This window comes from Microtus pennsylvanicus, chromosome 11 (genome assembly GCF_037038515.1).
Source record: "Microtus pennsylvanicus isolate mMicPen1 chromosome 11, mMicPen1.hap1, whole genome shotgun sequence".
Lineage (NCBI taxonomy): Eukaryota > Metazoa > Chordata > Mammalia > Rodentia > Cricetidae > Microtus > Microtus pennsylvanicus.
Genome location: NC_134589.1, coordinates 24,719,633 through 24,860,605, shown reverse-complemented (window position 1 = coordinate 24,860,605; position 140,973 = coordinate 24,719,633). Strand labels below are relative to the sequence as shown.

Below are 140,973 nucleotides of genomic sequence, written 5' to 3'. Positions count from 1 at the left end.
TGACAATCAGATCAACTTTGTCTTTGTCCATGTGTTTTTGACAATTGGATCAACTTTGTCTTCGTTTTTTTACTGTCCTCTTGCATCAGTAGAGGAAAATATTTTTGTTACAGTTACACTGTCACTTGTAACCAGTTTGGGAAGGGCTGAGAATGTGGTCTGGCGGTGGAATTGATGCTTGGCATGTGCCACATCGTGGATTCTATCCTCAACATGACACACACTACATGACAAAAACCAGTGGAAGCATGCATCTGGCAATCAGACATTCAGGACTGGCTGTTGTGTATTTTTATTATTTCTTGGAAATTGTGTATTACACCTCCTTTATTACAGTCAAATTCATAATAAAATTATGCTAACTACATACACATCCTTTTTATTCCCCCAAAGAACCAGTAGTTTAAACACGAAACAGCACACCGCCGGATCTAGAACACATTTTCATAATTCGTCGGATGCCAGGAAAGAGGACGCAGATTTAATGAAATGACTTGGCCAAGGTCACACACCCCAAGCAGCACAGATGGACAATACCCACAGACAGTGCCAAGGGCTGCGACCCTCTCCCAGGTCCAGACTCGGGTCCCAAGGCCTGCTCCGCTCCACAGGAAAGGGTGGTCAGGGCCTGGGCACCCAGGAAGTGAAAAGGCAGGGGTCGGCGCCGGAGACCAAGGAGGCCACAGACCCAGCAGACGGCCAATAGCAACCAGGGCGGAGAACGACGTCAAGCTCGGCGGAGGGGCACGCTGCGCACCCTGGGGAAGGGGGCGGGACGTAGCCGCCAGGAAGTGACGTCTCGGGGGCGGTCCTCGGCGGCGCGCGGCCTGGGCTCGCGCTGGGCTCCGCGCGCCCCCCGCCCCCTCTATGAGGCAGAGGCCGCGGCGGCCGTTAGCGCTGTCGCTCCGGGGGCCGCGGCGGGCGGGGCTCCGGCGGGGCCCGGCCTAGTCCCCACCCAGCCCGGCTCCCAGCCGCCCGCCCTCCCTCCCTCACCCCGATGCAGGGGGCCGAGCTCCGGGACGGCGAGGCGGCGGCGGCGGCCGCTTCGTACCGGGTCCTGAGCCGCCTCCTCGGCTATGGAGAGGCGGCCCCCGAGCCAGGCCCGCCGCCGCCGCCCCCGGGCCATGGCCCGTCGCCGCCACCCTTCCTCGCGCGGCCCGGCCCGCGGGGTGCCCGGCCGCCGCAGCTGATGGTGTTCCGCAACGTGGGGCGGCCGCCGGAGGAGGAGGACGCGGAGGCGGCCCCGGAGCCGGGATCCTCGGAACTGCTGTGTCCCCGGCACCGCTGTGCACTGGATCCCAAGGCCCTGCCGCCGGGCTTGGCGCTCGAGCGGACCTGGGGTCCGGTGTCTGGACTAGAGGCGCAGCTGGCGGCTTTGGGGCTCGGGCAGCCGGCGGGGCCGGGGGTCAAGACTGCCGGCGGAAGCTGCTGCCCGTGCCCGTGCCCCCCGCAGCCCCCGCCGCCGCAGCCCCAGCCGCCTGCTGCCGCCCCGCAGGCCGGGGAGGACCCCACGGAGACGAGCGACGCGCTGCTGGTTCTGGAAGCCTTGGAATCGGAGGCCGAGAGCCTGGAGACTAACAGCTGTTCAGAAGAGGAGCTCAGCAGCCCGGGCCGTGGAGGAGGAGGAGGGGGTGGCCGGCTTCTGCTGCAATCCCCGGGCCCCGAACTACCCCCGGTGCCCTTCCCGCTGCAGGACTTGGTCCCTCCAGGGCGCCTGAGCCGAGGGGAGCAGCAGCAGCAGCAACCTCCCCCACCGCCGCCGCCTCCCGGGCCCCTCCGGCCCCTCGCGGGCCCTTCTCGAAAGGGCTCCTTCAAAATTCGCCTCAGTCGCCTGTTTCGCACGAAGAGCTGCAACGGCGGCTCGGGCGGTGGGGATGGGATCGGCAAGAGGCCTTCTGGAGATCTGGCAGCTTCAGCTGCGAGCCTGACGGACATGGGAGGCTCTGCGGGCCGGGAGCTGGATGCGGGGAGGTGAGATTGGCTGGTGGGGGGCAGGCGACAAACTTCCATTTCTTGTTTCGTTTCTCTCTTTTCCCTACTGCTAACACAATACTGTCAGTTGTCAAGCTGTGGACTACTGGAGACGGCAGACACTTGGGACTAAAGGTGGTGACATCTCGCATTAGATCAGAGCTAATTGTGGAAACAGCTTTCACTGTTGGAGAGTTCACACTCGGTGACACTTCTCAGTGGGTTAGCATCTCTTGCTAGGACTGATTTATAGAGCCCTGCCTGTCCTGGCCCCACTTTTTAAGACCCCCTCCCCTTTCCGTGTCTGTCTACCATTACTTACACTGCTGGGAGGTTGTTGGAAATGCGTGGCCTTGGGGCCAAAAAGCTAGTGTCAGTCACCTGCCTATTATTATCTTGACCATCTTGCCTCTCTCTGTGCACCTGCCCCCACTCTCTTCACACGCCTATGCGTGCAAAATGGCCTGGGGAACCTGGCCAGCAATTAGCTGGGCATCTCCTTTCTTAATATATTCCTGGCTATTTCTTGATATTTGCTATCTAAAGCGTGTGTGCTGACCACGTTCCGAGAATAGCGCTATGCTTGCTCTCTCACTTTCACACAGATGTTGAGAATTCTTAGTGAGGAATACACATTGAATTCTAGGACAGTTAATGACAATTCTAAACTTAGACGCTGAGTTTTTCCCCCTGAATTTCTAGAAAGTGATGGACTTTTGACATAAGGGCAGAGTTCTGTAGTGTCAGTTTAGGAAGCTGTCTGCGCTGACAGCCACTAGTGAGCCTTACTTGTGGTACAACTGTGGTGGTGAGTTCCCGATCTGACTCCTCTTAGACTTGAATTGGTGGCTTTTGTTTTGAGATGAGGTTTTATTATGTTGATCAGGCTTTCTTTGAATCCACTATGTAGCCCAGACTGGTCTAGATCTCTTGGTCTTCCTATCTCGTCCTGCTGAGTCCTGAGTCAGCCTATCCAGTGCCAGAATTATAGGCCTATTGCCACCATGCCTGGCTGGAATTAGTCTTGCTGTGGTTTATATGATGTATTCTTGAAACGTACTGACAGTGACAAACCAAAGCCAAAAAGCAGACAAATCGATAACTTTGCTGAGAACTAGAATCTCCTGGGGATAGGGGTGAAAGATAAGTAGATCTGGGGCTCAATTAGCAATTTTTTAAATTTATTTTTATTTTATGTGCATTGGTGTTTTGCCTGCATCTATGTCTGTGTGAGGCTGTCGGGTCCCCTGGAGTTACAGTTGTGAGCTGCTGTGTGGGTGCTGGGGATTGAACCCGAGTCCCTCAGAAGAGCAGCCAGTGCTCTAACTGCTGAGCTACCTCCAACCCCTACTATTTGAAGTTTTTAATGCTCCCCAATTGATTGTGGATACAAACCACTCATTCTTGGATGTGGAATTCTGAAGGGAACTTGAATACTCCAAGATAAAAGGTGTAAGTTCCATTCGGCCATGTTGCCCTTTATGAATAGCTGTGCCATGCACAAAACCCAAATTCCTGGTATCCTTGGTTGTACCCCAGTGTGGTGTGTTGTCCCTTTAGATAGGGCTTGTCCTTTTTTTTGAACTCTTTCTGAGAGCTCAAGTCTTGAAAAGTGTTGTTGGAACAGTCCCCCCAAGCCCCTCAATGGTAGGTTTCTGTATTTGATGCTCCACTTACCAATACGGGTGAAATTTGCATCAGCTGAGGGTGGACGGCAAGATTGAAGCTGTGGGTAATGACAGGATGGATTGCTAATTTTCTTGTGGTTTGTCTTGCCTTTGTTCCACATTGACCAGGACTTGGTCTAAGATTCCTGAGACGCTGAGTATGAGGTGTTGCGTGAAATTAGCTGCTACGTCTAATAGATTAGGAAGTGGTAAAGGCATACAACATTGTACGGATTTTTGCCTTTGGAAGCAGAATTTAATGGTCATTGGCTGCTCTATCACCAACCCTCACACTAAGCACAATACAAATTTCTGCTGCAGAGCAAATTAGGCTGTACCTCTGCAAAGAAGCTTAGTTCAGGGCACTGGAGAAATAACATTTTTTGGTCCAAGAGCTTTTTCTGATGAATTGGAGAAGAGCTAGGTATTTGTGTGTAAACATTTGGTTGACTGCTATTTGGAGGCAGCATGTTGTATAGAGAATTGGGACAGTCTGGGTTCCATTTGGAACTTCAACATTAGCTGTGAGATGGAGGGCAGATTTATCATTTTCATCCTTACCTTTTTCATCTGTGAAATGGGACCGCTGTGAATTGTTCGTGTCCTTATAGGAATAGAAGGAAGATGAGAAACTGGATGGGATATTTTGTGCTTTTTGGAAGAGAAGTGATAAGATTGAATTGGTACATTTTTTTTTCCTGTGCTAAGCTTTGGTGCTGCTTGCTAGCTTTTCCATGTGTGTTATGTGCCAGTCGTCCTGGCAGCCTCGAGACTGTGAGAACCTTAGTAAGTCTGGCTAGGGTGCTTGTGATTTCTGTGGTCTGCGTCTCCTAAGCAAGCCCTCCCTTGTTGGGAAGAACAGTAGCTTGAATTTTCACTTGTTCTCCTGTTTTAAATGGTAATAGCTGAAGTACTGAGAAATGTCAGTCCTTTGCCAGAGTTATGAGGCTTCCACATCATTGTTGGTTGAAGTTAATTATGGGCCTCTGCTGGCTTTGCTATGTAATTTGGGGCATTTAATGGTAACCTCTAGGCATAATTCTCTTTCCTCTTGTCAACATCTACCTTTGCCATCTACATGTTTCCCACAGCTATCGCTTTCGATGAGAAGGTATTTCCTAGCAATCATTTTTATAAAGCTTAGCAGTCTGCATGCTCTGTTGGTGAACAACTCGGCTTTTTTCACATACTTTGAATTTGCTTAAGTGGACCTGCCCAGATTATACCAAGTCTGAAGAGAATGGGGAGATGATGGCTTAGAAGTTGAGAAACTTGCTGACCTTGCAGAAGACTGGAGTTTGGCTCCTATACACCTGGGTTGGGTAGCTCTGAACACCTGTAACACCAGCTGTAGGGCATTCAGTGCCCTCTTTTGATCTCAGCAGGCACATGTACACATGCCTGCATTTACATGCACACACATGTAAAAGCTATAAATCTTGGGCTGGAGAGATAGCTCAGTGGTTAAGAGCTCTGACTGCTCTTCCAGAGGTCCTGAGTTCAATTCCCAGCAACCACATGGTGGCTCACATCCATCTGTAATGAGATCTGGCGCCCTCTTCTGGCATGCGGGCATATATGGAGGCAGAATGTTGTATACATAATAAATAAAATCTTTTTTTAAAAAAGCTATAAAAAAAAAGCTTTAAAAATAAAGAGAAGTATGAGGGTCAGCAAGATAGCTCAGCAGGTAAAGGTGTTTGCTGCCAGGCCTGATGTCTTGATTTTGAGCCAATCTCTGGGACCTACGTGGTTGAAGGAGAGCTGACTCTCATAAGTTGTCCTCTGACTTCCACATGCCTGCTGTGGCACATATGTACCCACTCCAGACCTCTTTTTTTTTTTTTAAAGATTTATTTATTTATTACATATACAGCATTCCTTCTATGTATGCTTGTATGCCAGAAGAGGGCACCAGATCTCATTACAGATGGTTGTGAGCCACCATGTGGTTGCTGGGAATTGAACTCAGTACCTCTGGAAGAGCAGTCAGTGCTCTTAACCTCTGAGCCATCTCTCCAGCCCCCCACTCCAGACCTCTTAAATCAATGCAGCTGGGCATGGTGGCACTTGCCTATAATCCCATCACCCAGGAGGTAGAGGTGAGCAGATCTCTGAGTTTGAGGCCAGCCTGGTCTACATAACAAGTCACAGGTCAGCCAGAGCTATATAAGAAGACTCTGTCTCTTTTTAAAAGATTTTTTTCAATTAAATAAAATAATAATCATAATAAAATAGTATGAGTTAGCTTTGAGAATTCTTTAAAGTAAGATTGAGCCTGCCAACTAATCAGGTTTTTGTTCTGAGGAGCTGGGCTAGGCCTTATACCACACATATGTCAGAATTCAGAGAGCTGGGCTTCATGCCTATGGGCCTTGGTATAATATAGGACTTTGCTATTTCAGGAAAAGCAGTGGAGTTCCCTTGTCTGTTTCACATATGTTGAGCTAATTGTCTTCCTTCAGATTTTGTGGAATAAAACCAAACCAAAACAACAAAAAAAAAAAACCCTCATCTCTGCCCTGTTTGAATCATCAGATAGTAACGCTTAGTTGGGAACAGGTACCTTGTTCTCAATATTGTGTACTGAGCTGAACAGTTGAGGCTCTTCCTGGCAGTCTTTATGGTTGTGTAGTGGAGAAATGGAGAGCAGTTCTCTAGTGATTTTTGATTTGTTTCGGGGAGAAGGTGCAGTTCTGGATGGAGAGGCTTCTTTGGCATAAGTTTGGGGCCCTGCTGTCATGGGTAGACTTGGCCAACATCAGAAACTTATTGTTTCTTTGGGTCTTGAGATCCAGGGGGAAGGGGTGTATTTTGCTGTTGTTGTTTTTCTTTATTCTTACTTTGGATTTTATTAAATAAGATTTTTTAAAAATGTGTATGTATGTATGTGCACATATATGTAGGTGCCCAGTGAGGTCAGAAGAGGACATTGGATGCCATCTGTCTGGTGGTGTTACAGGCAGTTGTGAGCTGCCCTGCTTGGGTGCTGGGAACTAAACCTCTTCCAGGTTCTTTGGAAGAGCAGCAAGCAACAGCTGATCACCCTTTCCACACACACACCTGTTTGAGAAAGTCTCACAATGCAGTCTGGCCTGGTCTTGAACTCACCATGTAGCCCAGCCTGGCTTCCAATTTGAGCTGGTTTTCCTGTCTCAGCCTCCTGAGCTCTGGGATTATAGATGTATACCATTATGCCAGGCCTCATATAACCCAAGATGACTTCAGACCACTGTGTGTGTGCTTAAGGCGAGTCTTGATCTGATTCTCCTGTTTCCATCTCCTGTGTGCTGGAATCACAGCTGTGTGTTTACCGTAACAGTCAGGCTCAAAGGGGCCATTTTTAATGATGACATGACATGCCGAGAGCAAGGCAGTGGTGTGATGTGGTGAGCTATGTTTGGGTTTTTGTTTCATACTCTGTTGACCTTTTAATCTATCTTTTTTTTTTTTTTTGGTTTTTCGAGACAGGGTTTCTCTGTGGCTTTGGAGCCTGTCCTGGAACTAGCTCTTGTAGACCAGGCTGGTCTCGAACTCACAGAGATCCACCTGCCTCTGCCTCCCAAGTGCTGGGATTAAAGGCGTGCGCCACCACCGCCCGGCTTAAACTATCTTTTTAAAACTGCTTATGGTTGTCAGCTCTCTCAGAATAAGCTCTCTGGCTTTAAAATTTTTGTCTGTCCACTTGAGACTTGTGCCTTTAATATTCTCCTTGCCAACATCATTCCTGAGTCTTTTAGGCTTTAGACTATGCCCCTTATGCCCCTTAGCTTATCCCTAGATAAGTTCCCTCCTAGAAGTTCCCTCCATCGGTTTTTCAGTTCGTTTACGAGAGTTTTGGATCTGACCTTGCTGCACAGATGTCTGTGTATTGGAACTAAAAATGAACACATGGTTTTTGTGCCTGTAGCACACGAACAGACACACTGGCTTATGACGTGTTGGAAATGGCACAGGCTGCCTCTCTTGGCACTGAGTGATTAGCAGGGGCAGAGGTGTGTTGGAGCTACACAAACTAGTGTTTGGGCATCCTAGTTTAGAAGGTGCTTTAGGAAAGGGTACTTGTAAGAGGATAAAGGGATTTATGGACAGGAGTGGTAGACATGATTCATTGTTGGATTTTAGGTTCCTAGGAATTTGAAAACTGGCCAATGATTATTACATCTCTGTGCTATTGTCCTGTTTAGTCTAGCACTTCTGATTCCTTTTATCTCATTAATCTGTTGCAATGTAGATGATTTGCAGAATGGAAATGGACAGAAACTTCCCTCACCTACAATTTAGGCAATTACTTTCCTGACTCAGAGGACAGCAGGTCCCCAAAAGACCTTTGCCTAAAGCCATTTGTCCATCACTTGAGTCATGACCTACCAAATCCTTCTCCAATGAGTCTGTTCTAAGGTGCAAGTGGCCCTCTGGCAAAGTTAAAAGTACTTAATTTTATACCCCAGTGTTTTTCAAGGTGATGTGGGAAGGTATGATAACCATGAATGTAGTATGGAGGGTTAATTTGAAATTTTATTTGGGCTGGGGATGTAGCTCAATTGGTAGAGCCTTTGTCTAGTATATTCAAAGTCTTGGCTTGGATTCCCAGCACTGCAGAATATGTTTATTTGGAGGCCTGGGATGTATGTAGCTTAGTTGGTAGTGTATTTGCCTTTAATGAATGAAGCCTTGAGTTCAGTCCCCAGAAATGCATAACTTGGGCATGCTATACCTCATAAACAGTGTATGGTGGAACATGAGGAGGTAGAGGCAGAGGGTCAGAAGTTCAGGGTCATCCTCATTTACATATCAGATTCAGGGTCAACATGTGAACCCTGTCCAAAAAAGAATATCCCCCCCCCCCCCGAGACAGGGTTTCTCTGTGTTTTGGAGCCTGTCCTGGGACTAGCTCTTGTAGACCAGGCTGGCTTTGAACTCACAGAGATCCGCCTGCCTCTGCCTCCCGAGTGCTGGGATTAAAGGTGTGCGCCACCACCGCCTGGCCAAAAAAGAAAAATTTATCTGGTAGTATTGTCGCTTTCCAAACACTATCTTATCGTATTAGAAATGGGCTTTTATCATCCCAGATATTTACTATATGTAAAAGGTGAGATAGAAAATATATATACTGGGCTGGAGAGATGGCTCAGAGGTTAAGAGCATTGCCTGCTCTTCCAAAGGTCCTGAGTTCAATTCCCAGCAACCACATGGTGGCTCACAACCATCTGTAATGGGGTCTGGTGCCCTCTTCTGGCTTCAGGCATACACACAGACAGAATATTGTATACATAATAAATAAATAAATATTTTTTTAAAAAAAGAAAGAAAAGAAAATATATATACTAAAGTAATAAATACATACCCAGGTACTCATTAAGCTTAGCAAATAGGTATAGTGTTATCCATACTTTATCTAGACTCAAGTGTTGCTCTCCTCATTATGTTTACCACAACCCCCCAAGGTCACAGCCATCCTCATTTTTGTGTTTAATCATTTCTTTGTTTTTTTAGTCATCTAGATTGACCTTTTCATTAGTCTGCCATCAGAATGCTCACATGGTCCTTGAGATAGAAAATGGGTTTTTAGCTCGGCAGAAAGAAGGAAGCACACATATTTATTATTAGCCTTTCAGACTCTTAGACCTTTTACCTTTTAGTTTCAAGCCACAAAGTACCCTTCTTTGCCAGGAAAAACCATCTAGCGCTCTCAGATGGCTCTGCTTAGGTTTAAATTCAGATTTTTTTTTCTAGATCCTAGAAACTATGATTTTTCTTCTTTAAAATGTCGGGGGTGGGGGAGAAGATGAGCTGAAGTGAGAAGGCCTCCGCAAGACGTGTGCTTTTGGGTACTGCCGTTCTTGAGAACTTGGCACTAAAGAGACTCGTCCCCAGCATGGGCAGATGGCAGAGGGATGCAGCTTCCTTTGAAAAGAGGCAAACTGCCAAATGGCTGAGGTGTGAACCTTTTGAAAGGCCAGTGCTTTGGGTTTCTACTTGCTGAGTTTAATGTTTTACCCACAAGTCACCAAAGAAGAGTCAGCTTGGAAGCTGCCCAGCTGCTTTAAGTTCATGTCCAGTGGAATTCACCTTCCATTCTAGTCTTTTGGGTTGCTGGCACTAAGCAGTAGTCATGAGCAACTTTTATAAACGGAAACCATGTGTGGTTGTATCTTGTTTTTATGTGGCCTTGTCCCCTGTGTGGGCTGTCGATGTATTCAAGTGTGGATTATTAGACCTCTTAGAAGGAACCTGCATATGTTTTATCTCTTTCTTTCCTTGAGACAGGGTCTGTGTAGCCCTGGCTGGCCCTGGAACGCACTGTACAGATCAGGCCAGCTTGAACTCACAGAGACTGTCTCTGCCTCCCAAGTGCTGGGACTAAAGGTGTGCTAAAAGTGTGGGCCTTTTTTGTTTTTTAAGCTATGGTCTTGTTACATAGCCTAAACCCTTGGGCTTCCGTCAGTCCTGCTTCTGCTTCTCAAGTGGGGCTATTAAGTAGTTCTCAGCTCTTTCTGACTAAAGTCTTCATGGTCTGCTTTTGAAATTCTGTTGAGTTTTGAGAAGCTCGGGCATCTATATTAAAACATGAAAGCAGAACTGAGCAGTGATGGCGCATGCCTTTAATCCCAGAGCTTGGGAGGCAGAGCCAGGCTGATCTCTGTGTGTTTGAGGTCAGCCTAGTCTACACAGAGAGATCCTGTCTCAAAAAAACATAAAACAAACAAAAAAATATAAAAACAGGAGTGGGAGAGGTGGCTTAGCAATTAAGAGCATGTGTTACTCTTGCAGAGGACCTGAGTTCATTTCCCAGCATCCACATCAGATTGATCACAACCACCTATAACTCTAGCTCCAGGGGATTTGACACCTCTGACCTTCGATGGCACCTGTATTTACAGCTGTAAACACACGGGCACACATATACATAATTAAAATGAATAAAAAAATCTAAAAAGTTGAGACAAAAATCCAAAGCTGTGCGTACTGGCATATACTTATAGATCCAACCTTTGAGAGGTAAAGGCAGAGGAATCATGAGTTCAAGCTCATCCTCACCTACTTAGTGAGTTAGAATCTAGTCTGGGCTACATGAGATTGTATTTTAAATAAAACAATGAAGCATAAACATGTATTTCACTTTTTGTTTTGAGACTGAAGCGATGGCTCAAGGGTTAAGAACACTTACAGTTGTTCCAAAGCACCAAGCTCAGTTGCCAGCATCTAGAGTAACTCACAGGAGCCTAAAAACCCCTTTTCCAGGGGTTCCTTATCCTCTTCTGGCCTCAGTGGCTACCTATATACATGTGGCAGACAAACACACTCACGCATATAAAGAAAAACAAGCACGCATTTTTAAAAAACATGCTTTTTTGGGGAAGGCAGATGGTACATGATAGGCAGGTGCTTTACCAACTGCACCTTGGACCCTGAAAACAAATAAGCTTTTTGTTTTGTTTTTGATGGTCTTGAAACTCGCTTTGTAGACCAGGCTGGCCTCAAACTCACAGAGATCTGCCTGCCTCTGCCTCCCAAGTGCTGGAATTAAAGGAATGTACCATCAGCACCCTTGAAAAATAATTTTTGGTGACTGGAGAGATGGCTCAGAGGTTAAGAACACTGGCTCCTCTTCCAGAGGTTCTGAGTTCAAAGCCTAGCAACCACAGGGTGGCTCGCAACCATCTGTAATGAGATCTGGCGCCCTCTTCTAGTGTGCAGGCAGAACATTGTATGCTAAATAAATAAAATCTTTTTTTAAAAAATATTTATTTATTTATTTGTTATGTATACAATAGTCTATCTGTATGTATGCCTGCAGGCCAGAAGAGAGCACCAGATCCTATTACAGATAGTTGTGAGCCACCATGTGGTTGCTGGGAATTGAACTCAGGACCTTTGGAAGAGCAGGCAATGCTCTTAACCACTGAGCCATCTCTCCAGCCCAATAAATAAAATCTTAAAAAAAAAAAAGAAAACATAATTTAAAATAGAATTTCATTTTAAATTTTATTCTGCTGTAATAAAGCATTTGGTTTATATTTCAGAACATCTGGAATGCAGACTTTCAGTGATTGAAATACTTGTGTGTTTACTTCTCTCCTTTATTCTCTGTGTGCTTTCTTACTCTATTGGTGCAGTTGAGAGTTAAAAAGAATTTACGCCAGGTAATGGTGGCACAGGCCTTTAATCCCAAAACTCGGGAGGTAGAGGCAGGCAAATCTCTGAATTTGAGGCTAGTACTGGTCTACAAGAGCTAGTTCCAGCACAGCTAGGGCTGTTACACAGAGAAATCTTGTCTCGAAAAAAAAAACAAAACAAAAAAAAACCAAACTTTCCATTTAATCCGTTGTATCACAGTGTGTCTTGGAGGTGAGTCAGCGATGATACCTGGAGTCAGGCATTGTGAGGCTCCAAGTATAATGTCTAGTGTCAATTCCAGGATGGGATTTAGACTTTATCAGAACTTATCTCTCACCCTTCATAAGCTTGTAGCCTATTCATATCACCTCAGTAAAATCTTTATCATCTTGAGATAAATGAAAAAAATGTTTTTCAGTTGACACATTTCTGGCTGGAACATCTGTGTTGGCATCTCTTGTTCTTTATTGTTTGCAGAAAAAGCTACTTGAAGTAGGTATAGTTGTTACTTTGGTGTGTAATCGAAGGTGGTTTCTGGAGAGCATCAAGCAGAGCTGTGTGACTCAGGGAGGGGAGGGTGTACTTGGGTGCAAGCAGAGCCCCTACCCTAAGAATGTCCTGTTAGCCATGGCCTTGGATCATAGCTCTGGGCTGTGGGCAGAGAGGTGCTCATGGCTGACAATGGCAGTGTATCCTTTAGTGCTCTTCTTAGTCCGGGGTATGCTCCCTGGTTCCTTGACTGTTTGGAACCTTCCTCTCTTGAGTCAGGCCCAGAGGGAAAGCTCTTGCTCCAAGTTGGCAGCTGTTCAGGCCTAAAGCCTCTTGGTTGGCTTTCACATAGAAATCAACTCTGCATTCAACTTCCTTCCTTGTGAAATAGTCTTCGTAATTACACTCAAGGTGCTTTATACTTGATGTTCCGGGCATGGAAGGATCCAAAGGGATTGCTATTGCTTTGTAGGCTGGTGAATTCAGTAGCCAAATCTATTCAAGGACTTACCTTAATTTATTTCATTCTCCTTTAAAATGTAGGCTTTATTACAGAAGTGTTGCCAACATGTCTGTAATAAAGGGTTTGCTTTGTATTTCAGGACATCTGGAATCCAGTGTTTTAGTGATTTAAGTGCATATGTGTTCATTTTTCCCCTTTATTCTCTGTGTACTTTCTTACTTCCTAGGAAACCCAGGTTGACAAGAACTCAAAGTGCCTTTTCTCCGGTCTCCTTCAGCCCCTTGTTCACAGGTAAGGATCATATATCTCTATTCTGATAACTGAAAGTGGGGGTGTTCTGAGACCTCTCAGGGAACACTCTTGCAGATGCATCGCTTGAGGAGCTCCAGGCACCTTTCAGACTGTTTGCAATAATTTCCTTCATTCCATGCCCCCTGGGTTTGGGGTGAGGCTGTTTTTATGGCATGCGGAGTGTGCCCTTGATTTCAGATGCTTGACACTTGAAGGTAAAGGCTGCTTCTTGGTAATTGGGTAGCCCTAGCAGTTATGTAGTTCAGGGTCATTACATATAAATTAAAGGCAAGAATTACCAAGATAATAGGCTTACAATGCATAAAAGACTTTCTTGAAGTTATCATTTCTGTCCCAGCTTCCAAGGAAGTTCATAGATTATCTAATAAAAATGACCCGTGAGCATATAGTCTAGTTTAAAGATGAGCCGGGTGGTGGTGGCGTATGCCTTTAATCCTAGCACTCTGAAGGCAGAGGCATGTGGATCTCTGTAGGTGGAGACTGCTTTTTTGTTTTCCGACTGCTTTTTTCCGACTGCTCAGACCCTAATAATCACACAGAAACTATATTAATTAAAACACTGCTTGGCCTATTAGCTCCAACTTCTTATTAACTAACTCTTACATCTTAAATTAACCCATTTTTATTTTATATTTTACCATGAGGCTTGTAGTTTACCGGTAAGGTTTCGGGGTGTCTGTCTCTTTGGGCAGCTATATGGCGTCTCCCTGACTCCGCCTTCTCTCTCTTTACATCTCTCTTTACAAACAAACAGCCTCTCATCTCTCTGTGATTCTAGGCCAGCCTGGTCTACAAGAGCTAGTTCCAGGACAGGCTCCAAAGCTACAGAGAAACCCTGTCTCAAAAAAAAAAAAAAAAAAAAAAAAAAAAGCAAGAGGGCAAAGGAATTGCTTGAGTTTTTGTCTTACCATTGTAATGGTTAGCAGTTCTTGCAGCTGTTAGCAATCTTCATTGTGTCTAATTTAAGTGTGTCCTCTTGCAGCAGGGAACACAGTTGCTGAAGTAAAGAGGCTGTTGAATGTTGTCTTGGTAATGGGGTGCTGCCATGCCATCTCATATTATGGGGGACTTTTCAGAGAGAGACCTTCTGTTCTGTCAGTCAGATGTGAAGCTCCTGGTTGAGTGGAAGCTATAACAGCCTTTTTCATATTGTTTCAAGTCTGAGAGGCCACCTGCCCTACTTGGTTGTGACTGAGAAGCCCTTCAAAAAAATAGTCTTTTGGTTGGATGTGGTAAATCTACCTACTTCTGTAATTCCACCGCATGGGAGGCAGAAGAATAGCCAAGTTTAAGGCCGGTGTGGTCTATGTAGTGAGTTTAGGCCGGTTAGGGCTACATAGTGAGACCCTATCTCAAAAAACAGTAATTAATTAATTAGATTTAAAATGACTTTTTTTTTTTTTTTTTGAGACAGGATTTCCCTGTATAGTCCTCGTAGTCCTGGAACTTGCTCTGTAGACCAGGTTGGCCTTGAACTCACAGGTCTGCCTGCCTCTTGAGTGCTGGAATCAAAGGCGTGCGCGACTAAAATGCCAATCTTTAACTTCTTTGGATATTATAATCACCCTTATAAAGGTGATTAGAAGAATTACAATTTAGAATGGATTTCCCAGCCAGTAGGGTCCCAACTGCATAGGTTCCAGTGAGTTGTTGGAACAAGTGACATCTTGTAGACATCTATTGTAGTGTTCCCATACACAGAATTCTTTATCTTGTTGGCTACCTGTTTTTCTAGTTAATATTTGTTTCCTCCTTAGGACCGCGGACATTCGTAGTTTCAGGTTAAGACAGAAGCCTTAGCACTCTTTTTAAAGACAGGGTTTCTCTGTGTAACCCTTGTTTATTCAGGAATTCTCTCTGTAGACCAGGCTGACCTCGAACTTGCAGAGATCCACCTGCCTCTGTCTCCCAAGTGCTGGGGTTAAAGCTGTGTGGACTTTTATTTCTAAAATGTTTATTTTATATCATGGGTATTTTGTCTACATGTTTGTCTGTGTACCACTTACATGCCTGGTGTATGTGGAGGCTTTTCAGAGGGCATCAGAGACCTTGGAACCTGAGTACAGACAGGTGTGAACTGCTGCTGTTCAAGTGCTAAGAATCCAATCTTGGTCCTATGGAAGAGAGCCAGTGCTCTTAACCCCTGAGCTATCTCTCTAGCCCTGGAATAATAGGATTTAAAAAGAAAAATTTTAAGTTTTTTTTTATTCCTTTTCTGTTTACATTTTATTTATGGATTATGTGCCATATCGTGAATGTAGAGTTCAGAGGACAATTAACAAGAGTCAGTTCTTGTCAGGGCACTGGTGGTGCACACCTTTAATATTAGCACTGGGGCGGGGGCAGAGGCAGGCAGATCTCTTTGAGTTTGGGAACAGTCAGGGCTACATAGAGAAACTCTGTCTTGGCGGAAAAGTCAGTTATTTTCTTCTACCATGTGGAGTTTGGAGGTTGAATTCAGATGAAGAGGTTTGTTAGTAAGTCCCTTTACCTACTGAGCCATTCTGCCACCCCTGTTTTTCTTATTTTATGTATATAAGTTGTTTTGTCTGCATGTATGTGTGTACTGTGTGTGGGCTTGGTGACCGTGGAGAAGGTGCTGAATCCGCTGGTGCTAGAGTTAAGGATGGTTATGAGCCCAAGTGAGTGTGGAGAAGCAGAACTGGGTCCTCTGCAAGAGCAGCCAGCCTTTTAACCTCTGAGCCAGCACACTAACCCGAGAACAACTGAATTCTAAGGCAGTTGATGTTCAGGGTGATTCCAGGCTGGAGAGCATCAAATTCTAAGCTTTGGAGCCCTCAGCCCTCAGTCCTCTGGCCTCTCTTGCTTGCCCTTTATTTCCCTTTCTTCTTGGCCTCAGCTTTGGGCACAGGTCTTCTGTAACATGCTTGCTGTGTGACTCCCTCAGGTGAGACAGTGTCGCTTGTGGATGTGGACATTTCTCAGCGGGGCCTGACCTCTCCACACCCTCCAACTCCCCCTCCTCCTCCAAGAAGAAGCCTCAGCCTCCTAGGTATAGTCTCTGACCTGCCCTTTTGCTATCTTGCCCTAGAGGGAGGGTGAACTCTAGGGACTTGTTCTTTTGTCAGGAGCCAGATTAGTTTCTGGGTTTCTATTGATGACCCAATTATTTCCTGTCCCTTTCTCCACACTTCCGTCATATCCTTAGACATGTAAATGGGTGGGCATCTTATCTGCATGCAGTAATATTTACTGTCCATGTGTTGACTAGCTTCACATTTACCTTGCCCTCAGTCTGTTGCTACTGAGCTGTTTTCTAAGCAAAACAAGGCTGGTTAAGGAGGACTTGCCCATGGTGCATAAAGATGATGAGTGAAGGCCAGGCTACTTTGCCCCAGAGGGCAGCCTGAAATCCTCTCCTCCTCTGCCTTCACCTCGCTGTATGTGCTCATTTTTGCTGAACCTCTTGCTTTTGTTCTCTCTTCTAGATGATATCAGTGGGACGCTGCCTACATCTGTCCTTGTGGCTCCGATGGGGTCTTCCTTGCAGTCTTTCCCCCTACCTCCGCCTCCTCCACCCCACGCCCCAGGTTAGCTTAGCTTAGAGGCAAGACTTGTAAGAGTGGAAGGATGGGAGAAGTCTATTTATGGAACTTACAACTTAGGAGAAAGCCTCAATCTTTATCCCCTCAGCTGGACTAGAACTTGAAAATGAGTCCAAAAAATAATTTTTTTTCTAACCTGTTTCTTTATGGAAGTAAATCTTATTTTTCTTAGAAATAAAAGACTGGGATTTTTGGTCCTTGCTTCTGGGGCTGTTTTACAGTCTCTGAATAGATATCACTTAAGAAACTGCCTTAATGTCAATTCATTGAACAGGTTGAATATGTTGCTGGTTATCAGAGTTCTGTGTTTTTTTTTCTAAGCTTTTTGGTATTTACCGCAGCCTTGTAAATAAGTACCAAGCATTTAGTAGCCCATACCTGCTTTGCCAGCCTCCGGTACCCAAGGAATAAAATGAATGAAATCAGCATTCTTTTCTACTTGCCTGGCAAAATCGTTACTCTCCCTGGGCAAGTAAGCGAGTCACTATTTCCAAGGCTGCTTTACCGGCACTTCACTTCGAGGTGGGAGAAGTTGGAATCGCTCTAGGCTGGTGAAGCCCCTGAAGTAGTCACCTTAGTCAGGTTAGTGAGCGGCTCCCCTACTGCTTTCCTGGGGTTGAATGCCCCCACCCATCCTTCACAGCTTACACACGAGCCCACACAGCTTTTTGTTCCAGCCCATCCAGCTCTTTCCCACTGCTTTGGCTTCCACCCTCTCCAGCTTAGCTTCTAATGCCTTGTCCTTCTTCAGTTAGCATCTCTCTCTCTCTCTCTTTTTTTTTGGATGGGGAAAGGGGAAAGTCTGTCTATGGGTGGGAGCAGTGTAGATAAAACAAGTGGTGTCCATTCTCTTGCCCTGCAGATGCATTTCCCCGGATTGCTCCCATCAGAGCATCAGAATCCCTGCACAGCCAGCCCCCTCAGCACCTCCACTGTCCCCTCTACCGGCCCGACTCAAGCAGCTTTGCAGCCAGCCTTCGAGAGCTGGAGAAGGTAGGTGGTGTGATGCCGGAGGGCTGGCAGCTCACCTGTCCTCCCCACTCTAGGGTTATGCCTGGGCTGTCCTTCCTGTTTTTAGAGGAAGAGGAGTTTCTGTGCTTCCATATTCACGGTGGCTAGACAGTAGGCTCTTGTTCACGCCTTAGGAGAGGAAGATGACACAGTGGAGGAGGACTGTAGAGAATATTTGGAATAGTTTAAGATGGTTTTGCGAGGTAAACTGACCCAGTTTCCTCTTGCCCTCATAGGGTCATTTGTAATAAAATGTAGAATTAGTCTTCTGGTGCTGGGGAGGAAGGAGCCTGGTTTTCACTGTTAATGGCTTTACCTTCTCAGATATTTTGGAGAGTGGGGGAAAATAGATTGTGCCCAAGATGTTGGCGTTTCTCTGCTAACTACTGTACTGTTTCTTATCTTGTATAGTGTGGTTGGTATTGGGGGCCTATGAATTGGGAAGATGCAGAGATGAAGCTGAAAGGGAAGCCAGATGGTTCTTTCCTGGTACGAGACAGCTCTGATCCTCGTTACATCCTGAGCCTCAGCTTTCGATCACAGGGTATCACCCATCACACTAGAATGGAGCACTATAGAGGTAGGAGGTGCTGCTATGGGAGAAAGCCTTCCTTCAGCTTTGCCTGCTTTTGCTGAGTTAGTTCCCTGACCTCCTTTTTAAGTTTTATTTCATTATTTTTGTTTTATGTGTGTGGGCCTGAGCATATGTATGTATATGCACCACTTAAAGAGGGTATTAGGTCTCCTGGAGCTGGAATTATCAGCAGTTATGAGTGGCCTAATATGAAGGTGTTCTACATCCTACAGTATCATTTAGCCAAGATTAATACTCTGCAACTCACTATGTAGACAGGCTTGCCTAGAAGTCAGAGATCTGCTACCCCTGCCTCCCGAGTGCCAGGATTAAAAGTGTGTACCACTGTGATCAGCCCAAGATTTAATTCTTTATGTAAAAAATAGTAGCCTAGGAGTGATGGTAGCTGGTCAAAGATCCATATTTTATACACACACACACACACACACACACACACACACACACACACACACACACACACACGTGTGTTCTGCCTCATGTAAGAAGTCATAAATTGCCAGGAGGTGGTAGTAGCATATGGCTTTAATCCCAGTACTTGGGAGGCAGAGGCAGGTGGATCTCTGAGTTTGAGGCCAACCTGGTCTACAGAGTGAGTTCCAGGACACCCAAGGTTACACAGAGAAACCCTATCTTGACACCCCCCCCCCAAAAAAAAGCCATGAATTAGGTTAGGAGAGGTGGCTCAGTGGTTAAGAACACTTGTTGCTCTTTCAGAGGCCCAGAGTTTAGTTCCCAGCATCCAAGCCAGGTGACTCACAACTGTTTATAACTCTAGTTCTAGGGGATCTGATGACTTCTTTTGGCCTCCATGGGTTCCCATACATACATGGAACACACATACAAAATAAAAATAAACCTTTAAAAAAAAGAAGCAGCAGCAGCAGCCATGGATGAATTAGCTAAGTGTTGGAAATGGGATTTGGTAAGAAGCCATCACTGCCTATTTTTCTGCTGTTCCACAAAAGCAGAATGACAGATAGACCAGTTATGAAATAAATTATTTTAGAATGAGATATTTTGTTGAAACTATTAGACTGATGATTGGCTAGACTCTGGGAATGGTAGATGAATACTGGATCTTTAGGTTCATGATAGATGAGGAAGTGAGAGCTCTCCTGAGCACTACTGCAGTGACTTTGTGGTTAAAGGTCCGTTCTTACATAGTGGGGTTTTTAGAAAGAAGCTTTGTTTCTGGTGCCTGTTGGTAGTGGGGCATGCCCTCATCATTTTCAGTGATATGTAAGAGTAACTGCAGAGACTCCAGTCTGCAGTTCCGTGGAGCAATTAGTTATCACAAATTATGTTCTTTTTGAGGGTGTTTCTTTTGGAACCTTGTATTATGTCATAGGAGTTCAGATTCTCTTTTTCCTTTGAGACTCTGGAGTTGGAGGAGGAGGACTTGCTAGTATTCTGGGCATGCGTTTTAGAAGTTCAAGAAGGAAAGGTGACTGGAGAGATGGCTCAGTGGTTAAGAGCATTGCCTGTTCTTCCAAAGGTCCTGAGTTCAATTCCCAGCAACAACATGGTGGCTCACAACCATGTGTAATGAGGTCTGGTGCCCTCTTCTGGCCTGCAGACATACACACAGACAGAATATTGTATACATAATAAATAAATAAATAAATCTTTAAAAACAAAAAAAGGCAAGACTGACTTTCCTTTTTTTGTTCTTGCTGTGTAAGAATGGCTATTTGAAGGAGGGAATGGTGTGCATATTTGCAGGCTTGGATCTTAGATCATTCACACATATTACTACAGTTCTCACCTCTCACATCCTTTATACTGTGTGCATCTCATTACATAATAAGTGTACTTAGACATTTAGAAGTAAAAATATGGGAAGTATGTCATTTAAGGAATAGTTTACGTACGGAAAAGAAGATCTTTTCTAAATTTAATATTTTTACATTGTTTTTAATTTATGCATTTTGTGTATGCATGTGTGAACACGTTTATGCTAGCTACCACACGTGTATGGTAGAATAATCGGAGAGAATCAGTTCTTTCCTCCTACTGTGTTGGTTTTAGGGCGAGGACTCAGGTTGTCATCTTTGGTGGCAAGCACCTTTATCCACTAAGCCATCTTGCTGGCCTTATATTTTAAGAGTTTTGTTTGTTTGTTTTGTTTTTTGAGAGAGGTTTCTCTGTGTAGCCCTGGCTGTCCTGGAACTTACTCTGTAGACCAGGCTGGCCTCGAACTCACAGTCTCCTGTCTCTGCCTCCTGAGTGCTTGAATTCAAGGTGTATGCTATCATAACCAGCAAAGTGAATTTTTCAAAATTACTATTTTTAAAGATTTACTTATTTATTAAGTATACAGTGGTCTGCCTGCATATGTCCCTGCAGGCCAGAAGAGGGCACCGTATCTCATTACAGATGGTTGTGAGCTGTCTTGTGGTTGCTGGGAATTGAACTCAGAACCTTTGGAAGTGCAGCCAGTGCTCTTAACCTCTGAGCCATCTCTCCCGCCCATCAAAATTATTTTTTAAAAATTTAAGAATTTAGGGCTGGAGAGATGGCTCAGCGTTTAAGAGCATTGCCCGCTCTTCCAAAGGTCCTGAGTTCAATTCCCAGCAACCACTTGGTGGCTCACAACCATCTGTAATGAGGTCTGGTGCCCTCTTCTGGCCTTCAGGCATACACACAGAAAGAACATTGTATACATAATAAATAAATATTAAAAAAAAAAAATTAAGAATTTAATTATTAGGCCAAGTGGTGGTGGCTCATGCCTTTAATCCCAGCATTTGGGAGGTAGAGGCAGGTAGATCTCTGTCAGTTCCAGAATAGCCTAGACTACAGCGTGAGTTCTAGGACAGCCAGAGCTAAACAGAGAAACCCTGTCTCAAAATAACAAAAAATAAAAATAAATAAATAAATAAAAATGTTGAAACCGGCCTCTCAGATCATTTGAGGTTCTTTTATTTGGTTTGGGTTTTTGTTGTTTTTGTTTTTAGAGTTTTGCTATATAGTCCACTCTGACTTCTAATTCAAATCTACCTACCTTAGACTCATGACGAGGATGTGATACCACACCCCACCAAAAAAGTTTGTAAATTTACTCTTTAATCTTCCATTTCAGGAACCTTCAGCTTATGGTGCCATCCCAAATTTGAGGATCGCTGTCAATCTGTGGTAGAGTTCATTAAGAGAGCCATCATGCACTCCAAGAATGGGAAATTTCTCTATTTCTTGAGATCCAGGGTTCCAGGTAAAGCTATAGTTATAGTAATTATTATTGTTGTTGCTTTTTAGAGACAGGGCCTTATTGTGTTATTTTAGGATGGTCTTAAACTTCCTGTGTAGCCCTGGTCTTAAACATATGGTCCTCTTCTTGCCTGAGCCCCTGCTAGTTATATGAAATATAAAACCTAACTTGGAAATGATCTAGTATCCTACCAGAATGCCCCAGCTGCCAAACAAAGGTCACACCTGAAACTTTCTGACCTGTCTATTATAGGAACCCCTTTTCCTGCAGAGTCCAATGACTAGTCCCAGCCCTTGTACATTAATCCTATAATGTTCTGAAAAATGATTTTTCTTCTCTGACCATGTGAATGGTCATCTCTGAAACCCAGGCATCTTGTACCATTTGACACTGCAATGGCTCCTTGCCGCTGTTACAGGTGTCTTGACTCCTGTGAAACAGAAACTGAGAACTCCCATGTCACTTCCCTGGGGACAGGGATGTGAGAGTGGGCTCACTGGAAAGGCTGTGTGAGTGGGTCCAGGAGGCTGGCTCAGTTGTTTAGGAAAAAATGCCTGCTATAGATTTGTCTATACTGTGCTAGCTGGTGATGAGGAGTGGGGTTGTTGTTGTATTTGGTATATTGACATCTCTACTGTTGTTAAAGACAAAGATTTCTCTCCATTTGGGAACGCTGTCCTGTTCTTGGCTTCACTGGTGTGGTCATATAGTCAACCAGCCACTCAAGAAGGCGCTTGTCTAGTCTCTGTCAGAGAAGGTGAAGGAATGGTTTAGAGGAAATTGGTTTTGAGCATTGGGTAAAGAACACTAACAAGCACATTAATGTGAGGAATTTGTAGGATACAAGCAGAACTTTGGTGAGAGCTTCGGGTTTTCACTTTGAATCAAATTAGCTTCCTAAGCAGGGTGCCAAGAAATGGCTCTAAAATGTCGGAGGTGTTGGGGAGCCTTGGGCAGAACATCAGGAACAGGATCGGGCCAGGTGACAGTGATGTTTGTATAATATTGGTGATTTAAATAAGGCACGACAGGGTGTGAACTGTATTAATTCTCACTTCATTTGGTATTTGCTGCTGTGCTGCCAACACCATCGGGGCTCATGTGTTTGTCTCAGTTGAAGGAAAATGCTAGAATTCTTCAGGATTGACTCTGCTTAGCAATTTTTAACATTTGTGGATATGATGGATACTTATTTAACATTTACTTGTAACTCAGTATAAAAAGTAAGATAGCCGAGCCGGGTGATGGTGGCGGACGCCTTTAATCCCAGCACTTGGGAGGCAGAGGCAGGCGGATCTCTGTGAGTTCGAGGCCAGCCTGGTCTACAGAGCTAGTTCCAGGACAGGCTCCAAAGCCACAGAGAAACCCTGTCTCGAACCCCCCCCAAAAAAAAAATAAAAAAAAAATTTAAATAAAATATCGTTCTGTCTGGAATTTACCTATTGTAACCCCATGGTTACAATATGGCTCTCTGAATTTCCTGTAAAAATCATCATTAGATTCAAAGACTTGACCCATCCAGTTTGGACATATGGTGGAGGAGGGCTAACAATGCCACTTTTCCTAGGTATAAAGTGAACACCATTCAGGCAGAACTTGAGCACTGCCAGATACTGCACAACTTTTCCCATAACTCTACCTGATTTCCTTCTTCGTTGTTAGTTAAGATTTCCTTTTGTTTTTCTTTTGCCCCCGCCTCCCGCAATGACGTATAGACCTTACTGGCCTCAAACTGACTGACTATATTGCTGTGGCAGACTTTGAATTCCTGAGTCTCCTGCCTCCACCTCTCCAGTGCTGGCATCAAAGTGTGTCTTTCATTTTTCTATTACCAGTACTTGGATCACTGAAGTGCCTATCTCTGTACACAAAAGTTTAGTCTTTACGACTGTCCTAGACTTACAGAGATCCACTTACTTATATGCTACTCTGCCTCTAATGCTGGGATTAAAGGCATGTGCCACCATGCCCAGTTTTAAATCTCTTTTTAATGCCGGGTGGTGGTGGCACGTGCCTTTGATTCTAGTACTTGGGAGGCAGAGACAGGCAAATCTCTTTAGTTCGAGGCCAGCCTGTAATGGTTTACAGGGTTAGTTCCAGGACGGCTAGGGTTATTATACAGAGAAGCTCTATCTCAAAAAAACCCCAAAAAACCCAAAAGACAAACTCTTTTTAATTTTCCTCCTTTTTTTAAAAAAAAATCTTTTTTTAAAATATTTATTTATTATGTATACAATCTTCTGTCTATGTGTATGTCTGCAGGCCACAAGAGGGCACCAGACCCCATTACAGATGGTTGTGAGGCACCATGTGGTTGCTGGGAATTGAACTTGGGACCTTTGGAAGAGCAGGCAATGCTCTTAACCTCTGAGCCATCTCTCCAGCCCCCCCTCTAATTTTCTTTTTGTTATTTGTCTTCTTCATCTTCTTTCTCCTCCTTCTCATTCGTTTTTCTTATTTGTTAATATATTTTACACACACACACACACACACACACATACATATATATATATTTTTTTTTTTTTTTTAACTGAGCTCTATATTTTTATCTGCTCCCGTCCCTGCCTCTCCTAAGGTCCCCATGCTCCCAATTTACTCAGGAGATCTTGTCTTTTTCTATTTCCCACTTTGATTAGATCCATGTATGTCTCTCTTAGAGTCCTCATTGTTGTCTAGGTTCTCTGGGATTGTGATTTGTAATCTGGGTTTCTTTGCTTTATGTTTAAAAACCACTTATGAGTGGGTACATGTGATAATTGTCTTTCTGGGTCTGGGTTACCTCACTGAAAATGATGTTTTCTAGCTCCATCCATTTGCCTGCAAATTTCAAGATGTCGGGGGTTTTTTTGTTTGTTTGTTTTGCTGTGTAGTACTCCATTGTGTAAATGTACCACATTTTCCTTATCCATTCTTTGATCGAGGGGCATTTAGGTTGTTTACAGGTTCTGGCTATGACAAACAAAGCTGCTATGAACATAGTTGAGCACATGTCCTTGTGGCATGATTGAGCATCCTTTGCATATATACCCAAAAGTGGTATTACTGGGTCTTCAGGAAGGTTGTTTCCTAATTTTCTGAGAAATTGCCATACTGACGTCCAAAGAGGCTGTACCAGCTTGCACTCCCACCAGCAATGCAAGAGTGTTCCCTTTACCCCACATCCTCTCCAGCATAAGTTGTCATCAGTGTTTTTGATCTTGGCTATTCTTACAGGTGTAAGATGGAATCTCAGAGTTGTTTTGATTTGCATTTTTCTGTTGACTAAGGATTTTGAACATTTCCGTAAGTGTCTTTCAGCCATTTTAGATTCCTCTATTGAGAGTTCTCTATTTAGGTTTGTATTCCATTTTTTTTATTGGATTATTTGTTCTTTTGATGACCAGTTTCTTGAGTTCTTTGTATATTTTGGAGATCAGATCTCTGTCTGATGTGGGGTTGGTGAAGATCTTTTTTCATTCTGTAGGCTGCCATTTTGTTAACCCTATAGAAGCTTTTCAATTTCAGGAGGTCCCATTTATTGTTTCAGTGTCTATGCTACTGGGGTTATATTTAGGAAGTGGTCTCCTGTGTCAAGGCATTCAAATGTACTTCCCACTTTCTCTTCTATGAAGTTCAGTGTGGCTTTTTGTTGAGGTCTTTGATCCATTTGGACTTGAGTTTTGTGCATGGTGATAGACATGGATCTATTTTCATTCTTCTACATGTTGATATCTAGTTATTCCAGCACTGTTTGTTAAATATGTTTTTTTCCATTTGATATTTTTTGCTTCTTTGTCAAAAATCAGGTGTTCAAAAGTGTGTGGATTGATATCCAGGTCTTCGATTCGGTTCCATTGGTCCTCCTGTCTGTTTTTATGCCAATACCAGACTGTTTTCAGTACCCTAGCTCTGTCGTAGAGTTTGAAATCAGGGATTGTGATGCCTCCAGAAATTTTTTTATTGTACAGGGTTGTTTTGGCTATCTTGGGTTTGTTGCTTTTCCATTCCGTATGAAGTTGAGTACCGTTCTTTTGAGGTATGTGAAGAGTTTTCTGGGATCCTCTTTTTTTTTTTTTTCCCCTTTCAAGGCTGAGTTTCTCGGTGTAACAGTTCTGGCTATCCTGAAACTCCCTCTGTAGACCAGGCTGGCCTAGAACTCAGAGATCTGCCTGCCTTTGCCTCCTGAGTGTTGGGATTAAAGGTGTGCGCCATCACTGCCTGGCTCTCTTTAAGTTTTAAATGTTTTTGGTTTGTTTTATTAATTTTTTATTTAGAATTATTTATTTTGGGCTGGAGAGATGGCTCAGAGGTTAAGAGCACTGGCTGCTCTTCCAGAGGTCCTGAGTTCAATTCCCAGCAACCACATGGTGGCTCACAACCATCTGTACTGAGATCTGGCGCCCTCCTCTGGCGTGCGGGCATACATGGAGGCAGACTGTTGTATACATAATAAATAAATAAATCTTTAGAATTATTTATTTTATATGTTTAAGTGTTTACCTGAATGGGTCTTCCTGCCTCAGTTAAAATAATCAAGATTATCCTACACAGGCATGCTCAAAGCCCATCTCCTAGGTGATTGTAAATCTGTTAAAATCGTAATGCTAACCATATTCATGGTCATGTTACAATATCTAATATAACACAATATAATGCTTGGATTCAAGCACCTTTACGCACTGGGCCACCCTGCTGACCTAACAACAAAGTCTTAACTGTGAGTTCCTCTAGAATCAAATAAGCTATATACTTCAACTTTGAAGGGCTCCTGGGCCTATGAACTTAAATGAACCCAAGTCTTCACAAGATGGACCTCCAAGGGGTGAAGTTTTCCCTCAGGATTCCTTTCCTGCTGTGTTAGTAGAGATAGGAGATATCTCTATCATGGTGCCGATTTCTATAATTACAGCTGCTTTCTCAGCACTAGTCTGAATGCTCTCTTGTGTTGAAATGGCCTATGCCAAACAAATTAGTCCATTAACTTTCAACTTTTCTCAGGTTCTCAGGACATAAACAGAATGAAGGCACATTCTTGGCTAAGACAGTACATTAATGGCCTCCAGCCCAGTTCCTGATAGAATTCTTGCTCCCCTCTGAAACCTCATGAATGGGTCCCCACTGTCCAAATTTCCTCAGTATTCTTGTTTACCAAGTTCCCAGGAGAATGGCCAGTTAAGCTCAGCTTCCAGCACTCAAGAGCATTTTAAATACACTGTTCCAAATTCTTCTATATTCTAGCCACAAAACAGTTTCAGTAGCCTAAGGACCATATAACCAGGTTTATCAGCAATGACCCCATCCCACTCCTGGTACCAATTTCTGACTTAGTTTCTTTTCCTGTTGCTATGATAAAATATTCTCAAGCAGTCTAAGGGAAGCCAGAGATAGGACTTAGTGGTTACAAGCATTTGCTGCTTTAGCAGAGAACCTGTGTCCCATTTCCAGCACCCACAACGGTGTTAACAACTGTCTCTGATTCCAGTTCCCAAGCATCCAGCTCCTGCTTGCTTCCTCGTGCCAAGCATGCATGTAGTACACGTATGTGTAGGCAGAACACTCGTCCTCATAAGATAAAAATGAACAAATCTTTTTTAAAAGAGTGCATACTACTCTTGCAGAGGACTCATGCTTGTTTCCCAACACTCATATTGGACGTCTCATAACTGCCTGTAACTCCAGCTGGTGGGGGGAATCCAGTACCCTTTTATGGTTCCATGGGTGTGTGTACAGTTGTGCACATAAACTCAAGCAGGCACACATAACATGCACACTAAAAGTGAGTTCTAGGCCAGCCAGGGCTATATAGTGAGACCCTGTCTAAAAAAAAAAATTAAAATAATATAACAATAATATAAAATAAAAAGGAACTTAAGGGAAGAAGGGTTTACTTTTTTTTTTTTTTTTTTTTGGTTTTTCGAGACAGGGTTTCTCTGTGGTTTTGGAGCCTGTCCTGGAACTAGCTCTTGTAGACCAGGTTGGTCTCGAACTCACAGAGATCCGCCTGCCTCTGCCTCCCGAGTGCTGGGATTGAAGGGTTTACTTTTTGAAAGATTTATCTATTTATGTGTGCCTTAGTTAGGTTATTATTGCTGTGATGAAACATCATGATCAAAAGCTACACAGCACTCGGGAGGCAGAGGCAGGTGGATCTCTGTGAGTTCAAGACCAGCCTGGTCTACAAGAGCTAGTTCCAGGACAGGCTCCAAAACCACAGAGAAACCCTGTCTCAAAACACCAAAAAAAAAAAAAAAAAAAGCTTCAGAGCAAATTCCAGGATAGGATCCAAAGCTACACTGGAAAAAAAAAAAAAAAAGGAAAGGAACTTGGGGGAGTGTCTTAGATAGGCTTTTTTATTTTTTTATTTTTTTTTAATTTATTTATTTATTAAGGATTTCTGCCTCCTCCCCGCAACCGCCTCCCATTTCCCTCCCCCTCCCCCATCAAGTCCTCCTCCCTCATCTGCAATCAGGGTTCCCTGACCTGTGGGAAGCCCAAGGACCGCCCACCTCAATCCAGGTGATAGGCTTTCTATTACTGTGAAGAGTCATGATGACCACAGCAACACTTATAAGGAAAATATTTAGTTGGCTGGCTTACAGTTCAGAGATTCATCCATTATTCTCATGATGAGTCCCACATCTTTCGCAGGCTACAGGAAGTAATCTCAGACACTGGGTGGTGTCTTGAACATATGAGAGACCTCAAAACCCACCCCTGCAATGACGTGACACACTTCCTCCAACAAGGCCACACCTAATATTGCCAGTCCCAGTGAGCTTATGGGGGTTTGTTACATTCCAACTACCACAAGGGAGCAAAAGAGTCACAGTCCATCGAGGGAAGCAAAGACAGAACTCAAACCAGGTGAGAACCTGGAGGTAGGAGCTGATTCAGGCCATGGAGGAGTGCTGCTTACTGGTTTGTTCCTTCTCATGGCTGCTTATTAGCTTGTTTTCTGACAGAACACAGAACTTCAGCCCAAAAGTGGCACCACCTACAGTGAGTCCCCCATTCAACCACTAATTGAGAAAATGTCCGACAGCCAAAATAGTCTGCCTATACAGCCCAATCTTAAGGAAGCCTTTTCTCAGTTAAGGTTCCCTTCTCTCATATTACTCTAGCTTGTGTTGACAGAAACACAATATACATGGGTGTTTTGCCTGTGTGTATGTCTGTGTACCACATGTATGCCTGGTACCCAAGGAGGCCAGAAGAGGACATCAGATCTCCTGAAACTAGAGTTAGAGAAGGTTGTGAGCTGCTGTGTGCGTGCTGACAGTTGAATCTGTGGAAGAGCGACTGGTGCATGTAACAGTTCAGCCATCTCTCCACAGAGAAAGGGTTTATTTTAAACTCACAGCTGAGTCCAGTAATATAGTCCGTCATGGTGGGAAAGTCACGGTGGCAGAGGCTTGAAGCAGCTGGTTGCATTTTATCCATAGCCAGGAGAAAGCAATAAATGCATGCTACTGCTCAATTCCCTTTCTGTATTTATACAGACGGGTGGGTGGACCTTCCTCCTCAATTGATATAAGCAAGATAACCCTGCAGAGGTCCATTTCAAGTTGACAGTTTACACCATCATGGCTATAGGCGCAATACTTTTGCATTTTTTTAAGCTTCATTTATTTTGAGGTGCTAGGTGTCAAACTAAGGCCTTGCTCATGCGAAGCAGGTGCTCTACCACTGTGCTATACTGAGTACCCCCACTTTGTTCATTTTTCAACTGGATATATATTTTATTATTGAGTTATTAAGAGTTCTTTATACATTTTTTCTTTTTTTTTTCTTTTTTCTTTTTTTTTCAAGATGGGGTTTCTCTGTGTAAGAGTTATGGCTGTTCTGGAATTGGTTTTGTAGACCAGGCTGTCCTCGAATTCACAGAGATCCGCCTGCCTTTGTCCCTGCAAGCCTCTACCCTCTTTGTTAGGAGTAAAGGCCTGAGCCATCTCTTTGTACATTTTTTGTATAAATCTCTTGTCATATCTGCAACTACAGCCTATCATTATGTGTTCTTTTAAGTTTTGGTTTGTTTATTTTGATTTGAGGCAGGGTCTCACTATGTAGGTCATGCTGGCCTCCGCTTTAAACTCAAAGACCAATCTGCTCTATTTCCTGAGTAGGTGCATCACCATCATGCCTGGGTCACAGCTGTGCTTTTACTTTCTTTTCTTTTCTTTCCTTCCTTCCTTCCTTCCTTCCTTCCTTCCTTCCTTTCTTTCTTTCTTTTTTTTGCCAAGACAGGGTTTCTCTGTGTTGCTTTGGTACCAGTCCTGGAACTAGCTCTTGTAGACCAGGATGGCCTCGAACTCACAGAGATCTGCCTACCTCTGCCTGGGCAGGGATTAAAGGCGTGCGCCACCACCGCCTAGTGCTTTTACTTTCTTGATGCTATCCTTTGAAAGGCAGTTTCCCATGTCACATTCCTATGCTAACTCTGTATCGCCTCAGTGTGGCACCAGGCAAGTGTGAACTGGAGCTTCCAAAACTAGAAGCCAAAGAAAATCTTTCCTTTTTAAAAAATTGACTTTTTTTTTTTTTTTTTTTTTTTTTTTTTTTTGGTTTTTCAAGACAGGGTTTCTCTGTAGCTTTGGAGCCTGTCCTGGAACTAGCTCTTGTAGACCAGTCTGGTCTCAAATTCACAGAGATCCACCTGCCTCTGCCTCCCGAGTGCTGGGATTAAAGGTGTGAGCCACCACCACCTGGTAAAATTGACTTTTTTATGTTAATGATCTCCCATTTAACCTGTCCCTCCTTTCTTCCTTTCCATTCCCTCACTTCCTCTTTCCATTCTTGCTTGCCTGCTTACTTCCCAGTAGTTGGGAGGTAGAGGTAGTAGGAGCCAGCCTGGACTATGTGATACTTCACCTCAAAAAACAAAAACCAACCAACCAACCAACCAAACAAACAAACAAACAAACAAAAAACCACACAGAAAACCTAAAGAAAGGGACTGGACTGATGGCTGAGCAGTCAAGAGTGTTCGTTTAAAGGACTGGGGTTTCTCTTCCCAGCGACTCACAAATGCATGTAACTCCAGCTCCAGGGCATCTGATATCCACTTCTGGCCTCCTAGGACTGGGAGACACACAACATACATTAAATAATAAAATTTAAATTAAAAAGAAAAAAAAAGATAGCCATCTGGATGGGGGAAGAAGACTAAAGGGTTTTAGATTTGGAACTATGGTCTGTCCAGGGTGAGGTGTCTAGCAAAGGTTAGTCACGCACAAATCACCACTGGCTGTCTTGAATACCCTTTACCAGAGGACAGGTACTCAGAGGAGCCACCTAAGAAAAAATTTCTCCCAAGGTTCCCTTTACATGTGGCAGAGCCACCATGATCCTTTCCTTAGGTGAAGCAGGTGCTGAGAGTGGGCGGCCTTTATTATTTTCTAACTAGTTATGTCTGCAGTATTTCTTTCCTTTTTTTTTTTTTTTTTTTTTTTTTTTGGTTTTTCGAGACTGGGTTTCTCTGTGGTTTTGGAGCCTGTCCTGGAACTAGCTCTTGTAGACCAGGCTGGTCTCGAACTCACAGAGATCTGCCTGCCTCTGCCTCCCGAGTGCTAGGATTAAAGGCATGCGCCACCACCGCCCGGCATTTCTTTCCTTTTTAAGATGTATTTTTTTTTTTTAAGGTATATGAGTGCTCTACCTGCATGTTGCCTTTAGACCAGAAGAAGGGCATCAAATCCCACTATAGATGATTGTGAGCTACCATGTGATTGCTGGGAATTGAACTCAGGTCCTCTGGAAGAGCTCTTAACTGCTAAGTCATCGCTCTAGTCCTGACTGCAGTATTTCTTTGGATAGGACTATGGCTAAGAAAAGAAGCCCTAGCTGGGTGTGGTGGCATATGCCTTTAGTACCAGCTCTCTGGCAGGTAGAGTGGATTTCTGAGTCTGAGTCCAGTTGGTCTATAGAGTAAGTTCCAGGAAAGCCAGGGCTACACAAAGAAACCTCGTCTTGAAAAACCAAAAAAACAGAATTCATTCAGTATCTTTTCAGCCTTGTTTTCAATTTGCTTCTCTTATTATCCATAGTTCCTTCATTTATGGAAACCAGCACATTATTATTTTATTTGAATGTGTTTTCGTGTCCTGCCATTCTTAGTGGGTGTCTGTTCCGTGGCATTGACTGTGGAATTGGGCTTTCCCAGCATAGAGCTTGCTGATCCATGTGGGGGTGTTTGTTGTGGGTCCTGGCAGGCCCTTGAGCTCACATTCTCAAGCTGGCTGTAGTTCTTTCGGAAAAATCATCATCTTTGTCACTGTAACCCAGCCTGATGCTTCAAGGGTAGAAAGGGAACAATGAGGGAAGGATGGGACAGAGCTGTCCTGGTCTGGCCTGAAAAGACAGGTGCAGGAGTGGGAGTTTTGACAGCAGCTCTCCCTTCTCTACCTGTCCTTTCTGCTTACTAGTTGGTATGTTGTGGGGCCTTTGAGAGCTTCAGTGATTTATACCAGCACTGCTACAGAGAGGGTTTGTAGTGAGTCTCTTTCTGTTCCGCCAGTCAGCTCCTAAATACCGACATCATTATTAATTATGAAATCTTGGTCTTAGGCTTGTCCCACTAGCTCTTATAACTTAAATTAACCCATATTTTTAAATCCATATTCTACCACGTGGCTTTTACCTCTGTTCCATTCTGTGTGTCCAACTTGTTCCACATCTCCATGGCTTCTCTGCCTCTCTTCTTCCCAGAGTTCTCTCTGTGCCTGGAAGTCCCACCTAGACCTCCTACCTAGCTATTGGCCATTTAGTTCTTAAATAAACCAATCAGAAGGTGCCTTGACAAAGACATCTTCACAGTGTACAAAAAGATTCCACAAGAAGGGCTAAACTTTAAACACACATGACCCTTTCTGGTAATAAAGGCTGTTCAAGCCATTGTACCTCTGAACATCCTGGTGTTCAGGATATTGCTAGATAATACCGAACAACCATCTCATATTCCCAATAGGAAGACATTGGGTTCTTGTCCATTCCTGAGACCCTCAGGCCTGTGATTGGCCCTTTGGCCCCAAGGAGTCTCTAGCTTGGCCTCATTTATTACACTGTTTTCCACAGTTAGGAGTGATTTTGGAAGCTAGGTGTGGTGGACCACACCTATGGTACCAGTACTCAGGAGGCTGAGGCAGGAGGATTGCTGTAGGTTGAGGCTAGCCTTTCTACATAGTGAGTTTCAGTTTAGTCTGTGCCATGTAGCAAGACCCTGTCTGGGGGCTGGAGAGATGGCTCAGTGGTTAAGAGCATTGCCTGCTCTTCCAAAGGTCCTGAGTTCAATTCCTGGCAACCACATGGTGGCTCACAACCATCTATAATGAGGTCTGGTGCCCTCTTCTGGCCTGCAGACATACACACAGACAGAATATTGTATGCATAATAAATAAATAAATAAATTTTTTTTTTTTAAAAAAAAGACCCTGTCTGGAAAAAACAAAACAAGACAAAATGTTTCTGGGAAGGTTATCAGAGGACACTAAATTCTGTGAGTAACACATGGTAATGGTGCTTCACAGATGACTGACACAGCCCTTTGGGAGGGGTTTTGCACAGGGTATATGCATGAACTCTAACACAGCCTTATGACGCCCCCCACATTTCTCTTCTTCTGTCATTAGCTGCATTACTCTGTCTGAAGATTTCCCTTTGTTTTCATTCTTAAAGGACTGCCACCAACACCAGTACAGTTGCTCTATCCAGTGTCCAGATTCAGCAATGTCAAGTCCCTCCAGCATCTTTGCAGATTCCGGATTCGGCAGCTTGTGCGAATAGATCATATCCCGGATCTCCCACTGCCCAAGTATAATGGGTTCATCAGGGTTAGGGCAGGGGTGGTGGCTTAGAAATCCCTTTGAAGCTTGCAAGTTGCTCCCAGAGGCCAAACCCAGTATAAAATATTTGTAGGCAGTATTCTTTCATTTCCCCGTGTCTTAGCACTTAACTCTAGAGTTGTATCGTTGGAGCAAAAAGGAAGCTATGTCTGTTGGCCTCACTCTGCAGGCCTTGGGCAGAGTGCAGAGCAGTAAAATGAGGGAGACAGAAGTGTGTAAGGAGTGAGGTGAGAATTTTATCAGGTTGGCAAAGACTGTTCAGTAGTCATAGCCAATGGAGAAGGGAGGGTTCAGCAAGAGAGGTTTCTTAAAAGAGACAACAGTCAATAGGATTCCTGAGAAGTGTTCTCTTACACAGTACACCCTGTGTCTGTTGGCTTTTCACAGACCTCTGATCTCTTACATTCGAAAGTTCTACTACTATGATCCTCAGGAAGAGGTGTACCTGTCCCTAAAGGAAGCGCAGCTCATTTCCAAACAGAAGCAAGAAGTGGAGCCCTCCACGTAGCAGCGAGGGCCTCTGCTGTTCAGCATAAGAAGGTAGGAAACACCCAGCCTCTTTATCAAGCAAGCCACTAGACACTTCCTGAGTATACTGTTCTTTAATACAGTTCCTCATGTTGGGGTGATCTCCAGCCATAAAATTATTTTTGTTGTTGCTTCACAACTGTAATTTTTGTTACAGTTATAAATTGTAATGTAAATATTCTTAGAGATAGAGGTTTGCCAAAGGGGTTGCAACACACAGGTAAAGAGCTCTTACGTCTCTTACAGAAGACCCAGGTTCAGCTCTCAGCATCCATACAGCAACTCAAAACCATCTGTAACACCAGTTCCAAGGGGTGTGGTACCCTCTTTTGCCCACTGTGGACACCAGGCTTACATGTGTTACATATCCATTTATGCAGGCAAACAATACATACAGTAAAAGTAAAATAAATACAGTTTATTTTCCTTTGTAAAGAGTGAGACAGAAAAAGAGAGCTGGGGATACATAGTTCAGTAGGAGAGTGCTTGATTGCTAGTACTACTAAAATTTTTTTGGCATCTATGGTTTAATATGGCATCCACATGTTTAATCCCAACACTTAGGGGTAGAGGCGGGTAGATCTCTGTGAGTTCAAGGCCAGCCTGATCTACAAAGTGAGGTTCTAGGACAGCTGGGGCAGCAGAGAAACCTGTCTGGGAAAACAAACAATAACAACAACAAGAAACTCCAAAAATAATAATTTATTTTTTTAACCAAGAACATGGTGTTATACACCTGTGATCCTAGTATTCGGGAGGTGACAGCAATAGGATCATTATCTCCAGACTCAGTGTAAGGGGCGGGGTGGCATACTATCAGCAGAAGTAAGGCAGCCACAGTGACTGCATATGCAGCCTTCTCATATGTGCCACAGCTCATCTCCAGGTTACTAAATGCATGATACAGAAAGCAAGAGCCCCAAGGGGAGATAAACTTGGAAGGAATTCATGTATGCCTTTATTTTCAGAAGACATGCGTTTTAGCAAGAGTTCTGCCAAGGCTCAAAACTTGAGATGGGGCATGAGAAAAAGCAGCCTGCCTTTTATCAGCCACTATAGAGTAGATGTTCAAAAGGATAAGTTAGACTGGGCGACTGGGCATGGTGGCACACACCTGTAATCCCTACATTGAGGTGGAGGCCACAGGGTCAGATTTCACAGTTGGCCTCAGCTACACAGCAAGTTTGAGGCCAGCTTCATGGGATCTGTTTCAAACTACCCCACACACGTACACTAAAAATAGATAGATGGATGGATGGATGGATAGGTAGATAGATAGATAGATAGATAGATAGATAGATAGATAGATAGATAGATAGATAGAAAAAGAAAGCAAGGAAGAGAGAGCGAGAGAAGGAGTCTGAAGAGATGGCTCAGCAGTTAAGACCACATACTGCTTTTTTGCACAGGACTTGAGTTCAATTTCCAGCACCCATGTCCAATAGCTTAACAACTATTGAGAAGTAATAGGATCCTTCAGTTAGAGCATGATTTCTGTGGGTGCTGTGCCCTGCAAGAAACTCACAACAACAGGAGCATGTTCAGAAGGCCTCAGGTGTTGGGGGGTAGGGGCTCCAGACATCTTCATACAGGAGGATATGTTTGGACTAAAAATACAATTAACCAGAGTATTAGGGTGGGCAACTGAAAGAAGTCTTTGAGGGTTTATGTCCTTTGTGGCTTTGTGATACAGGACAAGGATCAAAATGAACAGAGGCAGCTGAACATCTGCTGGTACAGTATTGTCCAGCTGCCATTCTGCTGTGGAGCTGATCTTCTCCCACCTCCAGTGCTGGTCTAGCTTCTCATGCTCTGCAACGCTGTTTGAACTGTGGTTTTGTTTTGTTTCCCTTCTACCTAGGTGTTTTGATTGCCAAGCTCCAGTTTGAAGAACCAAATGAAGCTACCACAAAAGAAGAACTTGGCAGAAAGAGAGAATAGAGAGGGTTGTGATTCCCGGCACAGACTTTAGTTAAAGTGCAGCTCTGGGGCTTCAAAGAAGCACACAACCATCCTCCAAGTGGGGCTCCCTGTTCTACCCAATCCTGTGCCACCCCAGAGATGAGCTCCTTGGAAAACTGGAAGAAGTCTTAACACTGTTTCTTTTCACAAGTTATGTTTTGATATTTACATTTCTCAGTGTAGAAAACTCAGTCAAAGGCAGCTGGGGTTTGTACCCATTGAAATGAAAGTGGTGTTGGGATGAGCAGGTCAGAGGAAAGGGGAGGGGAGGGCTGGTGGGTCGGCTGGTGCCAAAGGCAGCATTGAAATCTTTTCCATGACCCTGGGGGAAGAGCAGGGGAGCCAGAGACGTAAAAAAGAATGAGATTGGTAGTTTCTGAGGAAAGGCGTCCGATTCTCATCTCCAGCTTCGGTAGGAGATGAGTGAAGGGGTGATGGGTAAAGAGAAACTGGCTGGTCTTGTTGCTGGAGGAATAGTGACTCCCCACTCCTTTCCTTTAAGGTTTACAAACCTGATTTCAGAACCGCCTCTCATGGAATCGGTGTTCATTTTGTTGTGCTAAATTCCTTAAGCTCAGTGACCCGAGGCAAACCCAGTTTTCCCTCCATCCTCACCCTTTTCCCCCTCATAACTGTACATTTCCCTTTGGTTATAACAACACCCCTATTGCTCCTGCCAGCTGTCAAGGCAGAAGTGTTTCTTGTCACCTGGGCAGTGCAGAGCTCCAGTCCTGGGCTGCTGAGGTTAATGGCGCATGCTTCCAGGTTCTTCATGGCAAAGCATACCTACAGCTGAGGAGTCAGTGTTCCCCCATCTGTCAGTTAGTGAGAGGAAATGTGGAAGAAGTGAGAAACAGCTATTGTGCTTCTAAAGGAGCCTGCGTGTCTCAGCCTTAATGGGATTTCCATAGAGCAGAAAGGGTCTCACGATCATAGATTTATCATTGTCATCCCACCTCTGGGATGGGAGGTGGCAAGGGCTTCCTCATTTTCCCATGTTCATTCTTGCAACCCAGATATTTCCTGAGTCAGACCGCATTGCCCTTCCTTTCCTGGGAAGTCTGTCAGATGCTAGTTTGAAAGTCGCCTGTGAAGAGAGGGAAGAATGTCAGTGCTTGAGTTGTCTGTCTGAAGCTTGCCATGGCTCTCCTGCAGTTACTCTGAAAGAAGTAACGGTCAAGATGAACAGTGTACTTGTGGGTCTTCTTTACTCTCCTCTAGTGTTCCACTAGTGTTCCTCTAGTGTTCCTTTGAGTTCTCTCTGCTTGTATCTGCCTTATATGACAAACTGAACATCATCAGGTCTGGAGTTCTGGTGGTTTAGGGTGAAGCCCTGTGTCTTGGAAAATTAGAAAACTGTATCTTCTGGAAAGTGGCTTGTGGGCTCCTCTGCATGGAATCGCCTTCTTCCTCCTTTAGCTAAACAGAAAGGGAATGAGCTTCCTCAACTGGCTGGAAAGAAATGAACTGTGTGCGTGTCAGTCTAACCCACTTCTGACATGTCTCTTGGTACCCTTTTCCTCCTTGACTTCATATGACCAACAGCATAAGATCAGAGATTGGCATACCTGTAAGCTCTGCCTCTGGAGGGTACAGGTCACTCACCATCATACATACAGAAAGGGCTGTTCTGCAGTAGAGCCCCAAATCTAGAATCCATAGAGATCTTCAAGTGGTTTTGGAAGGGATTCTTTCTCCAACTTCAGCCACTCATAATTTAAAAATTAGTGTTCATCTTGTGTTTGCATGACTCTGAGCTAGGTAGCGTGGCAGGACATATGAGGTAGAAGACAAGACCCCTTCCCTGAGGGAACTGTAAAGTGACTGTTGCATGTGAAGGAACACTCATTGCAGCAGGAGATCCGGGGCCATCGTTAAAGATAGAGTGGGTGTGATCAGGGTAGACCAGATGGTCTAGGAAAGCTCTGTGGTGATGAGGCTTTGGGTTGTAGGCGAGGGCAGTGAAACAACACTCACTAAAGTACAGGAAGACAAATCTGCCTGACACGTGTGCAGCTACCTTCAATAGCATCAGAACCCTACTTGACTGCAAAGGTCTAGATTGAAACTTCCCAGTAGTTGCACAGGTCTGAAGGCTAAGGGGGTGTGAGGGTGTGGTGGAGGACAAGACCAGAAGTCAGCAGACACCTCTGTGGTCCTGGGGTTACCAGTGGAGAATTTATATGCTCAGGTGCAAACCAGACCTGCTACAGAGCACAGGCAGCCTCACTCTCTGTGTCCTGGGAAAGTGGGTTGCACTGTGCTCACGATCTGCATGTATTTCAGACACAGACCCTTTCTTGGCAGAATGGGCTGCAAAACAGCAGTGTGGGAGACAGCTCCATGAGGCCTGGCTTGGCACATGGGAGCCTTGGGTAGAAGAGAGTGGTTGGGGAGAGCAGTACTGCAGGCTGCCTGGAGAAGGGAGTAGGAACAAGGCCAGAAGCCAGCATTGGCCTTCGCCCTTTGCCCATGCTGCACAGTTGTAGTGGAAATGCAGTCCACTTGTCTTTGGTGGTTATGTGCCAATCACAGACCAGGAAAGGCTGTCGCTAGAGACCTGCTGTGGAGCTGTGGTTGGGGGTCACTACTCCCAGACCCGGCCTATAACCTTCCTCGAGACGAGTATGTGCCAGTGTGAGCTAGTGACAGCCACTGCTGCAACCTGTTATTACTTGAAATGCATGCCTGTGCCAGTAGCATAGGCATGGGGGAGCAGGGGCTGGGCTGTGGGGTTCAGCTGTCCTGGTTTGATGTTTAGGCTGATCATGGCCTTGTCTCCTGCTTATGCCAAGGTGAAGAAAATGTAGATGGCAGTGCCAGCCTCTTGAAAAAGCTTGGAAGTGTCCCATAGTTTCCTGTTTCTCCTTTCCTACTGTCACTTAGGCTGAGCTGCTATTTGAGCCAAGCAGGGAGTGATGGGATGGCTACACATTCCCTTCTGATGCATATCCCATAAGGAGTAGGGAACAGTTCAGAGTACAGCCCCAGGGAGCCTTCCCCATGCTCCTAGAAGGGCATGGCCTTCTTGAATCCCCTATCCCAGTGGGAAGTAGGGATAGGAGAAATTTCCCCAGGTAAGATATTTTCCTTCCTTGTTGCCTCTCCTGATTTTTGAGCCCAGGAGTCAGAGGTCAAGTCACTGAGATATAAGGAGCAAGGTCTAGAAGTCTATCTGTGTCCTCATTTGTAGAAGTCTTGTCTGCAGTTGGGATGTTGGGATATCTCCACTGGCGGGGACTAGGATTTGTTTTCCACTTTAAGAGAATGGCATGCCCCCTGTGTGGAGGGGAGGAGCTTTGAGTTAGACATTTTCCCTATGGGAATCCTCTTGGTCTGGTTTGTGGGAAGAGGGGGAGTGGATACGTGGTTTTTATTTCTAGTCATCAGCACAGCTGTCCTTACACTGAATTTGTGCTATTGCATACATGTAGCCATCTTTCTTTTCACTGCAGCAGTGTTTATCAGTAGTTCAAAATGATTTATTTGCTCCTGGGGAGTAAAATCTTTTTTATTAAAAAGGAAAAAAAAAGAAAAAAAAAGAAAGAAAGGTGTGCCCCATTATGATAGCTGTAGAATTACTGGTCCACAAGAATCAAGTCTGCAAGTCCCCATGCATGGTACATCCTGTTTTGGCATTGGAGCCTTTTGTGCTCGGTACAGTGTGCCAGGAGGCCTTCCTTTAACAAGTGGAGAAGAACGCTTTGGGGAGTGAGATGGGACTGAATCACCGAGAGGGCTCTGGGGTCTTGGTGCTGCAGTTGAAAATAGAGTACCGATTCAGTAATCTGCCAGAGGAGGGAACCTTTCTTTTTGTGCAGATTTCACCTTTCATTGCTTCCTGGTGTCCTGGTAAGGGTCATCTAGTCTCTTCTGGCGTCCCTCTTGTCTTTCCTGTCCTTTGTCCTGTCCCTTCCCACTCATCTACCTCCCAGAAAGCCAATCCTGCATGCTGAGTTTGTGACATGCCTTCACTCCCGTTTCATCTTCAGAGGGTTTAAGAGGGTCCCTGGAGCTGCTCCCTGCCCCACCGACCCTCCTCACAATGCCAAGAGGCATCAAGGAGCAAACAAAAGCAGCCAGCTGTAGCGGGCACACAGCAACCGTGGATCGCAGCTGGACTGCGATGGCAGCTGCTTCTGGAGACAGATAGGGAAAACAAGACAGTCTTCTTCAGCCCCCTTGGGTGTGACCCCCACTGTGCACACAGCTCATTGGACAGTGGCCTGGTCTGACCACTCCATCCCTGGTGCTCCCAAGAGGGACAGGCAAGATCCAGGCACCGCTCTGGGCAGGCCAGACATTGGGATGCCCACACTGGTGCTGCATGGCACAGGCACTACTGTGCATTCTGGTGGTGTTTCAGAAACTGCGTGCTGAGGGGTGTCATTCTGGACTCAGTGGTTAGGGGGTTGGTTCTTCACTAGAGGGGAGCCATACCCCTGCAACCACTCTGTCCTGCTCAGCCACCCCTGTCCTCCGAGCCAAAGCCTGGCCTGGTTTTTGTCTTCCCATTTAGTTTTCCTTCTTATTCTCCCTTTTTGTGCTTAATTTATTAAAATAGTTGCTGTATAATTTATTTTCATAAAGTATAAAAAATAACTAAATGGTTAAAATAGACTTGCAGGCCAATCTTAAATGGGTGGGGGGTCTGGGGTGGGATGGGGAGAGGAAAAGATGTTTTGATATAAACAAAACAAATGCACTTTGGGTGTGTTGGTATTTTTTTGGGCATAGAGGGGCGGGTGTTGGGATGTCCCTGTAGATTAGTTCCAGAATGGGGTGTCTGTAAATACTGTATCAATAGGCATGTTGACTCTTGTAAAGGGACATTAGTAGCTGCTGCAGGTCCTGTTTGGAAACCCTGTGTATAATTCCCGGTTTTTGTAAGTGTCAGTGCGGGAGACATTTGACTCTTGTGTTTGTATCTCCTTTTTATGATTGCTGTACCGACCCATGTCTTTTTGGGGAGGGATGAAAAGAGATTTGAAATAAAAATGTTTAGAAATGACCTGTTACTGGAATTCATGTTTTTCAGTCTCTCTCCTGTCTCTGCACCCTCCCTGGGCATGGGGTCCCTGCACTGGCAGCCATGCAGAACACACCCAGTACCATCTTTAGAGTAAAGTTGTTGGAAAATTCCTGAGGCTGATGGCCACTGCCCAGAGCTGCCCTACGAAGTGCAGGAGCATTCTAGAGGACGTTGGAGAGAGTGGGCAGGTGCCTGCAGCCTTCCTGCCTGGGTGAGCCGAGGCACAGTGTAGAGTGGTACATTTTACGTGGCAGTAGCCATTCTGGTGAGGCTAGCCTTAAGCTTCTTTGCCACTTTTTCAGTCTGGCCCTCCCAGCTCTTGTGCAAGGCCGTCACTTTCTTTGTTGTTGTTGTTGTTTTTTTTTTTTTTGTTTTTGAGACAGGGTTTCTCTGTGGTTTTGGAACCTGCCCTGGAACCAGCACTTGTAGACCAGGCTGGTCTCGAACTCACAGAGATCCGCCTGCCTCTGCCTCCCGAGTGCTGGGATTGAAGGCATGCGCCACCACAGCCCGGCAGCCGTCACTTTCTTGATTGGTGCAGGGCTGTACTGGGAACTACTTCAACCCCACCTATCCTTCCCCACTTAGTCTTCTGCTTTCTGCTTAAGGGACCAGTGTGCTGCCTGGAAATTTGTGTGTAGATTTCCTGCTGAATTCCCTGGGCAGCTTCTTTCTTAGGCTAATCAGGCGGGCTCTAGGAGTTATGCTGGCCCCCATCAGCTCATGTGGGAATGGAAGGTCCTCATGATAAAACTGTTCCTTGGTCCTGACAATGTTAATAACTCCTGAGTAAAATTTCCTTCGTTCTTGAAGGAAAAGGTGCCTCCAACAATAAAGTCAACAGTATAATGGGTAGGTTTCACTAGCCTGTCACAAGCAGGCCTGTGTAGAGTGTGTTAGAGTGTGCTATATACTTTCCAAATGTGGCTCTGATGGTCATTGTTCCAACTCCAGATCACTCAGCATGGTGATTAAGAAAGCTAGGCCCGGGCCTTCTGACTTGGACCATAAAACCCCTGGAAGAATGAGCATCCTTTGGTAAACTTGGGCCCAAAATGTTCTTCACGCTACAACTGGTAACCACCTCTTCACCCGCAGTCTTACCCACTTGCAGCTGTTGCCTCTTGTCCCAAAGGCGGCCTGTCCCCTCCCATGGCAGAGCTCACCATGCACATGCCTAACTTAGAAGCCCATTGCACACAGCAGTGTGGAAAATTCCCCTGCTATAATGGCCGATGTCCCCTGGTGGAGATTACATAAGTAAAGTTTCTCCATCTTTCTTGACTCTTCCCACATCTCAGTATGAGCATCTCACCTCATGACTCTTCTGCATATTTGTGCCAGTTGGACTCTGAGCACCCACTGTTTTTCTTTGTTGTTCGGTCAAAAGCTCAAGAGTTCATTCAAGCTCGTAAGTGAATTGGGGATGTTCTACTGGGAACTCACCAAGACCAGCTGGCCTGGGTCTGGAAAAGCCTGGGATAAAACTGGACTTACTGAACATAGCGGACAATGAGAACTACTGAAAACTCAAAAACAATGGCAATGGGTTTCTGATCCTACTGCACGCACTGGCTTTGTGGGAGCCTAGGCAGTTTGGATGCTCAACTTACTAGACCTGGATGAAGGTGGGGCTTCCTTGGACTTCCCACAGGACAGGGAACCCTGATTGCTTTTTGGGCTGGGGGGGGGGGACTTAATTGGGGAAGGGGGAGGGAAATGGGAGGCGGTGGCGGGGAAGAGACAGAAATCTTTAATAAATAAATTAAAAAATAAAAAAAATTAAAAAAAAAAAAGAATTCATTCAAGCTCGTAAGTGAATTGTCATTGGGACTCCTTCCCAAGAGATTCAGAAGGAGGGTATTTTTGCATTGTTAAACTCTACTTTGGTAGAGTTGGTTTTTTGATTTTTGTCCCCCCCCCCCAAGGCAGGGTTTCTTTGTGTAGCTTTGGAGCCTGTCCTGGAACTTTCTCTGTAAACCAGGCTGGCCTTGAACTCACAGAGATCTGCCTGCCTCTGCCTCCAGAGCATTGGGATTAAAAGCAAGTGCCACCACTGCTTGGCAGGTATCCCCCTTTTTATCTAAACAGTTTCAGCAATTTCCCAAGTGGCCTTGCCTCCTGTTTCCTCCTTCCCATTCTTTAAAAAACCTTCTAGGGGCTGGAAAGATACGGCTCACTGGCTAACAGCACTTGTCTTTGCAGAGGATCCAAGTTCAATTCCCAGCACCCACATGGCTCACAAACATCTGTAACTCCAGTTCCAGGGGTCTGATACCTTCTGGCCTTCATGGGCAACAGACACACCTGGTACGTACGTGCAGACAAAACATTCATACACACAAATCTTTTAAAAAAAAATAATTCCAGGCTGCTCTTCCAGAGGGTTTTTTTCCCCCAGGCTGAGCCTCAAACTCACAGAGATCCACCTGCCTCTGCCTCCCAAATGCTGGGATTAAAGGCATGCTCCACCACGGCCGGGCTATTCCAGAGGTTCAGAGTTCAATTCTCAGCAACCACATGATGGCTTACAACCATCTATAATGAGACCTGGTGCCCTCTTCTGGCATGCAGGCAGAACACTGCACATAATAAATGTTAAAAAAAAAAAAAGAGGGGGTGCTGGGGGAATGGCTCAGAGGTTAAGAGCACTGACTGTTCTTCCAGAAGTCCTGAGTTCAATTCCCAGCAACCACATGGTGGCTCACAGCCATTGGTAATGAGATCTGGTGCCCTCTACTGGCCAGCAAGCATGCAGACAGAACACTGTATAAATAATTTTTTTATGAAAAGCCCTGAGGCAAAATGGAAATAAAGAGAAACAGATTAACAAGAACTAAGATAAGGCTGAACATTCAGGCCGGGCGATGGTGGCGCACGCCTTTAATCTCAGCACTCAGGAGGCAGAGGTAGGCGGATCTCTGTGAGTTCGAGACCAGCCTGGTCTACAGAGCTAGTTCCAGGACAGGCTCCAAAGCCACAGAGAAACCCTGTCTCGAAAAACCAAAAAAAAAAAAAAAAAAAAAAAGGCTGAACATTCATAACTAATAACAAGTCTCCATGTCATGATTTGCCCCCCCCAAAAGCCTGTTAACACCTGTCTAAAACTAAAAATAAAAAATTCCTTCTACAAACCACATGTAAGGGCCTGTGAGAAGGCTTAGCAAGGCTTGCTAAGGCTGGCTACCCGCATTCAATGCTTGGATCTGGAGCCACGTGATAAAAAGGAGAAAAGCGATCTGAAAATTGTCCTCTGACCAACACACACACAGAGGGTACACACTTAGACTGGGGGGGGGGGATAGCATCAGGGACAAGCCCTCCTGGCTGAAATCACCTCTGGGCATGAATGGGGCGGGGGCTGGGATGGAAACCACACTGGACTGGAGAAAGAAGCAACTTTGGAAGAAGTTTGAGGCTCACTGGCTAGGGGAGAACCCAGCATGTGTGAGGAGGCGGGGAGAGCAGCGGAGTATGGCGAGGTAGGTCTCAGACTGGGCAGGAGCACTGGGCTGTAATCACACTGCCAGCTCCTGAACCTGCCTTATGCCAGGCTGAATCTCCCCCAGGTGGTTGGAGAGAAGCGTGATCAGGACAGGGCACGGGCACGCCCTTCTCTGTTAACCTGTAACACTCGGGCTAGGGCTGGCCAAACTGAGCTGGGCAGTGAACCTTCAACAGGGAAAGGAATTCCGAGGGCGGCTGCTGCACCTAGGACAGGAACTTCGCCTGGTTCTGGGAGCTCTGGGACCAGGGGTCGGCGTGGACGGAGCTAGATGAGCCTTCGAGCTTTTCCTGCCACCTAGTGGCTGCTCTGAGCCAGGCCACCCAGCTCTCAGGCTGGGTGAGGCCAGGATAAATATTCACAAATTCACAATCCTCTTTTGCGGCCAGATTTCGTCTTGGCCAGTCGGGGACTCTGGCTTCTCCGGCATCCTCTGCCTGGACATACGTGAGGGGGAAAAAAAACCCTTTTTGAGGTGCAGAGAGAGCCATGTTTTCTCGACATGTGCGGAGCTGAGGCCAACAACCCCACATTGGTGGGTGCCTGTCCCTCTCCGGCTGGCTTGACGATGGCTAGTGACAGGTGGGACTCCTGCCCGGCTTGGTGTCATCCTAGAATTCTGTGTGATTCTCTTAATATGTGCTGTTTCGTACAGGCCCTTGAGTTTCCCCCAGCCTCTCTTCCCCCACCTCCTCTAGAGGATAAGTCCCCTTTTCTCTAAGATGACAAGGGACAACAGGCACTCCGAGGCCTGCTGGGGAAGGCCAATCGGGCCTGTGCTACTCCTGGGTCTCCTGTCTAGACCTCGCCTAGGAGAGAAGGCTGCTTGAGCTGAGATTTTTCATTGCATCATGTCAGGCTCCTACCCAGAAAGCTGCTGCAAGAATTTGGGGGAGGGACCAGACCCTGGGGGAGGAGTTTCAGGAGGGATCGAGGCAGGAGTCGTCTGAAGAGGCCTCGTGACCGGCTGTGAATCCCGAGTAAGGCGTCCAGGGACACCTGTGTGCACTCGGGTGCCCGCCACCTTTCCCAATTGACACCCACTCTCCCTCTCCAGGCCTGGCAGCCTCCGCTGCACCCGGCCAGATTGCATCATGCTTGGCTTTGTTCTCAAAGAAGCAGGTGCAGGAGGACCGCTTCCCTCTCCTCCTTTCCACTCCCTCCTGGGCCACTCTCCTTTCTCACCTCAGGGTTCTCAACGCCCCATTAGAGGGAGGAAGGCAGACTAGGCTGTATCACAGTGGTCCCCCCAAAAGGAACACCAGGTGGCATAGCAGGATACAGACTATCAGAACTGAATGACAAGGTCAAAAACAGTCTCCTGCTTCTAAAGCTAAAAATAACACAAGCTGAATTAATTCAACCCCTGTAGGAAGTACGAAGTGTGTGCACGCAGCTCGTTCGTGGCACCCAGTGCTTTCTGCCCATGTTCTCTGTGATCTTTTCTGCCCCTGTTTTCCGTTGGAGCGCAGAGATGTGAGAATACTTGCCCAAGACCAAGACCACAGCGTCCCTCAGGTAGACCTTGGACTTGAGTCTTGGTCTGGTTGGCTTTTGACAGACTTCACCAAGAGATGGCTGGAAAATTCTATGCTGACCGGAACTAAACATTTTCTTTAAAGGGAGGCTTGGAGTTGGCAGTAGGGATTCATACCTGCAATCCTAGCAGTCGGGAGAGAGCTGCAGGAGGAGGGTTCCATGGGTTCAAGACCAGCCTGAGCTCTGTACTTAGTTTAAGGCCAGTCAGGATTACAAGGGAGACTTTGCCTAAAAATATAAGGAAGCTGAAGGGAGTGTATTGGAGGGGCCAACACACCCATTAGGAGGCGAGAATGTCTGCTTGTCTTTTAATCTGAGAAAAGAACTAAGTTTCATAACAGGTGACCAGGCTGTGCCAGTCCCTGTCCCCACTGCTCTACCCCTCAGGTGGTACAGCTGCTGCCAAAAGGTAGGAGCATGTCCAGGTCCTGAACCAGGTAAGATAGGTATATGGGCTTTTACTGGGGATGCATGTAATGCCCAAAGTCTGGGCAGAGATGGCGGATGGTACCACTCCTCTCTGTAAGGACTCTACTTGTAAATCTATTGTTTCGAGTGTGTTTTGTTTGTTTTTCCCCGGGACAAGGTTTCCTTTTTGTAGCCCAGGCTGTCCTGGAACTTGCTCTGTAGACCAGGCTGGCTTCGAACTCAGAGATCGGCCTGGCTCTGTCTCCCGAATGCTAAGATTAAAGGTGTATGCCACCACGCTCCACGTTGGAGCATTTGATAATTTGACATTGGGGTTTTACAGTAAAGTCACCATGAATTTGGCCAGAACCAAGGTCTTTAGGGATAGACCTTGCGAAGTCCTGGCCAAGCAGAGGTTATTTCAGTAGTTTGGAAATGGGTGAGTAGAGACACCCTGCTTTCATTTTCTAGTCGTTGAAGGAGAATGAGAGGGACACCAATGGGAAAGAATACGGTCTGGCCTCTGCAACCAGACTCCAGCTCCTCCAGGGTCTGGAAGAGGCCAGTTGGGGTTGGGAACATGCTTACTTGCTGGCACTCCTATCTTTTTAGTCCAAGACAGACTTAATATAAAGGGACAAAGGGTCCATTGACCCCATAGCCTTGTGACACCACTCAAGACTGCCCTCCCTCCTCAGGCAGTCAGCAGGGCCCTTGGGTAGCAGACAGGGGCCATGAGGCCACCTAGAGGACATGGCGGTGAAGCCGAGAGAGTTCACAGTCAGCTGGGTGGGGAGTGTGTGGGTGGTACCAGGGCCAGCCAAGGATAAGGGAACTCTGGAACTCTGCTGCTACCCTCAGAGCAAACCTCCCCACGCCCCGCAGTGTGGAGGCATGGGAGGGGCTGGCGAGTCCAACTTCAATACCAAAGAAACCAGCTGGGTGCTTAATTGGGTCTCCCTGCCCCCCAAGCTCTCCCCACACCCGGCCTATAAAGCCCCCTTTGTCTGGTAGGCTGAGATCTTAACTCTCTATTTCAGCTTCCCACTCCCTTCTCACCCTCTGGTGCCTGACAGAGAGACTGGGTATAAAATGTGGGGCCTGTGTCTTGCCAGCCTGGACATCGGCTGGACATCAGCAGCCGCTCCTGCATGTGAATGGCGGGAATCCCACTGCCCAATTCAGAGCAGGTGAATTGGCTCCCCTGTCCTCTCTGGACTCCACTCTTGCCCTGGGGCAGAACGCCCACCTCATTTACGCCTATTCATGTTATGTCCCTCTCAGTTTGGTCCTGCTTTGTCTGTGACAAGGAACACCCTGTTTTGGGTTGCCACAAGAGGAGTCGCTTGGGCACGTTCTTGGGCTTCATCAGGGTTGGTGAACCTTATACTCTGGTCATGTGGGATCCAAAAGTCCCTTCTTGGTAGTGGGTTAGGTCATTCTCTGGTTTGGCTCCCGGCTGGGACATGGCATGCTGGGTGGGCGACAGGAATCTCCATCCATCCCTGTTCCCCCCCCCCATGCCCGAGGCAAAACCCCCAGGGCGCGTTTACAGAAAGGCTGAACCTAGGCAACAAGGAATCACTTCTGCCAACTGCCTGTTCTCACCGCCATTGCCCTGTGGAGTGGCACAGTGCCTCCCTGTGTTCAGCACCTCGTGGGTATGTCTGCTGGCTCTCAATCTCTGAAGTGGCCCATTGCCATTTGGGCCATCGGATCAGCTCTGCCACAAGCCTCTTGGTTCCCTTATCCAAGCTTCTTCCTGGAGCCTGTGAAGGGAAAGGTGGGGCCCTCTCGATTTGGCTAGCCTCAGGAAAGTGACAAGGGTCTTCCCCTGGAGCCGGAGTCTACTCTCCACGGACAAGATCCCAGGACAAGCAGCACTGCGGGTGGAGGCAGGATGAGCCCCTGGATGTGTGAGGCCCTGGGATGCACAGTGTGTGTGATAGAGTGTGAGACTTCGCGCAGCTGGTGGCCGGTGTCTGCGTGTGAGAAGTGTGAGAAGTGTGAGCTCGTGGAGCGCGGCCCCCAGCGGGGCCGGGGGAGATAGCGGAGCCCGCGGAGGGGCGGAGCCTGCGGCGGGGCGGAGCCCGCGGCGGGGTGGGCTCGAGCAGCGGAGTCCAGGCGCTCCTGGCGTGGCTCGTGGTCGCCGGGTGCAGCTGCCTGGCCAGGGTACATGGAGGGGCCGCCGCCCCCTGCGCCCTCTGGGGCCAGCGCGCGGAGGACAGCATAGCGGTCGCAGCATGGAGCAGGTCAGCGGATGTCGGGTACGGGCGCGTGTCTGAGAACCAGGGCTGCGGGCGCGGTGACCCGGCGAGGGTGGGCGAGGCAGGAGTGATGGCCGGACTACGAGGGAGGGGTGCGGGCGCGGGTGCTCTGGGCGGGGCCGAGCTGGAGGAAAGGGATGGGGCCGTACGACACCGAGCTGATTCCCACATGCACACGCGCATTCTCGGGGGCACTCCCCCATCGCTGATAGCCAGGGAGGCACGAGCAGAGGGTGCACTCTACACCCCCCCACACACATTTAGAAGCCCCCATCTTCAGTCGGGAAGGCAAGCCCCCAGCCCCTGCTCGCTAAACCTAGGCCTGAGGGGACGCGGGCTCTGCAGAACGGAGGGGTGGCCACACAACTCCGTTGTCCCCCAGGTCTCCACCCTCCAGTGGGACTTCAAGATACAGTGGCCCTTCCCCCCTACGTGTCAAGGGACTTCTCCCAGCCTGTCTGCCTCTTCTCCCAGTTACAGCAGCTGCAGCAACTGCTGCCACCATTTCACGGCAATGAGAGGAAGGGGTGGGCTAGGAGTCTCGCCACATGCGCCCCAAATGCAGCACTGCAGCTCTGGCCAGGTGGGCGGCTGCCTGCCTCTTACCCAGGTTTCTGGCTGGGCACTGAGGGTATGGGCTAGAGGCAGTGGCCAGGGAAAGACCCCCTGCTAGAGCTATCACTCTGTTAGCTCTGCAAACCTCAGAGAGCCTGGCCAGTCAGGTCAGTGACCAGGGGGGCCCAGATTTTGGCTCACAGCTCTGGCTTTCAGAGGGGCAGCAATGGATGGGGGTGAAGTGTCCTCCATGCTCCCAAGGATGTGCGAGGTTCTTGGGTGGGGTTTGGAGTGGTGGAGTTGGCTTTTCCGTCGTTAGGTGTTTCTGGAAGTGCTGAACCTGTCCACATAACCATCTTTTTTCCTGCTCTAGGCTGCTTTAGGCTGCTTAACCTCTTAAGATCCGACCCCTCCCACTGAGCTCGGGTCCCTCCGCTGTTACAGAGAGGTTCAGGCACGGGCTACCCACAATGGTGGAGAGTCAGTCACCAGATGGATGAACCTAGATTCTGGAAGGTTGGGAGGCATTGAGTGCTCTGGGTTTCTTTCCTGAGCTGGGCTGTGAGGTTTGGGGCGGGGTCATGGGCTACTCCAGTCTCCAGGCCTGTTTGGCATCTTGGCCATTAATTTAAATGGCCAGTGGCAGCTCTCCAAGCAGTAGGTCTGGTAGGGGGAAGGGACACCACTCCTCATGTCTTACTGCTGAGTGCTGATGGGCGCACTAAAAAGTCAGGGGCCTTACTAAAGGCGGCTGAATTCTTTAATCTTAGTATCAGTTTTATGTTACGTGAATTTCACCACCATGTTTTTGGTCTTTGAAGACAGGGTTTCTCTGTGTAGCTTTGTTGGAACTCACTCTGTAGACCAGGCTGGCCTCGAACTCACAGAGATCCGCCTGCCTCTGCCTCCCAGTGCTGAGATTAAAGGTGTGAGCCATCACACCCAGCTTTCTTTCTTTTCTTTTCTTTTCTTTTCTTTTCTTTTCTTTTTTTTTTAGGCAAGAAGGCTAGGGCCACTGTTTCTGTCCCCTACTATCCCCACCCAAGTACTCCTCCAGGTGACTTTTGCTTCTAGAGCTACATCCTCTTTTATTCTGGTATCAGACTCTTCCCTTTCTCAAAGGACAGGCCTTACCAAGCCCATTGCCCTCCCTCCCAGGGAGTAGAACAGGACAACAAGACATTGGGCTTTCTTTTCTTCTCCTCTTCCTCTTCCTCTTCCTCTTCTCTTCTCTTCTCTTCTCTTCTCTTCTTTTCTCTTCTCCTCTCCTCTCCCTCTCCCTCATCCTCTTCCTCTCCCTCTCTCTCTTTCTCTCTCTGTGTATGTGTGTGTGTGTGTGTGTGTGTATGTGTGTGTGTATGTATCACTGTGTGGCTGGGTTCCCTAGTGCTAGTGCTACAGGAGTGTACATGTGAGCCTGGCTTCAGGCCATGGGACTTCTGGCCTGGCTCTACAGAACGCTGCTCATAGGCCTGGACTGTGTGTCTCCAGGCTGCTGTGAGAGTTGCCAGCTATGGAGAAGAGCAAGGCTACTCAGCCCATGGCCTTCCAAATGTGAGCTCACTCTTATGATGGGCGTGGTGTGTGGGGATTAGTGAGAGCAGAGTGGAGGTGCCGGCTTGACATGTCTAAGACCTTGGGGTATCCTATACCCAGAGCCCTGCCCGCTTCTCTGCCAGTGACTGGTGTTCAAAGCCACCTGAAGCATGGCTTGTAAGGGGTGTTTCTGAAACCAGAGCTGCAGCAGCTCCTATTTTAAGTTTCCCATGTGCTGAGTCCTCTTATAAAGCAGAGAATCCGTTTATAGTGCAAGACCCTCCCTGTGTGTCTGCTTGGTATGTGTGGATTCTGGCATGGAGGGTTTCCTAAAGGGGAGCCTGTCTGGAATCTCTCCCAGGGGCTGGATTTGCCAGGTTCCCCCAATCTTGTTTCCAGCTCCGCCCCCTTTCCTCCCCATTGGACTCCCCTCTCTCCACCCAGGGCTGGCTGAGGGCCAGACAAAGGAGAGAGGGGCAGCTGCTGGGGATTTCCAGAGCTTCCAGGGGGAGGTGGGAGCCACCCACCCCTTCCTCCTCTCCCCTCCCCTTCCCTCTTTCCTTTTTCCTTGTCCTCCCTTCCACTCTCTTTGCTCCTCTACCCTTCTAGGAGGGCAGTCTGAGAGTGAAACAGACCCTCCTATGTGGGGGCGGGGCAGAGCCTAGGCTGACCTGCTACCCCTCAGCCCCCACAGTGCCCTAGCAGAGAGCAAGGAGTTACCCTCAGACCTTACTTGAGTCCTGAATCTGAACTGGGAAAGCCCGGATAAATTACTTAACCTCTCTGAGCCCGTTTCCTCATTCACACAGTGGACCTAATTATATTCATCTTCCAGGGTTCTCGTGGGGTTAAAGGAAATTAGATTAGAAAGACTGTGAGCCATCACCAGCGCTCAACACAGTTCAGTCTCTTTCCCCTCCATCGTGGTGTTCCAAAGCCCTCCTAGCAGGTACCACCATCTCTGTGGGTCATCATTTAGCTTCATACACATGCTCAGTCCCTCAGTCCATGGCCCAGGGGCTCCCCTGGCTGACAATTCACAGTTAGGACCCCGTAGGGCAGAGACCCCACCCAAGGCCTCATCTCTTTGTGCCACCCCATAGCAATCAGCCAGTTCTGATGGAGCAGGGTTATCACCTCCTGCGGTGACACATGCCCAGCCTTCCGGTGACTGCTGCCAGCCCAGGGAAACTGCAGCCCCCAGCCAGCTGCCCAGGGGTTGCTAGGTGAGGGGCCTCAGCTATTTGGTAAGACCCTAACGCCTTAGCCCTAAACTAGCCAGAGATGTTTAGCCTCCCTTCCCAAGTCCTGTCAGGCTTTCTGCCACAGGGGCCTGGCAGCAGAGATCAAGTAGGGATTGGCATCTTTTGGAATGAATAGTTTCCCCACTGACACCATTAAAAACTCTTTGTGATAGCTGGGCGGTGGTGGTGCACGCTTTTGATCCCAGCACTCTGTAGGTAGAGGCAGGCAGATCTCTGTGAGTTTGAGGCCAGCATCGAACAGACCAAGTCTACAGAGCAAGTTCCAGGACAACCAGGGCTACACAGAGAAACTCTTGCCTTGATAAAAGACTGCCCCCCCAAATTCTTTGTGATGCTTTCTGCCTTTAATCCCAGCACACAGGAGGCAGAGGCAGACAGATCCCTGTCATTTTGAGGTCAGCCCTAGCCTATCTCGCAAGTTCCAGGCCAGCTAAGGCTATGTAGTGAGATTGTCTCAAGCAAAGCAAACAAACCCAAGGGTGTGAGTCTGCAGAGAAGGCTCACGGGTTTGCCAGAGCTTGCATCCCACCACTCCCTCCTTCCTCAGTCCTTGGCCACTCAGGGGCCTTCGAGAGTCTAAGCTAGCCTCCCAAGACCATTGCCTTCTTTCCTCAGTCTCTGGCCTCCATTGCAGTACCATCCCAGAGTATCCTTGTGGGTCCGTCTCCCTCCCTAGAATACAGGTTCCTTGAGGGCAAGCACGCCGTCTCTTTCATCAGACTGGCCCCACCACTCCATTGCACACTATACCATGCGCTTTGGAGATGCAAACTCTAGAGAGGACCGGGTTCCCTCTGGGAGACTTCAGAGGATCTAGGAGCTGATAAGCCAGGGTTGCCAAGACCAGCTTTCCTGTCTAACCCTGCTCTCCTCTCTTCTTCCACCAGGGGGCACTCATTTTCCTTTATTGGAAGGCCTGCTGCAGAGGCCAAGTTCATGACCCTTTGGCCCTTTAATCCATCATTTTACAGACAATTCCTAACGTATGGTGGCCCAAGTGGGGTAGCTTCTTAATTTTTTTTTTTTGAAACAAGGTCTTGTTATGTAACCAAGGCTGACCCGGTACTTTCCGTGTAGCCCAGACTAGCCTTGAGCTGATGGCAAACCTCCTATATCAGGCTCCTGTGTGTTGGATTACAGGTGTATGCCACCACACCCAGCTCATTTTACAGGTATTGGCTTTACCAGAGTGTAAAAGCAATATAACTTCAGCAAAAACCTCATTCTACTTTTTTTTTTCCTAAACATAAGTTCTCATGTAGCTCAGGTTGGCCTGTAACTCGATATGTGTGGTTGGGGATGACCTTGAATGTCCACCCCTCTTCACTTCCCCAGAGCTGGGATTATAGAGGGAAATGTACGCCCTGGCAGTGTTGAAGCGTGCACAGGCAGCCCGTATACGGCAGTTCTAGGTAGGCACTACCTCTCCTGGTTCTGAGGATGGAATCCAGGACTTGGTGTGTGCTAGGGGAGCAGTCCACCAACTGAGTTCCAGCATCCACACTTGTACCCAATCCTCTGACCTTCTCCTGGGGTGTATATGGCCCTGCCGTCTGTGGCTGTGGGGCACAATTTGCAGCCAGCTCCTTAGCCTAGGGGAGAACAGGCTGGACTCTGCACTGTGTGACTAACTCAAGGATATTAACTAGCTCTGCAGGATGGAACAAGCAATGTAGACCAGGATGGCTCAGAACTCACACAGAGCTTCTGGCTTCTGCCTCCCCGGTGCTAGGATTGAAGGTGTATACTTCCAAGGAATTTAGGATGTTTTCAATGGAAGAGAACCCGTGTTCTCCTTACAGCTCCAGCGAGCTTCAAGTCTGATGTTAAATGTGAGCCTCCATGCCTGTCCATTCACAGAGAGGAGAGAGAAGGCCTTACTGATTGATCTTCAAGGGTGGGATGGAAGCTCAGAGAATGTACTTGTCCTCGAAGTCAGACAGCTGCCTAGTGAACAGGACTGGGCATCTTATCTCAGACCTCCCTCAATGACACTCTTAAACTTCTTGCCAACTCAGGACCAGGCCAACACTGAGGATTCCATGGCCCTTCCTGTGTGGTCCTCCTGGTCTCTGTCCAGTCCTGGGGATGCTTTTCATCCATCCACTCAGCTTCCTCCCGTATGTCCTCAGTCTCTTCCCCAGACACATGTTTTCAAATGCTTGGCTTATCTTTTAATTACATTTCATGTGAACTGGTGTTTTGCCTGCATGTGTATCTGGGTGCCATGTGCGTGCGTGGTGCCAGTGAAGGCCAGAAGAGGCCGTTCCGTCCCCAGGAGCTGGAGTTACGGATGCTTGTGAACCACCATGTGGATGCTGGGAACCGAACCTGAGTCTTCTGGAAGAGCAGCCATCGCTCCAGCCTTCAAACGTTTATTGTTTTTTGTGTGTCTATTTGTGTGCACATGCCTGTATGCCTGCCACCGTGCACATGTGGAGGTCAAAAGAAGTTTGTTCTGGCTTTTCACCATGAGGATTCTGGGGGCTGAACTCAGACATTAGCCTTGGAGGCAAGTTGTCTTAACTTGCTGCACCATTTTGCTTGGCCCTATACTAAAAACCACAACAGTGTTCTAAAGATATCTTTATTTTATGCATGTGGGTATTTTAGCTGCATGTATGTCTGTGCGCTACAAGTGTGCCCGGTCCCTGTGGAGCTCAGAAAAGTGCATTGGATCCCCTTGAACTATACTTGTAGATGGTTGTGAGCCACCATGTGGGTGCTGGGAACTGAACCTGGGTCCTTTGTAAGAGCCACCTCTCTTAGCTGCTGAGCCATTTCTCTAGTCACTCTTAAAATAAACGTTTTAAGTATTTATTTATTTATTTAGACAGAATTTCTCTGTATAACAGCTCTAACTGCCCTGGAACTCACTGTGTAGACCAGACTGGCGTCCAGCTCACAGAGACCCACCTGCCTCTGCCCCCCGAGTGCTGGGATTAAAAGTGTGCACCAGTATACCCAGCTAGTTATTTGTATCTTAGATGAATGAGTGTTTAGCTGGGTATATGTATGTGTACCACATTTGTATCTGGTACCCACTGAGGCCAAAAAAGGATGCTGGACCCCTGGAACTAGAGTTACTGGGAGTTATGAGCTGCTATGTGGGTGCTAGCAACCAAACCTGGATCTCGTGCAAAAGCAGTGGGTACTTTTAACTGCCTAGCCATCCCTCCAGCTCCTCCACTCAACTCTGTTTTTTGAAGACAGGGTCTGATTATGTAGCCCAGGCTATCCTCAAACTCTCTGTCCAGACCACAGTGACATCTGACTTGTGATCCTCTTGCCTCAGTCTCCCAAATGCTGAGATCACAGACATGAGCCACTATGCCTGGCTTAGCCTCCCTGTCCCTCAGGCCTTCTCAGGTACCTGTTCTCATCTGATTTTTCTCATCTTCCCACTCAAGCATCAGCCTCGCCCAAGGCTCACCTGGATTGTCAAGTGGCCTGGTCTGCCCTGCCCCACCCCACGCCACCTTCCTGCCCAGTTTCACAGCCTCTCCTTTGTTCTGCCCATATGCATAGTTGGCCCCCTCCATTGGCTCCCACTGATCTACCAGGAGTCCTTTCTGCCCCATACAATGCCACATGCTTGTGTGTCTCTTCTGCCTGTCCCTAAAAGGCTGCTGTTCCTCCAGGTTCTGTTCTTCATGTCACCCATTCCTTACTCTCTCCAGAGATTCTTCAGCTGCTTCCTATCTCTCCAGATGTCTAGACTCTAGCTCAAGCCTGTCTTCTGAGTAGCGACCAGACCTGTGATTTAAGCGGCCAGCGAATATTTCACTGAGTGTGGATTAAGTGTGGACTCACAGGGCGGTGGTGGTGGTGGCGGCTGCACACACCTTTAATCCAACACTCGGGAGGCAGAGGCAGGTGGATCTCTGTGAGTTTGAGGCCAGCCTGTTCTACAAGAGCTAGTTCCAGGACAGGCGCCAAAACTACAGAGAAACCCTGTCTCGAAAAACCAAACCAAAACAAATCAAAACCACACAAGTATTTAGTTGGTTGAATCCTAGTTTCCTTGTCCATTAAACAAAATAGTAAATTCTATACATGGCAAGGCCTTCATAACTTTAATTGAAGCATTATCTCACGATTTGATACCTGACCTGTTTATTCTCCTAGGACCATCCTACATAAACTTTGAAATTGTTCTAGATTCTTCTATTGCCTTGCCCTTCTCCTAGTCCCAAAGCCTCTGACATTTGTTGCTTACCCCACATCCCTAACCTGCTTTTTTTACTCTCTTTGGTTCCTGTCCTCACTGTGTGCCTGAGGGAACAAAACACACCACTACCAGGCCAGACCAAAACCTAAGTTCCTGAGTTGCGCTCCTCTCTCACAACGTCTCTCACACCCTCCTGTCTCCTTCCTCATCCCTCCACACTTCCTGCCCACACACTACCAGAACCCTCCCTGCCTTTGTCCGTGAGGAGCCTGCTCCCCAGCTAGCCTCCCTCTCTGTTCCCCTCATCCAGGTCTGCTCAGCTACAAAGCCCACAGATCCAGACAGAGGCAGCTCTTATAGGCAGTTGTCCTGTTTCTCTAGCCTTCCATGGCTGCTCGGGGGGGTCTCACCATAGAATCATGGGTTAGGAAAATCAAGACACTGAAGGGAAGGAACAGAGCCTGGTTCCTATATCCCCAGGGCCACCTGCCACACCCTTGCAGGTCCCCTACTTCCTGTGGTGGAACTGAGTCAGCAGCCATGACTGGACTGGTGAAGGGGATCCCCCGTGAGGGTCATCATCAACTCAGTGAGAGCACGCTTGTCCCAAACCCATAGTAAGATCCTACAAGGAGCCGGGCGGTGGTGGCTCACGTCTTTAATCCCAGCACTCGGGAGGCAGAGGCAGGCGGATATTTGTGAGTTCGAGACCAGCCTGGTCTACAAGAGCTAGTTCCAGGACAGGCTCCAAAACCACAGAGAAACCCTGTCTCGAAAAACCAAAAAAAAAAAAAAAAAAAAAAGATTCTACAAGGAAAAAAGTGGTTCCTGGGGCAGATGGTAGGCTGTGCAGATAGAGTCACACAGAGGCAGAGGTTGGGGAACCTGGATGACAATAGACAGAGAGAGAGTGTGTGTGTGTGTGTGTGTGTGTGTGTGGTGTGTATGGGGGGTTAGGAGAAGAAGGCCGGAGAGATGGATAGGAATGACTGGCAGGCAAGGGGGGTGTAGGTCAAGGTGCAGGAAGAGGTGGGAGGAGCAGCAGGGTGGGGGACAGTGCACTTTCTGGGAAGTGGGAGGGGGTGGAGGAGGTTCGTGCTGTGCATTGTGGAGGGAGGAATTGGCCTGCCGGTCAGCGTGAGCTCATTTCCTCTTACAACCTCCTGTAGGCTCTGAGGGCATCAGGCTCTGGAAAACGTGAACCAGGGGCACCCCAGGGGCCACCACCCTCCTCCCTGCCCCCACAGCCTCAGCTCAAATCTGCTCTTCTTACGGAGACAACCCTTTGTTCTGGGAGGAAAGAACCCTTGTGCCAGCGGGGCAACAAGTCTTGCGACACTGGAGCGACAGGCAGAAGGGGCAGGAACTGGTACTCTGTTGAAATGGAGAAGATCCAGGCGTTGTGACATGACAGACAATTAGGGCTGTTTTAGGAGAAAGGGGTAATTCTGGCTAGGCCATTACGGGAGAATCATTTTGAGTGCCTATCAGTGGCCTTCCGGCTGTCCTTGCCACAGCCTGAGGGGTGGGCTTGGCGACTTGGGTCTGTCCTGGTGGTGGTAGTGGTAAAGCGAACATTCTTATGAGGTCTCCTGGCTCAGGGAGGGTGTCTTTGGAGGATACTTATGCTTTCTGCTTTGCCTGCCTTCCCTGAAATCAATGACAATTTCTTGGGGATATCTGCTTTTTTCCTACCTCATAATCTGGGGAAAGGAACATAGAAGCCTTTAAAATTGCAAGGAGCCAGACATGGTGGCTCTTGATCATTACCCCAGGATAATAATACTCAGGAAACTGAGGGATACGGTTCAATGCCACTCTGCAGTCCCCTGTCTTAAAAATATCAAACCAAGTCATACCAGAGAAAACCCAAAACAGGGCCTTTTCATCCCAGCACTCAGAGGGCCGAGGCAGGTGGATTTCTGTGAGCTAGAGATCAGCCTGGTTTACATAGGGAGTTCCAGGCGGGTCGAATCTACATATTCTATAAAAGAAGAAAAAGACCCGCAAACAAAAATCCTGTAAGGCGGCTCAGAAAGAGGCCAATATAGACTGGAGGAAGAGGACAGATGAGATTTAGGTAGAAAAAGAACTTCCCAGCTCAGTGAAGGCCTGAGGTACTGGTTCTCACTGGATCTTGTGGGGGCCTGTGAGCTGGGGGAACAGGGTGGGATTCCGTTGGAGGACTGGGAAGTAAGTGGCTGGCTCAGGCCAGGAGTGTCTCTTTAGGCCTAGCTTGCAGTGGAGCAGGAAGGGTAGCTGGGAGGTGGGTGTGTCCCCTAGGATGGCTGCCTTGGCAGAGACCATCCTTGCAGGACCAGAGGTCTGGGACACAGCGCTGCGGTGGACACCTAGTGCCCGAGACGTCTGTCAGAATTCCCTTCCAGTCCTGAGTCTGCTGCCACGTGGTACCATACTCTCTTCCTGGGAGGGGTCTTTTCCAAATGGAGGGGGGACCCACACCTCACACCACTAATGTGTCTCAACTTCTATGAGACCCTAAGGGTCTCCGCCCCAAGCTTTGTCCGTCTTTCCCTGTATGAGATGAGGTCGTTTCATTCTGTCTCCACCACTCACAGCTTTCTGGACCTCGGGGTCCGTTTCTGTCCCTCTCTAGCTGCCTTTCCTTGTGCTGTTACTGAGTTCAGTGCCCGCATCCTCTTTCTGTGCTCACCGTTCAACATCTGTCTGGGCCGGTCCCGTGCAGGCCCTCTCTCCAGAAGCTTCCCTGAGACCTTGTCTCTGGACCAGGTTTGTTTCTGACCCTTGGCTCCATGGTCCGTGTACATCCCTGTTTTGCTTTCCTTTACTTTTCTGCTCAGCATGTGGAAAGGCCACTGGCTGCGCCTGTTCTGAAGCGTGGCTTGTGGGGCGGGGCGGGAGTAGGTGGGCGGAGACACACAGAACCCGCCCCTCTGCTCCGGGTCCCCACCCTCCCGCCCCCTGGGCCCCGGCCCGTGCCCCCAACCGTGCCCTGGCCGCAAAGCCTCCACTGCGGCCCGATGAATGGAGTCGCTTTCTGCCTGGTCGGGATCCCGCCGCGTCCGGAACCCCGGCCATCCCAGGTGAGGGCTCAGGAACCGGGCCAGTTGGGGCGGGACCAGGGGCAACGTCCGGGCTGGGGTCACTGCGCGGCCGTCGATGGGCATCGCTGCGGGAGCTTGGTGTCCCGCTGGGGAGCGGCAGGAGGGACAGCTGCGTTAGGCTGGGGCTAGAAGAGGGCCGTCGCTCAGGGGCCCCGACGGGCCCGGGACTACCGGGCCGGGGCCACCCAGTCGGTGGTGGTGCCAGGCCCTGGGCGGCCGGGCAGCGGGGGTGGGAGGCCCGCGCGCCTTTTGTCCGGGATTTTCAGGCGGGGCGCCCGCCGCCGTTTCCTCTGCCCGAGTTTTCGTTTTTCCGTTGGCGAGGCCCCCGCACAGCTGGAGCCACAGGGCGTGGGGGGAGGGGTTCTGGGGCGGGACGTCCTCGGCTGGCCCCCTCCGGCTGGGACTGCGTTGTGGGCTGCTGGGCTCGGGACTGGGACCCCAGCCCTGCCCGGCCCTCCCTTCTGCCCGCTCCGGCTGTGGGTGGGTCCGGGAGCGGGGTGCCAGGGGCATTACTCAGCGCTGGGCTGCTTTGCTTGGGTTCTTTCATCTGCCAGCTGCTGAGGCTGGGGAGGGGCCCTCACCTTCCCAACAGGGTCAGTCCCCTGCCTTGGAGTCTGGCTGCCGGTTCCGTGCGTTCACCCCCACCCTTCTCCTCCAGCTCGCAGTGGCAGTGCAAACCGAAGGACTGAACACTGCCTGATCAGTAGTTTTCCTGAATTTGGAAAAGACATCCCTGGGGTCCAGTTTGAGGGTCAAGGCTAGAACTGAGCTTCACCCTCCTTTGACACTCCAGCCGGCTCCTGTCATCGGGGTGTTGGTCCCGCGGGCATGTACTTTGCAAACTCTTTAGGAGACTCTGATGTCTGAACTGGACGTGTTACATTTTCCCTCAGTCGGCTTCTCTGGCTTCTCTACCCCTCCCTTCAGCCAAAGTGTGTTTCCTAATTATAAACTTGAAATTCAGGATGGACGGGGGAGGGGGGGCGACGGGAGTTGAGGCCATTAGGCTTGAGGCTTTCGGATTCTCCCCCCCCCACACACACACAAACTGCAGGTACTTCATCCCTGACCCCTACTGCCTCCACCCATATCCCCCTGTGGGCTACTAGTGGGTAGCCTTTGCTCCCGTGTGGTTCTCCCCTCTGCCAGGGCAACAGCCCCATTTTCCAAAGTGGCCAGCGCTGACTGCAGAAGATTTGAATCTCCATTGCAGAACCATTCATTTGGCCTGCAAACTTGGCCCAAAGGCCCCCAGCCTTGGTCCAGGCTTTCTCCCATTGCCCACATGTGGTTGGATCCACCCCCAGAGGGCTGGGAACTCCAAGGCCCTGTGTCCTAGGCCCTACCTTCCCCTTTCAAGGAGAACAGTGGATTCCCTCCCTGCAATGCTAGACTCCCAGGTCCCAAAGCCCTCTGGTACTGTGTAGTAAAAGTGTTAGTGCTTGTTTTATTGTTTTGTCCAGACAGGGTCTCCCTCTGTGGGTCTGGCTGTCCTGGAACTTGCTCTGTAGCCCAGGTTGACCTGGAACTCAGAGATTCATCCACTTGTCTGTGCCTCCGGAGCGCTGGGGTTAGAGGTGTGTGGTAGTGATTATTTTCAGAGAGGGTCTGGCCTAAAGGTATGGAGGCATTGCTGGGTTGGCAGCTGAGTTCCGGTGGTGGTTAGGGGTGGGTTACTAGGAAGAAAGCTTGTGTATTGCTGGGGTGGGGCAGCACTGTTGTGTGGTTCCCAGCTGAAGCTGAGGGAACTGGACCCGGGGAAAAACCCTTTTGTGTGGGTTGTGTGGGTGAGGCCTGCTGTGTCCTCTCAGGGCAACCCTGAACTCATGACAAAAGGATGCAGTGATTTGGCATAGTTGGGAGTAGGAGTGAGGGAGGGTGTGGAATTACAAAGCAGGGCAGTGTGGGAGTGGGCAGTGGGTTGCTTCATCTCTCATTGCAAAGATACTTTGACCTCCCCCCCCCCTTTCTTTGTGGCTGAAGAGAGAGCAGTGGGAGCTGGGGACTGAACTCTTAATACTTTTTTGGTTGTGAGCCTAGCCTTCAACAGCTGAACCATGTCTCCAGCCCTACTTTAAAACTTCTTGTGTAGGGTTAAAAGGCAAACTACAGCTGGGTGTGATAGCTCATGCCTTTAATCCCAGCACTCAGGAGGCAGAAGCAGGCGGATCTCTGTGAGCTCAAGACCAGCCTATTCTACAAAGCAGATACCAGGACACACAGAGAAACCCTGTCTCAAAAAAACCACACACACAAATAATGATGATAATAATAATAGTATAAAAGACAGACTACAGAGCAGATGACTGGACTGTGTTGGGGTGAGAGATTGGGGCTAGTTATTTAGAAGAACTCCCAGGGACAGGTTTGTGAGCTGCAGCACCCCAGAGCAGCCTGGAACATGGTACAGGGATATAGCCTTCAGTAGGTGGACTCCTGTGATGCTGGGTTCCAATGCAGATAGCCAGAGAGATCCAGAGAACATGCAGATATATTTAAATGAGCATATACATTAGTGCTAGAGATTTATATATATTTTTTTATCTAGAATCTCTTGCTATGTAGCCCAGGCTGACTTTGTCTATCTCAGCATCCTGGGTGATAGCTAAGATTGTTAGCAGTTCCTCTGGGTCAGGATTTATATAGCTCATTCTTTTAATTGTTACAGTATCACATCGAGGTTAGTACTGTCATTGTCCCATCTTACAGTTGAGGACACTGAGGCAGAGTGATCTAATGGTGTGACCAAAGCTACATTGTTTGTAAAGAGCAGAGTCAGATGGCTCAGAGGTTAAGAGCACTGGCTGCTCTCCCAAAGGTCCTGAGTTCAATTCCCAGCACCCACATGGTGCCTCAGAACAAACTATAATGAGATTTCTTGCCATCTTCTGGCATGCAGGCAGAACACTATATATGTAATAAACAAATCTTTAAAAAGATCTTATTTATTTATTTGTTTAAAGAGAGAGAGAACAAGAATTGAGAGGAAGGGGCCACCGGGTTCTAGAGTCATGGCTGGTCCTCACTGCCCAGCCACCACTCTTTTTTGAATCTGTGCCCATTTAGTAGCGTCCACATCAAATCCTCCTTCTGCTGAATTGGAGCTTGCTTGCTTGTCCTTGCTGGTCATCAGGGTGGCGCAGCCTCAGGTGTCCCTCAGTGTTTGTGGGTGGGGCATCCATTCCTTGCTCTTCGGTCCCCCCCCCAGGCTGGCCCCAGCACTGCAGGCCTGGGACAGTCCTCTGGCTGGTGTTCTCCCCTTCGTCTAGTGGTCTTGGTCCCGCTCTGCTGGCTGCAGGGGTTCAGAGGTGAGGGATTGGCTTGGTCAGGGATTTAGACAAAGCCTGGTCTCCATTATCCTGCTCTGCCACCCGGACTCTGCCATGAATAGGGCCTGTGGGAGTTGGCACTGCCTCTCCCCATGCTCACCCCCCCAAACAACCCGCCTTCAGATCTAGGCCCCTGTTTCTCATGAAATGATGCCAGTGTGTCAGCAGGGCAGTGCCAGGCTGTACCGGGAGAGTGTCTTCTCCACCATCTCAGGGAGACATCAGCCCAGATGGTCTTGGCTTTGGGCATGGGTAGAGTTAGAGCCCTTGGGAGGAGGGCTATTCAATACCTGTCAGAGTGGTCAAAACCAAAGCGCCCATCTTGTTCAACATCTCACGCTAAAGAGGAGAAGGATGCCCGAATGTGTTATGCCGCTCAGACTGTGAATGGCAGATGAGGATTTAGGCCCTCTGAGCCCCAAGCTCTCAGGGGTTCTGTCCTTGATGCTGTGTTCCCCCTCCCCATCCCACCAGCCTCTGGGACTGAGTCCTGGGGGTGTGACAGGGATGAGTGGACAATGTGTCTTGTTCATCTGTGTCCCCAGTGCCCTGCACAGTGCCTGGCACAGGGCAGCCCTCCATAAATGTTTGTGGAGTGCAAGCCAGAAGCCTCCCCCACTGGTCTCCCAGTGTGACCAGGGCCTAACTCTCTCCCTGGCATTGAGATGGGAGGCTCATTAGTCTCCCTGTCAGACTAGAGTTATTCAAAGACGAGAATAATATCAAATCTCTCCATGGTGTTTAATGCTGGGCAGGTATGTTATTGCTGTCCTTAATGCTGGGCAGGTGTGTTATTGCTGTCCCAGCTGACAGAGATTCCATGACTTCCTGCGGTCACACGCATGAGTGACAGAGCTAAGGAACTGACTGTGCTCTTAACCTCATTCCAATGGCCTAAAGGTGTCAAGCTTGTTACCACACAGTCTGGCAGCTAGCCAGAGCTCGGAGAATATTTGTTGCCTGGCTGACTGACTAACTGGATTCATGGATGCTGAGACAGTGTGTGACAAACCCACAGAATTCTAGGACCTATCCTTTGCATGGAGGTGGGGTCAGGGTCTCAGGAAGACAACCTGACGGTAGTGCTGTGTTGTCTGAACCCAGTGCCTGAGCTAAGCCTAGGGAGGAAGGGAAAAGTCTCTGACCGCTTCCTGTCACTGCTGCCTTCCAAGGCTACCAGGTGCCACTGCCGCCAAAGCTCCTGGCTTCTCTTGCTTTCATTTGGCTCTTCATTTCCCAGAGTTCTTAGGGGAAGGTGCTGAGAAACAGGCAGGTGAGAAAGGTCTCTGGTAGCCCTGAGGAGGTGAGCTCAGGCAGCAGGAAGTTTGTTTTTGTCAAGTTGGACAGTGGTCTGAGTGTGTCTGGAACCTGGCCTGTATTAGATGTTAACTTTTTATTTTATACTATGCTTTCATTTTTAGTGCTCAGGATTGATACCAGGGTGCGCTGCCTACGTGCTGTATGTCCTGCCCATTACTCTCTCTCTCTCTCTCTTTTTTTTTTTTTTGGTTTTTCGAGACAGGGTTTCCTCTGTAGCCTTGAGGCCTGTCTTGGAACTAGCTCTGTTTGAGGCTGGCCTCAAACTCACAGAGATCCGCCTGCCTCTGCCTCCCTAGTGCTGGGATTAAAGGCGTGTGCCACCACCGCCTGGCCTGGCACTTTTTTTAAAAACAAATTCCTTTTATTCTTTTCTGTGTATGGGTGTTTTGCCTGCATCTGTGTCTGTGCACCTCATTTGGACCTGGTGCCTTCAGAGGGCAGAAGACAGTGTCATATCCTCTGGAACTGGAATTATGGACGCTTGTGAATCAAACCCAGGTCCTTGGGAAGAGCAGCTGGTACTCTGAACTACTAAACCATGTCTCTAGCCCCTTTACTTTTTAAGACAGAATCTTGCTACGTTAAGGAGGCTGGCCTTGAGTTCACTCTGTAGCCACATCAGGCCTTAAAAGTCCATCCTTGTGCGCCAGCCCTGGGATTATAGTCCTCTATCACCCAGCCTGGCTGTTATCAACCATTTATCTCTCAAGCAACAGGTGTTGGATTTCCAGGCCACATCTGTCCTAAACCTTGGGCCCAGGGACATCTCCCGCTTCCTTTGACCCTCACATACCTGGGCTGCTGGGTCACCCTTCCTTTCTGTTCTTCTTTTCCTGGTCTGAATTAGCACTAGTCAGTCAGACCCGCGGGCTACAGCTTCATCTGCTCACAGGGACCTGAGCACTGGGAGATATTTGGCGTTCTACCTTCTGACCCAGCAGACCGGCCCTGGGAAATGAGGGCCTGGGACCTGGGCCTGGGCCTGGGATGCCCCTATAGGCTCTTGGGAGCCTGGAACACCCTGTAGTTGAGTGTATGGGTTGGGCCTTACCCTTCCTAGCTCCCATTTTAACTCTACCCCATCTTTACTGTGTGGCTTTGGACACTAGCCTCCATTTTCTCTTTCATGTGGACTTGAGGCTTCACTGTGAAGCTTATATGAGCTAGGCACACACTTTGTGACTGAGCCAAACCCTAGCTCTTGACCTCCATTCTTACCTCAGGTATAATCCACCAGCCTTACTGAGAGGCCCGAGTGAGGGGAGCCAGGCCAGTCTCTATTGGCAGCAGCCATTGTCAGGCAGATAGTGATTCAAGCCCTGGTGATGGGAGGCAGGAGGCTTGCCACCAGTTCAGAGTCAACGCTGGCTGGTTACACTGTGAATTCCAGAGCAGACCGGGCTATAGGGTGAGACCCCAAGCAAAGGAGCTGAGATGGTAGAGCGCTTGCCTAGCATGCACAGGCCCTGGGTTCGATCCCTAGCACTGCACTGATCAGCCGTGGTGGCCTAGGCATGTAATTGCAGCACCTGGGAGGTGGGGGCAAGAGGATCAGAAATTCAAGATCATCCTTAGCTATATGATGCATTTGAGGTTATCCTGGGCTACATAAGACACCATCATTACCAAACAAAGCAAGCACTTCTGGTCAGAGTTATCTGAAGAGGAAGTGAGCTTCTGTGGAAGTAGTGAGGTCTCCATCTCTGGAGGTATCCAAGAGATGAACAGTGATGCGGACTAGTGATAATTCTGGCATTGAGGTAAAGGTCAGCCCAGAACCCCCTGGGGGCCCTGCTTGGAGATCTGTGTTGTGTTAGTTTTAAAGGAACTGTTTCCTGGACTCAGGCACACTGGAGACTAAGACGGGGGCCAAGATGCCTGGTCGGAAGAAGAATTAAAGGCTGCCACTGTGATTGTGGCTAAGTGGCTCCACAGAGGCCAGGTATCCCTGACAGACTGCCTGGAAGTCACCTGTAAGGCCTGGTATGAGTGTGAAGTGGGCTGGAGAAGGCAGGAGGCCCCTGCAGAGCCAGAAAGACTGGGTGACCAAGGAGCAGGGAGGAACATGGGCCACTGGTCCTGGAGGCTATCTGATCATCCTGGGTTTGAGTACCAAGGAAGGGGGAGAGTTCCCTGCTCCACCAACACAGCCTCTCATGTAGCAGGGGCCTCAACTGCTTCCTAAGCAAGAGGCTGGCCTGTAGGAGTGGAACTGGGGAAAGAAAGCCTTATGCCCAGTGCTTTTGGGGGCGTCTGGGGGCCAGGGAAAACAGTGGAGCCTTTGTCGACAGCTGCCAGGAATCTGGCGGAGGAGACGGCCCTGGGTCTGGCTGGGTTCTCTACAGACTGTCCCCTTTGAAGTGACCCTTTCAAAGCTCAGCCTGTATCCCTGGGAAGAGAGAGAGCTTGGACAGAGAGAGACTGGGCAAAGGGCTTGCTGGCCTCTGTGTCATGGACATAGGACAGGAAGCCTGTGGGCCCCAGGAATGTGGTGGGCTGGGGGACATGTAGGAGCCATGTGGGAAGACAAGAACTAGGGGTCCAGTGACAAGCAGGGGTGTCAGTTCGGGGAAGGGCAGAGTTCCTTCTAGGGGTTGCCCGGCTTCTTTCAATCAGCAGTCTGATTCTATCTACACTGGGTTCCCAATCCAGCTCTGTCTTCTTCCTTGTTAATTCCTGCCACTGATGTGAGAACCACTTGGGAGACCAGGGTGGGAGGGCAGGACCTGGAGCACATGGAGAGGTGGAGTGGGGATCTGGGCCACAGGGATCCCTCCCCCCACCCTCCATCCTGTTCTTAGAGCCTCTAGAAGGCTGAAGGACCCTCACCTCTGAGAAGAGACTTCCACCACTGAGCAGAGACCCCCACCACTAAGCAGAAACCCCCATCTCTGAGCAGAGACCCCCACCTCTGGGCAGACAGACCTCCACCTCTGAGCGAAGACCCCCACCTCTGAACGGTGACCCCCACCTCTGGGCAGAACCCCCTGTGCTTCACCAGCATTCTCCTTATCAATGAGGGATCAGTTGTGGTTCTGTGCAGTGGAGGGCAGAAGGGAGGAGAGGAACAGCCAGTTAGAGAAGGTGCCCTTTCCTGTCTCATCTTTCCTTTAGGGAAATTGAGGCCTAAAGAAAAGGCAGGGTAAGAAGACTAGAGGCAGAGAGGGAGATAGAACTAACAAGAACCGGTCTGGTGACACAGGAGGCTGAGGCCGGAAGGATCACAAATTCAAGGCCTACCTGGGCAACCTTCTTGAGACGTTGTCTTAAAATTAAAACAAAAGCTAAAAGGGCTAGCTAAGCGACAGATGCTTGCCTAGTGCACAAAACCCTGAGTTCAGTCAGCGCAGAGCTGCACAAACTGGGTGTGATCGCGCATGCCTGGATCTCAGAACCCAGGAGATAGATGCAGGAGACTGGAGTTCAGTACTATCCTCGGCTCCATCTCTGTGAGACCTCAAACTCACAGACATCTGCTTCGAGTGCTGGATTCAAGGCTTGTGCCGTCGTGCCTGGTTTAACTTAAAAAAGAAAAAAGAAAGAATGAAAAAGAGTGGAAGAGAGAAGATGCCATCCAGGTAAAGGAGCAGAGTTCTCAACTGGATAAACGGCGCCCTGAGTGTTGGGCAGAGCAGTGGGCAGGGGACCCCATCCAGCCAGGTAAGCTCCCTGCCCCACCCTGATGCTATGCCACCTCTCCTTGCACACTGACTCTACCCACAGGAGGCATAGTGATAGCTCATCAAGGGACTGTAGTACATGCAGAGAACCCACCAGGTCACAGTGCCTAGTGACCTGTCAGGGTTAGACGGTGTAAGCTTGCCATGATGGTCACACACGAAACTGCCCCGTGACGCAGTTCTGAAAGTGTCATCAGTGGCATGAACTGTCCTCACTTGGACTTGAGGAGTCTTCTGGAGGTGTGGTCTCGGGTTCCTCTCCCAGAGGGGATTGGGCCCTCTTTGTTGCTCCCTGTATCTCAAGCTGGCATCTACACGGCTGAGCTCTCATTAGCTCTAATGAGACCTTGGCCCTGGGCCCCTGTGCCTTGTTGCACCTGGGGGAGTTGTGGGGACAGCTGAGGGTGACCAGGTGTACAAGAGGGGAGCAATGGGGTTGGTCACCCAGGCTGGTGAGAGAGTCACTTCCCTTCCTCTCCTGCAGCCTTTGCCTTCTGCATTGGGACCCAGAGGCCCAGGTCCCTCAGTGCTAGGGCTTATCTGAGGGACCGGGCATGGCCTGGGACTGCCAAGGACATTCCCAGGCATGGCTGGCATGGTGCTCCTCTTGCCCTCCCCCCATGACTACAGCCTGGGGCGGCATAGGAGGCTCAATACTTGGGAAAAATTGGGCAGTGGCCAGATCTTCAAGCAAACCAGCTTTCATTTTGTGGGTGATCATTACTGGTAAGCACCAGGGCTCCACACAGCCCTGCCCTCAAGGGGTTCCTTGTCTGCTTTTTCTATTGCCCAAAAGCCAGACAAAATGACTCCACTAAAATTTTATAAACATGGCTTGTGAGATTCCCATCTCCATTACCTGCCAGTCTGGAATTTTCCCACGCCCCCCATGCCTAAAACCCCAGTGTTGAAGAAGAACCTGGCAGACCAAAGGCACAGTGTGAAGCAGACCCAGAAAGGGGGACTAAAGGCAAGGTGGGTGACATACACTCGTTACCAATTTAGAAAGGCCCAGTTTTCAGTTTGGATCCTGGGTGACTTTGCGTGGTAGTGTTTTTATTTATTTACTTATTCAGCCTTTTGGCAGAGTCTGTGTAGCCTCTTGAGCGCTGGGTTGGGTGCTGGGGTCACAGATCATTACCCTCACAGGAGCTCACTTTTGAATCTGCAAAAATCCAGGCACCTCATAGTGGCCCTTGAACATCTGCCTTTTTTTTTTTCTTTCGAGACAGGGTTTCTCTGTAGCTTTGGAGTATGTCTTGGAACTTGCTCTGTAAACCAGGCTGGCCTCAAACTCACAGAGATCCACCCGTCTCTGCCTCCTGAGTGCTAGGATTAAAGGCGTGCACCACCACTGCCTGGCTGAACATCCATCTTTAGTGTTTTTATTGCTTTAAAAATATTTATTTATGTATTTATTTATTTATTGGGATAGGGTTTTTCTGTGTCTCCCTGGCTGTCCTGGAGTCACTCTGTAGACCAGACTGACCTCAGACTCACAGGGATCCACCTGCCTCTGCCTCCCATTACTGGGATTAAAGGCATGATCAGTAGTAGTTCATATCTTTAATCCCAGCATTTGGAGGCAGAGGAAGGTGGATCTTTGTGAATTCAAGGGTAGTTTGATCTACATAGAGAGGTCCAGGTCAGCCAGGGCTGCATGGTGAGACCTTGTCTCAAAACAAAACAAAACAAAACAAAAAAGATGAAAACAGTTGCTGTTAAGGTTGCCACGGGACTTACTTAAAACCGGTTTGTGATGAGACTAACTTGATTCTGCTCATCTCATTCCAAACCTGTGGTTAAGATGAAGGGCCTTTTGGGAGGCAGAGGCAGGCAGATCTCTGTGAGTTCGAGACCAGCCTGGTCTACAAGAGCTAGTTCCAGGACAGGAACTAAAAAGCTATGGAGAAAGCCTGTCTCGAAAATTAAAAAAAAAAAAAAAAAAAAAAAAAAAAAGATGAAGGGCCTTTCCACCGAGCTGTAGCTTCAGCTCCTAAGCTGAGCAATCTTTTCTTTTCTTCCTCTTCCTCTTGTGTGTGTGTGTGTGTGTATGTGCACATATAGACATGGGTGTGTCTTCCTTCTCCTTCTCCCTCTCCCCTCCCCCTGTGTTACATATATGTGATATAATGCATGTGTGTGTGATGTATTTACACATGTAGATGTGGGTGTGTGTTCTCCCCTTCTTCCCTTCCTCCTCCCCCTCTTCTTCCTTTCTGTGTGTTTCATATGTATGATGTATGTGTGTGTGTGTGTGTGTGTGTGGTGTGTCCTCCCCTCCTCTCCCTTCCTGTGTGTTACAGATGCATCATCTATATACATGTAGATACAAGTGAGTGTCTTCCTTTCCTCTCTTCTCCCCCTGCTCCTCTCTTCCTTCTTCCTGGATGTGTGATCTACATGCATGTGTGTGTGTGTGTGTGTGTGTGTGTGTGTGTGTGTTTGCGGTGTGTCCTCCCCTTCTTTCCTATGAGTTACATATGTGTGATCTATATGCATATGTGGGGTGCTCCTAAGAAGGCCAGAGGAAACCGTGTTGTCCTGCTCCATCACTTTCTCAATTATGCCCTTGAGACAGGATCTCTTAGTGAACTTGGAGCTAGACTGGTGACCAGGAGCCCTCCCGTCAGTGCCCTCTGTAGTGCTGGGTTTCAGATACCGATGCCTGGGCCTGGCCTTTCTTTTTTTTTAAGCATGATTTCTAGGGATTTGAACTCAGGTCCTTATGCCTACAGAGCAGATACTCTTATCCAGCAGAGCCATCTCCCCAGCAAACAGGTGAAAAGTTTATTTTAACTTTCAAAAATGCAATGTCTGTGGGTGTTTTACTTGTGTGTCTGTGCACCATGTGTGTGCCTGCTGCCTGAGGAGGTCAGAAGAGGGTGTCTGATCACTTGGAACTGAAGTTACAGATGGTTGTGAGCTTCTGGGAATCAAACCTCAGTTCTCTGGAAGAGTAGTCAATGCTCTTAACTTCTGCGCCATCTCCCTAGCCCTGAAAATTATTATTACTATTTCTTTGAGACAGAGTCTAGCATATCCCAGATAGCCAAGGATGGCTTTGAACTTGTAGTCTTCTGCCTCCACCTCCCAAGTGCTGGGGTTTGTGCACTGCGGGGAACCTAACCCAAGGCTTTGTACACACTATGCAAGAATTTCAGTAAACGAGTCATAACTCCAGTCCTAAGTGAGAACTTAGTAAAATACCTTCTGCTGGGAGGATGTTCAAAGGCCACCACTACGCAATTGTATATTTATTATAAAAACAAAACAAAACCAAATCCCATATTGCCTGACCCAAAAAGGCATGGGCGATCACCTCCCACAGCCTGGCATAGGCTCACCTACTCCAAAGTGGTTGTCCCGGAGTCCAAGGAGGACTGGCAAAATAAGGGAGGGGAAGACATCCCTGCCAATGGCTCTAGTAAACATGCACACACTTACAGCCTGAGTGAGATTCAGAGCATGGGTGTGAATACCAGTTTGTTCTACCTTCTAACTATCTGTCGATGGACAAGTCCTGAATTCTGCTGGGTTGTCCCACACTAACTATCTAGCATTGGTAAACCTCGCCTTGGTGAATCCTCTAGAAACTTAATGGAGAAGCCTGTGTTTACTGATAGAACCCAGGAATGGCCAGGAGGTGGTGGTACAGGTCTTTAATTCCAGCACTCAGGAGGCAGAGACAAGCAGATCTCTGAGTTTGAGGCCAGCGTGGTCTGCAGAGCGAGTTCCAGGATAGCCAGGGCTACTCAGAGAAGCCTTGTCTAGCAAAACAACAACAAAAAAAGAAAGAAAAAGAAAAGAAAAGAAAAAAAAGAACCCTGAGTTCCCTGATCCCATGCAGAACAAACCCTGCTGCAGCCAAACATGAGTGGTGACATCTTCCCCAGGCTGTCCTGGAACTCAGTGTATAGACCAGGCTAGCCTCAGACTCACAGGGACATCCTCCTGCCTCTCCTTTCTGAGTGCCAGGATTAAAGGCCTGTGCAACCACACCCAGCTCCTCCTGTGTACCTTTGTGTTAGGCAATATGGCAGTGACCACAGGACAGGTGTAACACACACAGACACACACACACACACACACACACATATTGTGTGTGCTTGCGTGCATGCGTGCGTGCATACCATAGCACATAAAGTGGAAGTCAGGCAGTTCTCAACTTCTACCTTGTGGGTTCTGAGAATTGAGCTCATATTTGTGTCTTTATTTATTTAGGTGGTAGTGTGATTTTAAAAATTATTTTATTTATACGTTCAAGTAGGTGTTTTATCTGCATATATGTCTGTGGTGCCTGAGGAGGTCAGAAGAGGGAACCTGGATCCCTTGGAACTGGAATTCCATGTGGTTGTGAGCTGCGATATGGGTCCTAGGAATCGAACCCAGGTCCTTTGGAAGAACAGGCAGTGCTCTTAATACTGAGCTATCTCTCCAGTCTGTTGTTTTTGTTTTTTGAAACAGAGTCTCACTAAGTTTTCCAAGCTTTCCTGGACCTTGATATGTTTCCCAAGCCTTGAGTTCTCGGTGATCCCTGTCCCCCACCCATCCTCAATTCTGGGATACAGGCATTCCCTGCTTAGACATTTTTTTTGAACCCTGTGTCCACATCTGCTTTGTTTAGTGCATGTCTACCTCTTTGATCTTTATAAAATCGGACTGCTTTTAATTTTGCAAATCCTTTGGGCCTTGCTGAACTAAAAACTGCTGAGCAGCTCCTAGATGTCAGACATTCAGTCGACTCTGCAGGACCCCTCACAGATGAAGAGGTGGAAGCTTCGAGAGGAAAAGGATGAAGCCAGGGTTACACCGTGGAGACTGATCCTTATTTATTGTACCAATCCCTCCACCTAGAGCCCTGCTTGGTGATAACCTTTCCATTGTCTTAGATTAGTCTCTGAAATTGAATTGTTTGGGGACAAACAGGGGACAGGACTGTTCTGTCCTTAAGCTTAACAACGTGTGTAGCTCTGGGGCAGGGACTGGTTCAGATGTCATTTCCTAAGTGCTCAGCTGTTTGTGAGCTCAGACTTGTAAACTCCAAGAAAGCGTAGCTGACCTGGGGCTAAGGTAGCGAGGGATGGCGTCCCGAGGAGGCAGAACCTTATTTGGGCAAGGATAGGCACGAGGAGGTCTCCAGCGGCCCCGTGGCATCATTGAGGTGACTGGTGACTGATGATAACCATAAGGGGCCTATAGGCCTGGGAAACGCAGTTGCTCCAGCTAATGGGCGCTGCCTTGGGCAGAGTGACCGTTCCGATAGGCAGGGACCCACCAATCAGAGGTACCTCTTGTTTTTATTTGCATGACCACGCCTATCATGTTCGGGGCTCAGCCGTCAGCAGGAGCCGCTTCGGCCCCTTGGGCGCTCACCTCGTTTCAGGCCCGGTGCCGTTTGTTCCGTGGGGTGGGGCGGGGGCTGCGACCCGGCTGGCAGGCTGGCTGCACTATTCATAGCTGCGGGGCAGGCGTACTTCGCATATTTGTCGCTCCTCACGTCTGGCTGGACCACCCCTCAGCCTTCCCTTATCCCCTCCTCCCCTGCTCTCCCTCCTTATCTCTTCAGCCCTTTCTACAGTTATCTGATGTTTCAGCTGCCTCCTGGTAGCCTGTGCACGTAAGGCCCCACAGCCGGTGTCCCTTTGTTCTGGGCCTACAGGGAGAGATTGGTAGTGATGAGGCATGAGATGAGGTGACCAAGAGCCTAGGCTTGACCTGCCAAGGAAGATGTACCTAGCAGGAATCTGACACACTGTGGCACCTGGGTCCATCCCCTCAGCTGCCAGGTTGACATCTGAAGATGGGGAGGCCAGTCAGAGGCCTTGGGAAGAAGACAGGACTGTGGGAGAGACGGTCGAGTGCTGTGTCCAGCATGTTTGAGACCGGTGAGGAGGGCTGGTGGTTGGAACACCGAATGTCAGGACAAGGCATGGCTCCAGAGTATGGGAGCTGATTGCCTGTCCATCCGTGTGTGCCCTGCCCCCTTAGCCCTGTCTTCCAATGCTCCCACTTTGATATGGTTCCCACCAAGAAAGAACAAAAAGCTGAAGTGTGGGGGGCTGGAGAGATGGCTCAGTGGTTAAGAGCATTGCCTGCTCTTCCAAAGGTTCTGAGTTCAATTCCCAGCAACCACATGGTGGCTCACAACCATCTGTAAAGAGGTCTGGCGCCCTCTTCTGGCCTTCGGGCATACAGACAGAATATTGTATACATAATAAATAAATAAAAAAAAAAAAGCTGAAGTGTGGGCGTGGTAGCACAAGCCTGTATTCCCCCTCCCCCCAATACTTAAGGGCTAGAGGCGTGAGGACCAGAAGTTTAAAGTCATTCTTGGCTACTACATAGTTTAAAGCTAATCTGGGCTACATGGAACCCCATCTCAAAACAAACCACAGAAAGAAATGAAGCAGCCTCTTTCCCAGGTGGGTCCTCAAGGGAGGGGGGTAGCCACTGCTGTGGTGACAACATTCTTTGTTTGTTTTCTTTGACACAGGTCTCTCTGTGTAGCCCTGGCTAGCCTGGAACTCACTCTATAGACCAGGCTAGCCTGGAACTCACTCTATAGACCAGGCTGGCCTGGAACTCACTCTATAGACCAGGCTGGCCTGGAACTCACAAAGATCCAATTGTCTCTGTCTCCCAAGTGCTAGGATTAAAGGCGTGAGCTACCACAACCAGGCAGTGAGAGCACTCTTTACCACCACCCCCCCCAATTAGAAACATCACGCTGCTCCCCACCTGGACACATGCTGTCCCTTCAAAGCAGACACAGTCCGGGTCTCCCAGGACTCACGGCCAAGGGAGGATAGAGGTGAAAATAGCCTTATAAACATATATGCCCGAGAGGGTGCCCAGAGAGCAGGCATTGAGCACAGGGCAGTATGTGTGTGAAGAAGTGACTTTTTTTTTTTTTTAAAAAAAAAAAAGCTTTATTTTTATTTTGTGTGGAGTGGAAGGACACATGAAAGCCAGAGGGTAACTTGGGGGGTCACAGGGGTTAAACTCAGGTCCTTAGTCTTGGATGCAAGTACCTTTACCAGCTGAGCTACCTGGAGCTGCTGTTTTACCAGATGTTAATGCTGGGAGCTCCAAGGTGGCATAGGAGTGAGGGCTGGGGAAACAGGAAGGGGGCTGAAGGCAACAGAACCTTCCAAAAACAGCGTGTTGCAGAGGCCCAGGGGCTGGAAGGGTGCATGCAGGGTGCTCACAGAAACTGGAAGGAGGCCAGAGATGGGGGAGGGGGTGACTGGAGCACAGAGAAGGGGGTGTGGTGTGTGTGGAGGCTGGAGGTGTGTCCTCCAGGGCCTGGTGGCCAAAATATTATCACCTAGACTGACCTCCCGGAGGGAGACCAAGTAGCCCAGAGTGGGTGTGGGTGGAAAGTGGACTGACTCACTGGCCGTTGGGTGGCAGGGTCCACTCTAATGGTGGGCGGGGGCTGGGTGGGGTGGATCATACCTCCCACCTGTCCATTCCTAGAATGTCTTCTCAATAACTGCTGAGCAAAGAAAACCCCTCTGAACTTGATTGACAACTTTGATGTTACCTAGAAAAGGGCCAAGGTGAGTGCTGGGGCGCACAGTGGAGGGCTCCTCAAACCTGTCAGTCCCCTCAGCTCCCCGGGTTTCCTGTGCTGCAGCATAGGCTAGACCAGGGAGAGCTTCTGCTCAGACGCAGGGCCAGGGTACAGAGGAATGCAGAGGTAGCCTGGACAGGGCTAAGGTGGGGTGGGTGGTTTCAGAGGTGAGGCTAAGAGCCTCTTCCTGCAGAGAACCCCACATGCCCTGGGGGAGAGGCTAGGAATCTGCTGAAACCTGCCCTCTGAGGGAATGTGGTCTTAGCTGGACTGGAGGTGAGCTGTCCGTCAGCTCTCAAAGAAACCAGTGAGTGCACCTGTTGTCTTGTCTCTGTTCAGGTGGTAGGACAACAGGAAGAACGGGGTGGGGGGGGCACAGAAGGGTGGCTCACACTGGGTTTCCAGTCTGTCTCAAATGAACTGTCCAGTGAGAGAATAGGTGTGAGGACTTTGAAGAAGAGTTACTTCAGGCAGTTCCTGTCTTCCTGAGTGACTGGAGTATTTTTTTTAAAAAAATATTTATTTATTTATTATGTATACAATACTCTGTCTGTGTGTATGCCTGCAGGCCAGAAGAAGGCACCAGACCCCATTATAGATGGTTATGAGCCTCCATGTGGTTGCTGGGAATTGAACTCAGGACCTTTGGAAGACCAGGCAATGCTCTTAACCTCTGAGCCATCTCTCCAGCCCCAGACTGGGGTCTTACAGTCTCTTCAGGTGAGGGAACTAGGCCTCCTTGGTACTCCTGGACCAGAGGGAGGCTTCAGGATTTTATACAATTTGACCTTTCTCCTGTAGTTTTTTGTTTTTTGGTTTTTTTTTTGTGAGGGGGAGAGGGGTTTTGCCTTGGCCAATTGGGACTGAGAATCCTGGAGAATGCAGGGTGGGGGACAGACCACTGGAATGACACCTGTCCCTTTCATTTCCAAGTGAGATGACATGCTGTGGCAGGCAGGGGCCAGCAGGGGGCTCTGCTGGCTGTGGCACTGACAACAACAGTGTGTAGTCAGGATCCTGGGAACTCGCAGAGACAGGGATGAGCCCATGTGGGCACACCCTTGTGTGGGTGTTCCAGGTGGTTGTAGGCTCGCTGGGGCTTAGCACAGACTGGGTGTCCTCTGTAAGGTTAGATCTCAGACAGAGTCTCACACTGAGCCAGAGAACTCTTCAGTAGTCCCACCACCTCTGCGTGGGGCAAGGCTGGGAAGAGTGTTAGAGGCCGTTCTTTTTGTGTGTGTCAGGGTTCCTGACAGCCCAGGAGCTTCCCTGTGTGAAACTCTCTAGGAGCCCAAAGTGGATAGCAGCAGTCCTAGAAAGATGCGGACTGGAACTCCAGGTCCCTCAGAACCAAGGTTATCCAGGCCGGGTTCAGCCAGGCTAGGGGCCTTCTAGGACAGGTGTATGCAGCATCCTAGGCTGGTGATTCATACCAGCTGCTATTGACATTTCCCCCCCATTAGGTTGTGGTTGTGCACACCTTTAATCCCAGCACTGAGAAGACAGAGGCAGGAGAATCTCTGTGAGTTCGAGGCTTTCCTGGTTTACAGAGAGAGTTCCAGGATACGCTCCAAAGCTACATAGAGAAACCCTATCTCAAAAAAACAAAACAAAACAAAACCAACAACAAACCATGTCTATGTGTCTGTGTGGGGTGTAGACATGTACACGTGAGAGCATGTGCCCATCAAGGCCAGAGGTGTCAGTCCTAGCTAGCGCTGGAGTTCACCTGATGTGGGTGTTGGGAACCAAACAGGTCATCTGGAAGAGCAGTGAGTTCTCTTAACTGCTGAGCTATCTCTCCAGCCCCTCATGAAACCATTTTTGAGTGTATAGCTCTGTGACATTAGTCACACAGACATTGTCACCACCATCTACCTCAAACTATAACTCTGCAATCATTAAAGCAGCAGGTTTCTCGTCTCTCCAGAGGCTAGGCCACCATTCTCCTTTCTGTCTCTGGGAATCTAAGCGTGACATATAAATGCACTCCCTACGAATCTGTGTGTCTGGCTTAGTTCACTGAGCGTGTCTTTAAGGCATGTCCCTGTGAATACTGCATCAGAACTCCATTTCTTTTGTAGACTGGGTAATATTCCTCTGGGTTGACCTAATATATATATATATATTGGCCAGGGTTTCTCTGTGTAACCCTGGCTGTTCTGGAACTTTCTCTGTAGAACAGGTTGGCCTTGAACTCAGAGATCCTCCTGTCTCTGCCTCCTGAGTGCTGGGATAAAGGCCTGTGCCACCACCACCTAGCTTGATATACTGTATCTTATCACATTCGTGTGCCGTATGGCTAACTCACTTATCTGTAGACGGGTGCTTGGATCACTTTCACCTTTTGGCTATTATGAAGAATATAGATGTTCTTTGTTTTATTTCATTAAGACTAAGTCTTAATATACACCAGGCTGGTTTTGAACTCAGAGAACTGCCTGTCTCTGCTCCTCAGGTACTGTGATTAAAATGTCATATGCTATCATGCCTTGGCCAAGAATGCTGTTGAGAACATGTGTATGAAGTTTCATACTTTTCTCCACGTCAGATGCATTATATATATGTATATATTATATATATTAAATAACACATGATATATATTTAATATAGAAAATATATGTATTCCCTCTCTTTCAGTTTCCCCACTTCTTTCTTAAGATCCAAATAATCCTCTCCCTCCCCTGCCCACTCTCACAGTCTCAAGTACCAGAAGTTGGCCTCAAACTTACCATGTAGTTGAGGATGAACTTGAACTTCTGATCTCCCCGTTTTTACCTCTTGAATGCTAGGTTAACATTCCAGTCATAAAGTGTGCATGCGTGTGCGTGTGTGTGTGTGTGTGCGTGTGTCTAGGCACTCGTTTGTATGCGTTTGTACAGAGTTTAGAAGACAGCTTTGGCTGCCATTCCTTGGCCACTGTACACCTGGTCGCTTTTTTAAATTGTTTTATTTTGAAAGGTTTATTTATTTGCCAGGTGTGGTGATGCACCCTGTTAGTTCCGGTACTGGAGAAGAGGCAGGCAGATCTCCGAGTTTGAGGCCAGCCTGTCTATGTCTACATAGTGAGTTCCTGGACAGCTCATTTCATGTGCATTAGTATGGTCAACTAATGTGTGTCTGGTGACTGTGGATGCCGGAAGAGGACAGGGGATCCTGAGTTGGACCTGGGGTTGTGAGCTGCATGTGGGTGCTGGGAGTTGAACTGCAGTCTTTGCAGGAACAGCCAGTGCTCTTAAGTCCTGAGCCATCCCTCTCTCCAGCCTTAGACCTTTTCTTGTTTGTTTGTTTGTTTTTGAGACAGGACCTCTCATTTTCCTAGAGTTGAACAGTAGGCTGGACTGGCTGGTGAACCCCAAGGGTCCATTTGTCCTGCCCCCCCCCTCCCCACTGGGATCAGACGCACACACTGGCTTGAACTCAGGTCCTCATGCCTGCAGGGCGAGCCCTTTACTGACTGAGTTCTCACTCCAGCCTAGAAGTTTCTGAAATCTACCCTGGACAAGGACTCTCCAGAGCAAATCCATTTCTGAAAAACAGTGGCCTTGGTTCTTAGGGTGGCTGTCGTGGTACCCTGAGGCAGTCTCTTTCTCCTCTCTCTTGGAACAGACAGATGCTGGTCAGGTCTTCCAGAAAGTCCAGCATTGCTGTGAGGCAACAGGCCCTCACTCTCTGGGTTTGATTTGAGGAGGCATAGCCGGAGAGGACACCCAGAAGACCTCAGACAGCCCAGGGGCATCTGGGTGGAGTGAATCAGGGCAGAGGGGACTGTGTGGCCCTGTCCCACATTGCCTGTGGTTGCCTTGGCAATGGCCCGGGTGTTTACTTTGTGGCTGACTCCAGGCTCACCCTCTGTTATAAATGCTCATTTCCCACCATGAGCACAGACTCTGTCTTTGGGCCTCTGTCCCTTGGCGTCACCAAGGCTGGTAACAGCTCTCCCGCTTGGTGGTAGTCCTGCCAGCCTGGCACCTTATCCGTGCTCCTCATCTGTTGGGAGCAGCCTCCACTTGTGGATTCATGTTGCCCATTCCCAAAGGGCCTAGAAACCAGGTCTGTGGTCTCTCTTCCCCTCTGAGGGAAGGCAGTGTTTCTCAGCCCATAAAAGCCTGGGTTGAGCTGGGCGATGGTGGCGCACGCCTTTAATCCCAGCACTCGAGAGGCAGAGGCAGGCGGATCTCTGTGAGTTCGAGACCAGCCTGGTCTACAGAGCTAGTTCCAGGACAGGCTCCAAAGCCACAGAGAAACCCTGTCTTGAAAAAACCAAAAAAAAAAAAAAAAAAAAAAAAAGGCCTGGGTTGGTGGGGGAGGGGAGGGGTGCACACCTTTAATCCCAGCATTCAGGAGGCAGAGGTAGGTGGATCTCTGTGAGTTCCAGGCCAACCTGGTCTACAGAGTGAATTGTAGGACAGCAACAAAAAGGCAGGAATGGTCTGCTGTGGGAGGGGCCATGGTGCCACTGTGTGCAGGGGAGTGCCCAGGTCTGAGAGTGTGCAGTGCCACTGTGTGCAGGGGAGTGCCCAGGTCTGAGAGTGTGCAGTGCCACTATGTGCAGGGGAGTGTGCAGCGCCACTGTGTGCAGGGGAGTGCCCAGGTCTGAGAGTGTGCAGTGCCACTGTGTGCAGGGGAGTGCCCAGGTCTGAGAGTGTGCAGTGCCACTATGTGCAGGGGAGTGTGCAGCGCCACTGTGTGCAGGGGAGTGCCCAGGTCTGAGAGTGTGCAGTGCCACTGTGTGCAGGGGAGTGCCCAGGTCTGAGAGTGTGCAGTGCCACTGTGTGCAGGGGAGTGCCCAGGTCTGAGAGTGTGCAGTCCCACTGTGTGCAGGGGAGTGCCCAGGTCTGAGAGTGTGCAGTGCCACTGTGTGCAGGGGAGTGCCCAGGTCTGAGAGTGTGCAGTGCCACTGTGTTTGTGCAAACTTAGCTGAGTGTCTACATGTCTTGTTATCAAACCTGAATTTTCAAACTCCTACTGTGTGCTCTGGGCCCCTACTGAGACTCTATTTTTTGCTTTTTTGAAATTGTCTCACTGTGTAGGCATGTGTGGCCTGAATTCACTGTATAGCTCAGACTATCCTCAAACTGTCCTCCTGCCTCCCCAGTGTTGAGGGTGTATTATTACACCCAGCTAAGACTCTCTGTAGTTGACTTAATTTTCTCAACATTCTTTGGGTGAAAGTTTCTATCCACCTCCGTTTTATCACTGAAGATGCCAGGCTCATGTGCCTGACTGGGATTGTCCCTGTCCCTCCTGGAGAGATTGGCTGTCAGGCATGGATCATGCGTCCCTGCCCCCTGCCCCAGCCTTCCTCTGCCTTGGCTGTGACCCACTTTGAGAGGAACAGGGGTGGTGTGCCCACAGACCATCCCAGCCCTGGGCCCAGTAGTCTGGGAAGGACAGCATAGGTGGGGAAGACCTTTTGAATCACCTCATTCTAGCTGCCTGGAACAGCACAGGGTCCCAAGCTCCAAGCTTCTGGAGGTGGTGGTGTGTCAGTGGAGGGGCTGGGAGCTGCAGCTCGCCTGGCCTGCTTGTCAACTTGGCCTGTTAGGACACGTCAGGAGGGGCCTCTGCTCTATTGAAGCTGGGAACTGGGATGCGAATGGGGCTAAAGGGTGGAGGAGGCCCAGGAGGCACTGGCCTGGAGGGAGGAGACTAGGCCAGTGGGCCGGCATTGTTTATCACGTGTGCACACGCCTAGGAGAGCCCCGATGTGGATTTGTCCGTGTCTGTGAGGTTGTGGGTGGCTTTGGGTCTGTGTCTGGTGGTGTGACAGACCAGATGGATGATTCTCTGGGGGTGGGGGCCCTTGTTGGTCACCTGCGGTGTGGGACCTAAGGTCTGGGAGTAGGCGCTGAGCAAGCAAAGGAAGGAAGAGCAGGCGGGGCTGACCTTGAGCCCTGTCCCCAGGCTTCCTGAGTTGAGTTGCTGGCTCCACAACGCTATCAGCTTCCCTCCTTCTGTCCCTGACCCTTGGGCTGCGGGACAGCTCTCCTCCCTTTCCCTGGTTCCTGGTGACCAGGCTTAGACTATGCAGGCTTCCTTTCCTCTGCTCTTGAACCCCCCTCCCTATGGGCTAGCTTGGGAGCCCATCACTGCTCCTCTCAGAAGTCCAGCCCCTCCCCCCATGTCACATAAGGAGCCCCCTTTGTGTGTGAGGACTAGCTGACCTGAGGCAGTGGAAACAGCTGGCTGGGCCTATGTCTGCTGCTGCAGGACCCTGGAGGCTTCAAGAGCTGGGAGACATTCCTGATGGAACAGCCCTGCTGGCAGAAGCTGTGTGTGCCTTAAGCTTCCAAGGGATCTCACGCTGGCCCTTGGCACCACTCTGGGTGGGGTAGTTGAATGGATAACCCAGAGGTAGTAAAGAGGGATCTGGAGGTGGGGTCAGACCCTGGACCACAGCTCTGGTGACACAAGAGTGAGGGCTTTCCTTTCTCTATCCTTGCCCTCTTGAGTATCATTATAGTTAAAATAGGAGGTAGGCATGGTGGTAGTTGGAACGCAGAGGCAGGTGGATCTCTGTGAATTCAACACTAGCATACTGTACAAAAATGAGTTCCAAGCCAGTTACGGCCATACATTGAGACCCTGTCTCAAAAAAAGTGTGTGTGGGGGTGAGAGCTGGAGAGATGGCTCAGTGACCAAGAGCAGATTCTCTTTAGCAAGAGGACTTGAGTTTGGTTCCTAACACCCGTGTGGATGGCTTACAACCGGCTGTATTCAGCTCCAGGGGAACCAGTGCCCTCTCCAGTCCTCTGGGGATCTGTACTCACGTGCACAGTGCACACATACATAATTCAAAAATAACAAAAATAAGTCTTTTTTAAAAAAATGAGAGCCAGGTATAATGGTGGTGCACATCTGTAATCCCAGGACTCTGAAAGGTGAAGGCAGAGACTCCCTCAGCTACACAGCGAGTTCAAGGCCAGCCTTGAAATCCTGTCTCCAAACCAAAGAACAAAAAAAGTATTAAGAACTCTGTCAGAGCCAGGAGTGGTTATAAATGCCTGTAATCCCAACGTTCTGGAGGCTGGGGCAGAGGGATTACTGTGAGTTCAAGGCCACCCTGTATTCAGAGTTCTATGCCAACAGCCACATAGCAATATCCTGCACCCTCCCCCACCCCAAAAAGCCATCATAGGGCTGTAGAGATGGCTCAGTGGTTAAGAGCATTGCCTGCTCTTCCAAAGGTCCTGAGTTCAATTCCCAGCAACCACATGGTGGCTCACAACCATCTGTAATGAGGTCTTGTGCCCTCTTCTGGCCTGCAGACATACATGCAGACAGATTATTGTATATATAATAAATAAATAAATATTTTTTAAAAAAAGCCATCATGGATGTCTAGCACTTAGAGAAGGACCACAATTAGAAGTTCTTTTTAGAATTCTGGGTGCCCTCCCTTAGGGGGTCTGTCCTGAACCCCTGGGCAGGGATCCTTAGGAAGATAAGTGGAATAGATTTTGCCAGCTGAGCCACTTCGGGGGCTGGGAGGGGCTGGCCCGTGCGTGATTCCGGCAGTGGGGGAGGAAGCGGGCAGGGTGTGGGGGGAGGACACACTGGGCAGGAAGGCTTGGAATAGAATCTCAGCAACGCCTGGTATTTCCCAGGCTTGCCCCTCCCCCTTGGGCTCTGGGGCCCACCCCACATTCCTTTCCCAGAGGAAACCGGAGGGAGCTGGCTCCCCAGGCCGAGCAGATCATTTCTAGCTGTGGCCCACCTTTAAGGCACGTGCCCTGCCCCCTTCTCTGTCTCTCCGCTGAGGCAGCCTTCTCCGCATCTGCCAGGTTAGAAGACAGAAGTGGACGCTAGAGATTCTGGTCTCTTTCCAGGTCTGTGTAAGCCTGGACAGTGTCGCATCCTCTGCCCTCCCTATAGCTCTCAGGCCCCTCCAAGTCTCAATCAAACACTCATTATTGGCCAGCCAGGAGAGGCCCATGGGGTGGAAGAATGAAGAATCTCTTTGCTTAAATGTAAGACCTGCTTGCAGCATGACAGGAAGGTGCTAGCCACACAGGTCTGAGATCTAGACTCCAACCCTCCCCCAGTCTATGTAGAAGCCACAACGTGGATTGCAAAGGCCGACACTGGAGATTTTCCTCTGACCTCCTAGGAAGGTGGCATGTGTGTCCTCATCAACACATAAATAAAAAAGGAAAAAAGTCTGGCATAGGTGGCAAAAGCAGAGACAGGCAGCTCTGGGCTATCCTGGTCTATATCTCAAGTTCCAAGACAGCTAGGGTTATGTAAGGTGGCCCTTAGGCAGCTGGGAAGACTTAGTGAGGAGGCCTGATGGAGTCAAGGACATCTTTGTGTCTACTCTCTATTTTGGCTCCAGAATCAAAGTGGATGAGGACATGTTGGTGGGGTGACCACCTGGTCTAGGAAGGTATGGCCCTTGGGAGGAAGTGACAAGGGGGACAGAGCAGGACTTGGTCGGATGCAGAATTCTTGATTTTCTAGTCACCCAGTGGGAGAAATGCAGACTCAGTCCCACTGTCCCTGACTGGTCCCTTCCTGCTCTCCCGGAGTCCTGACTCAGCTCACGGCAGCCTGGCTCTTCCCGTTGGGCTTCCGCAGGGTGGAGGAGGGGGTCCAGCTCCTGCATGGGCCCCACAAGCAGCAAACAGGAAACAGAAGAACAAACCCATTCCCTGACCCAGTCCCCCACCCTGGGCCTCACCCTCACCCTTCCTCTTGTGCTCTTCCTTCCCTCCATCCTGCCCACCCACTCCCTCTCTCTGTGGTCCTCTTCTGTGCCCTCCTGGAGCTACTCTCACATGGACCGCCTTCCTGGCAAGTGAGGACAGTGACTGGCCAAATGAGTGCTTGAAAGTAACCCAGCCCTGTGACTCTCCCTCTTAGATGGGCTCTGGGCTTGTGTCCCCTTCTGCCGGGCATAGACTATCTATATGTCTATGTCTATCTATAGACTCTCTGAGCATAGACTGTCCTATCATGGTGGTTGTCGTGACAGATGCCTTCAGGAACTCAGGGTATGAGTGACAGTGGAGAACACATACCACCCAGGGCCATTGCCTGCCCTGTCTCTGCTGGGGGAAAGGATGGCACCTGGAGAGCCAGAAAAGGGGAGAGAGAGGTGTCTGGGATCAGCCGGCTTCCGATCCCACTCACATTCTGGAGGGGGCAGAGGGAGAATGGACAGCTTGGTGACACCTGGTTCATGGGCAAGGGTCCTTGGGAAAAGGAGTAAACAAGCTTCCTTGGGGAGATTGGAGTGGGGTCTCTGTGGCATGAGGGCTCTGGTCTGGCAGTACGTGTCCCATTTGAAGAGCACAGCGTTCTGAGGCAAGCACATCTGAGTAGTGTCCTTGTCGCCAGCCTTGTATGTGGTTCAGTGGGCATCTCTGTGGGATCTGAAAGGGTCCAGCATATCTTCAGGGGCTGTGCTTCTATGTGTTCCCCAGGGGGTAGGGATGTTTGCCTGGGAGGATGTCCGAAGGTATAATAACCACACTGAGAGTCTGTGAGTACAGTGTGTCTCCGGGGGACAAGTGGAGAGGGTGCAGTGAGGCACACAGCTAGTACATGTTTCTGCAGGAATGTGATGCCAGTGGGCCCATAGTGTGATCACCCAATAGTGTGAGTCCTTGTGTTTGCATGGTGTGGTCGGTGTGTGCTGTGCCTGAGCAGAGACCGCTCGAAGCCTCTGGCGTGGGGCGGAGGGTGGGCTGGCGCAGCGCCGGGGCCGCCCCGGAGGGGGAGGCGTCTGTCCCAGCGACTTGCCGGCGTGTCCCAGCCGGGTTCTGGCGGGCGCCTTCACCCGGGCGGCGCGGGAGGCGCGGCCCCGCTCCAGCAGTCCTGCCGCCGTCCGCGCGGGCCGGCCGCCCCCTCGGGGCCTCTGGGCCTAGAGCCCGCGGCTCTGGGGGGCGGACTGGGACTCCTGGGCCCCGCCTGCCGCGCGGGGGTCCGAGGACATCCCCCGCCGGGCGCCGAGCCGAGGAGTTCCGCACGGCACGTCCCGCTCCAGAGGCCAGGCCCGGTGCGCGCTGGGGCCACGACTGTGGCCGCGCTCGGGGGTCCCCGCAGGCCGCGCTACTGGGCAGCGCCGTGTGGCGCGTGGAGCGTGCGGGCGTCGGGGGCTGGCGCTGGGAGCGCGCCGTCGGTGTGGACTGCAGCGCCCCGGAGCCGCGCTGCCTCTGGCTGCCCTGTCTGAGCCACAGCGACCGCCGAGCACTCGGGCTGCGTCCGGCCAGGGTGAGCAACAGTTTTGGAGCCGGGCGGGAGCTGGATGTCAAAGACTGTGGGTGCTAGAGTTACCCACTTTCGAGCTGAGAGCATCCTGCATTCCCAGACGACATCCTTGCAAGTGGGGTGTGTGTGTGTGTGTGTGTGTGTGTGTGTGTGTGTGTGTGTGTGTATGAGTTAGGTGAGAGTCAGGGTGAGGTGGCAGCGTTTGCGTGGGAGCTTTCCCAAGGGCTCTGGATGGAACCTGGAGTCTGGGTAATGGCACCTGTGGACTCAGCCCTCCTAGTTAACAGGCAGTGGAAGGGTGGAAAGGGAGCTGATGACTGGAGGAGTCGCTGGCTAGCATATCTAGGAATCTAGGCTGGCAGAGACCCAGTGAGAGCTAACCACTGGGTCACTAACCCGAACAGTGGGCGCCACTCTGTTCTCCTATCTTCTTTCCTATCAGCAGGGACGCTGACACAGAGGCAGTAAGGGTTTCTTAGTGGCCAGAGGAAGTTGAGGTGGCAGAATGGCCCCCCAGCAAGCATTTGGTGATTCCCAGGGCCGGCAGTACACCGGCTGGGGGCAGTGTTTCTGATGTTCGGGGATCTGCCGGGCTGGTAGGCGTGAGTCACAGTGGGCGCCGTGCCCAGTCTCAGTACAGTGTTCTCTGCTATGACCTCTTTATGCTGGGGTGAGATGAGGGGGTGTCATACAGATGTAGCCAATCCATCGAGTGTCCCCTTCTGCCTGATGTGTTCCCTGATCTGTTGGCCCTTCTTTAACCACAGCTGATGTTTTTGGGTGTCTCTTTGTTTTCAGACAAGTGGGTGAGAGTGTTTACAAATAGATTCCAGTCAGGAGGGCTTAATTAACGATGCTGAGGCACCTCTCTGTCCCCTGTCTGTGTGCCTGTGTCAGGGAGCAGAGGTGCACTTCACTGCCCCTCTAGTTCTCAATGCTTGTCTGTTTCTGTACCTTATACCTCTCCCGCCCTCAAGCCCTCAAGAGGAGAGCTAGACTCAGTGTTGTCCCAGGTCGGAGGGGAGAAGCAGACACTTGCATGTAAGGTTAGCGTGAGGCTGAGTCTGAAAGAGCTTCCCACAGGGGAGCAGCCAGCCCTGACTGCATCTGTGGAGTCTCCGCTGATAGGGATATGGTGGTGGTGGTGGTGGGGTGACTGACGTTCTCAAGAGACTAATTGAATTGGAAGGAGTGGGAGACAGGACCTGGAAAGAAGAGAGCGAGTGGAGAGGCCTAGATAAGTGAGAAGGGGGAGCTGTTGTGCTGGGATGAGGAGAGACCAGTGGGAGGAAGGCTTACCCACTGTCCTGGATTACAAGCAGGTCCCCTCAGGGAGTGGCACCCCCAGGCAGCTGGCAGCTCTAGGCAGGATGTGTGTGTAGGGGGAGGGGAGGGGAACATGTGGAGACCTGTCCCAGCCGCTTCTCATCACTGGGGCAGCTGGTGGCTTAAACCTTAATCCAGGGCACCAGCAAAACAATGGGCCCTGCAAACACCCTCAGCTCTGAGCCTGGGTGGGAGTGTGAAGGAGGGCAGCCCACACTAGTGGGGGAGCAGGGGTTTCTGTGGGAGAGGCACTGGGGACCCATGAGATCATCTTTCCATATCAGGGAAATCAGGGAGGGGTGTGTTCGAAGCTCAAGGAATTTCCATGAATGTTCTTCAGGTTCCTGGGACCCCGTGAATGTGAATGGAGGGCTCTAGAAGAGGCCAGGGTGTAACCACAAGGGGAAGAAACTGAGGGGACATCATTGGGTCCCTGCTAAGGAATGGGACCAGGAGTAGTCTAGGTCTTGCTTGGACCCTTCTGGGGATGGAGAGTTCAGGACCTAACCTGTTTTTTTCAGGCTATGGAATGTCTTCTTTTCTGGGCCCTTATTTAGCTGATTTGTGTTCTCCACCTGGCTGTTCCCCGAGACTACAGTCCGCAGACCTATTGTATCTGTCTCGTTTTCCTTTTATTTATTGAGATTTGAGACTCTGCTCTTTCCCCTAAACCTGCTTGATGGCAGCTAAGCCTCCTGGCTGTGCACATCACATGCTCTCTCTCCCTCTGTAGACCAGGGTGGACAGTTTCCCAGACGGGTCTCTTAGCTAGCAGAAGGGCAGCTTCCTGGGGGCGGAGGCAAGTGCTAGCTAGCTCAGGCTGCCCAGTGGCTGTGGGGATTTGGGGCTTTGTTGAAGGCTTCTTGCTTTTCTTACGGCCTGTCCCCTGGGACCCGTCTTTTCTGTCAGCCTCTCTGCATATACGATTCCTCTCATACTTGTTACTGCTGTTTATCTCAGTGTCCAGAGATATTTAAGACAGTCTTCTCTCTCCGTCACCCCTTGCCTCCTGCCCCAGATGTGGTCCTAGATGGGCCCTCTCAGCTCTTTTCTTTGGATGACCTGCCCTGTCATCTAGGGGAATCCCAAGCATTCTGGCAGGATGGACAGAGGGCAGTATCTCCCATCAGCCTTCCTGGTGAACCAACCTGGCCTTTGGGCCGAGCTTTGCAGCGTCAGCAAGTCCCTTTAGTGCCTGATGTCCAGTTGGAGCTTTTGATCCCAAGCTGTTGGAGTGTGCATGTGTGTGCCAGTGCATGCAGACATGTGGCTCTCTCTGCGCTGTGTGGATACAAGACTGGTTTACATACCTGTGCCCTGCCAGTGTGCCTGCATGGTTCTGTGAGTCTGCCGTGTGCACATCTGCTGTTTTTACTTTTATTATTTATTTATTTATTGTTTTTTTTGGGGGACGGAGTTAGTTTCTCTATGTAGCCTTGGCTGTCCTGGAACTCACTCTGTAGACGAGGCTGGCCTTGAACTCAGAGATCCACCTGCTTCTGCCTCCTGAGTGCTAGGGTTACAGGCATGTGCCACCACTGTCTGGCTTATGTGTACATATTTGTTTGTGTTCCTGTGTTATGTTATGTTCTGTCTACATAAATTGTGCGTGTGAGTGTATTCATGCATGTCGATGTATGTGTGGGGATGTGTAAGTTGTACGCACAAGTTCCTGTGCAGAAAAACTGTGTGTGCAGTGCCTGGCACACAGTAAGTGTGTCCTGGCTCAATTTCCAGGGAGGCAGTGGTGCCGTGAGGAGACTGAAGGGAAAGCTCAGAGGGAGGAAGCTCTCAGGCTTCGAAGAGTGAGAGAGGAGGGGAACGGTGAAGGGGTCAGGACCCCGAAGGTACCTGGGCCCTTGTGGCTGTGGATGTTAGTGGTCCTGTCAGGTCCTAGGCTCTGGGCAGCTGGCGGCAGGTGCAGAGCCGTGAGCATAGGCTACACGATGCTCATTCATCTGTTTCCCTTTGCTCCTGCAGCTTCCACTGGGCCCACGAGATGGGTGCTCTTCTGGACGCCCCCTCCCCTGGCAGGGGCCGAGGACACTGCTGCTGCGCAAAAATCTCCAGGATGGCTTTGGTTTCACTCTGCGTCACTTCATTGTGTACCCACCCGAGTCAGCCGTGCACTGCAGCCTGAAGGTACCTCAGCTTGCCAGTGCCTGGCCGCTATGTGGGAGGGGGGAGCTCCATGGGAGAGAAGAGCTAGTTGGCCTATCCTAGCTACCTGTCAGAGGAGTCCCTGCAGGGTCCGGCCTGGCTCATCAGAGCCACAGTAAGAGGGGAGCTTTTAGTAGGCAGTACTCAGTGTTCACTGAGCCTAAGACTCTTGCTTCGTGACTGTGGACAAACTCCCTAACTTTTCTGGACTGGGTCTTGCCAGGGGGTGCAGAGGTGAGAAGTCAATATGTGCAGAGCTACATGTGTCTGTGTGACACACAGACACACACACACACACACACACACACACACAGACACACAGACACACAGACACACACACACACGGTCTCTGGAAAGGGAATGATCATTTTGGGTAATGGGCTCCTTGTTCACTTGTCCACTGGTTCTTGACCTGGGTCATCTCTTCAGGGACCCCCCCTTATTTGCTGGAAAGAGTCTTGGGGGAGGGGTCCAAGGACCCCCCGGGTCTTAGTCCTAACTCAATCCTGTGTTGTTGTGGATTTAGTCACTGTGGATTTAGAGCCATCTCACCACTCTGTGACTCAGTTTCTCCTGAAGGCTGCTTTGCCTTGACCCCTAAGAGTTTTTCCATCCCTAATACAGATAGAGCCAGAACTTCTCACAAGGCCACCAACTGGAAAGAGAGTCCCTGAAAACAAAGGGTGTGGAAGACAGGAGGGTAGCTAGGCAGCAGTGGGGCTCCCAGCCTCCCTGCCTGCAGAGGAGACAAATTTCTAGTAGAGTCCGTGAACCCCTCTCTCTTCTTCCCCCAGGGCTGGATCAGCCTGCACAACTGCTGGGGAATAATTGCTTGGGTACCTTGACCCCACCTGCCACACAACCAAAGCATTAGGTTTCCCTGTATGTCTCTGCACTTAGTATGCCTGCTTGCATGGGTGTGGGTAGTGTCTGCAGGCTGTGGTGTGTGTGTAGGTCTGACCCATGCTGTGTGGCTTTCACATGTATATGAATCTTTGATACTAGTATCATCACTGTCATTGGCTATGGCTATGCCTAAGCCTCGGATGACCAAGGGCACCAGCCCCTTCACTCCTGGAACCCCTGGTCCTACTCTTCCTTCTTTCTAGCTCCTGCCACCTTCTCTTAGGACACTGTGGCAGTGACAGAGGCTGTGCTCTCGCGTGTTGGGCTCGCTTTCTCATGGGTCACTGGCCAACTCTGGGGCAAGACAAGCCAGGATTGCTCCCTCCCTTTCTAGAACCTGCCCTGGACTGAGAGATGTTCTCATCCTGAGGCAGTAGGAGGGAGCCTGCAGTGAGCTTAGCTGTCCAGATGCACCTGTTTGCCTCTGCCACCCGCTGCCCATGCTGTCAGTGCCATCAGTGGGCATGCACCTCCCACGGGAAATCCAGCAGCGCCCAGCAACCTTCCTGGTGCACCTTGACCTGACTGGGCCGCCGATAACCAGTACCCTCACCGGGATGGACCCCTGGCCCTCCTAGCAGCTCCCCCTCACCCCTGTAGGTAGCTTCAAGAATCCTGCGCCTTGCCTGACACCCACTTCTGCTTATCAAAGAACCTTTCCTGGCCTCTTTTTCTTTCCTTTCAGACCAGAATGGCTTAGTCTGACTTCACCACTTGCTGGTGTTGGCTCAGCATATCCAGCCCTAAGTGTGCACCCCTCCCCCTTGCTAATCGGACCTCCCAGCACATTCTCTGAGAGAGATAGCCCTGTTTACACTCGTCAGGCTACTTATCTTTGTCCTCCTGGGTCCTCTGCATGTGTGTTGGGGACCTCCTCCCTTGGGTTACAAGGGACCTTCTCCCTAGGGGAAGAGGGCATGAATCCCTGGTAGACTGGATGTTCTTGGAAGCCTGGGATGCTAGTGCAGTGGGACTGGCACATCTGAGAATAGGGTGTGTATACTTAGTGGACATTGTTCTGAGCCGGACTCCGACAACTCTCTAGTCTTCTTGCCATTGGCTGGTTGGAAGGAGACAAGGGTTAGAGTGGGGATCTCAGCAGGATGCTGCTGCTGGGGGCTGAACAGGTGCCACACCCATCTCTCTGTTCCCTGCAGGAGGAAGAGAATGGAGGCCGAGGCCGAGGAGGAGGAGGAGGAGGTAAGGGGGTGGAACCAGGGTGGGGCAGGGCTTCAGTTTCTCTCCTGCACTCCAATGGGCCCCACCCTATTTTTTTTTTTTTTCCGAGACAGGGTTTCTTTGTGGTTTTGGAGCCATCCTGGAACTAGCTCTTGTAGACCAGGCTGGTCTCGAACTCACAGAGATCCGCCTGCCTCTGCCTCCCAAGTGCTGGGATTAAAGGTGTGCGCCACCACCGCCCGGCCCCCACCCTCTTCTTGTCCATACCTCTAGTCTTTCTCCTCTTGGTTCCTGACTGGGCTAGCTCCAGGCATCTCCTCCTCACTCTCTGTTCTCCTCCCCATTTCCCCGTCTTGTGGTTGTCTTTCTATGGGCCTGTCCCTCCCACAACCATCTGATACTGAGTACTCTGAGTGACAGATCCCCATCTGGTCCTACCCTCCCTCTACTTTCTCCCAGAACAAAGTCTAGGTTAAGGCTGCAGGATCTGCACATCAGGGTTGGGGTGTACTGAGCATGGGTTCATCTTGTGGGTGGAGACAGTGGACAGTGAGGTCCTGAAAGGAATAGTGGGACCCTAAGGCATGTCTTCAATGTGAAGCTAACTTGCTTTACTGTTGTTACCTTTGCTATCTTTTTGTTTGTTTGTTTTTTGAATCAGGGTTTTTCTGTGTAGCCTTGGCTGTTCTGGACTCACTCTGGTAGACCAGGCTGGCCTTGAATTCAGAGAGATTGGCCTGCCTCTGCCTCCCAATTGTTGGGATTAAAAGAGTGTGTCTCCACTGCCTGGCCCACCTTTGCTATCTTAAGAGTCCTTTGCTGGCTCTCGAGCTCCCCAAATGTTAAAGCGGACCTTCCCAGACAGGCAGCTCTCCTGCCCTGCCTCTGTCTGTGGGCACCGTGGGGACACGATCCTCCTTAGTCCTCGTGCCACTGCCCTGCCTCTGCCTGTGGGCAGCCGCGGGGACATGATCCTCCTGAGTCCCCATGCCACTGGAGGAGGAGGAGCCCACTGTCCTAGCACAGGTTCCAGTGACGGAGTCTTGTTGGCAAGTGATGGAGTTAGTATCCATCCTGTGCTCATCCCAGCATCCCAGGGTTCTCATAATTCTGCCTGGAGCCCTTGACCCAGGAGAAGGAAGAAGAGTGGGAGAATATTGGGTTTCTCTCTGGTCCTGTGATACGTCCTCTCTCCATACATGTGAGGCCTCACCAAGCTTGTACCTTTTTAAAAAGAATTCAAATTTTAAAAAATCAAGTGCATTTAAAAGAGTATTTTATGTTTGTATGTGCCTGGGTATATGTCTCTTTGTGCACCATGTATGTGCAGGAGCCCACGTATGTTAGATGAGGGCACCAGATGCCCTGGAACATGAGTCACAAGCAGTTGTGAGCTGCCACGTGTGTGCTGGGAACCAAACCCAGACCCCATACCAGAGCAGCCCATGCTCTTACCCTCTGACCCACCTCTCCAGTCCAGATTAGGGCCTCTTTTTGAGGATTATCAGTGTGTGTGCCCGGGATAATGCCGGAGTACGCATGTACCGTGACTAGTGTGTGGAGATGAGAGGATGACTTGGGGCGTTAGCTCTCTGCTTCCACCTTTATATGGGTTTCAGGGACTGAATTCAGACCATGCAGATGCCTTTCCCTGAGCCATCTTGTCAGCCGCATAGGGGGCCTCCTCTTGTCAGCCCCATAGGGGGCCTCCTGTATGGGGCCCTTCCCTGTGTCTTATGCATTGCTTGTGACATCTGTGTGACAGAGAACTCTAGAAGGGCAAGGGCTGTGTGTACATATTGTGTGGCGTGGCTTCTAGTACAGAAGAGGGGCTCAGCTCACGGCTGTGGGCAGCTCTTTATGTGTCCTTGGTGGTGTCCTTCTGCTGTGGGACCTTGTGTGGCTGTGGGCATAGGTCCTGTGGAAGCGCGGTCATTGCATGCTTGTGTCTGTGTGTGATCATCCTCTGAGTGTGTCCCCTGTATGTATAGCTATACATGGGTGTGGCCTTCAGCAGCCACGCCCAGCTAACCTGGCTGATGCCCACCAGGACCCTCCCCCCGGCACCGCCTGGAGCCCATGGACACCATCTTTGTGAAGAATGTGAAGGATGGTGGCCCCGCCCATAGGGCAGGGCTTCGCACAGGTAAGCCTGCCCACTCCTCTGGGGCTCCCTCCCTTTCCTTCTCACTGGGTTGGGGTTCTTGAACCCAGACGCCACCCAGGAAGTTCCTCTCCTCTCACTGTCATTCATGCTTGGTCCAGGGCTAGCCTCCACCCCCTGCTTTGGACTCTGACATGTGGTCCCATTCCTTGTCCCTAGGAGACCGGCTGGTGAAGGTGAATGGGGAGAGTGTCATTGGGAAGACATACTCCCAAGTCATAGGTCTGATCCAGAACAGGTGAGCTGCTGACCTTCTTCCTTCCCCAACCTGGGCCCTGCAGTTGGATCCCTCTCCCCCGGACCCCGCTGCCTCCGGGCTGACTCTCTCCTGTCTCTGCAGTGATGACACCCTGGAGCTCTCCATCATGCCCAAGGATGAGGACATCCTCCAGCTGGTGAGTCCCTCTGTCTGCATGGAGGGCCCCAGTGGGAGAGAAGAGAAGGAAATAGCCTGACATTGCTCAACTGGGGTTTCCAGGCCCATCCCTGGGCTGCGGCCGCTTGTTGCTTCACTCACTCAGGGCTGCTCTGTGCTAGGGAGACAGGAGGTGCTGGCCTTGGTAGGCAGGATTCCTGCCAGGGTATCTGAGAGGGTGGCTCAGCGGGCCCTGCCAGCCTGGCATGTTCTTGTTTGCTCCTGTGAGAGGTGCCTGCTTCCTGTACCCCCTGCCCACTTGGCCTGAGCGAGCACGGCTCTGCAGATGCACACACCAAAGAGCACTCTTCAGCACATCCCACAGTCACAGACACCGCTTCATACAGAGCAGGACACTCATCCATAGCACGGTATGACTCAGCGCCATATAAGATGCACACGCATTGCAGGCTCAGGCGAACAGGCCCTCTGTCTCAGTGTCACCATGGTTCCCCTCTGTGCCAGTGTACCACAGTGCCAGTGTAGCACACGGCAAGATCTCACAGCAGTCTGACTTGCACTTTGGGCTTGTAACACAAACGCCGCACACATCTGGATTCTGAGGTGCCGTAATGTAGACACACACTGGCGTGTTATTTCAGTGCTGCCCGCAGCTGCCTCAGTGTGCAGCAGCCCTTCTCAGGTACCTGTGCTTAGTGATATCGCAGGATCCTAAGTTCAGGCCCATGGGGATCTAAACTCTGAACCCATCACCCCCAGCGCCTCAGCACGCTCAGAACATGATGTGGAGGATGCCACACATGTATTGTGTGAAACAAACCCAAAGCCCTGTGTCTGGAGCCTGAAACACTCCCTCCCCTTTGCCTCGTGTCCTATTCTTGGTCTGATGAATCCTACCCAGATGCCAGCTTGCTTGCTCCTTAGGTCACTGACCCTAAGAGGATGGCTGAGGGCCAAGCCGCAGAGGCTCATAGCTGCTGTGCTGGCTTTGGCTGTGGCTGTGTCACTGTAATGACAGGGCCACACTTGGCTTGATGCCTCCATGGGAACCTCCATTCCTGACCTCAAATGTCCCATTGGTCTTCCTGGAGATGAAGAGGAAAGACTGGAGGGGATGGCTTACCCCAGGTCTTAAAGAGTTTGCCTGTATGCCAGACTTGAGGCAAGGCCACTATGAGAGAGTAGCAGGACGTGACCCTGGGGTACCCTGGCTCAGTCCAGCTCTCAGATCAAAGGGGTGGCAAGGGCAGCAGCCTTGAATTCTGCCAGACCTAAACCCAAGTGGGCTGCCAGCCCCAGATGTCAACATCTGGGAGCTTCCACTACCCTGCCATCTCCAGGCAGCCGGAGGGTGGGGCCCAGGCATTCCTGTGGTTGGGAGCCAAGGCTGGAGGCCAATCGGGCGGCGGCAGTTGCTGACGCCACCACCGACGCGGCAAGTCCCCTCCACACCCATCCTCCCTCCTCCTACCGCCAGGCAGCCGACAGAGAGCCGGGTGGTGGAGAGGGGGAGCTTCAGGGAGGGCTAACTGAGGGGACTGAGGGACCCAAACCAGCAGGGCAGAGGCTGTGGTGGGAGGCAGCAGGGTAGCAGGCACGGGTTGGCGGGATGCTGCTTCCGCCACCATGATGCTGGGAGCTCCGGGAGCCAGCGGGATGGCAGGAGGGAGAGGTATGTGTTGCTGGCCCAGTATGCCAGGCTGGAGGGGCCGAGTGTTCGGGGGTGTGGTTAGCTGGTCCTTGTCACATGATGTTTGTGTTTGGGACTGGAGGGGTAGTTATTTGTGTATCTCATTGTGTGTGCTGCGTGTGTTAGGGTGTGTATCTTGTCTGTCTGTGATGTGTAGTATGTGTGTGTGTCTGGCTCACCCTCCCACCCTTTGCTTCCACATCCTGAGACAGCCCCCTCAGCTCATCTAGTGCTGGACTGGGTCAGGGACACAAGACTGCTGTCCCTGGGGGGCTGCCTCCTTTTTTGGCTGAGCCTAGGCGCCAGCAATGCAGCGTCAGCTTTAGCAGCCAGTGCCAAATTCCAGGCCTAGGGGTGGCCCGAGGTAGCCCAAGGCCCCTTAGTCCGTCCAGCCCCTTCTCTAAGCCTGCTTCTGGGGAGCAAGAGATGGTCATGTTCTTCACCCCAAGGCTCAAGCCCTGGGCCCTGGCTTACACCACCCTATATTGAAGGGGCAGTGGGCTCTTCCAGCCTCTGCCCACCCTCAGACCACCTCTCCTTGGACACACCCCTTAGCCAGCTTTCTGTTTTCTTCCACCTCCAGTTTTCTGTCCATTTCCCCAGCACTCCAGAGGCTGTGGGCATCGCTGGGCATAAAGGAACAGTAGGCGGTGGAGGACAGGATGGGGGAGGACCCTAGCGAGCAGATGCTGGAATGTTTGTGGCTAAAGGCTGTCCTTGTTATAAGTCTTAGAGAAATCTATTTCTAGAGAGAGGAAGGGAGGGAGGGAGGGAGGGAGGGAGGGAGGGAGAGAGAGAGAGAGAGAGAGAGAGAGAGAGAGAGAGAGAAGGAGGAGAGAGAGAGAGAGAGAGAGAGAGAGAGAGAGAGAGAGAGAGAGAGAGAGAGAGAGAGATTCTTATTTCTTTGTCCTTCCTCAGGACTCTCCCTGGAGCATACCCTCATCTCTTCAGGATGCCCTTACTTAATCATCTCCCTTCCATTCCCTGCTGAGGACTTTGGTATTTTAGGGCTGTCTCATTTCTCTTCTGAGTCCAGTCTGGTCATGCTTCTATGCCTCTGTTTCCGACCAGGCCTACTCCCAGGATGCCTACCTGAAGGGCAACGAGCCGTATTCTGGAGAGGCCCGCAGCATCCCAGAACCACCTCCACTCTGCTACCCACGGAAGACCTATGCCCCGCCAGCCCGGGCCTCTGCCTGGCCCACTATGGTGCCTGAGCCTGTCTCAGCACTACCCACGGATCCCCGGAGTCCTGCTGCCTGGAGTGACCCAGGGGCCTGTGTCCCATCTGCCACCCGTGCCCACCTGGACAACTCTTTATTGGGGATGAGCCAGCCCCGCCCAAGCCCTGGTGCCTTTCCCCACCTCCCTTCAGAGTCCCGGACGCCCCGTGCCTTCCCAGAGCCCGGCAGCCGGGTGCTTCCCAGCAGACTGGAGTGCCAGCAGGCTCTGTCACACTGGCTGTCAAATCAAATACCCCGCAGGGCGGGGGAGAGACGGTGCCCAGCCATGCCACCACGGGCCCGCAGTGCCTCCCAGGACCGGCTGGAGGATGTGACTACCCACCACCCATGGCCCTGCTCTACCTCCCAGGATGCCTTGAGCCAGCTGGGCCAGGAGGGTTGGCACCGAGCTCGCTCAGACGATTACCTGAGCCGGGCTACCCGCTCTGCTGAAGCACTGGGGCCAGGAGCACTGGTGTCACCTCGCCTTGAACGCTGTGGTTGGGCTCCCCAGCGTCCATCTGCCCGCACCTCTGCTTGTCCTTCTCGGGACCTGTCAGGACCCCAGGCCCCTCCTTCATCTGGCCTGCAGGGTCTGGATGATGTCGGGTACATTGGGTATCGGAGCTATAGCCCATCATTCCAGCGCCGGACTGGTCTCCTGCATGCGCTTTCCTTCCGGGACTCACCTTTTGGAGGACTTCCCTCCTTCAACTTGGCCCAATCTCCTGCACCATTCCCACCGGAGGCCTCTGAACCACCTAGAGTCATCCGGCCAGAACCTAGCACCCGAACCCTGGAGCCTCCTGCAGAGGATCACCGTGATGAGGTAGTCCTGAGGCAGAAGCCTCCAACGGGTCGCAAGGTCCAGCTGACCCCTGCAAGACAGATGAACCTTGGATTTGGTGATGAGTCCCCAGAGCCAGAGGCCAGAGGAGAACGCCCAGGCAGGAAAGTGGCCCCTTTGGCCACTACAGAAGACTCTCTGGCTTCTATCCCCTTCATTGGTGAGTGGTGTTCCAAGCAGCTGGCTATGGGTCCCCTTCTCTGTCCTTTTGTGTCCCCACTACCTGTCTACAGTGCCCGTGACCGGGCTGTGCTGATGGGATCATTCGGGTTTGACCCTTCTTCCCACTTCCATTCATCTTCCAGTCCAGCTTTTCTTTCCTCCCTCCCTGCGTCCATCCTTCCTCTTTCCTTTCTGCCTTCCCTTGTTCATTCATTCGTCATTCTTAACTTTCCTCTTTCCTTCCTTCCTCCTCTTCTTCCTTCCAACCTTTGTGTCTTTCATTCTTTGTTTTTCCCACTTGTCCTACATTCCTCCAACAAATACTTACGTCAGGCACTGTGCGAGGCTTCTGACTTCCCTGGGGGAGTGGATGGGCAGACAGAAAGTACATGGACAGGCTCTGTGGACGGGGAAGGGCTCCGTGGCCTAAATGGGTGTGGTCAGCACTGGGAATATTGAAAAAAAAATTGGTTAAGAGGGATTCGAGGTAGATGGAGGAAGAGTGTTCAAAGAGAAAGATGGAACCGTGTAGAGCCTGCAGAGAAAGGCAGAGCGCTCTTCCGGGCCGTGTGGTCCTTTCCTGTCCAGGGCCAAGCTTGGATTTCACCCGAAGAACAGAGGAGGCTGTGGTGGCTGTCTGTAGAGTGGGAGGGGGAGAAGGCAGCGAGGCGAGGGTGATCCCCAGCTCTCTGGCTTGGGAGTGCAGAAAGAATAAGAAAAGGGTTAGGGATGTGAGGGTACAGGCTGGGCTGGGCTGGGGGCTTTAGAGAAAGCCTGGAGTGTAAGATGGTGATGTTGGGCCTAAGATCTGGGACTGAGTTTGGAGTTGAGCAGGCCTGGGAATTGAAGAAGAAGTTCAAACAGGATGGTGTGAAGCCATCAGCAGCCTGCAGTGGGGATACAACCCTGTTTCAGTACATTCTCGCTGAGCCACTGTCAGGTGCTCCCATCTACGGGGACAACACAATGCTTGTCCCCAGCCACCAGTCTGCTAGAGTACTGTCTGTGTTTTAGGGACCCGCTCCAAAGGGGGTGGCTCAGCCCATGCTAAGAGGAGGTACTTCCCTGCCCATTGTGGTGGGCGAGGCCCTGTGGGGAGTGGGCATGTTGCCAGAAATGCCCTAGTGAAGAGGAGCTGAAGGGTTTGCAGCTTGTTTGCCAAAGCCTGATGAGACTCGGGTATTGAAGCAGCCTGTGTCCTTCACACCTTCCTCCCTCTGCTGGCAGATGAGCCCACCAGCCCCAGCATTGACCTCCAAGCCAAGCATGTCCCTGCCTCTGCCGTGGTCTCCAGTGCTATGAACTCAGCCCCTGTCCTGGGCACCAGCCCATCCTCACCAACCTTCACCTTTGCCCTCAGCCGCCATTACTCCCAGGACTGCAGTGAGTATCTCTACCCTGTGCCAGCCCCTCCCCTGCTGCCTGGTCCCTGTGGGTCTTCTGCCCAATGTTGGTTTGCTTCCAGGTGGTTTTTGCTTCTTCTGGGACCCCATGGGAGATCCCACCCTGACCCCAACCAGAAGGGAGGGCTCCTAGGGTAGCTCCCAACCCGCTTCTTGCTAATCCTGAGGCCTTGTATGGGCACCTTTTCAGGCAGCATCAAGGCAGGCCGCCGCTCCTCCTACCTTCTGGCCATCACCACAGAGCGTTCCAAGTCCTGTGATGACGGACTCAACACCTTCCGGGATGAGGGCCGAGTGCTCCGGTGAGGCCCTGCCTGTCTGGGGTGGGGTAGTTTCTGTTGGTTGGGCCATGGGTTCGGGTGGGTGATGAGAATAAGGGCCACCCACAGCCCTCATCTTGGGTCTTTGCTTCCCAGGCGCCTTCCCAACCGGGTCCCCAGCCTACGGATGCTGCGGAGCTTCTTCACCGATGGGGTAAGCCAGCAAAACGTGTGTGCATTTGAGCCAGTGCTCTTAACCACGGAGCCGTCTCTCCAGCCCTTGGTCTTCTTAGGACAGGGTCTTGGTAGACCTTGAAGACAGGGTTTGAGTCCAGCCTGGCCTCCAGCTTGTGACCTTCCTGCCTTAGCCTCCTGATTGTTAGGAACCCTGTGCCACAGTTGTGCTTCTGTAGGGCCCCGCGAGACTTGCTCTGAATCACACCCCCACAGCTGCTGCTTCCTGTCCGTCTCTCTGTGCACTTTCCTCGCGTGCATCATGCACATGTCTTTTAGCACCTTAAAGACATGGCCATGGCCGCCTGGCTCCTCTTTATCACTTCCTCAGCTTACTGAACTCTCCCTTATCGTGCCAGCTCTGAGGCTGGATTCCTGTTGACACCATCACTTCCTGTTTAACTCCTGGTGGGCTTGACTACCTGTCCCATCACTACTTTGGTCTTTGTTGATGTTCCCACTTCCCCTGTTTACTTAACTCCTTATTGCCACAATGGCTTCCCGTTTCCTCAATTCCATCAAGGCTGTAAAACTGAGGGAAGGCCCGTGTTGGCTTTTCCAGCGTGGGGAGGCAAGCATTCTGCTGGCAGATCAGACCCTTTCCTCCTTCCTGGCTTCTTCATGAGGTCTCATGACCTCAACACAAATGGTCCAGAGAGGACAAGCAAGGCCCATGAGGTCACACAGTACATCAGAGTACAGCACAGACAAACACCAGGCCTGTGTGGCCTGTGCAGTCCATGGGGTTCCTGAGATGCTGGTACTATGGGAGCCACCCTAAATTGCCTTCTGTTTTTTCCCTACAGTCTCTAGATAGCTGGGGCACCTCTGAAGATGCTGATGCCCCCTCTAAGCGACACTCAACCTCTGACCTCTCAGATGCGACCTTCAGTGACATCAGGAGAGAAGGCTGGTTGTATTATAAGCAGATCCTCACCAAGAAGGGGAAGGTAAGGTGGCCTGGGGAAGGAGGGCCAGGCTGCATGCAAGGTGGCTCTCACAGGACTTCCCAGGTTCTCTTATACCTGCCCTGTAAAACAAACAAACAAAAAACCCACCTTAGGCTGTAGCCTGACTCAAGGTTAGATGGCTGCTAGGATGAACTTGGAGAGAGAGGAATTACCAAACCACTGAGAAGGAGGGTAACAGAGAGGCGCTCCTGACTGTGGAAGCAAGCTATGTTGGAATTCTGACCAAACCATTTTTCAATGACCCTGAATGGCCATCAAGGCTTATGGTAAAGGAACAAGGCTAGGGTGATGCTGAGGCCCAAGAAGGAAACAGAAGTCCATTTTTTCAGGGCCCTTTGAGGTCTTCAAGGATATAGACTTAGCTTAAGGGCAACTGAAATCCTTAGCAGTGTTAGAGCTTTCAGATGCTCATGTATCTTCCTGAGGTGAGTTAGTGAGGGATGCCTGGAGTACGAAGACCATTTAGAAGCCACCACAGGATCCAGGTGAGAGTCAAGGGCCTGTGGGAGTGGGGGAGGAGGTGGGCAGGGGGTTCAAATAGGATCCGAAGAGAAGGTGGGGCCCTGATCTGCCAGGCCTGAACTTAAGTCCCAGGCTAGGGGCCCTGGGCTGGGGAGTGGGAGGAAAAGGAGGCAGGATGGTTCTTGATGGCATGGCCTGTTTCTCTGCAGGCTCTCTCCCTTGTGCTTGTGACTCTGTCTGTAAGGCGAGCTGACTAATGCCTTTCCTAACCGGCTGCTAGGCATTGAAAGACATGATCTGAACAAAGGGTGTTCTGTACTAGGCAAGGTGAGATGGCTCTGCACTCCAAGCTGTTTGGGAGGCTGAGACAGGAGGATAGAGAGTTCATGACTTTTTAGGCTACAGAGTAAGTTCAGTGACAGCCTGCACAACTTATTAAAATTCTGTCTCAAAATAAAATGTGCCCAGGCTGTGGTGGTGCACATGTTTAATCCCAGCACGTGGGAGGCAAAGGCAGGTGGATTTCTGAGTTTGAGGCCAGTCTGGTCTACAGATTAAGTTTCAGAACATTCAAGGCTACACAGAGAAACCCTGCCTCTGAAAACAAAAAATTAAATAAGTAAATAAATTTTGAAACAAGGGCTGGGAATATATATTGGTAGAATGTTTGCGTAGCAGGCATTAGGGCCTGGTTTTAAGCCTTAGTCACAACACACACACACACACACACACACACACACACACACACAGTGTTTCTTATGGGCTGTGCTTACAGAACTCTTTCCTGACCTATGGAAGGGCCTGGGCTCCATTCCTATCATTGCAGATAGAGTCGGGAAAGTGGGGCTGGAGTTATCAGAGCTCGAAACTTGGGGTTGTTCTTCTGCCTCACTGCCATTACAGGCATCCTACGATATTTAGGGGGTTGACTCCAGAAGCCCCCGTGGGGGTACCAGACATCCATGGAGGCTCAAGTCCCTTATATAAAGCAAATTAGTATCTGCATGCAGCTGACACAATCCTCCCGTACTCTGTAAGTCATCTCTAGATGACTTCTGCCTCATTCTATATAATGCCATGTAAATAGCTGTTACAGTGGGTTGTTTATGAAATGCGGAGGGGAAAAGTCCATACCCCTTAGTACAGATGCATGGTTTTTCTCTGAGTTTTTAATGGAACCTATAGGAAGGACGCCTCTAGGGCGGTACCTGGAAAGCACAAGCTTTGAAGTAGCCGGACTTTGAATTCCTACACACTGCTGCTGTGGATGACTGCAGGAGTCACCTTAACTTCCCCCAGCTGTAAGATGAGTCAAGAGGGCAGAAGTGGAGGCCGGGGAGCACTGGAGTTCACAGACACAAGGCCTCCCGCTCCTGAGGGTCTGTTGAGCTTCTAGGGACTTAGGTGCGGGAGCCAGCTTGCCTCATCCTGCCCTCTTGGGGTTCATGACCACAGAGAAAGTGCTAATTGCTCCTCAATGACAGGTGCACCCGCCATCAGTACAGGGAGTTTAGAGGCTTAGCAGGGTGGGGTTTAGCATGTCTGGGAGGCTGTGACCTGAAGCTGTGGGAGTCTATAGTAGAGAGGGAGTGGGTGGAAGAGAGTATCCTGGGGGAAACTCCCTCACTAAAGGCTGAAGGGAAGCTCAGAGGAGAGTTCTGGGAGCCAGGCTGCCTGGAGAGCCCAGAGCACATGTTAGAAGGTGGAGTGGGGGCTTGGTACCCTTGGAACTTCCCTGTCCTGTGATGTATGAAACAGGAGACTAGGAGTTGGCATCATTGCTTTTGTTTATGTGACCAAGGTCCTGGGACTGGACCAAGGGCTCTCTGTAAGAGATTTTAGGGAGAAGGTTGGCCTATGGCCTCTGGGGCCGAGGATGACAGAAAATAGGCTGAGGTTCCTGACTTCCTGACTTGGCTGGCGGGAGGGACACCCGCTTCAGTTTCTGGCCACTTGAGGACCAGACTTGGGAAGAGGAAGCCCTATGACCCTCCACACTGTGGCTAAGGTCCTGTGAATGGAAGCATGTAGGTATGGCATACAGGGAGGCCCAGCTGAAGGTCAACTCAGTCCACCAGGTGGCCCGAGTGCCTATGGCCTTAGGTACAGCGAGGCGAAGACCAGGCAGTCTTTTGTTTTTTCGACAGAAGGTTTCTCTGTGTAGCCCTGGCTGTCCTGGAACTTGCTCTGTAGACCAGGCTGGCCTCGAACTCAGCTCCACCTGCTTCTGCCTTTCCAGTGCTGGCATTAAAGACCAGCCCCACAACTGCATCTTGACAGGAAGTGAGATCTGGGAGGTAAGACTGGCTAGGAAATTAAAAAGACCTCAGAAGATGGGAGTCACTCCAAGAAGGGGTGAACTGGGAGGGGCAGGGGGCTGTGTGGCCTGTGCACGCAGAGCCCGGTGTGGAAATATCCTCTGGGCCTGTGGTAGAGAAGTGTCTTACTGACATTTCTCCCAGGGAGCTTGGCCCCAGCTTCAGTGTTCTCTGAGCAGAGAAGGCACTGGCTTTTTGGCTCACTGACGAGTTGTGAAGTGTAGGGGCTTCCTCCCACTCTCTTGCTGGCCAGAACCCAGTGTTATTTTTTTACCTGGTGCCATGCCTAGGGACTAAAGGGTTCTGAAGTCAGCTGCAGACCCTAGGTCTGTCTGGGGTCCTGTTTTGTTACCACATGTCATCTACGCTAGTAGTCCCAGCCTCTCTCTCCCACCCTCTGCCTGCTTTAGTGACCACCAGTGGCCAGGCAGAGGATGGGCACTTGCTTGTGCTATTCCTTATGCCAGGGTCAAAGTTGAGGGACATGGCCATGGACACTTGCCGCTTAACTCTCAGTGTTTGTTAGCAGTGACATTAATGCCAGGAAGAGACTTGACTTATTCAGGGTTATCCAGCTGGATTGGTTTCAAAGGGGCCCTTGGGGCCACCTCATGCTAATAACATGGTCATTCTCTTGGAACAGGAGTCTAATTTATTACATTAGTATTAGGGTTGCTCCAGTTGGCACTCTCTTGGCCCAGCAGCTCTGTGATGGTACACTAGGCTCATGCATTGGGATCTACCCTAAGGGAAGCTGGGCATCGCCGCTTCAGGCCTGCTCTCTAGAGGGCCCGGGAGCGCCCCCCATCAGGACACAGGGCATACTCAATATTAGCTAATGAACATTTGGCTTCCACCCCGCCCTGGGGTTGGAGCACCTGTGCCAGCAGCTTACCATGCACCCAGGAAACTCACAGCCGGAACCTGAGATTACGGGGCTATCTGCAGGGCATCACGTAGTCAGAGGCATTTATCAGGCCGCTGATGCTGGTGACTTGGAAGGGTCAGGTGAAGGAGGAAGCCACATAAAGTGAGAGACGCTGAACACTTGGGAGTCCGAAGCATGAAGATTAGGAATTCAAGTACATCTGGGTATGGCAGCCCACGCCTTTAGTCCAGCACTTGGGAGGCAGAGGCAGGCCGATCCCTTAGATTGAGGCCAGCCTGGATATGGAGCAAGTTCTGGGACAACCAGAGCTGAGTTCTAGGACAGCCAGGGCTAAGGGCTGGGGAATCTGGCTCAGTGTAAAAGGCTTAACCTGACATGTACATACAAGTCCTGGGTTCACTCTCTAACACAGCAGAGAAGACAAAATGGGGTGAGATGACTAGCTGGCCCAGCAGGTGAGGGCGCTTCATCCCTGGGACCTGCATGGTGGAGGGAGGACACTCGGTCGTGCAAGTTGTCCTTTGACCTTTGCTGGCATGCCACGGCACACCCCAATTTCCCCGTACATATAAAATAAATAAGAAACGGGCCGGGGGAGAGAAGATAGGCTGCAGGAGAAGACGAGCTAGTGCGCGGGCCCTGAGAGCAGAAGCCTGTGGCCAGGCGCTGGGAGGCAAAGGCCCGGTGGCTTGACAGACCAAGGAAGCAGGGAGATGATTTGGAGAGGTCACGATGGGACCTCAGGACATTCTGTTTGGTTCAAGGGGCTACCCGAAGGAGAGGCAAGCTCACTGTAGAAATGATGGTGGGGCAGCCTCCTGGAGGGCCAAGGCCAGGGGGTGCTGGGAAGGTTGATGCTGTTGTCTAGGTGAGAGGAGTCACTGAGGCAGGCAGATGGTACCAGGTGGGGACAGATGACACTCTGAAAACAGGAGAGTTGGTTTCTGATGAGCTGGGTGTCAAGGGCAACTCCCAGGTTTCAGGCAACTGGGTGGATGGACTGAGCTGAGAAAGGACATGAGGGTGGAGAACAGGTTTGAGGGCAGAGCCGCTTGCACTACAGTACGCAAGGAGCATGGGGCCTGGCCATGTGACATGCAGATTGGGGAGAGGGTTGTTGCTGAGCCGGCTATAAGCCATTCAAGCTTGGGCTGGTGCCTACTGCAGGCCGACACTGTACAGTTGGGAGTTGCCATCAGCAGTCGATTGTTTAAAGCCACTGCAGGAGGTGTGCAGGGGAGCTCAGGACAAAGCCCTCAGGTCATTGTGCCAGGCAGGTTTCCTTCTGCTGTCTGTGGTCTGTTGAGCCAGGACTGATGCTTTGCTGTGGGGTGCTGTCTGGATAGGCGGATGGTGAGTACCGTCCTGTGGGTGCTGTCTGGATAGGCGGATGGTGAGTACTGTGCTGTGGGTGCTGTCTGGATAGGTGTATGGTCAGTACCGTCCTGTGGGTGCTGTCTGGATAGGTGTATGGTCAGTACCGTCCTGTGGGTGCTGTCTGGATAGGCGGATGGTGAGTACTGTCCTGTGGGTGCTGTCTGGATAGGTGCATGGTCAGTACCGTCCTGTGGGTGCTGTCTGGATAGGCGGATGGTGAGTACTGTCCTGTGGGTGCTGTCTGGATAGGTGTATGGTCAGTACTGTCCTGTGGGTGCTGTCTGGATAGGTGTATGGTCAGTACCGTCCTGTGGGTGCTGTCTGGATAGGCGGATGGTGAGTACTGTCCTGTGGGTGCTGTCTGGATAGGTGCATGGTCAGTACCGTCCTGTGGGTGCTGTCTGGATAGGCGGATGGTGAGTACTGTCCTGTGGGTGCTGTCTGGATAGGTGTATGGTCAGTACCATCCTGTGGGTGCTGTCTGGATAGGTGTATGGTCAGTACCATCCTGTGGGTGCTGTCTGGATAGGTGTATGGTCAGTACCGTCCTGTGGGTGCTGTCTGGATAGGCGGATGGTGAGTACTGTCCTGTGGGTGCTGTCTGGATAGGCGGATGGTGAGTACTGTCCTGTGGGTGCTGTCTGGATAGGTGTATGGTCAGTACCATCCTGTGGGTGCTGTCTGGATAGGTGTATGGTCAGTACCGTCCTGTGGGTGCTGTCTGGATAGGCGGATGGTGAGTACTGTCCTGTGGGTGCTGTCTGGATAGGTGTATGGTCAGTACCATCCTGTGGGTGCTGTCTGGATAGGTGTATGGTCAGTACCGTCCTGTGGGTGCTGTCTGGATAGGCGGATGGTGAGTACTGTTCTGTGGGTGCTGTCTGGATAGGTGTATGGTCAGTACCATCCTGTGGGTGCTGTCTGGATAGGTGTATGGTCAGTACCGTCCTGTGGGTGCTGTCTGGATAGGCGGATGGTGAGTACTGTCCTGTGGGTGCTGTCTGGATAGGTGTATGGTCAGCACTGTCCTGTGGGTGCTGTCTGGATAGGTGTATGGTCAGTACTGTCCTGTGGGTGCTGTCTGGATAGGCGGATGGTGAGTACCGTCCTGTGGGTGCTGTCTGGATAGGTGTATGGTGAGTACTGTCCTGTGGGTGCTGTCTGGATAGGTGTATGGTCAGTACCGTCCTGTGGGTGCTGTCTGGATAGGCGGATGGTGAGTACTGTCCTGTGGGTGCTGTCTGGATAGGTGTATGGTCAGTACCGTCCTGTGGGTGCTGTCTGGATAGGCGGATGGTGAGTACTGTCCTGTGGGTGCTGTCTGGATAGGTGCATGGTCAGCACTGTCCTGTGGGTGCTGTCTGGATAGGTGTATGGTCAGCACTGTCCTGTGGGTGCTGTCTGGATAGGTGTATGGTCAGTACTGTCCTGTGGGTGCTGTCTGGATAGGCGGATGGTGAGTACTGTCCTGTGGGTGCTGTCTGGATAGGTGTATGGTCAGTACCGTCCTGTGGGTGCTGTCTGGATAGGCGGATGGTGAGTACTGTCCTGTGGGTGCTGTCCTGTGGGTGCTGTCTGGATAGGTGTATGGTCAGTACCGTCCTGTGGGTGCTGTCTGGATAGGCGGATGGTGAGTACTGTCCTGTGGGTGCTGTCCTGTGGGTGCTGTCTGGATAGGTGTATGGTCAGTACCGTCCTGTGGGTGCTGTCTGGATAGGCACATGGTGAGTACTGTCCTGTGGGTGTTGTCTGGATAGGTGTATGGTCAGTACTGTCCTGTGGGTGCTGTCTGGATAGGCACATGGTCAGTACTGTCCTGTGGGTGTTGTCTGGATAGGTGTATGGTCAATACCATCATGTGGGTGCTGTCTGGATAGGTGTATGGTCAGTACCATCCTGTGGGTGCTGTCTGGATAGGTGTATGGTCAGTACTGTCCTGTGGGTGCTGTCTGGATAGGTGTATGGTCAGTACCATCCTGTGGGTGCTGTCTGGATAGGTGTATGGTCAGTACCATCCTGTGGGTGCTGTCTGGATAGGTGTATGTTCAGTACTGTCCTGTGGGTGCTGTCTGGATAGGTGTATGGTCAGTACTGTCCTGTGGGTGCTGTCTGGATAGGTGTATGGTCAGTACCATCCTGTGGGTGCTGTCTGGATAGGTGTATGGTCAGTACTGTCCTGTGGGTCCTGTCTGGATAGGCACATGGTCAATGCCGTCCTTAGCTACTACCTGTTAATCACACTACTCCCTTCCATCATGTCTCCCTGGGTAAGAAAGAACTACAGGTGCGGTGGTGGGGTGGGCTGGGTTCTGTCTCCTCTGTGATCCACGGTCTACTGCTGCTCAGCCTCGGGCAGACCCGTGGCAGGCCTCACTCTCATCATTGCCCTGTCTCTCCCACCCCATGTCTCCCTGCAGAAAGCGGGCGGCGGCCTGCGCCAGTGGAAGCGTGTCTATGCTGTGCTGCGGGCACGCTCGCTCTCGTTGAGCAAGGAGCGGAGGGAGCCCGGGCCGGCGGCTGCGGGGGCTGCGGCGGCCGGCGCAGGTGAGGACGAGGCAGCGCCCGTCTGCATCGGCTCCTGCCTGGTGGACATCTCCTACAGCGAGACCAAGAGGAGGCACGTGTTCCGGCTGACCACCGCTGACTTCTGTGAATATCTCTTTCAGGCTGAGGATCGGGATGACATGCTGGGCTGGATCAGAGCGATCCGGGAGAACAGCAGGGCCGAGGGCGAGGTGAGGCCCTGGGTGTATGCCCATCGGGCCACCAGGGCAAGGCAGGGGCAGGGCAGGGCAGGTCTCCTCTCAGGTGCTATGACCTGGGGTAGCCACTCTGAGCCTCACTCCCTCTTCTAGAAAACAGAGCTATTGAGAGTCCAACTTGGGACTGCCCACCTGGGTTTGGGTGTGAGGTCGGACACATACACAGTGACAGCAGGGCAGCCGGCGTCCTCAGGGTCCAGGGACCAGCAGACACAATAACAGCTGCAGTCACACAGTAATTACTATTATTGTGGGGACTGCCTTGGGCAAGCTCTGGCCCAGAGAGGTCAGCTCCAGGCCAGCCGTAGCCTCTGGACGGACAGTGGACAATCTCCCATGGACTGTGTTGTAGAATGAGCTGTCATGCCCAGATATTCTAAGTCTGGGGACAGTCACACTGACCTTAACCAGAGGCTTAAGCTTAGCCTTTGGCAGCAGGCGGGCAGGGGTTAAGCTAAATTATTTGGTGGGGATTTGGAAACAGCTTAAAAAAAAAAAAAAAAGAAATGGCGTCTCTTGGGAGTCGCTGATGATTCCTGTTGGTCTGATCTGCCCAGAGGTCATTTGTCATACCTGTGCAAAGGAAGACACAGTCCTGGGCTTGGGGGGTTGCATCCACCAAGGGTGGTGTGTCTAGGCTCCGCCCAGGTGGCACCCGGCCAGCTCTCTTTCTAAGGACAAGCCCTTTCACTGTTGGGGTCCTCCCCACTTGAGGATCCTGGGTCCCCTGTTCCGGATGCCTGGCCAAGTTTCTCCTTAGCTACTGTAGTAACCACCCGTCTTGGTCGTGCCCTGCATGCCTGACGGACCTGAGAGGAACACTACACGGGGCTGCTTTGTCTACCCCGCTGTGCTTATTGCTGAGGTGACTGAGGCTCAGAGATGTTAGGTGGCTTACCCAGAGTCACACAGCTGCCCAGGGAGTCCAGCCCTGGCCTTTGTCCATCCAGGGTTTATAATGTCCACCTGGTGGGGTGAGGCAAGGCTGAGGCAGGGGCCAGGGAGGAGCCCCAGTGGAGGTGGTTCTGGGCACTGATGTGGCTTCTCTCCCCTCCCTCGTTGCAGGACCCCGGCTGTGCCAATCAAGCTCTGATCAGCAAGAAGCTTAATGATTACCGAAAAGTGAGGTGAGGCCTGTTCCCTGGGGCCATCGGTGGGGAGGGAATCCTACAGGCCTGGGAGCTCCTAGGCAGAGAGCTCTAGTCCTCAGACAGGCCTGGGATATTGTCTCTAGTGGGAGGGTGTGGAGGCCAGTGAGAATGGCATGCTGGGTCACCCCAGATGAAGACACCCCCCCTTCCTTTTTCCCTCTGCAGCCATAGCTCTGGGCCCAAAGCCGATTCCTCCCCTAAAGGCTCTCGGGGCCTGGGAGGCCTCAAGTCTGAATTCCTCAAGCAGACTGCAGTCCGCGGCCTCAGGACTCAGGACCAGCCTGCAGGAAGCAAGGGTAGGAGGGCAGGGTGCATTGTGTGTGCTTGTGCGGGCAGTGTGTGTGCAAGGTTATTTCGCGTGTCTGCCCTACAGACGAGGGTCTGTAGCCTCAGGGTTTCAGGACTGGGAAGTTTCTGGATCCCAGTTGCCTTCCACAGCATCCTTGTTGGATGGACCTCTGGTGTCTGCTTGTGTCCTTTGGGAATGAGAGGGTCATTCTGCAGGTAGCGTCCATCTTTATACTCTGGGCTACTAGGAAGCATTTCCTGGGCTGGAGAGATGGCCCATTGGGTAAGAGCACTTCCTGCTCCTCCAGAGGGCCTGAGTTGGGTTCCCAGAATTCATAACTACCTTAGCTCCAGTTTCAGGAGATTCAACACTTCTGACATCTATGGGCACCTGCACTCGTACACTCGTACACATTCACACACCCACAAAACACACCCACACATCAACACTTACACACATAATTTCCTTCCTTCCTTCCTTCCTTCCTGCCTTCTTTCTTCTTTTCTTCCTTTCTTTCTTTCTATACCAGCCACAGTGATATGTTTTTGTGATTTTTTTTCTTCTGGTTTTTCGAGACAGGGCTTCTCTGTGTAACAGTCTTAGCTGTCCTGGGACTCACTTTGTGGCTGAGACTGACCTTGATCTCATAGAATTTTTTTAAATTTTAAAAGTCTTTTTTTTTCAATCATTTCTTTTGGTCATGCCAAAATACACAACACACTGCCACTTCATGGGTGGGTCCTTAAGGCCACCAACAACCTTTGCAGAGCCATGATCTTCCTGGGGACTAAGAACCTCATCTTTTAAACCATCTCTTGCTGGATGTAATTTTAAACCTCTGTAGTTCTTTGATAAAGTCCCCGAGTCCTAGTGTGTGTATGTGGCTTTGAATGTGAGCGACCCTCTGGACTCCTCCAGCTGATTCGAGTTCTCTTTGCTACTGTTCATCCCAGAAGACAGTGCTGCAGCTCCCAGAACCCCCTGGGGTATCAACATTATCAAGAAGAACAAGAAGGCTGCCCCAAGGGCATTTGGGATCCGGTTGGAGGAGTGCCAGCCTGCCACTGAGAACCAGGTGGGTCCCCGCGGTGCCAGAACCAGGCAGTACATGGAATGCAGTGCCAGGGACCCAGAGCTGTCGGAATATGGCACCAGCCATTCCTCCTACACACAACCTGGTGGCCATCTCACAGAGGGGATCCCCAAGTCCTGCAGAGGGCCCACCTGAACTGAGACCCACCCTGGCTTTTTCCTTCTCAGTCAGTGGTGAAATGCTCACACTAGTTCTGACCCTTAGAAGGGAGGCGGGCAGGGCTTCGCCTCCTTGTGTTTTCTTACAGCAGCCCCGGCCCCTGTGCTGTCCCCACATCAGCCTCCTCCAATAGCCCTAACTCCTCTGCCCTGTCTGTGCCCACAGCGTGTCCCCCTGATCGTGGCTGCCTGTTGTCGTATTGTGGAGGCACGGGGGTTAGAATCCACTGGCATTTACCGGGTACCTGGCAACAACGCAGTGGTGTCTAGCCTGCAGGAGCAGCTCAACCGTGGGCCCAGTGACATCAACCTGCAGGACGAGGTGGGTGTGGCGGGTGTGGCGCGGCTGTTCAGAGGTCCGGGGACTGTCAGGTTGCACTCACCACACGCTACTATATGCTCGTCGTTGGGCCCGAGTGTCCAGGTGGCAGGAGAACACCTGCCCGGTCAGTCAGCCTTAGTGGCATCTCCCCAAGGATGGCCCCAAAAGGAATGAAGCCCTGGGCTGATGGGTACTGAGACAGAGGCAGGTATTTTTGTTTGTTTATTTGTTTGTTTTTCTCCAGTCTTCTCTGTAACCCAGGTTGATCTTTCTGCCTCTGGCTTCCAAGTGCTAAGACTACAGATTTGTGCCACCGGCAGGGCGGCTGTCCTCCTGGCTGGATGACAGTTTTACATGAACACTTAGGAGGGCTGAGTTCACTCAGCTAAAGTCAAATATGGGCAGAGGGAGGCTGAACACTTGCTGAGAATTAAACTTCCAAGAATGCCAACTAGTGCACATTTTAGGTCTCCTGCAATCGAATTTCTCCCCCTCTCTCCTCCTCATCCTACCTCCCACCCCCACAGTCCTCTAGCACCAGGCTAGGCAAAAAATGGGGTGCTGGCCGGAGTCCATAGGCCACTGAGGCCCGCAGAGCCCTGGCCTAGGGGAAAGGGATGTGTCATGCTCTCAGGGTGGCCAGCCACCAAGGCCGTAGCCTGGAAAGGGAGGCTGAAGCTGGGAGCAGCCTCTAGAGGTGGTGATGTCACACCAAAGATCCTGTAGCATGGCTGGCAGTTCCCAAGTGATTGCTAAGTCCGAGGGTTCCCAGAGGAGCTTTGAGGAGCCACACGCAGGCCAAGACCCGCTTCCTTTGCTAGGACAAGGGTCACCCTACTTTGTTCTGAATCTTATCTTGAGTTTCTTTCACATCTGTTGATTTATTTGTTGAGGGGCCCACATGCGCGGTGTGTGCCATGGCGCACGCACAGAGGGCAGAGGGCAGCTGTGGGAGTTGGGTTTCTCCATCCACCATGTGGGTCCTGGGGATTGGGCTCAGGTCATCAGGCTTGGCAGCCAGTATCTTAGCCTGTTGAGCCATCTCTCACAAGTCCACCCTGGATTTCTGTGTAAGAATTTATTGACCAAAGGGGTGTTGGGTGGAAGCCATGAATCTGCCGAGTAAAGCACCATAGACCCGGTGACCCAGAGTATTTGTTACTTTGTGATGGGGAGAGAAGACAAATAGATGTGATATCAAGGACAAAGAAGAGTGGTCTGCCATCAAGGGAGAAACTGCTGAGGGCTGGAGGAGGGGCAGAGTCCTGAGTGTGGAGGAGAGCCGGAGGGTAGCCCTAGTAGGGAGTGACAGAGTTGTTCAAAACTCATGGAGGGGTTTGAGGGTTGGACAAAATGTGGACACATCTTCTTTGTTTGGGGGTGGGGACGCTAAGGCCCAGGACATGTGATAGGTACCTGGACCCTTTGACCTGGAGCCAGTGAGCAGTAGGGAGCTTTTGGTGCCTTACCCTGGGGAAGCACAGCCAAGAGTATGAGACGCTGAGGCTTAGTGGCAGCTGTGAGTGGAGGGGGAGGGAAGAGAGCCCTGAGGTGTTGGGGTACATGAAGGTCAGGATGCTACAGCAGGCCCTGGGTAAGTAGAGGCCGCGAGAGGATGGAAGGGAAGGCAGGCAGAGAGACCAGAAGGGAGAGCTGGTGGCTGCATGAGGCAGAGGGTGGCTTGAAGAGAGGCTGAAGTGGGGAACCAGTCAGAGTGGCCCCATTGGGTTTGGCGTGATGGTACCTCACCTCTATGGGTTGACAGCATCCTCAGGCCCTGACTAAGTGGGGTCATGTGACAGCCTAGAACCAAGGGACTGCTGTCTGGGAAAAGGCAGACTGACATCAGCTTGGAAGGGCAGGACAGGGTTCTTAGGAAGCAGGGCTGGAGCAGATACTGTCACAGGAGACCAAGGCTGAGCTAAGGGATCTCAGGTTTGGCAGCTGGGAGATGAGAAGCGCTCAGCCCCCAGGGCCAGGAGGAGGTACGGAATGGAGAGAGGCGTAGGAGCTACTCCACTGGGTCAGCCTGCAGTGAATCCAGTCAGCTCACCTTAGCCAGGGAGAATGGGGGCAGAGTCGGAGGGATGGCTGGCCTGAGCCAGGGTCAAGCGCGCTTGTCCAGTGTGCTGGCTGTGCTGTTTGGTAGCAGGCATTACTCACACAGGCTGCTTCGGAGTGTGCAGGAAGTCAGGGCTCTGTGTGGGGCCAGGGGAGGGTGATGCTGGGGACTGTCTGAACTAGGCTGCGGCTCTTTGTGATGAGTGTGCATAGCATTTGTCTCCTGCTGACCACGTTCCCTGGCTTTCTAGGCACTTCTTTTCTGAGTGGTTCCCAGCAGAGTAGCTAAGCCTAGCTCCTGGCTACTGCATGTGGGGTGTTGGTGCCCCCTGGTGGACAGAATGGCCTCGTGCCTCGTGGTTTCTTCTCTAGTAGAGCAGTTTCTGTACCCTAGCTCAGTGGCCATTTGGAGCAAATTATGTATTGATGTATGTGTTTGGGGCGCCACTCTGTTGAATTAAGAGCAGCGAGGCTGCATCCCCAGCACCCGGCCGCCAGCGCGGCTAGCTTTAGCTTATGCCCGAAATAATTACACGGAAACTGTATTCTTTTAAACACCGCTTGGCCCATTATATCTAGCCTTTTCTCGGCTAACTCTCGCACCTGGACTAGCCCATTTCTTATAATCTGTGTAGCCCACGAGCTGGCTTACCAGGAATGATCTTAACCTGCATCTGCCTGGAGTGGGAGAATCATGGCGACTCCTGACTCAGCTTCTTTCTCCCAGCCTTCTGTTCTGTTTACTCCTCCCACCTATGTTTTAACCTATCAGGGCCAAATCAGTTTCTTTATTGTTTAACCAATGAAATCAACAGATTGATATATGACACTCCCACATCATTTTTCTCTTTTTTTGTGGGGGAATAGGATTTCTCTGTGTAGTCCTGGCTATCCTGGAACTCACTCTGTAGACCAGCTTGGCCTTGAACTCAGAGATCTGCCTGTCTCTGCCTCCCTAGTGCTGGGATTAAAGGTGTGAGTTTGATTAAAAGACCCTGCTTCACTGAATAAAGTGGAAGAGCAATAGAGAATCAAGCCTCCACATACATGAACATGTACCCTCCCACACACATACATGTATATACATGTATATGAAAATGGAAAAAGAACTCAGATACTGCCAAACACTCCTGGGGGACAAAATCAACCCTCACTTAGGACATTTGGATCCCTGTCTGTCACAGAGCACAGCCTCCCAGTAGATAATGACAAACAAGGAAACAGACAAGGGCTGGAGAGATGGCTTAGTGGTTAAGAGCATTGCCTGCTCTTCCAAAGGTCCTGAGTTCAATTCCCGGCAACCACATGGTGGCTCACAACCATCTGTGATGAGGTCTGGTGCCCTCTTCTGGCCTGCAGACATACACACAGACAGAATATTGTATACATAATAAATAAATTTTTAAAAAAAGGAAACAGACGAAACAAGCACCCGGGAGAAAGTCGGAGCGTGGGGCAGATCCCTAGGTGGCGGCATTTGTGGCTGCTTGGGCTTTGGGATTGAGGCAGGGTGAGGGGCCAATCCTGTGAAGGGCAGAGGTGGAGAGTCCAGTGGGGGCAGATTGCAGAAGGGCCAAGGATGGGAAGGGGCACTTAGTCTGTGGGTAGTAGGCACACATAGGAAGGGGGCAGTATGTGAGGCCTGTGCTGTGGGCACTTGGTCTGTGGGTGTAAAGGGTCACACTTAGCTGGATGGAGAGCGTCTGGAGGCAGGACTGACCCTGGCACTTGTGGATACACTGGAGATGTCCAGGGCACTCTTATGTGGGGTAGCTTCCCTCATTTATGTCCCCCAAATTTGGGTTCTTTTGCTTTTTGTGGTAGGCAGTATTGAACCCACTGGGCTAGCTGGAGTCAAGGTTGTGTTCTGGACAGGCATGGAGGCCTGGGCACTGGGGTGACCTGGCTACCCCTAGGCCTGGTATGGGACATGCGGCTGTGGCACCTGGGATGAGCATGCATGTGTCCTGATCTCTCTGCTCCTCCTTAGCGCTGGCAGGACCTCAACGTGATCAGCAGCCTGCTCAAGGCTTTCTTCCGCAAGCTGCCGGAGCCGCTCTTCACTGATGGTGAGTAGCGGGCAGAGGGGAGGTGAGAGAGAGGGGCACACCCCATCCATTCCCCACCACCCCTGCCAAACGCATACTCTCTCCCTCTCTCCTTCTCACTCTTGGTCATTGATTTTAATTTTGAGTTTTACTTTATATGTATTTATTTTTATTATATTTTTTAAAACACCAAAGAAATTTGTGCATGTAAGACATGGAGTCTGTGCAGCTGTGTGTCAGTTCTGTCGCTCTGTTCTTCCCCCTAAGGTCATGGCCACCCTCTGAGTTTTAATATAGCCAGCACTGCTCCCTGTAACAGTCCCCCAGATAGGGCTGTTACCAGACTCCTTGCTGGGCCAAGACACGGGGGTTCAGAGAAGGAAAGTGACTTGCTAAGGCTACCGGGCCTGTAAGTGACACAGCCAGGGTTCCTCCTCGGGCTTCTGGCCACAAACCCGTCTCTAGCCCGTGTACCCAGCTGCATGTTATTAGCAGGACAAGCTCTCTTTTTTTTTTTAATTTTATGGATATGGGTGCTTTGTCTGCATGCATACTTACACACCAGAAGAGGGCATCAGATTTCATTATAGACAGTTGCGAGCTGCCATGTGGGTGCTGGGAATTGAACTCAGGACCTCTGGAAGATCAACCAGTGCTCTAGACCTCTGAGCCATCTCTCCAGCCCCACTGCAGTAAGCTTTTTATGTGGTGCTGTGCATCAAAAATCCTGGTCCTCATGATGGCACTTCCCCAGCCATGTCCCCAGTCCCAAACCATATCCCTGTCAGTCCTTGTGCATGGTTCATCTGCATGGACTGTGTTTTATGTGTTGGGGTGTTGGGGATGGTACTAAGGGCCTGGGGAGGCTAAAGTCCTCTATTTGCTGGAAGTTCCATCCAAAATAACCTGATGGAAGCTGCAGCCCTAAGGAGCATGGGAAAAGGGGTTTATTACCTGCAGTATTGAGGTTCCCTGGTACATGCTTGGGAACCTCAGAACTGGGAACCGGGGGACTGTTGAGGCAGGTGAGGTGTCTGAAGGCCCTTTTTTCTGGCCTACTGAGCCCTGAGATCCTTGGCCTGAAGATGAGGTGGGGACACATCGCAAGGATCCGTGAAAAGCTCTGGTCTTCCCACACAAACGCTCAGGCTGCAGCAGTGCCTTCCCCCTTGGCTGGGACTCTAGTGCTCCTGAGAGGGAAGGGGCTGCCTCCCACCACTGAGGATCTCTCCTGTGTTCCAGACAAATACAATGACTTCATCGAGGCCAATCGGATAGAAGACTCAAGAGAGAGGATGAAGACACTGCGGAAGCTGGTAAGGACGGAAGCCCCGTCGGACAGGAGGGCAGCCTGGTGCCATCCCCCCAGAGGCTTCCTGCACTGAGAGCCTCAGTTTCCCCATCTGTACCAAGGAAGGGAGTTGGAAAGCGGATTCCAGCTCCCTGCACTGTGGCAGTGGGAGTCTGAATTGGAGAGATCCCCACAGCCTCGTCCCTTTTTCCTCCCCCCGTCCCCTAGATTCGGGATCTCCCAGGACACTACTATGAAACGCTTAAATTCCTTGTGGGCCATCTCAAGACCATTGCTGACCACTCAGAGAAAAACAAGGTGTGTGTAGCTCCCCGGTGGAGTCCGGAAGCACAGGGTGCATGGAATTCGCGATTCCTCAGCATGATTTGGGACCCATTAAGGCCTCTCTTTTCCCAAGGCTGTTCCACTTCTACCACAGCAGGCCAGTGCCCAGCCTGCAGCGGGGCCAGTGCCATTCCCTCAGAACCAGCTCCTGAGCTGCTGAGGGCCGTGTAGAGGCCAAGAGCCGCAGTCCCCTGCAAGGTAGCACCTGTCCTCTGATCCGGCTCCAATACCTTCACTTATATCTTCTCATCCAGTTCTTTCTGCCTTTCGGTTCCGCAGTGGAGAAAAAGAGAGGGATGATGGGTTCCTCCTTATTCTCACTGGCCCTGGAGTCTCCAGCATGCCTCCAGCTCCAGGATTCCCACTGCTCTCACCAGCCTCCAGAGCTGCCCTGGGGGGGGGTGTGAGGTGGGCACTGATCATGGCTGCCAGGCCTGGAAATGGAAGAGGCTAAACATCTGCCTTACACTGTACTTGGCAAACCTCTCTGTGCCCATGTAGGATATTCAGCCCCTAATCTAGGGACACATCAGGGTTGGGGATGGTGGAGTGAAGGAAGAGTGAGGGCACTGGTGAGCATGCTCAAAGCGATGATTCCCTCCCCAACCCAGATGGAGCCCCGGAACCTGGCTCTGGTCTTTGGGCCAACGTTGGTAAGGACATCTGAAGACAACATGACAGACATGGTGACCCACATGCCAGACCGCTACAAAATCGTGGAGACACTGATCCAGCATGTAAGTGCCCGTTGTGAGATTGAAGCCTGAGTGCCCAGCCTAGCGTGGGTGCCCCAGGATGCTTGCAACAGCACCTGCAGCCCGAGAGGCTACTGCGAGTGGGTGCACGGTCTTCAGCCGTGACAGGCTGCCACTACGGCCAAGCAGCAGTGCATCCAAGTCCTTAGCAGAGGAACAAGAGCGGAAGGAAAGTCAGGGAGGAACACGGGGCTGGAGGCTGGCTGTAGAGGGTCCTCGGGAGGTTGTTCCAGTAGAGGTAGCCTACAGAACTGGGCACACAAGTGTGTGATTTGGGTGTCAGGAGATCTGGGCTCCAAACCCCACAGACTCTTGGGTCAGGGGTCACAGATGGTATAGGGAATGGAGCAGAAAGCAAGGCCACATCCTCCATGGTGCTCTGGTGCAAGCCACTGCTTCCCCTTCCTTCTGACTCCTGCAGGGGCCAAGGAGCCCCTGTATTCTAGGTCAGTGGTCCAGCCTTCCTAACGCTGCAACTCTTTAATACAGTTCCTTGTGTTGTGGTGACCCCCGACTATAAAATTATTTGTTATTTCCTCATAACTATAATTTTGCTAGTGTTATGATTCATAATGTAAGTATGTGTGTTTTCTGATGGTCTTAGGTGATCCCCATGAAAAGTTTGTGACCCATAGGTTGAGAACCACTGTGCTAGGTTCTTGCTTTTGTCTGGGAAGGATGAAGAAACCATAGTGGCCAACAGAGGGCGATAGAGGCCTCTCTCTTCTGAAGCTCTCTCCCAAAAGGCAGTTCCTTCTTCCAGGGGCTCAGGGATGATTTTATAAATCAAAAGATTTCCTACTTACCAATCTGTGACAGCCACAAAGAGTGGACCCAGATTCCTCTTCTGCAGAGGGAGTGAGGATAGCCATTGGTCCAAGGAAGGAAGCCCCATTACCCCCACTTTATAGATGAGGAAATCGGGATGCAGAGAGATGCTGACTGACAGAAGGTCACACACCAAAAGATGGCATCTCCAGGATTTCAGACATGTCCACCTGCTCAAGCCTGTGCTCCCCTCCCTACCGCCTCTCCTCCCTGCCAGGGCTGACTGCACAGAAGTCAGCTTCAGGGCAGGGAGTGACAGGAAGTGAAGGCAACAGTGGATCGTGCTGATTCTCTTGCCGGCTTAACCGTCCTTTACTCTCCCCCCCCAAACCCCCGCCCCCAGTCAGGGCCATGGCTGCAGAAGGGAGCATTGGGGCCTTTTCTCCACCCAGCATGGGACGGGTCCCCTGGATGATAAAATTGCTGGCAGTACCAATATCTCCTGTCGTTCCTGTCGGGTTTTCTTCTCAAGCACCAGGATCCCCAGAGGCTCCCATAAGTGAAGCCATGGTTGGAAAGGAGGGCTTCCTATGTGGTTTCTGGAGAAGCTGCTGGGCCTGAGGTCTGTGGCCATCACAGGACTGGACCAGCAGCCTTGAGAGAGAGCAGGCCCTTACCAAGTCAGTTTTCCCAGAGGCCGTGTCTGGTCCTGGGGGGTGGGGTGCCACAGGTGTGCGTGTCTGTCTCGGTGCCTAGCCCAGGGAGTGCGTGGTGAACATGCTGTGTTTACTGAGCTGAATGAGTCAGCAGTGAGTGAGTGGCTGAGGTTGGGCGGCCTGGGCTTTCCACTCAGGGATTCATTTCTGACTGAGCTGAGCTGGAGACCTTCGCTTCTCAGCCTCCAAGGCCTGGGAACATCTCTAACACTGAGGAGGTGCCACCCTCTGCAGCCCCAGGCTGCCCACCTAGGAGTCCAGGGGCTTCTTTACAGGGGTTGCAGAACCAGCAGGGGTAGGTTGTAGAGACCAGTCAGGCCTGACCAGACAGTGACCATTGGTAACGTTAACTCCTGGGATTTCAGCCAAATGGCTTCCAACAGGGGTTCCCGTCACAAAGGGAAGCCTAGGGCAGCCGCAGGGAGGGGTGCATCCAAACCAGACTTCATAAGGTAAAGGGGTGGGGAGTGATGTGGGAACAAGACTGTGCAGAGCAGAAAGGAGTGCAGGCCCAAGCACTTGGCGGAAGTCACCCCACAACCCTGCTGTGTCCCCCAAGTCAGCTGGCGGCTGGCATCCAGCGCCCACGGTGGGGGACCCCTGCCACTTCGCAGCCTTGGCGTTTTTTTTTTTTTCTTTTTCCTGTTAGGGTTGGCATCCAGGGCCTGGGGAGCCCTAGGCCAGTGTTCTAGCACTGAGCCACAGCCCTGACTGCGCCCTCCTGTGTCTTGGGAGGTATTTGACACCAATGCTGGCCCCTAGCCCTCAATGCCAGGCTGTCTCATCGGTTGTGACAAAAGAAAATTGGCCTGTGCCAGGCAGGAAGAGCAGCCAGCCTGGACTTCATAGAGTTTGAGAACAGCCGCAGTGGCAGGGCGAGGCCTATTTCCAGCTCCCAATTGCACTTGGCAATTTTCTCCCCATTCCACATCTGCAGAAATTTGTAATACACTTTATATTGTGTGTTCCTTAGACTGTGAGGACGTCCAGTACAGAGGAAGGACTAGGCTGGGACACTGCTTGACAATGATTTCAGCACATTTTGTTTTGTTTTGGTTTGCTTTGGTTTTTGGCTTGTTTGTTTGTTTTTCAGGACAGGGTTTCGTTGTACAGCCCTGGCTGTCCTGGAACTCCCTCTGTAGACCAGGCTGGCCTTGAACTCACAGAGATCCGCCTACGCCTCTGCCTCCTGAGTGCTGGGATTAAAGGTGTGCCCCACTGCCACCTGACTGATTTCAGTACATTTAATGGCCTTTAGTTGGGTATTTTCGGTTTTCTCTATGTGAATTTTGGTCTCTTTCTAGAAAATGGTGTGTGTTTGCACACGCATGTGTGTGCAGTGGGCACACATGTGCCACAGCATGTGTGTACAGAGGTCAGAGCACAGCTTGAAGGAATCTGCCCTCTCTTTCCACCGTGTGGGACCCAGGTTGTCAAGCTTGGCAGCAGGCACCTGTGCCATCTCATGGGCTCCAATTCCTAGGGTGTTTTTCCCCTGATTTGTTTTCATTTGTTTACTTATTCTTTCGTTTATTGTTACTTGTGTGTGTCGGGGCAGGGGATGGCGTGTGTGCCACTGCGTGCTTGTAGAGGTTAGAAGAGAGCACACAGGGTCAGCCCTCTCCGCCACGAGCTGGGTCCTTGGGACCGCACCCTCTGGACCATTTTCACTGGCTGTCCTGGGATTGGTTTTGGGTTTTTTGTTTGTTTGTTTGTTTGTTTGTTTTTTGGTGATTTAGTTTTCTTCTTATTTTATTTAGTTTGCTGTTGTGAATGGGTTTTTTTTTTGTGTGTGTTTTTGTTTTTGTTTTTTTGTGTGTGTGTGGTTTCCTCTCAGCAAGTTTGTTTCTGGTGTATAGAATGACTTGATTTCTGTCTGTTGATTTTGTTATTTGCTACAAGTGTTCACTGGATCCATGAATTTTCTGGTGCAGTCTTTTGGGACTTTTAAGTATAGGTTCATATTGTCTGTAAGTAGGAAGACTTTGACATCTCCTGTTCATGTTTGTACCCTTTCATTTTTTTTCTCTCACTGCTTGGATGAAAACTTCAGTCTCTGTATTGAAAGAGAATGATGAAAATGGCCGCTCCATCGCATTCCTGATGTTCTGGGGAAACTTTAGTTTTTCTTATGTAGTATAAGGTTGTCTCTATTTGTCACATCCGGACTTACCGTGTTGCTATGTGTTCCTTATGTTGATAGTTTGTTCTGTGCTTTGGTCACAAAGGATCTTGAACTTTGTCGGAGGTCTCCTGCATCTATTGAGGTGATCACATCATTTTGTCCTTAATATATATTCACACGTCGTATTACATTTATTGATTTCCACATGTTGAACCTTGCACACCTATATGAAACCACCTTGGCCATGGTGTGTGATCTTAATGCAGTCTGGAGTTTGGCTTGCAAGTATTTTGTTGAGAACTTTTGTGTCTGCTCACTGTGGAGCCTGGTCTGTGGTTGTCTTCTCTGCTGGATCTTTGCCTCGTTTTGGTATCAGGATAGGTGACGTCAGCAGAACTCTCCCCTTTCTATTGGGGAACCATTTCAGGAGTGTTTGACAATTCCCGCTTCAATCTGATTGTTCTTATGGGTCTGTTTGTACCATCTTTTGGGTTCCCAGTTTGTTTGAATATAAATTTTCAAAGGTATTTCCCAATGTTCTTCTAGATGTTCCTCTAATTGTGTAAATTTTACTTCCCTCCCACCCCTAAGGAGGGTGTTATGTGGCCCAGGTTATATGACTAGGGCTAGCTTTGAACTCTTTTTTTTTTAAGATTTATTTATTAAAAAAAAGATTTATTTATTTAATGTACACTGGTGTTGTGCCTGTATATATTCTGTGTGAGGGTGTTGGTTCCCCTAGAACTGGAATTACAAACAGTTGTGAGCTGCCATGTGGGTACTAGGAATTAAACCCAGGTCCTCTGGAAGAAAGAGCAGCCAGTGCTCTTAAACTGCTGAGCCATCTCTTCAGCCCCTAGCCTTGAACTCTTGATTCTCTTGTTCCCACCTCCCAAAGGAGGTGGGTTACAGGTGTAATCCATACCAGGCTAATTTTTCTTTTCACAGAACCAGCTTTTTAATTGTTTGATCCCTTTATTCTTTTAGTCTCTACTTCATTCGTTGGCATCTCCTGCTTGGTGTGTGGCTTATTCTTGCTTGTGTAAGACCTTGTGGCGCGTCATTAGATGATTATCTGAGATCTGGTTTTTGTTGTTGTTTTGCTTTTGCTTTTTTTAATTTGATTTTTTAAGCTTATGTGTACAATATTCTGCCTGTATGTCTGCCTACAGGCCAGTGGTTGCTGGGAATTGAACTCAGGACTTTCAGAAGAGCAGTCAGTGCTCTTAACCTCTGAGCCATCTCTCCATCCCTTGTTTTGTTTTTTCAAGACATACTTTTTGTGTGTAGCTTGTCCTGGCACTTGCTCCGTAGACCAGGCTGGCCTTGAACTCACAGAGATCCTGACTCCACCTCCCGTGTGCTGGGATTAAAGGTGTGCACCACCACTACCTAGCTGAGATCTGTTTAAGTTAGAAAAATATTACTGTTTGTGTGTGAGTGAGTGAGTGTGTGTGTGTGTGTGTGTGTGCGTGTGCACGCGCGCGCATGTGTGAAGGTCAGAGTGCTATTTTGCAGCGTCAGGTCCTTTCTTTCCCTCTTTATGTGGCTCCCATGGATTGAACTCAGGTTACGGCCCGCATGGCAGCAGCTTAACCAACGGAGCCGTTTCCCTGGCATCTTATTTTTAGTGAATATTTATTATTGCTGTAATTTGTTTTGTTTTGTTTTTTCGAGACAGGGTTTCTCTGTAGCTTTGGAACCTGTCTGGAACTAGCTCTTGTAGATCAGGCTGGCCTCGAACTCACAGAGATCCGCCTGCCTCTGCCTCCTGAGTGCTGGGATTAAAGGTGTGTGCCACCATTGCTTGGCTATAATTTTTTTTTCGAGACAGGGTTTCTCTGTAGCTTTGGAGGCTGTCCTGGAACTAGCTCTTGTAAACCAGAGCTGGCCTCGAAGTCACAGAGATCCACCCGCCTCTGCCTCCCACGTGCTGGGATTTAAGGTATACATCACTACTGCCTGGATAGACTATTGTTTTTAATTAAATTTTTTTTTGTGTGTATGGGTGTTATGCCTGCATGCATGTCTGTGCACCCATGGAGGTCAGAAGAGTGTTGAATCCCTTGGAAATGTAGCCCAGGCTACCCTCAAATTCACTATATAGCCAGGATGACACCAAACCGGCAAGCAGTGCCAACTGAGCTGCATCCTCCGCTCAAACCATTTTTATTAGTAGTATAATAAAGGTGACTTTTTTCCATGCTGAGCAATGAGTTCAGAGCCTGTGCTTGCGTATGGATTTATATGCCCAGCCTGCACCTTTCACTGTGTGTAGCCGTTCTTTATTTCTTCTAAGTCTGTTCTGAAGTTTCCTTAGCATCTACTAGAATTGGTGCACCCGTGTGTTCTCAGCTCCCGTTTGCTTGCCACACTGACTTCTGTCCTTTGCTCTGTCTGTGGTGATCTCTGCTGAAGTGTGTGTTTCTTGGAAACAGATAACTAGGTCTTTTTTTTTTAATCCAGCCAGCTAATCTGTGTCTCTTTATTGAGGGTCTGAGATCATGTACATGAAAGACTACAACCAAGTGTTATTTACTTAACGCCTGTCATTTGGCAGCTTGGGTATTGTTTGTCATTTTCTCCCCAGTAGTATTAAGGAGTTTTCGGATTTATCGCTGGACCTTTATCTATCTCTTCTTCCTCATAAGATTTACTCTTTGGTGCATTCTTAAGATGGAGGAATCTGGTAACAGCTCCTACAGTGCTGGCTTCCTTTGTCAAGAACTGCCCTCGTTGGTGCTCAGCTTTCTGTCAGTCTCTTCTGGGCCCTGGCTCGCAGTTATTTCCGTACTTCTCAGGTTTGGCATACACAGTCCCGTGCTCTGCTGGCTCTGTAGCTGAGAGCCTTTGTGTGTAGATGCGTCCACATTGCCCTTACAGTGGATAGTAGTGCTTCTTTTTCAGTCATTAATCAAAAAAATGCCCAACAGATTTGCCTATAGACCAATCTTGTGTAGGCATTTTCTCAGTTGAGAGTCCCTCCAGTTTGTATCTGTTTGCATAAAACTAGGTAGCACCTCTTCCATCGCTGACACCCTTCTCTGCTGCATTGTCTGTCCGCGCACTTCCTTCTGTGTATTTTTATTAGAGTCACTGAATTTTTAAAAAATATTTATTTATTTATTTATTTATTTATTTATTTATTTATTTATTTATTTATTATGTATACAATATTCTGTCTGTATGCCTGCAGGCCAGAAGAGGGCACCTCATTACAGATGGTTGTGAGCCACCATGTGGTTGCCGGGAATTGAACTCAGGACCTTTGGAAGAGCAGGCAATGCTCTTAACCTCTGAGCCATCTCTCCAGCCCCAAGTCACTGAATTTTTCATTTCCAAGATTTCTATTTTTTCCCCAAATCTGGTTTTTGGGGGCTGATCTTTTCTTCTACTTTGCTGACTTTCCTCACCAGATCCTAAATTGAATTTATCTGCCTGTTATTCATCTTCTTTCAATATTGATTATTTGTACTAGTAAACTTTTGAAATCTTCATCTAGCATTTTACTATTACAGTATCTCATTGATATGTCTGAATGCATACACACATATATGTAATTTGTATGTTTTGTGTGCATGTATGTATGTGCACCACACTTGTATGTTTTGTGTGCATGTATGTATGTGCACCACATGCCTGCAGAAGGAGCTTCTGGAACTAGAACTACAGAGGTGTGAGTCACGTGGGTGCTGGGAACTGAACCCGGATCATCTGCAAGAACAGCAAGTGCTGTCCACCACTGAGCCATCTCTCCAGCCCTGTTACAGAATCTCTAATTTGGGAAGAGTGGCTTGGCAAGTTTTCCGTATTTCTTGGTTTCTTTCTGTTCTGCGGTTTGGACGTCACTTGCTGTGTTATTTGGAGATCTGCCTATTGAGCAGCCCACTCTTGAGGGCTCAGTCCCTAGCACCACCACTCAGAGAAGAGAAAACAAACGACTATAAAAACAACAGTGTCAAAACAACAACAATAACAACAACAGTGTCTCACCATGCTAGAAGCCGGGCGGTGGTGACACACCTTTAATCCCAGCACTTGGGAGGTAGAGGCAAGCAAATCTCTGAGTTTGAGGCCAGGCTGGTCTACAGTGAGTTCCAGGACAGCCAGGGCTACACAGAGAAACCCTGTCTTGAAAAACCAAAACCAAAAGCAGCCAACCAAACAAGCAAACAAAAAGCCAGGGTCTTGCTGTGTATCCTGGCGGTACAGAGCAGGCTGGCCTCAGGCTTGCAGTGAATCCGCTGCTTTGTTCTCTCGAGCGCTACCCTGGGCCCTCTCCCAAGACTTTTTTCAGGCAAGATGTCTTCTTTTCAGCATGAGAACAGATTTCTGAGTTCACTGCCTCTGCAAGGGAGCCGTGAACTGGGCGGTAGCCAGGGTGCTGCTGCCCCCCACCCCCGCTTCTCCGACTACACTTGCGGCCGTGTTTGGACTTCACCATGTTTAAAAATTATGCTGTTATCTTTTTTTCATACATTCTTCTAATTTTGTTTGTACATTTCTTTTTTATTATGAGTAATCGTTCTTTGTCCTTTCTTCTTTTTTCCTTTTGTTCTGTTTTCCTCTCGGCTATGCTTTTTAGTAGTGTTTTAACTTTGTGTTTCAATTTTTTGTTCTGCTTGTTTGTTTGTTTTTTAAAGAGTGGGGGATGAGGAGTGTGGTAAGGAGCGCAAAAGGGGTAAAAAGAAAAACTGAGGTGCCTGAGCACTTCCTGGATCCCCAAACCTTACAGCTTGCTGGTTCTTTGTCCTGGGCAGGTGGTTTATGCTGGTGTCGGATCTGTGTTGGACAAACTCTTGCCAGAGCATGGCTTCACTTTAGTGGCCTCCCTTCTGTGTGTGCCGGGGGCTGCTGCCTGTGGGATGGGCAGATTTTCCTAGCCTTCTTGAGACCTGTAGGGTGGGGATCTCCCAGATGTGTTGGGGGTATGGGAGGTAACCGTGATGCAGAGATCTGCATAGGCAGAGGGCTGTCTTCTACTTTTTAAGGCTCCCCCAGTGATACTCCCAGTGCTAAAGGGAAATCCTCAGACCAAATGGGGTATCCTGTCTCTACAAGTCCTCAGACTGAAAGCCTTGAGTTCCTGTCTCCTCCTGCCTTATATTCCTCTCTCCGCCCAGCCATATCTCTTCCTGTCTCCACCTTCCTAGTTCTGGGCTTAAAGGCCTGTGACTCCCAAGTACTGGGATTGGAGACATGAGCCACCACTGCCTGACTCTGTTTCTCTTTTAGATTGGATCAATCTCAGGTGGCCCAAGGTGGCCTTGAGCTTGCAGAGATCTCTCTGCCTCCCAAGTGCTGCCCGGCCTCTGTGGCTATCTAGGGCTATCTAGTGACCAGCTCCGCACTCTGCTCCTCAGGCGAGCCTTGTTAGCGCACAGACAGAACACCACCGTTGCTAGTTCTCACTTTACTCCATGAGGGGGAGGATAGGGACTGTGGCCGTGCAGACGCCGAAGAGCCACTGGCGTCCCACGGTGGCCCAGGGCGGGCTTGACTTTTGAATGATTTGTGTATGTTTCAGAATTTATTTTTTCTAATGGCTGAGGACAAGGTTCCAAATATGTTCACCAGTTCAGATTTGTCTATTGAGTTGCTAAAGGAATCAATATTTTTACATGTATGTTTTAATATTTTATATGTGTGGGTGTTTAACCTGCATGAGTGTCTGTGTACCCATGAGTGTTGCAGTGCCTTCAGAGGCCAGAAGAGGTCACCAGATTCTCTTGAACTGGAGTTAGAGCAGATGGTCAGCCTTGTGAAGCACAGCCAGTGCTTTTAACCACTGAGCATCTCTCCAACCCCTGCTTGGATTTTTCATTTCTTTTTTCTTCTTTTTTTCCATTAAAGATTTATTTATTATATATACAATGTTCTGCCTGCATGTATGCCTAAAGGCCAGAAGAGGGCACTAGATCTCATTACAGATGGTTGTGAGCCACCATGTGGTTGCTGGGAATTGAACTCAGGACCTCTGGAAGAGCAGCCAGTGCTCTTAACCTCTGAGCCACTTCTCCAGGCCCTGCTTGGATTTTTCTAGTCTCCTGCAGGACTATGACTTGTTATCTGTGTGTGCTGATGTAGTTGCCTGTGTGTGCACATCTGGAGACCAGAAGTTGGCAGACATACAGTATCTTCCTCTCCTGCTCTCTATATTATTATTAATAACACTGTGTCAGCGAGGCTGGCTGGTTAGCAAAGCCCTCATATCCACCGTCTTTGCTTTCCAGTGCTGGAGTTCAAAGCTTGTATCACTGTGCCTGCCTTCTTTTTTCTTTCTTTTTTTCTTTTTTTTTTTTTTTTTTTTTTTGGTTTTTCGAGACAGGGTTTCTCTGTGGCTTTGGAGCCTGTCCTGGAACTAGCTCTGTATACCAGGCTGGTCTCGAACTCACAGAGGTCCGCCTGCCTTTGCCTCCCGAGTGCTGGGATTAACGTGCCTGCCTTTTTTACTTAGGTGCTGGGATTTAAGCTCTGATCTTCGTTCATTGTTGTGCCACAAGCACTGCCGTCTCTGCAGTCCCCAATTGTCCTTTACACACACACACACACACACACACATTGGTTTTCAATACAGGGTTTCTCTGTGTACTCCTGGCTGTCCTGGAACTAGCTCTGTAGACCAAGCTGGCCTCAAACTTACAGAGATCCACCTGCCTCTGCCTCCAGAGTGCTGTGATTAAAGGCATGCACCACCACCACCTGGCAAAATATTTTAAGATATCTTAGAGCCAGGTGTGGTGGTTCACACCTATAATCTCACTTGGGAGGTGGAGGCAGAGAGATCAGGAGTTCAAGGCAAGTTGGGGTTACATGATACCTTGACTCAAGAAATAAAAACATCATATATGCTACAATTTTTTTTTTGAGACAAGGTCTACAAACATGTAGTCCTAGTTTGCCTCATGAGCCTGGCCTCAAACTTGCGGCAATCCCCCTGCCTTTGCCTCCCTAGTACTGAATTGTAGGTATGTACCAGTATGCTTGGGTTTGCCCTTAAATTTAAATGAGAGTTTAGCAGGATATAGTGTCTGGTTTCAATCAGGTAGTGGTGACGCACACCTTTAATCACAGCACTTGGGAAGCAGAGGCTGACAGATCTCAGTGAGTTCAGGGTCTGCTGGTCTAGGACAGCCAGGGCTACACAGATAAATCCAGTCTTAACAAAACAAAACAAAAAAATAATAAGAACTAGAAATTCTGGTCTCAAAATGGTATTCCTTCAGCACAGGTAGGAAATGTTATTTGTTTCCTCTCGTCTCTGCTGCTGGAAGGTCCGTGTGACTCGGTCATTTCTAAGTAGTCTGAGCCTCTGGGTTATAAAATCCAGGATTTTTCAGCTTTATCTTTTAACCCGTTTTGTCTTGTTTGACAAGGACTTTTGTAGCCAGGCTGGACTGGAATTCACATCGTAGCCTGGGCTGCCCTTGAACCCAAGTTTCTAGCCCCAGCTCCTTCCAGGAATGAGCCACCAGGCTCAGTGTATTTGGCATTTTTTAGAAAGCTCTTGCCTGTCTGTCCTGGGGGCAGCTAAGACCTGTTTCCAGGCATTTCCTTCACTGGATAGAGTGTGCCACCCAGGTGTCGCTATGGAGCCAGGTCCTATGGTGGGAGACGCTGCCCTACAGGCTCTGTCAGTCCACCTCGTGTCCACTAGAGGGCACTGCCGCCCAGGGGTCCTAGCTGGCTCTGGGGGCATATACCATAGTGAGGCACCCAGGACCAATTTGTGAAAAACCTGTAACCTGCTTGTGGTGGGCTCCGCCTAGCTCTGGTCTGTTTCTCTCCCACATGGTGGTCCCACTTTGTCTTCCCCCAGCTGTGGAGCTGTCTGAACCCTTTCTCCTAGGACTTAGGAGGGGTCACCATCAGGACTGTGAGTCGTTTGGCCCGAAGGTTGAGGAGCCCCATCTTCCCTCTCCCCGTGCTAATTCCACACCTGTCCTTTGTCTCTTCTGCAGTCAGACTGGTTCTTCAGTGAGGACGAGGACAAAGGAGAGAGAGTAAGTGATGAGAGGAGGGTGGGTATGGGCTGAGGTGACCCCTTTTTCTGAAGGGTGGGTGTGGCAGTGGCAGTGGAGAGATGGCTCAGAGGTTAAGGACACCCACCGTTCCTGCAGAGGACCCAAATGTGGTTCCCAGCACCCACATTCAGTTCCCACAACCACCTACAATTCTAGAACTTCTGATGCACCCCCCCACACCCAACCTCCATGGGCACTAAACTCAGGTGCTCAAGCCCACACTCAGACACAGATAATCATGCAATGAAAAGTAAAAGAGGCAGCTGGTGATGGTGCATAGAATTAATCCCAGCACTTGGGAGTCAGAAGCAGGCAGATCTCTGTGAGTTCAAGGCCTTTGTGGTTACAGGAGCTAGTTACAGGACAGCCAAGGCTACACAAAGAAATCCTGTCTCAAATGAATAAATAAATAAGTAAAACGAGGCTGGAGAAATGACACATAGGTTAAAATCACTTGATTCTCTCCCAGAGGACCCAGGTTGGAGTCCCATATGGCCGCTCATAGCCATCCATACTCCAGTTCCAGTGGTATCTGATGCATAGATATACATATAGTCAAACTACCCAGACATGTAAAAAGGTTAAAATAAAAATAAAATCTTTAAAAAAAAAGATTGAGGGAGAGGAGAATCCTTAGCCCTAGGCGCCTGCAGTGTGATGGAGAAGACAGCCCTTACCTTCAGGAGCAGCGGTCTGTTGGGGGATACAGATCAAACTCCGAGGAGACCCACTATGTAGCATGTAGCATAGCCCAGTCTGATGGGAGAGACGAGGCCCTTGTTCTCAGCTGAGGGAGCCTTCAGGGTTCTGTCCTGGTGGGGTGGCACCCAGCAGCACCGTGGGAGACCTCAGATCTAGTCTCAGGATGCTCCCATTGAGGAGACAGCCCCACCGTGTTCTGAGGAGCCTGAGGGCTAGCCATCTGGGAGACTCCTGGCTGACCGACTCCCTTTCCTGTTGCAGACCCCTGTTGATGACAAGGAGCCACAGTCAGTGCCCAACATCGAGTACCTCCTGCCTAACATTGGCAGGACAATGCCCCCCAGTGATCCAGGCTCAGGTGAGTAATGGGACCTGGGAGGGGAGAGATGGGGGGCTCTGCCTTCCTGAGGGTCCCAAATGCCTGGCCAGATGTTTATCTTCCCTGCCCCAGGCTCCTGGCCTGGCCATACCCCAAGATCGGCCATAGTGGGCTTTCTCCCTCTCTGGGAAAATCAGCTGTGTGTTCAGCATCCCCAGGACTGGGCAGGGCTGTGCTTGACCATCTTCTCTGGTCCTTTACTGTGCCTTTGGTTTCCGCAGCTGAGGGCTTTATTCTGGGTGCAGATTCTTCTTTTTTAATTTCTCTTCCTTCTCTCCTTGCACCTTGTCCCTCCCTCCTCTTCTCCCTTCAATCTCCTCCCACCTCCTCCATCCTCCCTTCCCTCTTCTTCTCCTGCCCTCCTCCTCCAGCGGACCTGTTGGAGATTTAAAGGGTACAGTGCGGTGTCGCGGCCTCAGTCACTAACAGTGGCGGGTGATTATAAGAAGGCAGGGCAGGCCCGAGTGGTAGACACGTCCCCAGCAGTGAGCACCCCAGCTTCACATAGCAGCTGGCAGTACTGGTCCACGATTTACCCATGGCACCACCCTGCCTCCTCCTATCCCTGTGTTCCCTCCTTGGAAGGAAGCCAGACCCCTTGCCCTGCCACCAGATGGCTAGCTTCCCTTCCCAGCCCCCAGCTCTGTGGCCTTCCCTGTGCAGAACAAGCACTTCAGGTTGACCAAGATGAAGGAAGCTTGTCTGTGGACCCTGCCTCTGCTGGGACCAGTGATACCACCCCCAGATGCCATTCTAAAATGACAGCTCCTACTTCAGGTCAACCCTGGACGCTGATGCTGGAAGTCCTGTTCCAGAGGCGGGGTGGCTTCTGTGCCCAGAGGCAAATGAATGGCCCTTTTTTTCTTGGTCCCAGCCACCAGCTCTTCTCATGTCTGACTATTCTGCCCTGGCATGTCCAGTTCTTGCCCGCAGCAGCCCTAGTTATGAGATACAGTCTGGGGGTGGGTGGGGTAGGAGCCCCCTGTCTCTTCTAATCACCTGCTGCCGCCTGCCCCATGTGTGTTGAGTGTGGTCCGCCATTCTTGCTCTTCTCACCGTTTGCTGGGGGAGGGGGCTGGGGAGGGGCCTCTAACCTGCCTGCCAGAGAGTGTGGATTAACTGCACTTGCTCGTCCCAGGCCTTTGAACCAACCTGCTCCCTCTCCAGCGTGGAGAGGACACTGCCTGGTCTGTTATCTGGTTCCTTCTCCATTCTGGAGACACTAAAGAGTGGGACTCTAGTCCCTCAGATGTACCGGTTTTGACTGGTTTTAAAAGGGACCATGCCCCTTAAGGGCAGGTTGATGTTGGCTCTATCACCAGTCCACTGCCCCCCTGTGTCTTACCCACCTCATTTCTGCTCTTTTACGTGATCACTTAGCGTGGTCCCTTCTTCTCTCGTGTGGTGGGGGTGGGGCGCACACCTCTCTCTGCACTGTGTGGTCTCCATGTTCTCCAGAGTATCTGTGATGTGCTGTGTCGCACCGCTGTGATTTCTGTGGACTGCATCCGGAACTGGCATTTTCTCTCCAGTGCTTCAGAGTCACGGGGCAGAAGGGGGAGGGGAGAGGAGCCAAGACCAAAGAAAAGCCCCCTTTGTCCTTAACCCTGGGCAAGTGAAGACTCAGTGGCCCACAGCTTGATGTCACTTCCTGCCTCTAAAGAAGTGGTGGCTAACATCACCTTGTGCTCTGGGCCATCCCATAGAAAATGCCAGCAGGAACAATGGCCCTCCTAGGGCCTGGGGAGAACACCTTCATCCCTGAACTTTTGAGGCAAGGAAAATGTGTTCATATGACCCCGCTTATCCTTCCTGATCTAACATCCAGTTTTCTTTCTTTTGCCAACAGATTCCACCACCTGTAGTTCAGCCAAGTCCAAGGTTAGTGCCGAGGCTTCCTAAATGTGTTCTGCCTGGACACTTTGTTTTGGTCGAGAATTAGAATGGTAGTTGAACTCAGGGGAAGTTGAGGGTCCCATGTGAAGGAAAGTGGGAAATACTGAGTGTCCAGGGGAATCCGAGACATCGACCTTAGTGGTGCTTGGAGGGGTGTCTGATGTAGAATAAGGGCTGGCCTTGGAGTTGGACAGCTGAGAGGCAGTGTATCCTCAGAACAGACTCTAGGGGCAGAAAATCCTGGGTCTGAGTCCTGTCTTTGCCACTTAGTTTTAGGATGTTGGGGTAATTCTTTATATTTGCAGCTTCCTTCTCTGTACAAAGAAGTAACAGCAAGTGTCTGCTGTGATAAACATGATTTAGGGTCTCTAGGGGAAGTTGAGTGTGGTGGCTCATGCCTGTAATTCCACCACTTGGTAGGTGCAGCCTGGGCTACATGCTGAATTCCAGATTAGCCAGGCCTTCATAGCAAAACCAAACCAAAAAAAAAAAAGAGGGCTATCTGGAAGGGCTTAACGAGGTAAAGAAAGGAAAGAAGACAAATGAGAAATCAGTGAAATTGAAAACAATTAAGAAAAATCAGTGAAACTACAAACTGTCTCTGTGGGTAAAAATCAGTAAAATTGATAGACTTGTCACCAGACTGACAGAATAAGAGATGCCATAAATTACCAGTGCTAAGGATGACACAAGTATTTCTAAAGACCACACCCACACAGACCCTAACACAGGGACATCAGTACAGACCACACAGACATTAACACGGGGACATGGGTACAGACCACACAGACACTAACACAGGGACATCGGTACAGACCACACAGACATTATTAACATAGGGACATCAGTACAGACCACACAGACACTAACACAGGGACATCGGTACAGACCACACAGACATTATTAACATAGGGACATCGGTACAGACCACACAGACATTATTAACATAGGGACATCGGTACAGACCACACAGACACTAACATGGGGACATCGGTACAGACCACACAGACACTAACACAGGGATATCGGTACAGACCACACAGACACTAACATGGGGACATCAGTACAGACCACACAGACACTAACACAGGGACATCGGTACAGACCACACAGACACTAACACAGGGACATCGGTACAGACCACACAGACACTAACACAGGGACATCGGTACAGACCACACAGACACTAACACAGGGACATCGGTACAGACCACACAGACACTAACACAGGGACATCGGTACAGACCACACAGACACTAACACGGGGACATCAGTACAGACCACACAGACATTATTAACATAGGGACATTGGTACAGACCACACAGACACTAACACGGGGACATCGGTACAGACCACACAGACGTTATTAACATAGGGACATCAGTACAGTCTACACAGGCCCTCAGAGAATACAATCAGCAACTCTGTCCATAAAATCAGTGACTTAAAAACAAAAACAAACCTATACTTAGAAGGATTCTAACTACCAAAATTTGCAAAAGAAATAGATAATCTGAATAGTCCTGCATGTATTAAAGAAATTTAATGCCGGGCGGTGGTGGCGCACGCCTTTAATCCCAGCACTCGGGAGGCAGAGGCAGGCGGATCTCTGTGAGTTCGAGGCCAGCCTGGTCTACAAGAGCTAGTTCCAGGACAGACACCAAAAACTACAGAGAAACCCTGTCTCGAAAATCCAAAAAAAAAAAAAAAAAAGAAAAGAAATTTAATTTGTGTGTAAAAACCTTCCAACAGAGAAAATGGCAGATCCAGATGGCTTCACTAGTAAATTCTACCACATATTTTAAGGAGAAAATGTTTGTGTTGTTGTTTTGTTTTAGTTTTGGTTTTGGTTTTTCAAGATAGGGATTCTCTGTGTAATTGTCCTGGAGCTCACTCTATAAACCAGGCTGGGCTTGAACTCACAGAGACCTGCCTGCCTCTGCCTCTTGAGTGCTGGGATCAAAGGTGTGCACCACCACTGCCTGGGCCTGGCTCATTGTTGTTATTCTTAAAATTACTTATTGTGTATGTGTGTGCACACTTGAGTATTCCAATGTATATGCCATCGTGTGTGTGTGTGTGTGTGTGTGTGTGTGTGTGTGTGTGTAGGTCAGAGGACAACTTTTTTTTTTTTGGTGGAGGGTTCAAGACAGGGTTTCCCTGTAGCTTTGGAGCCTGTCCTGGAACTTGCTCTGTAGACTAGGCTGGCCCCAAACTCATAGAGATCCACCTGTCTCTGCCTCCCGAGTGCTGGGATTAAAGGCATGCACCACCATCACCTGGCCAGAAGGCAATTTTTGAAAATGAGTTATTGTCTTTCACTATGTGGGTCCTGGGGGATTGAACTCGGGTCCTCGGGCTTGGTGGCAACTTCCTTTACCTGTCAAATTATTCATTCCTTCATTTTTGAGACAGGATCTCTCTATATAGTCCAAATTCCTTCCTTTTTCCTAAGTAGTGGCATTACAAGTGTGTGCCATCTCACCTGGCTTATTTTTTAATTTTTAAATAATTCATCTATTTGTCCAACTTTATAGAATCTTAGTTATATAAAATAGTTGTCTTTGTCTCTGTTCCATTGCTGTGAAGAGACATTATGACCAAGGCAACTATTATAAGAGAAAGCATTCAACTGGGGGCTGGCTTACAGTCTCAAAGGTTTAGTCCATTATCACCATGGTAGGGAGCATGGCTGCATGCAGACAGACACTGGAACAGTAGCTAAGAATTGTGTCCTGATCCTCAGGCAGAAAGAGAGAAACTCTGGCATGGGCTTTGGAAACCCACCCCCAGTGACACAGTTGCTCTAACAAGGCCACACCTCTTAATCCTTCTAATCCTTTCAAATAATGCCACTTCCTGATGATTTAACATTCAAATATACATGAGGTAACAGAGCCATTCTTATTCAAACTACCACAATAATATAATTTAAAAAAAAGTCAGTAGTAACACAGGCCTTTAATCCCAGCACTCAGGAGGCAGAGTCAGATGGATCTTTGTGAGTTTGAGGCCAGCCTGGTCTACAGAGCTAGTCCCAGGACAGCCAAGTGAAACCCTATCTCAAACAAACAAACAAACATCAACAACAAAAACTCAAACAACAAAAAGTCTCCCACTTCACAGTGACATTTTAGACAGCAATAGGCCACATATATGAAAGTGGCCCCTTACAGCCTTATGTGTGTGGTAGGTTAATTAATACTGTCCAGTTTATATAAGTACACACTACAGTGTTCACACAGTGATGAAATCACTTCATGACATGTTTCTTAGAATTCATTTCCACTAGGAAGTGACCCAGAACTATAGTTGTCTAAAATTTAAATACTTATTTGAGTATACTTGGGGACTGGAAGGATGGCTCAGCTGGTGAACACGTACTGCTCTTGCAGAGGACCAGAGTTCGGTTTTTAGCACTTACATTTGATGGTTCACAATCACCACTAACTCCAGCTCCAGGGAATCTGGCACCCTCTTCCGGCCTGAATGCCCATGTAAACACACACACCCATTCTTCTGTGCACGTGTGCACACATACCCACACACTCAAAAATAAAAATAAATCTAAAAGAATGTTATTTAATTGCTTACATAGAAATACTACCTCAGGAGTTGGAGAGAGATTGTCTCAGAGATTAAAAGTACTGGCTGCTCTTGCAGATGACCTGGGTTTGGTTCCCAGAACCCACATGGCATCTCACAACTGCTTGTGACTCCAGTCCCAGGAGATCTGATGTCCTCTTTGGGCACTGCACTCATTGTTGAACATGCTTGCATATTACACATAAAATAAAAAATAAATTGTAAAAAAGACACACACACAAAACTACTACGAATTCTTCAAAGGCTCTTCCAGGAGGTAGAAGAGGCGGGAATACTGAACCCAATATGTGATACCCGCATTCCCCAATATCTAAGGCTGCTAGTGTCTCCAGATACAGGGATAGTCATTGAGTCATGCCTCAGATCTCAGCTGAACCTCCCCTACATGGCCTCACTGTACTGAATGCTGAGGATACAAGAAGGAGCCGAGGAGCTGTAAAGCTAGCTCAGTGGTTAAGAGCACTGACTGCTTCTCCAGAGGACCTGAGTTTAAATTCCCAGCACCATATGGTGGCCCACAGCTCACAACCACCTATAATGAGACCTGGTGCCCTCTTCTGGTGGTCAGGCATACTTGCAGGTAGAACACTGCATACATAATAAATAAATAAATCTTTAAAAAGAGAGAAGAGGCCCCAGGAACCTGTGTCTGCAGCATCAAGGCCTAGGCCCCCAGCCAGCCTTGAGTTCCCAAGGGTGGGGGCTACATCTGCTGAGTGCTGAGACTTAGCATTGCCAGCCTCAGACTCTGAAATCCAGGCCAGTGATTGTCAGCTGGGGTCGTCACACAGCAGTGTACGGAGGCCACAGGGTGGCCTGCTCTGTATCTTCTTTCATGCAGCAGGTTTTTCAGAGGCTTCTAATGGGACAGAGAAGTTCTGGTCCTGTCACAGCCATTGTCCTAGCCTTTCCCTCAAGCCAGGGGGCAGGACACTCGGCTGGATCCACACCCAGCCACAGGGGACTTACAGTCACACTCCGGTGGCCCCTCCCTTTCGGCTCTTCCTTACTGGAGTGCACTGGCACCACACACCCCAAGCTCAGCTAAGCACACTAGTTTAACATTAGAAGTTCATGTTTGGGGGAAGGGTCCCTTTTTACTTCTTGGATGGCCCCTCACTCCTCTCCATACAACCTGCAGTAACCTGCCCAAGGCCCCCTGGTCCCCATCGGGGGCTGTCTGATCCAGCATGGCCTTATCCCATTTCACCACAGGTTCCTTAGCCCTGTGGCCTGTCCAAAGCTGCAAGGGAGAATTATCTGGCCACATGGAAATCACAAACACTGGAAAGAGAGCTTTTTCTCCTCACTCTCAGTGAGAGACACCTTCAAATATCAGATGACAGGGCTGGAGAAATGACTCAGTGGTTAAGAGCACTGGCTGCTCTTCCAGAGGTCCTGAGTTCAATTCCCAGACTCCACATGTTGGCTCACAAGCATCTGTAATGGAATTCGATGCCCCCTTTTGTTGTACAAATGCGCATTCAGGCAAAGCACCTATATAATAAAGAAATAAACGAATGAATAAATCCGGAGACAGCTATGTAGTCTTCTTCCAGAAGGTACACTGAAAACTCCTGCAGCCAACATTGAGGCTCAGCGCCCATGCCCGGCCAGGCCCCCAATCGGAGCCCTTGTATGGAGGCTGTGGCTGGTGATTTCCCTTCCCGCTGAAGCAGAAGTTCAGTTCTCAGCTCTGCCTCCTGCTGCCGTGGATATCTGTGTTTAAAATACCCGACCACAGCAATAGCCGCCGCTGTCTAAGCACTCCGGTTCTCTTTGTGAGCATGTGCAGCTAAAGAAGCGAGAGCTGGAGTAGGGTGTGGGAGAGCTTGGCTGGGGAGACTGTCAGTGGGTAAGAGCACTGGCTGCTCTTGCGGAGGACCTGGGTTCAATTCCCAGCACCCACATGGCAGCTCCCACTGTAACTCCAGATCCAGGGCATGCAGTGCTTTCTTCTGACCTCTACAGCAGTAAGCATGGATGGTACACACACACACACACACACACACACACACACACACACACACACAGGCAGAACACTCAAACACAGAAAATGAACAAATCTAAAAAAAAATTAAAAAGAATCTGGAAAGAGCAATATTGTGGAGCCAGCAAACACCCGCAGGTCCAGCTCCGGGAGGACCCCTGTCTCTGGCCTCAGTCCCCTGCGCTCAGCTGTGTACACCCTACACACACACATACACACATACATACACATACACACACACACAACTAAAAATAAAAAGATAAATACGAACAAAAAAGGAAATCAAGAGTTGGAAGCTGGGCATGGTGGCACAAGCCTTTAATCCCGGCACTGGAGAGGCAGAGGCAGGAGGATCTCTGAGTTCTAAGCCAGCCTGGTCTACAGAGTGAGGTCAGCAAGAACAACATAGAAGTCATTGAATTGATCCGGGGCTGGGGAATGGCAGGTGACAAGGGAGACATGACCAGGGTGCTGCCCTGGAGAGGAAGGCTTCTCAAGCGGGATGAGTGGAGAGGGAGAAAGGTAGATGCTTGTGACCAAGGAAAGACCAGCTGAGGAGTAGTATGCCCGAAGCATTAGCATTTACACCAGGGATCCCATACCAGACACTGTCAAGGACTGTCACTTGGATGTCTGAAGAATTTATCTGGAATCCCGCCAGCTCCCAGTTCAGAGGTGCTGCTGAGTTATGGATAGGAGCGCGCGGTGGTGATCCTTGGGTGATGATGACACTCCAGAGTCACCGAGTGGATGGGAAACTTCGCCTACTGGTGTGGGGACTGATTTGTTTTGGACATGGTGATTGGGTGCCATGGTATTGGGAGGGGAGTAGGCATGCGCAAGGTGATGGACGAGTCCTTCCTTACCCTCCCTGTCTCCTCTCACAGGGTTCGTTGGTTTCCAAGAAAGAGCCTTACGCCCGGGAGATGCTGGCGATCTCCTTCATCTCTGCGGTCAACCGCAAACGGAAAAAGCGGCGGGAGGCGCGGGGCCTGGGCAGCAGCACCGATGATGACTCCGAGCAGGAGGCACACAAAGCTGCGGCGGGGACGCAGGAGCCACCCGAGGAGCAGCTGCCGGGCCCCACAGCTGTGGAGGCCCCGGGTCGCCTCAGCCCCCCGACGGCACCCGACGAGCGGCCCGCGGCGGACACGCGCTCCATCGTCTCGGGCTACTCCACCCTGTCCACCATGGACCGAAGCGTGTGCTCGGGCACCGGCGGGCGGCGCGCGGGCGCGGGCGACGAGGCAGACGACGAGCGCAGCGAGCTGAGCCACGTGGAGACGGACACAGAGGGCAGCGCGGGCCCCGGGGGGCGTCTGGCGCGCCGGCCGTCCTTCAGCTCACACCATCTTATGCCGTGCGACACGCTGGCGCGCCGTCGCCTGTCTCGCAGCCGCGCAGATGGAGAGAGTCCGGGCGCGGGCACGGCCCGGGCGGGTCCCCGCGGTCCCGAGCCGCTGGGCTCGGCGTCGTCCAGCAGCCAGGAGTCGCTGCGGCCCCCAGCGGCCGCCTCGGCGCTCGGATCACGACCCTCGCGCGTGGAAGCCCTGCGGCTGCGTCTCCGCGGCACCGCCGACGACATGCTGGCGGTGCGGCTTCGGCGCCCGTTGTCGCCTGAAACCCGGCGACGCCGGAGCAGCTGGCGCCGCCACACGGTGGTGGTGCAGAGCCCGCTGACTGACCTCAACTTCAACGAGTGGAAGGAGCTGGGCGGAGGGGGCGCCCCGGAGCCAGCCGGCGCTCGACCGCACAGCGACAACAAGGACTCTGGCCTCAGCAGCCTGGAGTCCACCAAGGCACGGGCTTCATCCGCCGCCTCGCTGCCATCGGGGGACCTAGGGAACCTACAGGGACTTCCCACGCGCCGCTCGACTGCCTCCCGCCTCCACCAGTGTCTGTGACACCCTCCCCTATCCGGGTATCGAGTGGGGAGATAAGGCCGTGCTGGTGCCTCCGGCTGGAGTTTGATGTGATGGGCAGAAGGGGGAGTCTTCAGGATAGGGAAGGGGCTGCTGGGGTTCATGTCCCTTGGATAAAGGACTGAGTGGCCCATTTCCGTGAGTCCACTTAGGGACCCTTGTTGAGAATGGAGTGTGGGCGGACCGCCCAAGCTTCATACTGAAGGAAATCTACAGGCTGGATTTTTGCCTCTGTCCTCTGCCTTCCTCCCACCCCAATTAGGGGAAGACGAATGCCTGGGGAGCGGATGTATAGGGTTGGGTGTCCATGGGAGAGGGGGCTTGTGTGTGTGTGAGTGTGTGTTAGTCACTGTGCAAAGGTGTTTCCAGTCGCCACTTCTGCCCCAACCCCTTCATCTCCCCACTTGTCCCCCAGTCAGCGCCCTGCCTTTGGTGTACACAGGCACCTTATCCCAAGCTTGTCAGAGCCCAAGGCTGAGTTGAGGCCGCTTCCAGAGGCAGGACTGAACCCCACCACCACCAAGTCACTCCTCACACCCTTTGCCAATCTTAGTCACCCCTCTAAGTTCTTTGACCTGCAGACCTGCCTGCTCCCCAGTTTTTTGGAGTGTCCAGGATCTGGCATCTTCCTCCTTTTGATCTTGCTTCCATGGCTCAGCATGCAGACCCCCCCCCTCCTTCCAGGGGAACCATCAGGAAGAACCTGTTGATTTCTAGGGTCTCAGCTGGGCTATTCCTGCAGGGTGGGTGGGATCCAGCTCCCCGCCCCCACATTGTAAATAAACCTTGGAGCACCTGTCCTGCCTCCACCGGCCCTCACTCATTCCAGGGAAGCCCCAGTGGGGTTGCCAGCCCTGCAGCCCAAGTCCCTCCTCAGTCTCTTTGGTTTATGCAAAGGTTTGCTGTAAAGTCTCCCCCTCTCCCTTTTACTGTAAATATTGTCTCTAATGTGTAACATATTATAAAGAATTTATAAGGATTTTTAAAGATGTTTTGCTCATTTTAAAAAGTGTTGTAACAGTGTTGGATAAAGCCCCTACGTCTGCATGGCTCCTGTGTCCCTGACACATCTCCTTTCTAGGCGATAACTAAGGTTCCTGCTTCTGAAAGCCCTGTCTTCAAAGTACAGTCTATATCTTGGAAATAAATGGCCTTTCTTGGGCATGAAACAGAGTCTCACTTGTTTCAGATGGGGAAAGGGACATAGCAGCTCTGGGATGGAGACAGGTGAGGTTCATGTCCCTGCAAGGAGGGTGGCCAGGCTGAGTGGCAGGGTGGAGGAAGTCTCCTCTCTGGTGGCTTCTTGTGTCCTGGGAGACTGGTATGGGCAGAGACAGTCACACAGAGTGGGTGGTGTCGCCTCTACACCTCCATCCCTACATCAGCAAGAGGCCTCCAGACTCCCACCTGGCAACACCTGCAGAGG

The 140,973-nt window shown here is 50.1% G+C and overlaps 2 protein-coding genes across 9 annotated transcripts; both read left to right on the top strand.

Annotated features, from left to right (window-relative positions):
• Window positions 1-871: 871 nt before the first annotated feature.
• Window positions 872-39,225, top strand: Socs7 (suppressor of cytokine signaling 7). 3 transcript variants are annotated; one of them, XM_075990909.1, is made up of 10 exons: window positions 872-1,971; window positions 12,938-13,002; window positions 15,932-16,036; window positions 16,473-16,574; window positions 17,452-17,582; window positions 18,012-18,180; window positions 21,278-21,406; window positions 33,053-33,188; window positions 33,607-33,759; window positions 35,609-39,225. In XM_075990909.1, exons 1-9 carry the CDS (start codon window positions 998-1,000, stop codon window positions 33,725-33,727), a joined length of 1,932 nt encoding a protein of 643 aa, XP_075847024.1. In that variant the 5' UTR covers window positions 872-997; the 3' UTR covers window positions 33,728-33,759; window positions 35,609-39,225. The 3 variants fall into 3 exon arrangements, with proteins under 3 accessions (XP_075847024.1, XP_075847025.1, XP_075847026.1); XM_075990910.1 differs by lacking the exon at window positions 16,473-16,574; XM_075990911.1 differs by lacking the exons at window positions 15,932-16,036; window positions 16,473-16,574.
• Window positions 39,226-58,925: 19,700 nt separating this feature from the next.
• Arhgap23 (Rho GTPase activating protein 23) lies at window positions 58,926-140,720 on the top strand. Of its 6 annotated transcripts, XM_075990920.1 has the most exons (25): window positions 58,926-59,052; window positions 88,503-88,664; window positions 90,746-90,788; window positions 92,818-92,913; window positions 93,091-93,169; window positions 93,272-93,326; window positions 96,069-97,227; window positions 98,457-98,612; window positions 98,823-98,934; window positions 99,049-99,106; window positions 99,933-100,076; window positions 107,561-107,878; window positions 108,971-109,032; window positions 109,222-109,352; window positions 110,299-110,420; window positions 110,763-110,918; window positions 114,970-115,048; window positions 116,270-116,343; window positions 116,547-116,636; window positions 117,275-117,400; window positions 128,989-129,030; window positions 130,015-130,111; window positions 130,504-130,526; window positions 131,982-132,013; window positions 138,513-138,618. In XM_075990920.1, exons 1-23 carry the CDS (start codon window positions 58,990-58,992, stop codon window positions 130,521-130,523), a joined length of 3,444 nt encoding a protein of 1,147 aa, XP_075847035.1. In that variant the 5' UTR covers window positions 58,926-58,989; the 3' UTR covers window positions 130,524-130,526; window positions 131,982-132,013; window positions 138,513-138,618. The 6 variants fall into 6 exon arrangements, with proteins under 6 accessions (XP_075847035.1, XP_075847032.1, XP_075847031.1 ...); XM_075990917.1 differs by lacking the exon at window positions 130,504-130,526 and having other exon boundaries at window positions 107,810-107,878; window positions 138,513-140,720; XM_075990916.1 differs by lacking the exon at window positions 130,504-130,526 and having other exon boundaries at window positions 110,302-110,420; window positions 138,513-140,720.
• Window positions 140,721-140,973: the final 253 nt, after the last annotated feature.

Coding starts and splice junctions, on each gene's coding strand:
- Socs7 (XM_075990909.1), top strand. CDS start 998: ATGCAGGGGGCCGAGCTCCGGGACGGCGAGGCGGCGGCGGCGGCCGCT. Junction 16,037..16,472: donor AAGAAGCCTCAGCCTCCTAG/GTATAGTCTCTG, acceptor TCTCTCTTCTAG/ATGATATCAGTGGGACGCTG. Junction 18,181..21,277: donor TAGAATGGAGCACTATAGAG/GTAGGAGGTGCT, acceptor CTTCCATTTCAG/GAACCTTCAGCTTATGGTGC.
- Arhgap23 (XM_075990915.1), top strand. CDS start 58,990: ATGAATGGAGTCGCTTTCTGCCTGGTCGGGATCCCGCCGCGTCCGGAA. Junction 116,637..117,274: donor ACCACTCAGAGAAAAACAAG/GTGTGTGTAGCT, acceptor TCCCCAACCCAG/ATGGAGCCCCGGAACCTGGC. Junction 130,112..131,981: donor CCCCAGTGATCCAGGCTCAG/GTGAGTAATGGG, acceptor TTTTGCCAACAG/ATTCCACCACCTGTAGTTCA.